This window comes from Lepus europaeus, chromosome 20 (assembly GCF_033115175.1).
Source record: "Lepus europaeus isolate LE1 chromosome 20, mLepTim1.pri, whole genome shotgun sequence".
NCBI lineage: Eukaryota > Metazoa > Chordata > Mammalia > Lagomorpha > Leporidae > Lepus > Lepus europaeus.
This window is the reverse complement of record NC_084846.1, coordinates 2,723,849-2,841,348: the sequence shown is the minus strand read 5'-3', so window position 1 is coordinate 2,841,348 and position 117,500 is coordinate 2,723,849. Positions and strand designations below refer to the sequence as shown.

Genomic DNA, 117,500 nt, shown 5'->3' with positions numbered 1-117,500 from the left:
TAAACCCTGGGAGGCAGCCGTGATGGCTCCAATACTTGGGTCCTTGCCACCCATGTGGGAGACCCGGATGGAGTTCTTGGCTCCTGGCTTTGGTCCGGCCCAGCTCTGGCCATTGTGGGGCTATCTGGGAGTGAACCAGTAAGTGGAAGGTCTCTCTCTTCTTCTCTCTCTCTCCCTCTTACAAATAAAGGAAAAAACAAATCAATAAAAAGTGCTTCTTTTTGTTCTTAGTCTTTTTCTTATAGAATTCATGCTTTTTTTAAAAAGATTTATTTATTTATTTATTTGAAAGGCAGAGTTACAGAGAGAGAGAAGGAGACAGAGAGAGGTCTTCCATCCACTGGTTCACTCCTGAAATGGTTGCAATAGTTGGAGCTGGGCTGACCTGAAGCCAGGAGCTTCTTCCAGGTCTCCCATGCGGGTGCAGGAGCCCAAGCACTTGGGCCATCCTCTACTGCATTCCCAGGGGCATTAGGAGGGAACTGGATTGGAAACGGAGCAGCCAGGACTTGAACCAGTGCCCACATGGGATGCTGGAGCTGCAAGTAACATTTTTACCCACTAAGCCATAGCGCCGGCCCCGAACTGCACCTTTTTAACTGTTGATGTGCAGCAGGGCTTATGTTCCTGTTCGTCTTCTGCTCTGTATTAAACAGAAAATAACAGGCGTGCACGCTCCTTTTCCCACTTCAAAGTGGCCCCCGGGGTCTGCAGCAATCAGAGGGGAGACATTCTATTGCTGGGTTGGGCACATTGTTGGGACGCTGCTGGTTCTATCCCTTAGACACCACACAGTTTCCTAGCAAGCAGTCATGCCACGCGGTAAAAACACCGATTCCTGGTGCCAAAAGTCCAATGTGTATACCCCAAGCCCCACGCACGTGGACTTCTTCTGGCGAAACAACCCACCCGCGGCAAGTCCGGCCATGCTGTTCCTTAGCCATCGGATCATTGCTCAAATTGGGGGTTTTTATTTTTGTTATTCTTTTTAAAGATTTATTTATTCATTTGAAAGGTGGACTTACAGAGAGAGACAGAGAGAAAGAGAGGTCTTCCATCTGCTGGCTCCCTCCCCAGATGGCTGCAATGGCCGGAGTCGGGCTGGTCCAAAGTCAGGAACAGGAGCTTCCTCCAGGTCTCCCACGCGGGTGCAGGGGTCCAAGCACTTGGGCCATCTTCCGCTGCTTTCCCAGGCCACAGCAGAGAGCTGGATGGGAAGTGGAGCAGCCGGGACGCGAACCGGCGCCCACACGGGATGCCGGCACCTTGCCTGCTGTGCCACAGCAAGGCCCCTGTTTCACTATTTCTGTATTTGGGTCCAATGTGTGTTCTAGCATGAGGTCAGGAATGCATTATTGTGCGGTCATGTTTCTCTGGAGAAGCTGATGTTTTCAGGAAATGTATTTCAGATTGCAAATAAAATTTGTTTCTAAGGCCGGCGCCGTGGCTTAACAGGCTAATCCTCCGCCTTGCGGCGCCGGCACACCGGGTTCTAGTCCCGGTCGGGGCGCTAGATTCTGTCCCGGTTGCCCCTCTTCTAGGCCAGCTCTCTGCTGTGGCCCGGGAGTGCAGTGGAGGATGGCCCAAGTGCTTGTGCCCTGCACCCCATGGGAGACCAGGAGAAGCACCTGGCTCCTGGCTTCGGATCAGCGAGATGCGCCGGCCGCAGCGGCCATTGGAGGGTGAACCAACGGCAAAAGGAAGACCTTTCTCTCTATCTCTCTCTCTCACTATCCACTCTGCCTGTCCAAAAAAAAAAAAAAATTGTTTCTAAATTTCAAAGCAAAAAAAAGTACTTGGACGGCTGCATCATTAGATCTTAGTGTTGAGCACCAGTTCCAGTCCTGGCTGCTCCGCTTCCAACCCGGCTCCCTGCTGATGCGCCTGGGAAAGTGGTTGGATCCACGCACCCACGTGGGAGACCCGGTTGGGGCTCCTGGCTCCTGGCTTCAGCCTGGCTCAGTGCTAACCATTGTGGTCATTTGGGGAGTGAACCTGCAGATGGAAAATCTCTCTCTCCCTCTCTCTCTCTCTCCCCCTCTCCCCCTCTCTCTCTCCCGCTCTCTGGCTCAGGGCCAGGCTCTGGGCACAGGGGTTAGGATGCACGCAGCCCATGCAGGAGGCCCTGGGTTCGATTCCCAGCTCCCAGCTAACGCACACCCTGAAAGGCGGCCGGGATGGCTCAAGGACCTGGGTTCCCACCTCCCACGTGGGAAACCAGGATTGAAACCTGGGCTCCTGGCCTCTGCCTGGCCCAGCTGTGCCTGTGGCAGTGGACAGGTGGGGTGTGAACCAGCAGATGGGGGGAGGTGCTCTCTCTGTGCCTCTCTGCCTCTCAAATAAGAAAATTAAAAATATGTCTAACTCTGCCTGTCAAAAAAAAAGAAAAAGAGAGAGAGAGGAGCCGGCGCTGTGGCGTAGTGGGTAAAGCCGCTGCCTGCAGTGCCGGCATCCCATATGGACGCCGGTTCAAGACCCGGCTGCTCCACTGCTGATCCAGCTCTCTGCTATGGCCTGGGAAAGCAGTAGAGGATGGCCCAAGTCCTTGGGCCCCTGCACCTGTGTGGGAGACCTGGAGGAAGCTCCTGGCTCCTGGCTTCGGATCGGTGCAGCTCTGGCCATTGTGGCCATCTGGGGAGTGAACCATTGGATGGAAGATCCCTCTCTCTCTCTCTCTCTCTCTCTCTCTGCCTGTACTCTCTCTGTGTGTAACTCTGACTTTCAAATAAATAAATAAAACTCCTTAAAATCTATCTATCTACCTATCGAGAGAGAACTCTACCATGCGCTGGACACTCTTCCAAGTTGCTTTTATTATTAATACTATTTTTTAAAAGATTTATTTATTTGAAAGATGGAGTTACACAGAGAGTAGAGGCAGAAAGAGGTCTTCATCCGCAGGTTCACTCCCCAGATGGCCACAATGGCCGGAGTGGCGCTGATCCGAAGCCAGGAGCCAGGAGCTTCCTCCAGGTCTCCCATGTGGGTGCAGGGGCCCAAGGACTTGGGCTATCTTCTGCTGCTTCCCCAGGCCATAGCAGAGAGCTGGATCAGAAGTAGAGCAGCTGGGACTTGAACCGGTGCCCATATGGGCTGCCAGCACTGCAAACGGCAGCCTTACCCACTATGCCGCAGCACCGGCCCCTATTAATACTATTATTTTAAAATTTCAGGTCACTCCCACTTTGTCAGCGGTTCTTAGCTGGGAGCAAGGCTGCCCCCTGGAGGGAGCTGGTCTGAGACATCTTTGGTTGTTTCCACAGTGGGGGGAGGTTCCCGATCCTGCTCAACACCCCAGGGAGCACAAGACACTGCCCTCCCCCACAAAGCACTCTCCGGCTCATGGCTTCAACAGCACCAAGGTTGAGAAGCCCTAACTGAAGTGCAACGGCCTAAAATGAGCTAAAAGAACAGCGAATTCCAAAGGACGTGGCTGAAAGCAAGGGTATCAGTTCCTAACGCTTTCCCATTCGTGTACCCAGACACTGTGTAAGACGGATCGTTCCGGGGCCTGTGCTGTGGCACAGCAGCTTAAGCCGCTGGCCGCAGGGCCGGCATCCACTGTGGGCGCAGGTTCCAAGTTCTGGCTGCTCCACTCCTGATCCGGCTCCCTGCTGTGGCCTGGGAAAGCAGCGGAAGATGGCCCAGGTGCTTGGGACCCTGCATCCACGTGGGAGACCAGGATGGACTCCTGCTTCAGCCTGGCTCAGCCCTGGCCATTGTAGGCATTTGGGGAGGGAACCAGTGGATGGAAGATCCTCTCTCCCTCCCTCCCTCCCTCCCTCCCTCCCTCTCTCTCTCTCTCTCTCTCTCTGCCTTTCGAAAAACACAGCGACCCTCTGCCTCCACAGTTTCGGGTAGCGCTAACGTGCAGCCATGCAAAGCGAACGTTCCTGGCCATGTGGACGGTACAGCTCCACCGGGCGGGAATGCGTCTGAGCTGAAATGCACACGCTGGGGAGGAGCTGGACTTGGGGCAGCACAAGGCCCACGCTGGCGGCCGACTGAGCTTCCGGAGGCCCAGCATGGGCTGGGGTGGGACCAGGCGGGGACCAGGGGAAGCCGGGGAGCAATGGAAAAGCCAGCTCCCTGGCTGGGGAGGCCGGGGGCGGGGTGGGGAAGCACCAAGCGGGAGCGGCTGTGGGGGCAGCTGGCGCCCTGCCGTTCTCCCCAGGGCAGGGCAGCACCTGGGGACGGGCTGGGCCACCTGCCTACCTCACAGCAGAAACTGGGACACCACTGCCCTCCCACCCCCACCCCAGCCAGGGAAAGTAGAGATAAAGGTTAATTTCCAGACAGCCAGGCGCCAACGGCTCCCGCGTGGAGGCCCTGCCTGCAGCCATTAGCCCGCATCTGGGCCCTCTCTTCTGCCTTGGGTGCCTTCAAGGAATGTTCTAGACTCTTCTGCCTCCATGTGTGTCCCTCTGTCCTGTCCCTGATGGTATCAGGCTGGGAGTGAGACTCCGTGTTCCCCTCCCCAACATCCACCTTCCTCGGGGCTGATGCCAGTGAGAGCCCAGCACGTGGGCACTGGGTGCTGGTTGAACTCCTAAGTATACGACAAAACCCACTTCAAAGAGACTCTCATCTGGGAGGAGTTCTTGGGCCCCCATGGTCCCCAAGGTAACACAACAATAACTAACTCACATCAGGAGCTAATACGGCGGGGCTGGTGCTGTGGCACAGTGGGTTAAAGCCCCAGCCTGCAACACCAGCATCCCATGTGTGCACCGGTTCAAGTCCCGGCTGCTCCACTTCTGATCCAGCTCCCTGCTAATGCGGCTGGGAAAGCAGCAGGAGATGGCCCAAGTGCTGGGGCCCCTGCACCCATGTGGGAGCCCCAGATGGGGTTCCAAGTCCTCACTTCAGCCTGGCCCAGCTCTGACCATTGTGGCTATTTGGGGAGTGAACCAGCGGACTGAAGCTCTGTCTCGCCCCGCCCCTTTCACTATGCCTTTCAAATAAATCAAGGTTCAAAGCAAAAGGGGCACTGGACTTAGGGGCGGGGAAGGCGGAGTGGCAGGGACACCCCAGACGTGGCGAGATCACTGCCTGCTGCCACCCCGCACCCATGCACTTCCCTGGCTAACAAAACTCTCTGTGCTTCAAGGCCCTGGGCCGGCGCCTGCTCTCCCGCACCTGCCCCGCAGGCGACCCCGAACGCAGGTGGTGGTCTCTGTAGGACGAGGCCCTACCGGAAGCCCTGGGAAGCCAGGGCCCTGGCTCAGTCCTGTCCGGGATGCCAAGTCCAAGACGAGCTGCCGGCACATTGGAGCTGACTTTTAAAAGCCAAAGCAAAGAGTGGGGAAAAAAAAAAAAAAAAAAAAAAAAAGCTGACGAATCTGTCAAGACCGGGACGCGAACGTGCGGCCCTGGGAGTTCTTTATTCCCGCCGAGGCGCCGCTTCCTCATTTAGCTCCTCCCCTTGTTGGCTCCGCCCCCGGCACAGCCCCTCCCCGGGCCCACGCTGCTTTTCCCGGAAGTGGGCGGGCCTAGCGCTAGACCGCGCTCCGCGCGCGCATAGCACGCCGGGAGTTGTAGTCCCGCCGTCGGACGGAAGCCGAGCCGGACGCGCGGCGGCATGTGGCCGGGAATCTTGGTGGGGGGGTCCCGGGTGGCGGCCGGCAGGTGCCCCACGCTGGGGCCCCTCCTCGCCGCTCGTTTCCCCTCGCAGCGGACGCCCGAGAGCGACCTCGCCCCGCGGCGAAGCCTGCACGCGACGGCGGCCCGGGCTCTTCCGCTCATCCCCATAGTGGTGGAGCAAACGGTAGCGCGGCCGCCGCGGGGGACACGGCCCCGGGGCTGGGGGCTCAGGGGGGACGACCGGCCGCCCGACCCCTCACCGCCATCTCTCTGGCCCAGGGTCGCGGCGAGCGCGCCTACGACATCTACTCGCGGCTGCTGCGGGAGCGCATCGTGTGCGTCATGGGCCCGGTGAGCGCGTCCCGACCCCTGACCTCTCCCCTTTGGCCCTCCGGGGGGCTCCGCTCTGGACCCGCCCCCCCCCCCCCAACCCTCTTCCTTCCCCTGAGTCCTGCTGGTGCCCTGCTGACCCCTCCCCAAGCTCTCTCGGGACCCCTCCCGGGTCCCCAGCACGCCCCCTCACCCCTGGGTTCCAGGCCCTGTGGCCTGCCTGCGCCCCACACCCCCCGGGGCCCCGTCCCGATTCCTCCCTGGGTCCTGGACCCCTCCCCCGGGCCCCCCAACGCCCTCCCTTACAACCCATCTGGGGACACCTGCAGATCGATGACAGCGTGGCCAGCCTGGTCATCGCGCAGCTGCTGTTCCTGCAGTCCGAGAGCAACAAGAAGCCCATCCACATGTACATCAACAGCCCCGGTGAGCAGCGCGCCCCCCGGGTGACCCCGGGGACCAAGACCCCGGGGCTGGGATGGCCTCTCTCTGGGGAAGAGGTGCGGACTTTCTTCAGAATCCCAGAATTGCCCCGAAGGCCCCTAGGAGGTACCCGTGGCCTGCCGGCGTTGTGACACAGTGAGCTGAGCTGCCACCTGCCGCGCTGGTCCCTGTCAGAGTGCCAGTCTGAGTCCGAGGGAGGTGGCGGAAGGCGGCCCCGGGTGCTTGGGTCCCTGCCGCCTACGTGGGAGACCCCGATGGAGTTCTGGGTGCCCAGCCAGTGCCAGCCGTTGTGGCCATTTGGGGAATGAACCAGCGGATGGACGATATCCCAGGGGAGTCAGTCTCCCCTTCAGATAAAATAAACCATCTTTAGGAATAAGTAAATAAATGAGTAGGTTCACAGCCAGCAGCGGGGTGACCCATAGAGGGCGGCCTGTTTGATCCCACATCCTGGTTACCTACTAGACCCGGTCAGCATCGCTCGGTTGATAGGATGTCTCCCTTCCCAAAAAAAGATAAATGACCACAGTCGGAGCCCTAGCTATGCCAGGCTTTTTAAGAGCAAAACAAGGCCGGCGCCGTGGCTTAACAGGCTAATCCTCCGCCTTGCGGCGCCGGCACACCGGGTTCTAGTCCCCGTCGGGGCGCCGGATTCTGTCCCGGTTGCCCCTCTTCCAGGCCAGCTCTCTGCTATGGCCCGGGAAGGCAGTGGAGGATGGCCCAAGTGCTTGGGCCCTGCACCCGCATGGGAGACCAGGAGAAGCACCTGGCTCCTAGCTTTGGATCAGTGAGATGCACTGGCCGCAGCGGCCATTGGAGGGTGAACCAATGGCAAAAAGGAAGACCTTTCTCTCTGTCTCTCTCTCTCACTATCCACTCTGCCTGTCAAAAAAAGGAAAAAAAAAAAAGAGCAAAACAAAACACAACATTATTTGCAAGGTAGAAGACAGATCAGAGCTCTCGTCCACTGGTGCCCTCCCCAGACGCCTGCAGCAGCCCGGACCTCAGTCCAGGTCTCCCCCGGGGGAGGCACCTGCTGCCCCCCAGGGTGTGCATTAGCAGGGAGCAGAGCCAGGATTCGAACCCAGGCATGGGGTGTAGCATGTGGGTGTCCCAGGCAGAATCTTACCTGCCGTGCCAGCCTTCTCGAAACATTTGTGACCCCTGATTTCAAGGGCTGGGGTGGGGGTGGGCTAGGGAAAGGGAGGAGGAGGAGCTGGCCGGGCCCCTCACCCCCACCCCTCTGGCCGCAGGCGGTGTGGTGACCGCGGGCCTGGCCATCTACGACACGATGCAGTACATCCTGAACCCCATCTGCACGTGGTGCGTGGGCCAGGCCGCCAGCATGGGCTCCCTGCTGCTCGCCGCCGGCAGCCCCGGCATGCGCCACTCGCTCCCCAACTCCCGCATCATGATCCACCAGCCCTCTGGGGGCGCCCGGGTGAGTGCCACTGTGGCGGGGGTCCGGGCTGGGGGGGCCAGGGGCGCTGTCAGTGCAGAGAAGGGGGCCCGGCCACATGCGTCCATCGGGAGGGAGCGGGACCCGTGCAGGACCGCGGGGAGGAGTCTTGCTGAGCCATTATTTGGGCAGGCGCTGGCTCTGGGCTCGTGAGGCCCTGGGGGCTGGGCCTGGACTGGGGGGCGGATCTGCCACCCCCTGGGATTCGTGAGCCCTGGGAGCCGCTGCTTGTCGCTGGGTGGGTCAAGGTGGGTCTGTGGGTGGAGGACGGGCAGCCGCAGGGGTCCCGCTGAGCCCACCCTCTGTCCTCTGCCCACCCCCGGGACGTCGCCCAGGGCCAGGCCACAGACATCGCCATCCAGGCCGAGGAGATCATGAAGCTCAAGAAGCAGCTCTACAACATCTACGCCAAGCACACGAAACAGAGCCTGCAGGTGATCGGTGCGTGCCCGCCCACTGGCCGGATCCCCGGGGAAACCGCGTGGAAATCGGTTGAAAGCCCTGAGCCGGCGTGGAGGAAGCAAGATTCCCGGGACGGGGGGCGATCAGAAAAGATGCTCGCGTTCCGTGGCAGCCAGACGCCCCCAGGAGCAGATGGGGGCCAGGGCGGAGGCTGCTGCCCTGCGCAGGGAGGGGGCACGGGGAGGGTGCGGCCGCCAGGATTGGCTGAGGCTGGACACCGAGGTTGCCCGTGGCGCGTCCCCTGCCCGGGGTGTCACCATGGGTCCTGCACAACGTGGTCGGGGAACCAGGGGCTCGGGTGCGTTCCTGGCAGGTTGCCCGCGCCGTGCACTCCCGGGGGCGGTGAGCGCTGACGGTCTGTCAGGACGCAGGGCAGCGTGGATGACGCTCATGGGAGCACGCGGACAGGTGCTCCTCCCACTGTCCCGGCTGCAGAAGCGCTGGCGATCTGTTAGGATCGGGAGCCAGGAGCTCCATCCGGGTCTCCCGCAGGGTGGCAGGGGCCCGGCACCTGGGCCATCCCTGCTGCCTCCGGGCTGGCCCAGCTTCTGGCTGTGCCAGGCGTCGGGGAGAGAACCAGCGGGTGGGAGACCTCTCTCTGGCTCCCTCCCTGTCTCTGCCACTGTGCCTTTTAACTGGATAGAAAGAAGCCTTTTCACAAAGCGCAATGAAAAGAGCAGCGAGGGTCACCTGGTCTGGCGGGTAAGGTGCCCACTGCCACATCCGGGCACCCGGCTCCGGCTCCCGACCCCAGCTTCCCGGGACGCAGGCGTGATGGCTCCCGCGCCTGGGTTACCGCCAGGCTTCGTGGACGAGCCACGCGCAGCTCCCAGCTCCGGTCACGGCCGTGTGTACTGGGGGCAGTGAACCCGTGTACCGGAGCTCTCTGTCGAATTTTTAAAAAGTCGGTAAAAACAATAATAAAATGGATACGTTCTCGATGGGGACGGCCTGGCAGGACGGGGACCTGTCACTCAACAGGCTCTTCAACCCCATGGGGGCTTTCTGGCCCAGCAGGGTTGCTGCTGGCCAGGGTGGGCTTCCCGCTCCCCTGGCCTCTGCCTCCCCTTGAGCCCGGACACCGAGGGCCCAGTCACCTTCCAAAGCCCCGCCTCCTGACATCACCCCCTGGGGGGTGGGGGCGGCAGGGACACAGGGCCCCGGGCCTGGCCTCTCACGCACCTGTGTGCTGCCTCCCCCGTCCCGCAGAGTCGGCCATGGAGAGGGACCGCTACATGAGCCCCATGGAGGCCCAGGAGTTCGGCATCTTGGACAAGGTCCTGGTCCACCCTCCCCAGGACGGCGAGGACGAGCCCGAGCTGGTGCAGAAGGAGCCGCCCGCGGCGCCCACGGAGCCTCCCACCCCCGCCAGCCCCTGAGCCTGCGAAGCCGGCGCAGAGCCCGCCACCCAAGGACCTGAGGGGCCCCACGCTGCCAGTGAGGGCAGCCCGGAGCCTGCCTGCGAGGGACTTTGCACTCCTGGCTGCCCTGACTGGCAGGCGGCCGGCCCGAGACACTGTGATTTTAAATTAAATCTTTGTGGTCTTTGCTGGACGTCTGCAGCACCTCCCTGTGGGGCCCTGAGGGAAAGCCGCCTGCAGGGAGTGGGAGAGGGTTCCGCTTTTATGGCTGGGGTCAGGGACAGCCTTGCTGAGGCGGGGAGGTGGGCCGGGGTCAGTATCTTGGGAAAGAACAGGGGCACAGCCCGTGCAAAGGCCCTGGGGCAGGGCTGCTGGACGTGAGAGGGGAACCACGCAGAGGCCAGGGGCCATGGGAGAGAACAGATGAGAGAAAGTAGGGTTAACGAGCTCATCCCAGGTCGTACCCACCTTACCGGAGAGGTGAGCGGGAAGGCTTTGAAAGCAAAAAACCCCACCACGCAGTGGGTAAAGTCAAAGCCTGCAGTGCCAGCATCCCATATGGTCACCAGTTCTAGTCCCAGCTGCTCCACTTCCAATCCAGCTCTCTGCTGTGGCCTGAGGAGGCAGTGGACGATGGTCCAGGTGCACCCACAGGGGAGACCCAGAAGAAGCTCCTGGCTCCTGGCTTCGGGTCCCCTTGGCTATGGCTGTTGCAGCCATTTGGGGAGTGAGCCAGTGGATGGAAGACCCCTCTCTCTCCCTCCCTCCCTCCAACCCCCTTTCCCTGTATCTTTGAAATAAATAAATAAATAAATCTTTTAAAAAAACAAAAAACCCGACTCGTTCTTGAGCAGCAGGTTGAGAGCTTGGAGCTAAAGATCAGTGGGGTGATGAGAAGCCCCCGGGTTCCAGCTGTTTTGTTTTTTTTTTTTAAGATTTTTATTTATTTATTTGAAAGAGTTACACAGAGAGGAGAGGCAGAGAGAGAGAGAGGTCTTCCATCCAATGGTTCACTCTCGAGATGGCCACACAGCTGGAGCCATGCCGATCCAAAGCCAGGAGCCAGGAACTACCTCCGGGTCTCCCACGCGGGTGCAGGGGCCCAAGGACTTGGGCCATCTTCTACTGCTTTCCCAGGCCACAGCAGAGAGCCGGGTGGGAAGTGGAGCAGCCGGGATCCCATCTGGGATGCTGGTGCTGCAGGTGGCAGCTTTACCCGCTACGCCACAGTGCCAGCCCCCCAGCTGGGTTTTAAAGGCTGTGTTACAGATGGTCTGTGTGGGAGCCCGTGGGCCCCTGCCACCCACGAGAGACACCAGATGGAGCTCCAGGCGCCCGGCTTCAGCCTTGGCCCAGCCCTGGCTCTGGGAGCCGTTTGTGGAGTGACCGTGGTTAGAAGAGGTCGCTCTCTGTTGCTTTGCTTTTCAAATAAAGAGTTGTGTTTTTTTTAATGAGTTATATGTAATGAATGAATTCAGGCATTTGGGGGCTGTATGCATTGGTTACATTTGTTGAATTTTTCACTGTGAACACTAAATACAGAGAAAAAGAGGACAGTGGGGCCCCAGGGGCCCATCCCGCCAGCTCAACAATCCATTCATGCCTGCTTCTGTTTAGGATTTTTTTTTTTTCCATTTTTTTATTTTCAAGGCAGAGAGGGAGGAGGGTCTTCCATCTACTGGTTGACTTCCCAGGCCAGAGCCAGGAGCCAGGAGCTGCATCCAGGCCTCCGCGCGCGGGTGCAGGGTAGCTCCAGGCAGTGACCGAGGCCCACAGGCCGTGCGAGTAGCTCCGGGCCGCTGATTCTCCCCGCCCGGTCCTATTTAATCTGTAAATATCTCATTAGGCATTCCTAAGCGACAAGGAACCGTCAAAAAAAGAACCACAATGCCATTTTCGAACCACAATAATACTGAGAGGGAAACGGATGCTACCTCGTTTTGACCTTTGACCCCAACTCCCGAAAACCTTGACCCACCCCATCATCGTGACCTTGACATCAGTCCTTGGCCCTCGTACCTTTGACCCCTTCAGCTCGCCCTAACTGTATCCGGCCCTCACTCTGGGGCCAACCCCATAACCCTGACCTTGGCTCCAATCCTATGACCTTGGCTCCCAGGCCAAGTCCAGTCCCGGCCGTCCACCGGCTGGGTTGGACCCTCCCCCTCTGATAAAAGGGGCGGAGTCAGGGTCTGCCGCAGACGGACTGGCTGCATAGGCAATAGCCTTAGCGGCCGCGGTCGATGGCACCAATAGCGCAGGAGAGGAGGCGGGTTCTGGAGGGAGCCAATGGCTTGAAAGGGCGAGCGAGCAGCAACCACTAGCCGTGAGCGAGAGGCGGGACTCTACGGAAAGCCAATCGCTGAAGAGGCCTGGCGCAGTCACAGCCAATGGCTCTGGGGAGGGGGCGTTACCCCGAGACCCGCCGCTTTCACGACCCGGCTCCAGAGCGATGGCCGGGAGTGGGCGGCTGGCTTTGCGGACGCTGCCCGTGCCGGGCTGGGTGCGGGGTTCGAGCCCCGCCGTGGTGAGCCGTTTGCGGGATGAGGCCGTGGTGCGGCCGGGCTTCCTGAGCGCAGCCGAGGAGGAGACGCTGAGCCGTGAGCTGGAGCCCGAGCTGCGCCGCCGCCGCTACGAATACGATCACTGGGACGCGGTGAGGCTGCCGGAAGGGGCGGGACCACGGCGGGGGCGGGGCCTGTGCTGGGGGCAAACCCGGGTCAGGGCGGCTGGGGGCAGGGCCGGGGCGGGGCCTGGGATGTGGGTGGGGCCTGGGGCGGGGCCAGGCGGAATTGAGGCCGGGGACCCGGGCGGGTGCAGGGCCGGGGCAGGAGGCAAACCCGGGTTAGGGCGGCTGGGGCGGGGCCTGGGCTGTGGGTGGGGCCTGGGGCGGTGCCAGGTGGAATTGAGGCGGGGGGCGGGGCCGGGGGCAAACCCGGGTTAGGGCGGCTGGGGGCGGGGCCTGGGGCGGGATTGAGGCCGGGACCCGGGCAGTGGCGGGGGCGGGGTCGGAGTGACACTGGGCGCAGGGGGAGCACTGGAGGCCGGATTGGGAACCGAGGGGTTTGGGTCCAAGGTTAGGGGCGGAAACGGGTGTGGAGCGAGATGAGGAAGGGTCAGCGTTTGGGGGCAGAAGGGGACTTCGTGAGCAGAGCCGGCACTGGGAACCCGGGGATCCGAGCCGAGAGTGGGTTCAAAACACTGAGGTCAGACCCGGTTGTGCCCGGGGCAGGGGTCGGGGTACCCACTTGAAACCCAGATAGGGTGATGGCCGTGGCACGGAGGGGCTTCCCCTGAGAGGCCCAGATTGACCCCCAGCCCTCTGCCAGGCCATCCACGGCTTCCGGGAGACGGAGAAGGCGCGCTGGTCAGAGGCCAGCCGGGCCATCCTGCAGCGCGTGCAGGCGGCGGCCTTTGGCCCTGGCCAGACCCTGCTGTCCTCGGTGCACGTGCTGGACCTGGAGCCGCGGGGCTACGTCAAGCCCCATGTGGACAGCGTCAAGGTGGGCGGAGGCCGGCGCCTGACCGGGTGGGGAGGGGGTGGGGGCAGGGGCGGCAAGGCCACAGCCTGACCCGGTCCCCGCCCTTCCTCCAGTTCTGCGGAGCCACCATCGCGGGCTTGTCCCTGCTCTCCGCCAGCGTCATGCGGCTGGTGCACACCCAGGAGCCGGGGCAGTGGCTGGAACTTTTGCTGGAGCCCGGCTCCCTCTACATCCTTAGGTACCGACTGCTCCCGAGCCCGGTCCCCGCCAGACACTAGCACCCCCCCAGGGCCTGCGCGGGGCCCCGGGGCGCACCCAGGCCGGGGGCTGCCCTCACCCCATTTCCTCCTGCAGGGGCTCGGCCCGCTATGACTTCTCCCATGAGATCCTGCGGGATGAAGACTCCTTCTTTGGGGAGCGGCGGATTCCGCGGAGCCGGCGCATCTCGGTGATCTGCCGCGCCCTCCCTGAGGGGACGGGGCCGGGGGAGCCCCCGCCAGCCTGCTGACCCCCCACCCCCGCCCAGGCCTGTGCGCCAGCTCCTCGCCGAGGCCCCACTGGGGAACCAGACTGGAGAATGGACGACGCGGACATCCTCGCCCTGGCTGTGTTCAGGACGCTGGGATGGGGAGGTGGGGGAAGGCGGTGGCCCTGGGTGGCGCGCACACACCGGCTGGATGAGTCCCAGGGCCAGCAGAGCGAGTTTCCTTTATTGTGTCGGTTGCTGGTGCCCCAGCCCGCCTCCCCTTCCATGCTGTCCCGTGGGCACCCACATCTCCAATAAATAAGTCGGACGAGCTCCATCCACGCGCGCGGGCCCCAGGGCACCGGCTGGAGCCTCAGCCACAGCCGCAGGCGGCCGCCGAGAGCTGGGGCAGCCGCTGCCAGCGGAGACGGTCGTCAAGGAAGGTCACGTCGGCGTAGCGCGTGGGCCGGCAGCAGGGCCCGCCGTGGGCTCGGCCCTGCGCCTGCAGCCGGGCCAGCGTCAGGCCGTGCTGGGTCCGGGCGCCGCGGGGGCAGCTGCCGGCGCAGTAGCGGAAGATGACCCTCTCCTCCGAGGCGAAGCCCAGGCCCAGCTCGGCCACCGGCAGGCTCAGGCTCCACAGCTGGCACGGGCCGGCGGGGGCTCGGCGCACGCGGGCACCTGTGGGAGAGAAGGGGACGCTGCTGGGCACAGGGTCTGGGCAGGACGGGCTGGGGAAGCCACACGAGTGGCCGCGGGGCTCCTTACCCAGCGGGGGCGTCCGGCTCCCTCCAGCGTCCGCAGCCTGATCCGGCGACATCTCTTCCGCCACCGCGGCACCCAGAGCCTCAGGGCCCCGGCCCAGCTGCAGGGACAGCAGTAGCAGAGCGCCCAGCAGGGCTCGTCCCGTGGCCATCGCGACAGGCAGGGTCTCCCGGGCCGGGGCCCCCGTGTCCCGAATTTATGCCCTGCGGGGCCGTGGAGCTAACCTGTTCGCTGCCGGCCGCTGCGGCCCCGCCCCCCCGGGCATAAGCTCGGGTCCCGGCCTCAGCTCCTACTGCTCCAGGCCCCCTGCCCTCCGAAGGGTTAAGGGCTCACCCCCACCCCACCCAGACATTCCACAGACCCACTTCTGACGCCCCCTGATTTACGATTGGGTGGCGGCAGCCAGGGCCAAGCCCAGGCGGTGATCAGTGTTCCCACTCCACCTGCTGTCTGTTGGGGGACGGAGTGGGCTCTCCACCTGGGCGGGGAACCCCCATGTCATGTGCCAGGGAGAGTGGTGGTGCCCCCAGTGCGTGTGCCAGGCAGGGCAGCTGGGGTGGGTGGGCCAGTGAGGTACCCATCCATCATGGCCGCCACCCCCGCGGGGATTAAGACATCACCACCCTGTCTCCGGGCCTGGCAAAGCCGCTGTCAAAACAGGAAAAGGGAGAGGCCCTGGGACGTGGGGGCCAGGACTCCTGTCTGGAAGGCAAGCTGAGCCCCGCGTCCTGACCACAGCCCCGTCCTGGGGTGCAGGAACTTCAGGGCCCGAGGGGAGCTTCCGGAGGAACCTCGCACGATAGGCAGCAGCAACGTGGACTCTGGTGGCTTCCACGCCCGGGCCTGCGTGGCCACTGGTGCTCATGCAGGACCCAGCCCCAAGGGGTGCTGAGAGCTCCTGAGGCAAAGGAATGCAGGTGGCTTGTTTGCTACCGGGAGAGGGGCTGCAGCCCACCCAAAAAGGGCAGGTGAGGTAGGAGCAGGTGCAGGGCTAGCGGTTAAGACATGGTTGGGGACAGCCACGTCCACCGTAGAGTGCTGGATTTGAGTCTGTGCGCCCCTCCCAACGCCAGCTCCCGGTGCATGCGCACCCTGGGAGGCAGGAGAGAGGAGGGCTCAAGTACTTGGGCCCCCCACCCACACGGGAGACCCGGATGGAGCCCCTGATTCCGTCCTGGGCCAACCCTGGCTGTTGGAGGCATTTGTGTCTGCCTTTCAAACGGGTAAATAGTAGATTGGGAATCGCATCCCTCTACCCCCACCCAAGCCAACTTCCGGAAGAGATTCCCGGGTGCTGGCTGTGCTGTGTGACCGGGGAGACAGCGGCCAACTCCATCCCGGGGGACGCAGCCACGACACAGCGACTTTCAGATAAAGCAATGCCACTTGTCAGGTGCCAGTCGGGATTAGAGACCGGGGTAGGGCACACCCCACGGTGGCTCGTGTCCTATACCCCAATAACACAGATGCACACAAGGGAAACAGGCCCGGGGTTGGAACCCAGGCTCCCGCTCCTAGCCACGGGGTCACACCGCGGTCCACGTGGCAGGGCCAGCGAGAGCCGCCTCCTGGCAGCCCAGAGAGGCCTGGCGGGACGGGGACATTCCTGGGAATTAGCCTGGCATCTCCGGCATTCGCTGGGCAGGGACTTTTCCACCTGCATTTCCCACCCCGGCCGGATCACCGGGAACCCGGGCTCAGCGGCAGCGGCTGCAGCCAAATCCCATTTCCGGCCATGGTATCAGCCCAGAGCTCTGAACCCCCGTCCCCCGGGCCAGGGCCCGTGGTTATGCTGCGCCTGAAAATACCGCAGGGCCAGAAAACCAGGGGGCCCCGGAGAGCTCCCTGGGTAAAAAGAAGGGCTCCAAAGCCAAGGCCCGCAGCAAGAGGGGGTAGGGGGCCGGCGCTGGGCAGAACCCCCTGGGCAGCTGGGGGGAGCCAAGGCCATCCCCGACGAGCCTGGCGCCCTGTCCAGGCCCTGTCACAGGGGCCAGTGGGCAAGCCACCGCGTGGCCAGGGGCGCCGGCATCCCAACCGCTCTGCCTGGGGAGGCAGCAGATGGTCTGAGGACGTGGGGTCCCCATCCATGTGGGAGACCCGGGTGGAGTTCCTGGCTCCTGGCCATTGCAGCCATTTGGGGGGTGAACGAGTGGACGGAAGCTCTCTCCCCCTCTAACTCTGCCTTTCAAATAAACAAATCTTATTATAAAACAACTGTCCCGAACTTCATTCAGATTCCGCAGGTGCCCACACCCGCCCGCGGGGCAGCATGGGAGACGGACCGCACAGACAGCAGCCGACAGACCGAGCTCGCCAAGTCAGCACCACTCGGCTCAGGGCTCGCGGGAGATGGGGCGCGGGTGGAGCTGGGCTGGCTCCCAGCCCGGAGGCCGTCGCGGGCTCGGCGGGGTGACACGACACGACACCACGCGACACCCCAGCGCAGCGTTTATTGCGGCCTCACTCCTTGAGGGAGAAGTGCATCTTGTCGCTGATGAGCTTGCGCTCGGGGTTGAGCCGCTTCAGGATCTGGGCCAGCACGTTCACCGTCTGCTCGCTGCTCAGCCCCGTCTTCTTGGTCTGGAACTTCTTCAGCAAGTCCTTGGTGGTCATGGGCTTCCGCGTCAGGTAGCGGCGCACGGCGTCCTCCGTCACCTGCACGTCCCTGCGGGGCGGCGGGCCTGTGAGTGGTCCCCTGAACCCCGCCCCGCCCCGCCCCCGCCCCCAGCCTGTGAGCGGGTCCTGGACCCCTGCCCCGCCCACTGCCCCTGCCCCCGCCCTGCTCGCCCACGTACCCGCCGCTGGGCGTGGACTTCCCCGAGGACGGCTGGGAGGTCGCCTTTCCAGACAGGTTCTGGGGCCCCGCGTCGAGCCGCAAGCGCTTGGCCGCCGGCGTCTCACTCGGCCGCTTCCCTGCGGGATGGGGTCGGGGTCGGGGCTGAGCCTCGGGCCGGTGGGGTCGGGGCTGAGCCTCGGGCCGGTGGGGCCGGGGCTGGGAGAGGGAGGGTTCAGACCCAGGGGCCGGGCAGAGCGGCCCGGTACCCACCTTGCTCCAGCTTGCTGGCCGCCGCCCGCAGCGTGGACGAGGCGCCGCCGCCCTCCGTGCTGGGCGTGCCGGGGCGGCTGTTGCCGCGCGAGCTGCCTCCCGACGGCTTCCGCTCCCTCTTGGGGGGGGTCTTCTTCTTCTGCGGGGGCGGGGGCGGGGTGTGAGAACGCACACGGAGGCCCCGGCCCGCCCCAGCCCACCCCGGCCCCCGCCACGCCTGCGTCTTACAGCCATGAAGAGGGCAGAGGAGGCCTCGCTGTCGATGTCGCTGTCCTCGGAGCTGTCCGACTCGTCGCTGCTGTCTGCAGGGCCGGTGGTCGGCAGTCAGGCCCAGAGCGGCGCGGGACCCCTGCGCGCCCGCCCACCGTGCACCGGGGCGGCCTGGGAGGGGCCCACCTGACCTACACCAGAGACCCCTGCGCGCCCGCCCACCGTGCACCGGGGCGGCCTGGGAGGGGCCCACCTGACCTACACCAGAGACCCCTGCGCGCCCGCCCACCGTGCACCGGGGCGGCCTGGGAGGGGCCCACCTGTCCTACACGCGAGACCCCTGCTCCTGCCTGCCCGCCCACCCCTCCAAGCACGGGGCGGGGCGGCCTGGGAGGATCCCACCTGTCCTACACGCGGGACCCCTGCCCACGCCCGCCCGCCCCTCCGCGCACGGGGGAGGCCTGGAGGGCCCCACCTTTCATGCACCGGAGACCCCTGCTCGCCCTGCCCGCCCGCCCACCGCGCACAGGGGAGGCCTGGAAGGGCCCCACCTTTCATGCACCGGAGACCCCTGCTCGCCCTGCCCGCCCACCCCTCCGCGCACGGGGGCGGCCTGGGAGGATCCCACCTGTCCTACACGCGGGACCCCTGCCCACGCCCGCCCGCCTCTCCGCGCACGGGGGAGGCCTGGAGGGCCCCACCTTTCATGCACCGGAGACCCCTGCTCGCCCTGCCCGCCCGCCCACCGCGCACAGGGGAGGCCTGGAAGGGCCCCACCTTTCATGCACCGGAGACCCCTGCTCGCCCTGCCCGCCCACCCCTCCGCGCACGGGGGCGGCCTGGGAGGATCCCACCTGTCCTACACGCAAGACCCCTGCGCGCCAGCCCACCGCGCACCGGGGAGGCCTGGGAGGGCCCCACCTTTCATGCACCGGAGACCCCTGCTCGCCCTGCCCGCCGGCCCGCCCGCCCCTCCGCGCACGGGGGCGGCCTGGAGGGCCCCACCTTTCATGCACCCGAGACCCCTGCCCACGCCCGCACACCCAGCCGCCCATCGCGCACGGGGGCGGCCTGGAGGGCCCCACCTTTCATGCACCCGAGACCCCTGCCCACGCCCGCACACCCAGCCAACCATCGCGCACGGGGGAGGCCTGGAGGGCCCCACCTTTCCTTTCATGCACCGGAGACCCCTGCTCGCCCTGCCCGCCCGCCCGCCCCTCCGCGCACGGGGGCGGCCTGGAGGGCCCCACCTTTCCGGCGCTTCTTCTCCTGCGGGGTGGGGGCTTTCTTCTCCTCTTCCTCCTCCCTGTCCTCCTCGGGCGGCTTCTCCTCCTCACTCTCCTCGCTGCTCTCGCTCTGCTCGTCGACCCCTGGGGGAGGGGTGGCTGTGAGCAGGGGGCCGCCCAGCGCGCCCCCACCCCCACCCCCACCCCGGGCGCCTCCTACCCTTGGGCCCCTCCTCCGGCTGTGGCACTTTGGGCTTGCCCTCGGCCTCGTCCTGGGAGCTGCTGCAAGACACGGCGGCAGGGGTGCGTGGGCGGGTCTGTGGGGGGGGTCGGGTTGGGGGGCCACCGCCCTCCCGCTCACCTGGAGCCGTCGGACATGTAGTCCACCTCCTGGCCCTCAAAGTCCCCGTCGTCGCTGTCCTCGAAGGCCTCGTCATCCGAGTCCTTCTTCTTCTTCTTCTTCCTGCCCGCCTTGGTCAGCGGCCCCTTCTTCTTGGCCTTGGGGGCTCTGCTGCCTGCGGGGGGCGGGGGGGGGAGGGCTCAGGCCGGGGACTGTCCTGTGCTTCCTGGGTGACGATGCGCTGACGGGGGGCACTGCACCCACCCTCCGGACGACGAGGGCCTGCTAGGAGCGCACAGCCTCCTGGCGACCGCCCAGGCCGGGCCCACAGCCCAGGCCCCCTTCCTGTGATGCGCACACACCCGTACACCAGGCCCAGTGTAGGACGAGGACAGCCCCCAGAGCCCGGTGTCCACCAGGATCATTCAAACTGGCCAAGCCCGGGGCGGCCACGTGGCCTAGAGTGCCCGCATCTCACTTCCGCTTCCCTGGCCGCAAGTCCAGGCTCCGGCCCCCGCCCTCAGCTCCCGGCTGCAGCCTGGTCCAGCCCCAGCTGCTGCAGGCGTGGGAGGAGGAAGCGTTCTCCCCCTGGCTGGGCCAACAGGGCGGCGCCAGGCGGCGCCCTCCCCCACGCACCCTCCTCGCCGCTGGCCTCGCTGTCGTCCGACGACATCTCCAGGTCGTCCTCCAGGTCATGGATGCGCAGCTCGCTGGCCTTCTTGTGGCCGCCTTTCTCCTTCTCACCCTCGCCCTCGTCCTGGTCCTGGTCCTTGAGCCGCCGCTGCTGCATGATGCTGAAGTGGTTCAGCACCTTGTTCCTCCTGCGGGCAGGGGGGCTGCTGGGTGCCGAGGGCGCGCCCCCGGGGACTCGGGGCACCCTGACCCGCGTGGGAGAGCTGCCTCGCCCCGGCAGCCCTCTCCAGCCACAGTGTGCACTCACAGCGCACCCTGCCCCGTTTGTCTGTGCATCATGACAGGAGCCTTCAACAAAAGGCCTTTCCCTTTACTTCACAGGAGAGCTGCCGCCCGCTGGGTCACTCCCCAGGGGCCTGCAAGAAGCCAGGCCAAAGCCAGGAGCCCAGGACTCATGCAGGTCCCCCACATGGCTCCCAGCCAGCTGAGCCCCCGCTGCTGCTCCCCGGGGTGTGCATCGGCCAGAAGCCGGCATCGGGAGCCAGGGCCAGGGGTCAGAGCCAGGCGCTCCCATCTGAGCTTTCCCCGCCGGCCCAGATGCGCACACCTGCGTCTTCAGGCACTCGTTCAGGGTGAGAGAGAAGTCGTGACACTCACTACGATGTGGGTGAACCTTGAAACGTGCGCAGTGGGAGACACACGAGGTCAAACCTCCCCGACTCCACTCCTGGGAGGTCCCTGGGGCGGTCAGATCCAGGGACAGGAAGTGGAGTAGGGAGTGCCAGGTGCCGGGGGCTCAGAGGGGGGCTGCGGAGTGGCTGTTTCCTGGGGACAAGCTTGGTTTGGGGAGAGGATAAAACATCCAAACCGAAGAGAGTGAGCAAAGGGACAAGCAAACAGGTGTTCTTTAGGTGGAGCCAGGGGACTGGCACCTGCTAGTCTGTGTCACCCACAGAGGCCCCAGGGAGGCGGGGGCCCAGTCCCGTGGCCACACACGCACTCCAGTTCCAGTCCCGGCTGCTCCACCTCTGATCCAGCTGCCCGCGAATGCTCCTGGGAAGGCAGCAGAGGACCCAAGGACTTGGGTCTCTGCCACCCACATGGGAGCCCAAGATGGAGTTCTTGGCTCCTGGCTTTGGCCTGGCCCAGCCCCAGCCACTGGGGCCATTTGAGGAGAGAACCAAAGGATGGAAGATCTCTCTGTGTCTTTCCCTCTCTAGTTCTCCCTTTCAAATAAATAAATCTTACAAAAAAAAAAAAAAAAAAAAAAAGGTCACATCCTCAGATGGGCATTTTAAGCGCTCTGGGCTCCTGGCCTGAGCCATGTCCCTCAGCCCACGTGCCCCTAACTATGCCCACTGTCCCCAGGGCCTCAGAGGCCCCTCCCAGAAGCTGCTGAGGGGAGCTGCAGCCCCCAGGCTGGTCCTGCAGGCCTGGGGAAGACGGGGTGGGGTGGGTGGGGCACGTGCTGTTGGAGCACCCTGCCCGGCCACCCCCTGCCCTGCACGTACCAGCTCTGTCTGTGCTGCCCCCCCACTGGACTATGAGCCGTGTGAGGGTGGACTGGTGTCTGCCCTCCCCCAACCCTCCCATCCCATCCCAGCTCCCAGCCCGGGGCCTGGCCTGCAGCCGGGGTCACGCGTGTGGCTGTGCACCCTGGCCCGCCCAGGCCCGCTCACCTCTCCCACTCCTCCTCGGCCTCCTCGGCCGTGAGCGTGCGGTGCCGGGCCAGCGGCGTGAAGTTGTACCAGTTGTGCACGGGGAAGGCCTCGAAGGCCCCGTCAGGGCACTGGGTGAAGATGTAGTAGGATGTGTTCTCCGTCACGCCACCCTTCTTGATGCCCTTGAACCTGCGGGGAGCCTCGGTCACTGCCCAGCCCAGGACACCAGACCCGGCCCCACCTGCATCCCCCCATCTCCTCTGGGGTGCCTGCTGGCCGCCACCCTCCCAGTCCCGCCCTGGAGCCCAGACAATGTCTCTGAGTGTCCTCCGGCCACCCAGGGTCCTCTGGGCCCAGGTCCCAGCACACCCTGACAGCCCCTCCCTGAGCGACCAGTTCCCCCTTCCTCTGCCCCTCCACTCTCCACCCCTCTGAGAGGGTCCCCAGCCTGCCAGGCACCTCCAGGGCCGGTCACACAGGTGCCCTGAAACCACACGGTAGCAGTGGGAAGCAGGGTCAGGGAGGGCACCCACTAAGTGCACAGGGCTGCGTGGGAGGGGAGAAGGGCAGGTCCCCAGGCTGGCACCCCCACTCCCCACGGCCACGCTGGATGTGGGTTAAACGTGTCCCCTAAGATCACGTGTGGGAAGTGGGGGACCTTTAAAAGACAGGGTCGAGGGGAGGCGGCTGCCTCAGTGAGCCCCCCGACCCCCAGGGGATCCAGGAGTGCTGGCTGGAGAGTGAGTGGGTGTCAGAACAGGGGTGCCCACCCAAGGCCTGTGCACCTGCCTCCCGGCCATCTCCTTTACCACATGCCTCTGCTAGGCCGTGGGGGCTCAGGGCTTCCGGCGCAGTGCTGGGAACAATCCCGCATGGGCAGCGCCCCTGTGTCCTCCATTCTTCCACACACCCCGCACGGGCAGCGCCCCTGTGTCCTCCCGCACACCCCGCGTGGGCAGTGCCATGGCCCCAGCACCCCCGTGTCCTCCTGCACGCCCCGTGTGGGCAGAGCCCCTGTGTCCTCCATTCTCCCACACACCCCGCATGGGCAGAGCCCCTGTGTCCTCCCGCACACCCCGCACGGGCAGCGCCCCGTCCTCCATTCTCCCACACACCCCGCGCGGGCGGTACCATGCCCCAGCACCCCGTCCTCCATGCTCCCACACACCCCACGCTGGCGGTACCATGCCCCAGCGCCCCTGTGTCCTCCCGCACACCCCGCGTGGGCAGTGCCATGGCCCCAGCACCCCCGTGTCCTCCTGCACGCCCCGTGTGGCAGAGCCCCTGTGTCCTCCATTCTCCCACACACCCTGCACGGGCAGCGCCCCTGTGTCCTCCCGCACACCCCGCGCGGGCAGCGTCCCGTCCTCCATTCTCCCACACACCCCACGCTGGCGGTGCCATGGCCCCAGCGCCCCTGTGTCCTCCTGCACGCCCCGCATGGGCAGCGCCCCATCTTCCATTCTCCCGCACACCCCGCATGGGCAGCGCCCCATCCTCCATGCTCCCACACACCCCACGCTGGCAGTGCCATGGCCCCAGCACCCCTGTGTCCTCCCGCACACCCCGCATGGGCAGCGCCCCGTCCTCCATGCTCCCACACACCCCACGCTGGCAGTGCCATGGCCCCAGCGCCCCCATGTCCTCCTGCCCGCCCCGTGTGGGCAGCGCCCCGTCTTCCATTCTCCCGCACACCCCGCATGGGCAGCGCCCCGTCCTCCATTCTCCCGCACACCCTGCGCGGGCAGCGCCCCTGTGTCCTCCCGCACACCCCGCATGGGCAGCGCCCCGTCTTCCATTCTCCCGCACACCCCGCACGGGCAGCGCCCCTGTGTCCTCCCGCACACCCCGCGCGGGCAGCGCCCCGTCCTCCATTCTCCCGCACACCCCGCGCGGGCAGCGCCCCTGTGTCCTCCCGCACACCCCGCGCGGGCAGCGCCCCGTCCTCCATTCTCCCGCACACCCCGCGCGGGCAGCGCCCCTGTGTCCTCCCGCACACCCCGCATGGGCAGCGCCCCGTCTTCCATTCTCCCGCACACCCCGCGCGGGCAGCGCCCCTGTGTCCTCCCGCACACCCCGCGCGGGCAGCGCCCCGTCCTCCATTCTCCCGCACACCCCGCGCGGGCAGCGCCCCTGTGTCCTCCCGCACACCCCGCATGGGCAGCGCCCCATCTTCCATTCTCCCGCACACCCCGCGCGGGCAGCGCCCCTGTGTCCTCCCGCACACCCCGCACGGGCAGCGCCCCTGTGTCCTCCTGCACACCCCGCGCGGGCAGCGCCCCGTCTCCATGCTCCCACACACCCCGCGCGGGCGGTACCATGCCCCAGCGCCCCCGTGTCCTCCATGCTCCCACACACCCCGCGCGGGCGGTGCCATGGCCCAGCGCCCCTGTGTCCTCCCGCCCGCCCCGCGCCCTCCCGCCCGCCCCGCGCCCTCCCGCACGCACCTGCGGCCGGCCTTCCCGTTGACCCGCAGCAGCCAGGGCTGGTCCTCGGGCCGGAACTCCTTGAGCACGATGCCGTACTTCTTCCGGCGCGCCTCCTCCCGCAGCTTGCGCTTGAACTCGCTGCCCGCGCCCGACTCCGGCATCTCCTCCTCCTGGTAGATCTTCTTGTTGCTCAAGTCCCGCTCCAGCCGGGCCTGGGGAAGCAGGAAGCGAGGCTCCTGGGGTGCCTGCCCCGGGCCAGGAACACCCCCTGCAGTTCCCCCACGCTGAGCGGCGGGTGCTCAGGGCCAGTCGACCGCAGGATGCTGGTACCCGGGGAACCGCAGCAACCCGGACGCGGTCTACCGCTACAGCTCTCGACAACCTGCGATTATCTCCAGACTAAGTTACAGGGAAAAAATCTCTAGTGATTAAAAAAGAACTGGGGCCATCGCTGTGGCCCCAGCGGGTCAAGAGGCCGCTGGCGACACTTGAGTCCACTTCTGATCCCGCCCCCTGCTGTGGCCTGGGAAAGCAGTGGACGATGGCCCAAGCGCTTGGGCCCCTGCACCTGCGTGGGAGCCTGGCCCAGCTCTGGCTGTTGTGGCCATTTGGAAAAGCTGGAAGACCTCTCTGTGTCACTCTGCCTTTCAAATAAACAAATCAATCTTATGAGGCCGGCGCTGCGGCTCACTAGGCTAATCCTCCGCCTAGCGGCACCGGCACACCGGGTTCTAGTCCCGGTCGGGGCACCGGTCCTGTCCCGGATGCCCCTCTTCCAGTCTAGCTCTCTGCTGTGGCCTGGGAAAGCAGTGGAGGATGGCCCAAGTCCTTGGGCCCTGCACCCGCATGGGAGACCAGGAGAAGCACCTGGCTCCTGCCTTTGGATCAGCGCCGACTGCGCGGCCATTGGAGGGTGAACCAACGGCAAAAGGAAGACTTTTCTCTCTGTCTCTCTCTCTCATTGTCCACTCTGCCTGTAAAAAAAAAAAAGAAAAAAAAGAAAAGAAATATCAATCTTATGGTTCAGCAGCCTTCGCGTTAGGGCCTGTAAGTCGTCTAGAGTTGCCAGCGTCCACAGGGGAAGGCGTGCAGCTCCTGCGGAAACACTAAGCCCTTTAGAGAAAGGACTCTGATGTCCATGCTTTGGGGGTCTGTGGTGGGGTCCTGGCACCAACTGCCCAAAGACTCCAAGGAAGGCCTGGATAGGCTAAATCTTCAATTTTGGCCAGCGCCGCAGCTCACTAGGCTAATGCTCCACTTTGCGGTGCCAGCACACCGGGTTCTAGTCCCGGTTGGGGCACCGATCCTGTCCCGGTTGCCCCTCTTCCAGGCCAGCTCTCTGCTGTGGCCAGGGAGTGCAGTGGAGGATGGCCCAAGTGCTTGGGCCCTGCACCCCATGGGAGACCAGGAGAAGCACCTGGTTGCTGCCATCGGATCGGCGCGGTGCGCCAGCAGCGGTGTGCCAGCAGCAGCGCGCCTACCGCGGCGGCCATTGGAAGGTGAACCAACGGCAAAAGGAAGACCTTTCTCTCTGTCTCTCTCTCTCACTGTCCACTCTGCCTGTCAAAAAAAAAAAAATCTTCAATTTATTCATTTTCATTGTATTGGAGAAACGGGGGAGGGGCAGAGATATCTTCATCTACTGGTTCATTCCACAAATGCTCAAGGCAGCCAGAGCCCAGAGCTCCATCCGGGGCTCCCACGTGGGGGCAGGGACCCAGGTACCTGAGCCGTCACTGCCGCCTCCCAGGGTGTGCATTCCCAGGAAGCCGGACTGGAAGCCTCGGCAGAACTAGATCTGGGACTCAGGGTGAGTGTGGGGACCCCGAGATGCCTAACCTGTGTGCCACGCCACCCGCCTCCACCTGGTGCTGTAAGTAAGCATGGTGACCCCTGACCCCAGGGATCAAGGATGACAGAGCACCCCAGAAGTCAGAAGGAGGGGGTGTGGCGACGCCGTCCAGATGCCAAGCTTCCACGTCTGGAATTCCACACCGAGCCATCAATCCTGTCAGCTCTGTCAGGTGACAGGAGACAGTTTCGAGGACGGGAACACTCACTCACGGTGTGCTTCCCACAGCTTGCTGTGCGACAGGGACCTGGGGGTGCGCTTCGACACTGGGGGCGGGGGCAGCCGTCTGAGCCAGGAAGTGGGCGAGAAAGAGGCGGAATGCCCGGGGCGTGGGGGAGCGAAGCTTCCCCGGATGGCCCAGGTCAGCTCTGCGACCAAGTCCTAAAGGGGCGAGCTGAAGGGACTAGGTCCTGACAAAGCCACCCTAACACCTCAGGGCAAACGTGCGGGAAGCCAAGCCGCTGCTTGTGACCCCAGCACCAGTTCCGTCACAGCGACTCCGCTTCTGGTCCAGCTCCCTGCTGGTGCGCCTGGGAGGCAGCAGGGGTGGCCCAAGTCCTTGGGCGGCTGCCACCCACACGGGAGACCCAGATGGAGATCCTGGCTCCTGGTGTCACCCTGGTTGGGTCTCGTCAGCTGCTGCAGCCACTGGAGAGTGACCCAGCGGATGGAAGGGACGGGAGATCTCTCTGTCTCTCCCTCTATACCGCTCTGCCTTTCAAATAAATGAATCTTAAAATAAATAAATAAAAAAAGTCGCGCTCTCTCACTCTGCCTTCAAGCAGACGATATATATTAACAAGAGGACAACTATAACAGTTTATCGTAACAGGTTGGTGAGCGTGGCCATCTGTCCTCTGAGCAGGCGGTGGGCGGGGACTGTCCAGCCCATGTGCCAAGGCAGCCACAGGCAGGTGGGCGGGCGGGACAGGAAACCCAATCACACACAACAGGCTAACGGTGAGGCCAGGCCGATCTCGCGGCCTGCGAATGATGTCCCCAAGCCCTGCCCTTGGCAGGGAGGAGGTGCCCCACCCTGACTTAAAGGACACTCTCCATGCGAGTATCCACCATCGCTATGGAGTAAAACACGGTGACTCCACAGGTGGCCCCGAGACAGCACGGCGGCTGCGGGGATAACCCAGAGGGCCAGGAGGCGGCCAGCCGCTGGGTGGGCGGCGAACACAGCACAGCTCCGCGGGCCAGCGGGACTTCCTCCTGTCACTCAGAACAGCGCACGATGTACAACGCGTGAACCGTTCGCTTCTAGAACCTTCTGTGAAACAGTCCCCAGTCCCCAGCCGACAGCCCTTTCCTGGCTTCCAGAGCCTCTGACGGTGGCAGCTCTATAGGGCGCAGCCCCCAGCCCCACTTCCTCCCCAGCTCAGGTAACCCCAGGCCCCAAACGCCCATGGGTGTACACAAGGCCTCCCATGGGGCCTGCCAAACCTCACAGGCACCTGCAGCAGCCTGGCCTGCCCCAGCCTGGAGAGCTCAGGGCGACACTTGAGTCCAGCTAACCAACTATTACAACCGCCAAGTTCGTAGTCGGGCTCTCTAAGAGCCTCCCCCACGCCCCCAGACCAAGGTCTTACCTGATTCCAAGTAGCAAAGTTGACTTTGTCGGCTGCATTGAAAGCCATGATGTTGTATTTTTTGGTTGTGTTCCTGGAATAGATAAGAGGCACTGCTGATTGGATCATTCATTCATTCGACAAACCCACCCCGGTTCAGTGCTTCGTGCTAGGCAATGCTGGGGACTCCCGCTCTGTCGGGGGAGCTGCCCCCCACCCAGAGCTCACACAGAAGAGCAGAAAGACAGCCAGACCCCCGATCAGGGGGGTAATCCACGCAGCCCTGGGGAGGAAGGGGGCAGGCAGGGAGAGCCTCCTGGAGGAGGAAGACGGGCGCTGGCTGGGGGCGGGGAAGGCAGAGGCCTGGAAAGCAAAGCCTGGCCAGTGTGGCTCAGCAGGCCGGGCTGCCGCCTGCACCCCCAGCACCCCGCACCCAGTATGGGCGCCCGCCCGGGAGGGTCCTGGCTGCCCCCGCTCCTGACCCAGTCCCCGGCTCCTGGCTGCTGCCCGGGGCCAGCCCCAGCCGCTGCGGCCGTTTGGGGAGTGAACACCAAAGATGGAGGACCCCCCCTCCCCGTAACTCTGCCTTTCAGACAAATAAATAAATCTTTAAAAAATGCATATTACAGGGAAGGGGAAAAAGTAGGCGCGGCTTCCGAACTTCCTCGCACGAAGACACGGATCTCAGTCCCTTCTCCGCGGACTCATCCGGGGACCCGGGGCCCCCGTGTCCCGCCCGCGAGGCGGGGATGCGCGCGCTCTCACCCCTTCACAGGCCCAGGGACTCACTTGGGGACGCGCACGACGTACTCGGTGACATTCTGGCTGCCGGGGCCCTGCGGACAGAGCAGTGGCGACGGTGAGGCGCGGGGGGCTGGGCGGCCACGGCCGGGGACCCCCACGCCCGCCGCTTCCGTACTCACCAGGGACGCCATGGGGCGGCCCGCGCTGCTTCCGTCCCCCCGAGGATCCGGGGGAGACCGCGCCCGCGCAGCAAGTCCGCGATCGCCCCTGAGACCGCCCGGACGACAACCCAAGTCCGGGCTAGGGAGCCGCCTCGGCGCGAGCGCGCTCTTATATAGCGCGAGTGAGCAGCGCCCGACGTGCGGGAACGCCCTCTGTCGTGACGTCAGCACGCAAGGCCGCAGGGAACTCTGGGGGAAGAGGTAAAAAAATCCCGGCTTGCTGGCTTTCCCGCGCATGCGCCGCCCCGCCCCGGAAGCGAGTGCCAGTCGCTATAGCAACGGAGGCCCACCCAGCCGGGCAGAGCGGCTGTCCAGCCCCACCTCGGCCCTCTCCCCTAGGGCTAGAGGGGAGGTGACCCCATCGTCTTGGGGCGGGGGTCCCTTGTGACGTTGGCCAGAGCCGGGAGGGGCCGGGGCCTGGGCAGAGGCTGGGGCGCGACCACCCCACAGGCTGTAGGTGTGATGGGTCTGTGCTATTCCAAGCTGCCCCAGATGGGCAGACCCTTGAGGCCCGAGGAGAAGGGTAACGTCGCGGGGGTGGCTGGCTCACCAGGAGGAAGGGAAGGAGGCCGTGGGGGACGGGGGGAGGTGCGAATGTCACCCCCCGACCCCTCGGGCACGCAGCAGCGCGAGTGCGCATGCGCGCCGCTGGGGTGCTTCGTTGGGAAACACTTGAGACCCCCCCCCGCCCCGAGTTCCGGGCGGTCATCGGTGGCTCTGTCCAGGCAGGGGTCAGCCGGGCCCTGAGGGGTGCATAGGAGCTGGCTGGGCAGAGAGGGAAGGCAGACCAGCAGGCGCACGGTGTGTCCCCGTGTCTGGTGGCCTTGGGCATCGCTTTCTTCCTCGCCCGCTGCTGGGTTTGGGCGACACCGGAATATGCAGTCGTTGGAGCCCCGAGGCCGGCTGGGGGAGAGGAAAAACCGGGGGCAGCCGTGAGCGGTTGGGTGTTCTGGGGCAGGAGCGATGGGGTGGGCGGCTCCTCCTTCATTTGTGAGATGTGAGAGGTGGGGGGGGGGGAGATCTCCCACCTGCTGGTTCACTGCCCCAGTGGCTGTCCTAGGCTGGTCTCCCATGGAGATGGCAGAGACCCAAGTACTTGGCCACATCCACCGCCTTCCCCGGGCGCATTAGCAAGGAGCAGGGTTGGAAGTGGTGGGCACAGCACCCAGAGAGGCTCTTTCGGCAGAGGTTAGGGAAGACCGGACGGGTGGGCTGTGACTGACCCCTCCCAGGAACTGGGGCAGGGAGGGGGCCTGGGCGGTGGGGGCGGTCTGGGAGGAGTCTGGAGGCAGCCCCGAGCCCCAGCCTTCCCAGCTGTGAAATGGGACAGCAGGGTTGTGCGGGGAGCCTCTGAGGGGGCGCTGTGTGCAGAGGGCCTGGGCCGGCTACCTCCACGTCCTGATCCACAGTCCGCAGCACACCTGGCCACCCTGTCGGGCGGGGACCCCTGCCCCCAGATGCCCCCTGCCGCCAGAGGGACCGTGTGCGGGGACACAGCCCCCTCGGCGCCCAGCCGGCACTCACTCACCTTCCCTCCCCTCCCCCGGGCACCCCAGACAGCCTCAGGTCTCCCTTGATTATCTTCGTGGTGGGCGGCCCGGGCTCTGGCAAAGGAACACAGTGCAGGAACATGGCCGCCAAATACGGCTTCTGCCACGTTGGGCTGGGCCAGCTGCTGCGCCAGGAGGCCCAAAGGCACACGCAGCGGGGCCGCCGGATCCGGGAGATGATGCTGCAGGGGCAACTGGTGCCCACGGTGAGCGCTCGCGGGCGGCCGCGGGGTGTCAGGGAGGGGCTCCCGGGAAGGCCCTGTGGGGGCCCGTGGCGCCCAGCCTGGCCATCACTGCCTCCATGCCCCCATCGGGAAAATGGGGAACACATCAAGAGGTCGTCATGAGGGCCGGTGACGTCATTCCTGGGAAGTCCTTAGCGGGGAGCCTGGCGCCTGAAAGTCAATCCAAATAGTACAGTGAGCTGTGCATCCCAGAGTTAGAGTGAGAAGGAAAGACAGGGAAAAGAGAGAGCGAGCGAGCGAGAACTTCCATCCCCCAAATACCCACCATCGTCAGACTTAGGCCAGGCCAAAGCCCAGAGCCAGGAGCTCCATCCTGGTCTCCCGCGGAGGTGCAGGGGGGCCCAGGCACTCGGGCCATCTTCCGCTGCCCTCCCAGTTGCACTAGCAGGGAGCTGGATTGGAAGTGGAGGAGCAGGGCCTTGAACTGGTGCCCAGGTGGGATGCTGGCACCGCAGGGGGAGGTTTAACCACTGTGCCACATTGCCCGCCCCCTGCCCCCTGCCCCGTCTGAGGTTGCTCCTTCAGGAACAAAAGGGAGGGAACCCTGGGCTTACCCTGTGACCCCCTGGTGGAGGGAGGCTACCTGGCACCTGGGGGACAGCCGCCAGGCGCGCGTGGCAGGGCCCTGCTCTCACTTCGGGCATCGGGGCACAGGGCAAGGCTGTCACCTCCAGGTCCTCACCGGGGGGTCTGCACCGAGCTGGGAACTGGCCCTGGGGACCCCCAGGGTGCTGGGTCCGGGGAGCAACTGACCCCACGCCCTCCCTTCCCAGGGCATCGTCCTGGACATGGTCAACGACAACATGCTGTCCCGCCCGGAGAGCCGGGGCTTCCTCATCGACGGCTTCCCCCGGGAGCTGCAGCAAGCCAAGGAGTTTGAGCGCATCGTGAGTGGCGCGAAGCGCGGCATTGCGCATGTGCGGGAGCCGCCCCAGCCTGGGGGAGGCTGGCTCCGGATGGAGGGGAGCGGGCGGTTCCGGTTGGGACCTCCTAGAACCCAGTGAGGAGCAGGGGTCCCTCTGGGGCAGAGAAGGCCTGCCACTGCCTTCCCAGGTAGTTCCTGGCACCTGGGGGCTCCCCTTTGCTCACCAAGCAGGTGGGCTCAGCATCGTCCCAGGCCCACGGTGGATTCACTCGGCCACAGATCAAAAATACTTTTTAAAAATTTGCATCTGAACAGACTACATCCAGGCTTTTGTTCCCCCTGGACTATCCTTCCCTAAACAATACCAAGTGATAACTATTTCCATAGCATGTACACCCTGGAAGGTTCTAGAAGTCACCTAGCGATGATTTCAAGCACGTGGGAGGATGTGCACAGGTTTTCCACAAAGAATACACCAGTTTTATTTGAAAGTCAGAGTTACACAGAGAGAGGAGAGGCAGAGAGAGAGAGATAGGTCTTCCATCCGCTGGTCCACTCCCCAATTGCACCAATCCAAAGCCAGGAGCCAGGAGCTCCATCCGGGTCTCCCATGCAGGTGCAGGGGCCCAAGCACTTGGGCCATCTTCCACTGCTTTCCCAGGCCATAGTAGAGAGCACAATCAGAAATGGAGTAGCCAGGACTCGAACTGACACCCTATGGGATGCTGGCGCTGCAGGCGGCGGCTTTACCCACTATGCCGTTTTTTGTTTGTTTGTTTGTTTTTAAGATTACTTGGCTGGTGCAGCAGCTCAATAAGCTAATCCTCCACCTGTGGCGCCGGCACACCGGGTTCTAGTCCCGGTCAGGGCGCCGGATTCTGTCCCGGTTGCCCCTCTTCCAGGCCAGCTCTCTGCTGTGGCCCGGGAGTGCAGTGGAGGATGGCCCAAGTGCTTGGGCCCTGCACCAGATGGAAGACCAGGAGAAGCACCTGGCTCCTGCCTTTGGATCAGCACGGTGCACCGGCCACAGCGTGCCGGCTGTAATGGCCATTGGAGGGTGAACCAACGGCAAAGGAAGACCTTTCTCTCTGTCTCTCTCTCTCTCACTGTCCACTCTGCCTGTCAAAAAAAAAAAAAAAAAAAAGATTACTTATTCATTTGAAAGGCAAATTACAGAGAGAGGGGGGAGGGAGAGAAAGAAAAGACATCTTCCATCCACTGGGGCGGGGCCAGGCAGAAACCAGGAACCAGAACTCCATTGGGTCCCTCATATGGGTGGGTGACAGGGGCTCAAGCACTGTACCATCCTCTGCTGCCTTGTCAGGCCCACTACCTGGGGCTGGATCCGAACTGGAACAGCAGGGCCGGCGCTGTGGTGCAGCGGGTAAAGCAGTGCCTGCATCCCACATGGGCACCGGTTTGAGTCCCGGCTGCTCCACTTCCGATCCAGCTCTCTGCCATGGCCTGGGGAAGCAGTAGAAGATGTCCCAAGTGCTTGGGCCCTGCACCCATGTGGGAGACCCGGAAGCTCCTGGCTCCTGGCTTCGGATTGGTGCAGCTCCAGCCGTTGTGGCCATCTGGGGAGTGAACCAGTGAATGGAAGATCTCTCTTTCTCTCTTTCTCTCTGCCTTTCAAATAAAATAAATAAATCTTAAAAAAAAAAAAAAAAAGAAAAAAGAAAGAAAGAAAGAAAAAGAAAAGAAAGTGGAGCAGCCAGGACTGGAACCAGCACCCATGTGGGATGCCAGCATCGCAGGTGGCGGTTTAACCCACTGTGCCCCACGGCAGCCCAGACTACGCCAGTTTATGGAAGGGACTTGGGCATCATGGATTTTGGTGTCTGCAGGGTGATGGCGGGGTGGGGGCGTCCTGGAGCCACCCCACTAACACTGAGGGATAATCAAGGAGGTGTTCGCTCACCTGTGTTTTCAGCCAGCTGCTCCAGGCACTTGTGGGGAACAGGCCCTGTCCTCGGAGCTGGGTACCCAGAGTCCCCAAGACAGCCAGGATCCCTGCTGTCTGTATTTGAAAGGCAGAGTGACAGAGAGGAGAGGTCTTCCATCTGCCGGGTCACTCCCCAAACGGCCGCACCAACCAGGGCTGGGCCAGGCCCAAGCCAGGAGCCAGGAGCTCCCTCTGGGTCCCCCACGTGGGTGGCAGGGGCCCCAGCACTCGGGCCATCGTCCACTGCTTTCCCAGGCCACAGCAGAGAGCTGGATGGGAAGCAGAGCAGCCGGCACTAGAACTGGCCCACGATATGGGAGGCCCGTGTCACATGGCTTCACCCACTTCGCCACAATGCTCCCTGAAGATGCTGGTATTGGGCTGGTGTGGTGCCGCCTGGGACACCCACATACCATATCAGAGGGCCTGGTTTGAGCCTCAGCCCCTCTGAGCTTCCAGCCGGCTCCCTGGGAGGCAGCCGATGACGGCTCCAGTGCTTGGGTCCCTGCCACCCATGTGGGAGGCATCCCCAGAGCGACACACAGCGCGGGTTCAGGGCAAACAGAATGACATTCTGGAAGAACAGAGCGGGGCCGTGCCGAGCTGGGAGGAGGAGGAGCTGGCAGTGGGCCAGCCAGAGAGAATTCCTCCATTCCCACCTGTCAGTCAATGAGGACTCTCTGAAGCGCCGCCTCCCAGCCCTTGAGCAGATGGCCGGGGGCGTGGGGGGATCACCCCAGTTCTGTCCGGAAATGGTTAAGAGGGAGAAAGACACCGCACGGCAGGCTGTCAGTCCGGCTGCTCTGGCGCTCCGGGGACCCCGGTTCGGACCCCTGCAGAGGGGTGGCCATTTGGGACAGCAGCCTGCGTTGCAGTCCCCCCTCCTGCACTTCCGACCCAGCTTCCCGCTGCCCGCGCTTGGGGAGGCGCTAGTGGATTTCAGCGATGATCTGCAGAGCCCCACCCGCGGTGTGCGGAGGACCCAGGTCGAACAGGCGCCACGAGGGAACCAGCACGCACTCCCTGTGCACGGGGGGGGGGGGGGGGGGCAGTTTCCTGGGCCTTGTCTTCAGGCCACACCCACTGCCCCCTCCCCAGGAACACACCAGACATGCCTGAGCCAGCCAGGGTCCCTCGTAGGGCTGGGCATCGTGCGCCTATCAGGCCCCCGGCGTGCATCCACCTGCACAGCCCCTGGGGCTGGGCCCCCCGCCCACGGCAAACCCAGTGCCGGTCACAGACATCTAGAAAGTTCTCCACTTGGACAGAGAACATCAGCTCTTGTGACACACAGCCGTTTACGTGTTCTCACTCCTGACGGCCACGCGGGTGCGTGAGGTGTGCATTTCCTCACACGTGACATCAGGTCCCCGAGGAGGTGGCAGGGGCCACCGTTACTTGGGCCACCTCCTACTGCCTTCTCCAGCTGGGAGACCTGGATTGGGTTCCCGGCACCCTGCTCCGACCTGGTCCAGCCCCAGCTGTCTCTGGGGAGCGAGCTGGCAGATTGACTTCTGTGCCTGCCCAGCCAGTGCCTCCCCTAAATGCAGGTGCCCCACCATGGATCCCCCAGCCGAGCAAGCTCCACAAGTGGCTGCAGAGTCCCAGCCCCGCCCCTCGGGCCCTGCGTGGGCTGCCCGGCGGCTCGGGTTTGCTTTCTCACCTTCCTGGCCGCCATTCCAACACCCGGCTTCTCTTGGAAAACCGACAGACTTGGCACCGTGGCGCCTGCACGTCCCCATGGCAACGGCAGCTCGTGAAGGCTTCCCGAGCCTTGACCAAGCCCAGCGCTGTTGTCTTCCAGAACGTTCCACGAGCTGGCACTGTCTACACCCTGATTTCACACAAGAGGATCGGGGAGCTTTCCCAGGGGCAGGATGGAAACGCAGGCAGCGCCGCCTCCCCCATATTAATCCGAGCACTGTGCAGCCATCAGTGGGCAGACGCGCCTGCCTGTGGTCACCCAGTGCCCGCTCCAGCGCAGAGGCTGCGCGTCACCTGCCACGCAGATGCTGCTGCGTGGTGGCTGTCGCCCGAGTGCGAGTGCCATGCCTTTCTCGTGTACCCACACGGCCATCCACAGGGCTGTATATTACAAGAGCAGATTTTGGGGCTGGCGCTGTGGCTCAGCGGGAAAAGCCGTCACCTGCAGCGCCAGCATCCCACACGGGTGCCGCTTCGAGTCCCGGCTGCTCCACTTCTGATCCAGCTCCCTGCTATGGCCTGGGAAAAGCAATGGAAGATGGCCCAGGTGCTTGGGCCCCTGCACCCGCATGGGAGACCCGGATGGAGCTCCTGGCTCCTGGCTTGGGAGCTCCCACCCCTGGCTGTTACGACCCTTTGTGGAGTGAACCAACAGCTGGAAAATTTGTCTCTCTCTGCAACTTTGCCTTTCAAATAAAATAAACCTAAATTTTTTTTCTTCTCAGTGCAAGTGGAGAACTTTCTAGATGTCTGTGACCGGCACTGGGTTTGCCGTGGGCGGGGGGCCCAGCCCCAGGGGCTGTGCAGGTGGATGCATGCCGGGGGCCTGATAGGCGCACGATGCCCAGCCCTACGCGGGACCCTGGCTGGCTCAGGCATGTCTGGTGTGTTCCTGGGGAGGGTGCCTGAAGACGCGCCCCAGGAAACCCACCCCCCCTGTGCACAGGGTGCGCCAGACCACCGGAGACCAAGGCTGGATGTGGCCGCGGTGTTTCGGGGAGGCCAGCACCCCTATTTTACAGACAGGGAGCTGAGGCCCACGGAGGCATGCTTCCTGAGGCTGCCGCCTGCCCTGTGGGGGAGGGGAGACCCTGCAGGGCTGGGGCTCCAATGTGGGTCACCGTGTCCCCGGCACAGGGAAGGCGTGCCCTCGGGACAAAGGTTGACTTGAGGAGGTTGCTGGGAGGTTTTTTTTTTTTTTTTTTCTCTAAAGAATAGCTTGCTTTTCGTTCTATTTCCTTTATTTGAAAGAAAGACTGAAAGAGACAGATCTTCCATCTGCTGGGTCACCCCCCAAAGGCCCACAACAGCTGGGGCTGGGCTGGGCCACAGCCAGGGGCCCGCAGCTCCATCCGAGTCTCCCCAGCGAGTGGCAGGCACCCCAGAACCTGAGCCATCAGTGCTGCCTCCCAGGGCTGGGGCCTGAACTGGAAGATGGAAGAGCCATCTCTCTCTCCCTCTCTCTCTCTCTCTCTCTCCCTCTCTCTCTCTCTCTCTCTCCCTCTCTCTCTCTCTCCTGGCCTTTCAAGTGAAAACAAAACAAAGACGCTTCACTGGAATGGCCTAAGACATCTAGCTCTGTATCCGTCAGCAAGCGGCAGTCCTGGTTAGCCACGGCCCCTCCCCAGCGAGAATCCTGCCTGGGCAGAAGCTGCCCAAGCCCCTCCTCAGGTACCTGGGCGCCACACCTGGCTCTGCCTCCTGACGCCAGCTCCCTGCGCGTGCGCTCCCTGGGAGGCAGCAGTGAGCCCGAGTGCTGGGCCCCTGCACCCGTGGGGGAGACCCGGATGGAGCGCCCGGCTCCTGGCTTCAGCCTGGCCCAGCCCTGGCTGTTGTGGGTATTTTGGGGGAGTGAACCAGTGGGTGGAAGTTCTGTCTCTCAAATCTTTTTTTTAAAAAGACTTAATTTATTTAAAGACCGAGTTAGAGAGAAGTAGAGACAGACAGGGTCCTCCATCCACTGGTTCACTCCCCAAATGGTTGCAACGTGAATTGGTGTCTTTATGGGATGCCGGTGCTGCAGGACAGGGAGTTAATCCATTATGCCACAGTGCCCGCCCCCAAATTAAAAAAAAAAAAAATACCAGGGCCAGTGCTGTGCCGTAGTGGGTAAAGCCGCATTCCACATGGGATTTGGGTAAAGCCTGGTTCGATTCCCGGCTGCTCCACTTCTGATCCAGCTCCCTGCTAATGCACCTGGGAAAGCAGTGGAAGATGGCCCAAGTCCTTGGGCCCCTGCACTCACGTGGGAGACCCGGAAGAAGCTCCTGGCTTGACTTGCAGCCATTTGGGGGGTAAACCAGCTGATGGAAGCTCTCTCCATAACTCTGCTTTTCAAATGAAATAAAAAAACCGCAACCAGAATACACCAGGGAGGCCCATGACTCGCCGCTCTGGGCTCACCTGTGGCCTGGTGTGTGCCTAGGTGGGCCGGGCCCCCAGCGTCGTCATCGTGTTTGACTGCTCCATGGAGACCATGGTGCGGCGTGTGCTGCGGCGCGGGCAGCTGGAGCACCGGGCGGACGACTGTGAGCCGGCCATCCGCCGGCGCCTGGAGACTCACTACACCTCGTGCGAGCCGGTCCTCACCTTCTACCAGCACAAGAACCTGCTGCGCCACGTAGGTGCCCCGCGCCCGGCTGCCTGGGGACCGGGGCGGCCGGACCTCCAGCCCGGACTCACCTTGTTTTCTAGATCTTGGCGGAAGACGCGCCAGGGAGCATTTTCGCCAGGTGCTGCTCTGTCATCGAGAGTCTGCAGTGAGCGCGGAGCGGCTGGGGGAGGTGAGGCCCTGGCGTGTGAGCTCAGCGGTGGTTCCGGTCCCCTGGCCTGCCCCAGCAGGCCCCACGCGGAGGGGAACCCTGTGGGCATCTGGCTATCCGGAGCCTCCAGGGGTGCACCCCGAGCCACAGCGCCGGCGAAGGCCAGGCAGGGCTGTGTCCATGGGAACGCCGGTACCTAGGGACCCTCGCAGGTGCCTCCCTGGTTCTGGGAGGAGGAATGGGGTAGAGGAAGGCAGCCCTGGCCGAGCCCAGCCCCGGCCCCACCGAGCCCTGGTCCCCCCCCAACACAACTGCAGCCAACACCGAGTTGGGTTTTTTTTTAAACAAAAAGCACTTTATTTAATCAAAAAACAAAAAGGAAGAGAAGGCAAGGGGAGTTAATAAAGCACAACGCGCCTGAAAATACGAAACGGTTCTCTCACGTTTCTGTTTTCTTTGAAAAAAAAAAAAAAAAAATCACAACACAAAGCTTGTCATTGCAACGGGCACCCTCAGGCTTCACAGCGACAGAACAGACTACGGGGTGGCAGGAGACAGACAGCACCCGGCACACACAGGCAGGTTTTGTTATCATTTATTTGTGAAGTTAAAAACGAGCGATAAAAAGTAAAAACTGCCATACAATTTTTTTGTTTTGTTCTCATTTTTAGTTTCAATCTCCTCTTGAACAGATCAAAAGACAACGGAGCAGACCAGTCCTGGGAGTGGGGGCAGGGGCTGAGCCGGGGCTGGAGAGGAGCGAGAGAGAGGAGGGAGAGGAGGAGCAGGAGGAGGAGGAGCAGGAGGAGGAGGAGGAGCAGGAGGAGGAAGGGCAGGTGCGGGGGTCCTGCAATACCAACACCTGGTCCAAGGAATGTTCCAACTCTAACTAAAAAAAAGAAATAGCAAGAGTGACTTTTTTTCCTTTTTAAAAGTTTATTTTAAAAACAAGAAGAGGCCAAGGGTGGCAGGGAGAGAATTGGCGCCTCACCTTCAGAGAGGCAGTTTCTGGAAGGCTGGGGATAGAGTTTTTTTTTTAATATATATATAAAATTTTATAGCTTTTGTTCTGCTCCTTTTAATGTTTTTAATTTATTTTTGGCAGGACTCAGTTCCTCGCTATCTTCCATGGCTGGCCAGAGTGAAGGGTCCCCGATTGTAAAGAAACCGAATGAGACAGGGAGCGCGAGCGCCCCGCCTCCAGCCACTCCCCGGGCTCCCCGCACCCCCACGGCAGCCATCGCTCTCTCGCCAAACAAACAAAATAAAAAACAAACGGAAACAGCCCCCAAACAGAACAAAATGGAAAAAAAAAAAAAAAGATTTTCACAGATGAGGAAGTTCACATTCATTCGATTCATTGAGCCTGCGGAGAGGGAAGAGATAGGAATCGGTCACTACAGGGAGGGCGGCGTGGGGGGCTGGAGGGGAGGGCAGGCGGGGCTGCAGCACCCGTGCGCGGGGAGGCGGCCCGTGCGGGCAGGCAGGGCGCGTGTCCACTGTCTAGTGCTCTCGGCCTGGCTGGAGGCAGACTCTGCTCCTTGACGGATGGGGGGGGAGGGAGAGGAGGAGGATGGGGGGAGAAGGGGGGGAGCAGGAGGGGACAGGAGAGCAAGTCAGAGAAGCAGGCGCAGGGCAGAGGCAGAGAAAGCGCTCAGGAGGGAGGGCGCCTGCTGGACGGGGAGGCGGCGGCTCCCGGGCGACGCAACAGAAACCATTTCAGCGAGCACGGTGTCCCCACAACACCCCTGTGAGGTAGGTTGGAAGGTGGCAACGATCGTCATGCCCACTTCACAGACAAGACCGGGACACAGAGGCGAGCGGGCGGGCGGGGAGCCCCGGGCCGCCTGCGGCAGTCACTCGGACACAGGTGAAAAAGATCGTGGCTTTCCAAAATAAAAAAACAAAAGTGATGCAGAAAAGGGGGAAAAAAATAGACGTTTTCTTCCCAAGTGGCCAGATTTGGAGCGAGTGGGTTGACGGCCAGGACGGCGACCACGGCTGGAGCGGCCGGCGGCCCCACCCCCAAGGACTACCCACCAGTTCACAAGTTCCACCTCTGTTTCCAGCTCGCCCCAGCGTCACGACAGCGTCACACAGGAACAAGCGGCTGGCGGAGGGAGGCCTCTTCGTTAGCCTCTGGACCCAGCGTGCGCTTCCCCGGCGGGCGCGTGGGGACTCCCGGAGACCTCTGGCCACGCGGCCCCCGCTGCAGGCATCAAGGGCACACCCCGCAGGGGAAGGGGTTTCCGGCGCTACCCACTAAGGCAGGATGGACGGTGGCCGGGGGTTGGAAGGAGAAAGGAGGAGGAGGAGGGTGGCAGTTCCCACTTGCCTGCTGCTGTCCCTGCTGGGTGGGAGGAGGCTGGGGGCCGCCGGGACCGGGAGTCTGTCCGTAGTAAGCGGCCTGCTGTCTGTAATACTCGGCCCAGGCGGCACTGTAGTCTGGCTGGGAGCCTGGAGGCGCTCCCGGACCCCCTCCGGTGGCCACTTGCGCTGTGGGAGGGCAGACGGCAGGGTGAGTGGGCGGCTGGGGGGTGGGCCGCCCGCCTCGGCCCCCGCGGCCGCCAGCTCACCCTGCTTCTTGTAGTACTCCTCCCAGGCCTTCGTGTAGTCCTGCTGCGGGGGCGCTCCCGGCTGCTGTGGCTGCTGGCCTGCGGGGACACCGGCAGGGTCAGAGGGCGCCCGGCCCTGGGCAGGACCGGACCCCCGCCGGCGGCGCGCCAGGCTCACCGATCTTCTTGTAGTACTCCTCCCAGGCCTTCGTGTAGTCCGACTGGCCGGTGGGCGGGGGCTGCGGGGGCTCCCCCTGAGTGGGCGGAGCGGCAGGGGCCGGCGCGGGGCCGGGCACGGGGCCCGGGGGCTGCTGGTAGTAGTGCGAGTAGTAGGCGGCCCAGGCGGCGTTCGGGTCAGCGGCTGCCGCGGCAGCTTTGTCTAAGGAGGAAGACAGGGGCTGAGGGGCGAGCACGGGAGCCAGGCCCCCGCCTCCCGGGGCGGCCGGCACTTACTTGGGTCGTGCGGAGCAGGGGGCTGCCACTGGGGGTAGGCACCGCCCCAGCCCTGGGGTGGGTACTGGTGAGGAGGGGGGCCGCCGGCACTGGGGATTAAAGAGGGGCAACCTGTGAGCTGGGGGGCTCTGCCGGTGCAACCACCCAGGCCAAGCACACAGAGGCCCCCGCCCCCACCCTGGGCAGCCCTCCCCAGCGTGGGGTGAGTGCGGGCAGACATCAGGACTTCGGGGGTGTCCTGGCCCCTAGGGGGTGCATCTGGGAGGGAGGCAGTGACGGCCCCACGCCCCGGATCCCCGGAAGCTGAGTCACACTCACTGTGGGGGTGCTCCTGGTGGCCCCTGGTTGAAGGGCCCCGGGTTGAAGGGCCCCATGGGGCCAGCGGGGCCTGGTCCCCCAGGGCCAGGTCCCACGGGGCAGAGAGGACCCTGCAGGGAAAGCAGCAGCAGGAGGTGAGCAGGTGGGGACGACGGGTGGGCTCGGCCCCAGGGGTCCCCTGAGCCCACCTCTATCTTCTCCTCGATGAGCTGCTTGGCGTGGTCGATCTGCTGGGGCGAGCCCCGGATGATGAACAGCTTGAAGTTGGGGTCCCCGTTGGGCGGCAGCTGCCGGGAGATCTCTACAAAGGCGCCTGTCTGCTGGTTGATGGCTTTCACGTTCTCGCCACCTGCAGAACCACAGCCAGTGACGGAGGGCGGGCGGGGCGGGGCGGGGGCAGGGAGCGGGGCGGGGGCAGGGCAGGGGCAGGGAGCAGCCGTACCCACCTCGGCCGATGACCAGCCCGCACTTGTGCGTGGGGATGGAGAAGGTCATCTCCCCGCCGGGAGGACCCCAGCTGCCTTGGCCTCTCCCCCGGCCCCGGCCGCCGGGGGGCATGCCGGGACCCCCTGGAGGGCCTGGGGGACCACTCTGCAAGACAGGGAGACAGATGAGCAGGCAGCCAGAGAGGACCGCAGCCTGCCCCCTGCCATGGCGCCCCGCGCCCACCTACCCTGAGGCTCTGCAAGAGATCGTTGATAATCCTGGCCGCGTGCTCACACCTGTCCGGGGGCCCCATGATGTGGGCGATCTTCTCAGGACCCGTCCCATCATCTGATGCCAACACCAAGAGAGCAGAGGGACCGACTTAAATGAACAGCACAACCCTGGCGAATGCGGCCTTCTCAGACACTCCTCACGCTGGCCCCAAAGTGGGAGGCCCAGGGTCCGGCCTGTGGTGCAGTGGGTCAATCTGCTGTGTGACCCTGGCAGCCCGCGTGAGCAACGCCAGTCCTGCCGCTCCACTGCTGACCCAGCTCCTTACTAACAGGTCCCAGCGCCTGGGCCCTGCCACCCTTGTGGAGACCCCGATGGAGCTGGCTTCAGCCTGGCCCAGCCCCGGCCACTGCTGCTACTAGGGAAGTGAACCAGCGGGTGGAAGATCTTTCTCTCCCTTTTGCTTTGCTTTTCAAATAAATAAATCTTTAGTAATAATAGGGGTGGGGCAAGAAGGTGGGAGAGGAGGCCCAGGTCCCAGGGCAGGAAACCCCACCGGCCAAAGCTGGGGCATCAGAGGCTGCTTCTTGCAAGGGCACCCCCAAAACTAATTGTACGGGAGCAGAATCTCTGAAAAGCAGCAGAGGTGGCCTCCCCGGACAGGCTGCCCAGGGCTGGCGCCGCGGTCCGACCCGATCAGCGTGGGCCACCCGCTGGGGGGAGGGAAGAGGTCTGAGGACAGGAAAGCACTGCTTTGAACTTGGACAGACCCCGTGTCCTCACTCTCGAGTGGCTGACCCGCAGAGCAGGGAAGACTCCCGGCCGGCCTGGGCAGCCCAGGGCCACGCCCCCTCCACGCCAGCCTGGGGTGGGTGGGGGTGGGGGCAGAGTGGTGACCGTCTGCAGGGCCCACCTTGCTTGAACTGTATCCGCACCCCTGCGTCATTCTGAATCTTCTTGATCATCTCTCCACTCCGGCCAATGACCACCCCTACAGAATGCCTTGGCACCGGCACCTGAGGGCGGAGGGGCGAGGGTCAGCAAGGGTCCACTCTGCCACTCTGCCACCCGCTGGCCAGGAGGAGGCCCCACCACTCACATCAATGCCCCCGCCGATCCTCGAGCCATACTCGTTGCGGTCCCCGAAGCCACCCTGGTCGCGCTCCCGGAGGATGTCCATCACCATCTCGCAGGCTTGCTGCACACAGACACAGGCCGGATGCTGGGGCAGGCCCCACGCCCCAGCACCCTCCCGGTTCCCTCTCTGCCCAGGGAAGGAGCTCAGCCCTGGGCCCACACACAGAGAACACAGAGAGCTGGGGGCACCCGCGGTGGCGTGCAGGGCGCACCTGCACTTTGTAGGGGTCCCCGATGATGCGCAGGGGCTTGTCCACGTTCGTGTTCTGGGAGCCGTCCTGGATCAGGATCATCTTCACGCCCGCGCGCTCCTGCACAAACAGCGCTGTCAGTGCCGGCCCACCCAGGGCGAGGGGGCCACGTGCGCCGACACAGCAAGGGAGCGGCCGGACTCGGCCCTGGCCACGTTCACCTGCAGCTGCTTAATGGTCTCTCCGCCTTTGCCGATGACCAGGCCGGCCTTGCCTGCGGGGATCATGATCTCCTGCACGGTGCCGTTCTGGCCCCCGTTGGCGCTGTCGTGGAACTGGCCGGGGGGGCCCCCGCGACCCCGAGACACGATGTCATCCAGCATCATCTTCGCCTTCCTGGGCAGGGAACAGGGCAGCACGCCTGAGACGCGGAACGGCTCGGGCAGCCCCAGCGCCGGGGAGATGACCCCAGCGAGGGCCTCTGGTGGAAAACGCGGCGGCGGCGGGGTGCTGGCCGGGCTTGGGGGCTCCTAGCCTCACGAGGCTGGGAAATCAGTGAGCACAGCACAGAGTGTGGGAGCTGCCCAACGTCCGAAGGGACGAGAGGACTTCTGCCAGGCCCTCCCCACAGCAGGGCCCAGGCGGGGACTTACTGGACGGACTCCGGGGCCCCCGTCAAGGACACGCTGCGTTCTGGTAGGCCGCCGCTGTCTGGAGAGGAGGAGAAGGGTCAGGGCCCTCCTGGGCCTCCAGGCATAGAAAAGGCCCCCAGACACGATCGAACTTCCAGAACCACCCACGGCTCTGTCGCACTCTGCAGCCTGACAGATCCATCTGCCTCCCTAACACTGGAGAGGCTACTCAGCGCAAGGTCAAGGTAAGGGAAGTTCAAGTCCAGAGGAGACGGCACTTTCGCAGGAAAAGAGGAAGTGGGCAGAGGCCATTCCAGAACGTCCAACCCTGGCACTCCACCCCCAACGGAGGAGCACCCCATCAACACAACCCCATGAAGAGAACCCCACCAGGCAGGCGTGGGGGTAGGGGGCTCAGAACCCCAGATCTGAGATGTATGCCACAATCGGGATTTGTGTCGGCGTCATGATGTAACAGGTTAAGCCACCGCCTGCAGGGCCGGCTGCTCCACTGCCCATCGAGCTCCCTGCTCAGGTGCCTGGGAAGGCAGCGGAAGACAGCCCAAGTCCTTGGGTCCCTGCACCCCCAAATGGGGCTCCTGGCTCCAGCCTGGCCCAGCCCTGACTGTTGCGGCCATTTGGGAAGTCAACCAGCCAGCAAACGGAATTTCTGTCTCTCCCTATCTCTGTAACTCTGCCTCCCAAATAAATAAATCTTTAAAAAAAAAAAAAATTAGGATTTAAACCCTAATAACCAAACAACCTCAAAATTATTCTTCCCTTTCATGCACCACTATGTCTGATGCCTTCCCATCGGGTGTTAATCTGCGAGTGGTTTATCCCAAGGGCCTGTGTGCTGGAAGCTTGGTCCCCGGGGTGGCGGGGCCTGGCAGGAGGCCCCGTGAGGGATCCCAGAGCTCCTGCCTCCCCCCATCCTTCAGGGCAGTCCTGAGGGCTGTGGGAGAAGCCCGGGCCTGGCCCCACCCGGCTCCCCGCTTGCTGTCTGGCCATGCCACCATCTGGTCCTGCACACAGGGCCGCCCTGGCCACCTGCCACGTGCCAAGGCCCACAGCACTCACCAGAGCTGGGCACATGCAGGTGCCGTGCCCAACAACTGGGTGAGAAAAACCTCTTTTCCGGCTCAAGTCTGCCTGCCTTGAACCAGCTGCTGAACCAGCAGCAAACAGCCAACGCAAGGGCAGCTGAACACAGGCTCCACTCGAGACCGTCCACCACAGCTGCACCTCGCGGCGCTGTCCGAGGTGATGCAGCACCCAAGAAACGCCTGCTTTCCCACTTCTGTTAGTCCAGCGGAAGCGAAGCCTCAGAGACAGTCAGAGTCCACCCCCCAGCCCCCATCCCGCCCCGGTGGGAAGCTGGCTCTCCCGTACCTGGAGAGATCTGGACTTTGCAGCCTGAATCCTGCTGGATTTTGTTAATTTGCTCGCCTCCTCTGCCAATGACTGGGTGAAGAAAGGAGAGAAGCCAAGACTGACTTGGCGAGCGCGACTAGGGTGGGGGTCCCAGCCCTAAGATATCCCGGGGAGGGGCAGATGAGAGCTGGAGACGGGGCCTCTCAGGCCAGCTGCTGGCTGGGGGGCTGCAGGCACCGTCCTGAGGGGGACCTCCCGGCCCGCAGGGACCCACACTCACTCAGGCCCACCATGCCGTCCGGGACCCTGTACTCTTCTGTCATGGAAGTCCTGCAGAGAGACACGGAGCCTGTCTCAAGTGGGGGGCGGCGGGGGTCCCGAAGGCCGCCACCCCCAGGGTGCTCTGCGCAGGGCTGTAGAGCCCGCACGCCGAAGGAGTCCACGACAAACTCCACAGCTGCCCACGCGCCCCACGGCCTCAGTCTCCCTGTGCTGTGAGCAGCTTGGTCTGGGGCTCATGGTGAGTGTCCGACTGATTCAGGGTGGGAACAAGCACTCAGACGCTGACTAGACCGACTGACGAGGCCATTTACGTCTGCTGACGTCCAGCGACACAGGAAAGGCTGGCTACGTGTCCACCTCATGCTCCCAGGGAACTGTTTCTACGGTGTTTACAAGACTACCGGCCCTTTAAGAAAAACAGATCCTCGTCTGATTCACCTGAAGCAGCACAAAGGTGGCCGAGACCCCGGCTCCACCAGCCCAGCGGAGCAGGCACCTGCAGGAAGGAGTCACCGCTCCCCCGCCAGCCTCTCCGAGGGACCCGGGCCTCCAGGGCCCGGGCTGTGGACACCACGCTGTCTGCTCCCCACAGCCAGACGTACGGGAGGGGACGTGGCTGCTCTGCCTGCGTGCTGCCCGGCTCTCGTCCGTCCACCAGCTAGCGCGAGGACCACAGACAGAACCCGCCCCCCAGCCAGCGCGAGGCCAGCACGCTCTCCACGTCACACTTACCTGGGCGGAGGATGGATGGGTCCGAGCTGAGAACCGATGGCTGCGGAGACAACCCAAAGGGAGACTGGCTGAGCCCCTGCTGGGCCCCCGCCTGCCCACCCAGGGGCCCTGGCTGCTTATTCATTCAAGGAGCACTGTGGCCCCTCCCCACGACAGCGCCCAGACTTTTCCTATCTCAACTCCAGAGTTTGGGGATCCCTAGACTCCCTGGCCCCAGACTATGGACCCGGGAGCCTCCAGGGAGAGCGGCCTTCTGCCCGGGGTCCCCTGACTCCCAAAAGCCCCCCAGACCCTGCAGCTGCTCTGCCTTCACCACCCGCACTTACAGTCCCCCTGGGAAGCCAGTTTCTTGCTCTCCGGCTGATCTGTGAAAGAGAGAGGATGTCAGATGCGGCACCCACCCACCCACGGCTGCCTCCAACCCGATGTTGGCGCCACATGTCCCGGGCAACCCCCCCACTGCCCACCCCCAACACAAGAGCCTCAAGGGACTGAGTAGCAGAGACCGGCCCCTCACTCCGACACGGACACCCAGCAGCGCCCAGCTCGGGGCTGGACCTGTCTCTGGGGAGAGTGACCCTGGTGACAAGCAGGCGGCTCAGGCTGCCTCCTGCCACCAGCAGCCCAGAGCAGAGTGCTGGTTCGAGTCCCAGCTGCTCAGCTTCCGACCCAGCTCCCTGCTACTGTGCCTGGGAAGGCAGCGCAGGACGACCCAGGAGCTTGGGTGCCCGCACCCACGCGGGAGTGCTAGGTGAGTTCTAGGCTCCTGGCTTCAGCCTGGGCGTCGCAGCCACTGGGGGAATGGACCAGCAGACGAAGACTGTTCTGCCTCTCCTCCCCTCTCTCCCTGTCACATAAGTAAATACGCCTTTAGGAAGCAGGGCTGACCAGGTGCTGACCACTGGCTCCGCAGCCCCAGGGCAGGCCAAGCTTTGCACCAGGCCCTGGCTGCCCAGCCCTGGGCTCCTCACAGTCAGCTTGCTCTGCCCCAGCTAAGAGCACGGCAGGCCGTTACCTCCGTCCTCCAGCTGTCTCTTCTGGCCCCCAAAACCAAAGTCGGGAGCGCTGTTGTTCACGGTCGTGGCCGCATCGCCTCCGATTTTGGCTGCGATCTAAAGGAAGCGAGAAGCACAGAGCCGTCAGCCCAGCCAGGCACCGGGGCCGCTGCTCAGAACTCCTCCTGACTCGCGGCCCCCGCCCCGGCTCCCAGAGCACCTCGGGGTGAAGACATCCCAGCACTTTCCGTCTAAGGCTTCAAGGGGCTCAGCAGGTGCGCAGGAATCTCAAACTCCCCGCTCTGCCGGGCCCCCCAGCTCTCTGTCCGCGCGGCCTTGTTCTCGGGAGCAGGGAGGTCCTGAGCTCCAGGCACCTCCCAGCGGGGCCGCCCCCGTGCGGAGAACGGGGCGGGGGGCGTGATTCCAGCCGGGGGCTTCCGGGATGCCCGAGAGCACACCTCTGCCTCCTCTCCCCCGCAAACCTCCGCAGCCACCCCCCCCCCAAGCCGGGGCAAGGCCCCTCAGCTCCTCGCCCACCACCAACTTCAAACACCCCCGGCCGGCTCAGGACCAGAGACCCCAGCCCTGGCTGCGGCCACACCTACCCACCACCTGGCTCCGCCAAAGTTTCTGCGCTCCTCCCCCCCACGCCCCCAGGTAAAGCTGCGCCCGCCCGGGAGCGGACAGGTCCCGGGAGCAGCCCGAGTGGAAGCCGGGGCCACACTGGGACCTCCCACCTTGGGAGGAGCCAGCGCTCAGCCGGGAGGCACCGGGACAGCCCAGGAGCGCTCGCAGCCGCCCGAGCCGGTCTCTGCTTCCTGAAAGGGCGGCAAAGTCCTCCCACCGGCGGGTCCCCCCCACGCCGAGGCGAGTCCAGACACACCAGCGGGTGACCCCTCCGCGCTGCCATCGCGGCGCCGAGACCCTCCCCTGGAGGAGACCGCGCCTGCAAGCCCCCAGCAGCCGATCTGCAGCTCAGCCGCAAAAGGGTGCCCCCTCCACTTTCTAGGACGCCCCCCACTCAGTCGGCTTTGTCCTGGGAAAGGCAGCCCGATGGGACTGAGCTCGGGGCAAACACGGCCCTGGGCTCTGATGCGCGGGCCCCCGGGGGGGAGGGGGGTCGAGCAAGACCGTTCCTTCCCCCGCCAGGCGGTCCCTCCACCCCCGAGAGAGCGGAGCCAGCCTTCGCGTGCCCCAAGGGACCCCCCAAATGAACCCCCGAGCTCCAGAGCCTCTGCGCGCCCACGGGCCGCTCCTGCTGACCCCCAGGTCGCCCCCAGCCCGTGCACACGGGGGTCACCCGCTGCAGGGGCAGGCCCCCCCGGCCCCCCGCCCACGTGACCCCTCGGCGGCCCCGGCCCACTCCCCCGCGCGCGCGCGCACGTGACCCCGGCCCCCTCCCCCGCCCGCGCGCGCCCCTTAGGCCCGCGGCCTCCTCACCTGGCGGGCCCGCTGCACGGCGTCGGCGAAGGCGTCCTTGCGGATTCCCGGGCCGCCCCCGCCGGGCGGCTGCGCGGGGCCCCCGGCCGCCCCTCCGCCCGGGCCGCCGCCGCCGGGGCCGCCGCCGCCCCGGTCCCCCGCGCCCGGCGGGCCCGGCGGAGGCCCTCCCCCGGCGCCCCCGGCGCCCCCACCCCCGCCAGCGGGCGGCGGCGGCCCGGGCGGGGGTCCTCCCGTGCTGTAGTCGGACATGGCGCGGCGCGGCCGGGCCTGGCGCGGAGGCTGAGGCTGAGGAGGCGGCGGCGGCAGCGGCGGCGGCTCAACGCGGGAACAAGGCCTCGCTCCACACGGCCGCGGAGCACTCTGGGAACCCAGCGGCTGGGAAGACGAGGAGGGGGGAGAGGGTCGCCCCCTCCCGCCGCCGGCGTGACGGACGGCGCCGCCGGGCCAATGGGGGACAGCCGCTGTTCCCGGGGCACCAATCCAGGGCCCTGGAGGTGAGCGGCCAATAAGAGTACCGCAAGAGGCAGTGGGCGGGAGGTGACGAGTCACCGACAGCTCTCGGAGGCAATGGGCTACGAGCTGCCGGCGCTGGGCGGGCAAATAGTGGTGATCGGAGGAGGAGGAAGGCCCAATGAAGCGAGAGTTCCAGGAACGCGGGGCGGTGTCGGAACTAGATTGACGGCTCTGGAGGGTCACGTGGACTGGAAGGCGGAGCCTAGCGAAAGAGACCCTCCACTTTGGATTTGCTGGGCGGACGCTCGACGTGATAGTCATGCACGCAAGCCAGTGAAGACGTGCGGAGGGCGGTGCTTGCAAGGATTGGCAGCCAGTTTTTCCAATGCCTGACAAGTTCTGGGTGATGACGTTGGATTCGGATTTGACTGCCTACCTTGTTAACCAGAATCCTTTTCTACCTCTGACTTCTAAACCAATGGTTAAGCGGCAGGGGCGGGTGTGAGGCGACTGACGCCGCTCAGGACAAATGGCAATAGAGGAAATACACGGGCCTCGTTTTGGTGGGAGCCAGTGGACGCGCAGCTGCATTGGGGCGGGGCCGGCCACCAGACGGCGAGCGGCGATTAGCGGGAGATGAGGTGAGTGGCAGCCGACGTGGGCGGTGGCGCCCCGGAGCCTGTGCGGGCCTGACGTCTGGGTTAGCGGCCGCCGGGGGAGCCGGGCTGTGTAGGCCCGGCACGTGGCCTGCTTGAAGCCGCGGAGCCCGTGCGTTCGCGGCCGCGGGGTGGGAGTCCGGGGCCCTCTCCCCGTGGCACCAGTTGAGGGTCCAGGGCTGAGGGCCCCCAGCCCCTAATTCCGCGCCTGCACCCTCGGGTCGCAGGGCCCCGCGCTCCGGCCTCGGGCCCCCCGTTTGACACCGGGACCCAGGCTTCCTCCAGGCTTCGATGCCCGTTCACAGCCCAAGGCCCCAGACCCTCCAGGAGACCTCCGATCCACGCCCGACAGAAACCGTCTCTTTATTTCGGGTTGTCGTCACAGTCACCGTTTCCGCCCCTGAGCCGAGACCTGCAGCCAGGATCCGGGCTGGGGTCCATGATCTGGTGGGGGGTGGCCCGGGAGCCTCCTCCCCCGGGGTCCCCAGGCTACTTGTGCGGCCAAGGACGACCCCAGGACCTGAGCCTGGAGGGCCCTTTGGGGCCCGGGGCCTCGGACCCCCCTGTTCCGTTCCTGCCCGGGCTGCGTCCTCTCGCTCTTGGCCTAGACGCCCAGGGTTTTCTTCATGGCCTCGTACACCACGTAGCTGATGCCGCCTGCGGGCAGCACCTTCAGTAACGTGGGGGTCATGCCTCTGTAGAGCCCCGGCCAGCCCTGCTGGGCCAGGATCCGCCGAAACACCCTGCGCATGGTGGGGTTGGAGCCCTCCACGGTGTCTGTAGGGACAGGGGCAGGCTCAGGGCTCCGGCCGACTTGGAGACGTTGAGAGGGGGGGTTTTGGGGGTCAGCATGGTGGGGTCAGTGGGTCACGTGTTTGGAGGGAGGCCGCGAGGGTCAGCTGGGATTGGTGATTTGGTTTTTCGGGAGCTGGGATCGGCTTGGGGTGGGGGTGTAAAAGGTCTTGGTGGGTCTGGGGGGCGGGCAGGCTCAGCCACGCAGAGTTTAGGACTCGGGCCGGGAGCATGAGGACCCTCAGAGAACCAAGGGCAGGCAGGAGAGGCGCAGGCCCGGGGCGGGCGGCCAGGCTGACCTTGGGCCTGCATCCTGGTACGCAGCAAGGTCAGCGGGTAGCTGGCCATCTGGCCGCAGGTCGTGGACAGCGTGACGGACGACAGACTGACCAGGCCGCTGGGGTCTTCCATGTCCATGCCGGACTTCCGCCACAAGCATCGAAGCATCTGGAGGAGATGGGGCCGGGGCCGGAGGGGGCGCTCCCTACAGTCCTGGGCCCTGACCAGCCCCGCCCCCCATCCCCGCAGGACCCACAACCTCGTAGACGGCCAGGTCCGTGCAGGCGTAGGGGATGATGCCCAGCATGTTGGGCAGGTAGCCGCGGTACAGGGCGCGGGTCCCCTCCCGCTCCAGGATCTGCCTCGCGCAGTCCAGCAGCCCCTGGTACTGGCCGGTCCGGCGCAGCGTCAGCCGCGTCTTCAGCACCTGCGGAGGGCGGGAGGCTGAGCTCGCGCCGTTTCATTCCCCCCCCCCCCCCCCCCCCCGAAGCCCAGTTCTCGCGATGGAAACTTGGTGGTCAGTGTGGCCGAGACCGCAGGGGGTGGGGCTTTCAGAGGAGGGCACCGCCCCCAGGGAGACCCTGAGGCTGTGGGAGGCCCCACCCTCAGGAGGAAATCTATGGGGCTTAGCAGGTAAAGCTGTCGCCTGCAGTGCTGGCATCCCATGTGGACGCCGGTTCGAGTCCTGGCTGCTCCACTTCAGATCCAGCTCCCCGCTGATGGCCTGGGAAAGCAGTGGAGGATGGCCTGAGTGTGGGGCCCTGCACCTGCCTGGGAGACCCAGAGGAAGCTGCTGGCTCCTGGCTTCGGATCGGCTCAGCTCCGGCTGTAAGCCATTTGGGGAGTGAAACAGCAGATGCAAGACCCTGTCCCCCCGTCCTCTGCCTCTGCCTCTCTGTAACTCTGCCTTTCCAATAAATAAATATTTTTTTGTGTATTTATTGGAAAAGCAGAGTTACACAGAGAGAAAAGGAGGGGCAGAGAGAGAGGGAGAGAGGTCTTCCATCCGTTGGTTCACTCCCCAGTTGACCACAACACCTGGAGCTGCACCGATCTAGAGCCAGGAGCCAGGAGCTTCCTCCAGGTCTCCCACGTGGGTGCAGGGGCCCAAGGACTTGGGCCATCCTCTGCTGCTTTCCCAGGCCACAGCAGAGCGCTGGATCAGAAGTGGAGCAGCCGGGACTGGAACTGGTGCCCCTATGGGATGCCTACCCCAATAAATCTTTTTTTTTTTTTTTTTTTTTTGACAGGCAGAGTGGACAGTGAGAGAGAGAGACAGAGAGAAAGGTCTTCCTTTTTGCCATTGGTTCACCCTCCAATGGCCGCCGCGGCTGGCACACTGCGCTGATCCGAAGCCAGGAGCCAGGTGCTTCTCCTGGTCTCCCATGCGGGTGCAGGGCCCAAGCACTTGGGCCATCCTCCACTGCACTCCCTGGCCACAGCAGAGAGCTGGCCTGCAAGAGGGGCAACCAGGACAGAATCCGGCGCCCCGACCAGGACTAGAACCCGGTGTGCCGGCGCCACAAGGTGGAGGATTAGCCTAGTGAGCCACGGCACCGGCCAATAAATCTTTTTTCTTTTTTAAAAGGTGTGTGTGGGGGGGGAAAATCATGTAATTCTCAAGGGACCCAGTTATTTTATTATTATTATTATTATTTGGACAGGCAGAGTTAGACAGTGAGAGAGAGACAGAGAGAAAGGTCTTCCTTCCATTGGTTCACCCCCCAAATGGCCACCACGGACAGCACGCTGTGCCAATCCAAAGCCAGGAGCCAGGTGCTTCCTCCTGGTCTCCCATGTGGGTGCAGGGCCCAAGCACTTGGGCCATCCTCCACTACCTTCCTGGGCCACAGCAGAGAGCTGGACTGGAAGAGGAACAACCAGGACTAGTACCCGGGATGCCGGTGCCGCAGGCGGAGGATTAGCCTAGTGAGCCGCGGTGCCGGCAGGGGACATAGTTAATTTTAAGAAGACTTCTTTATGAAGAGAGAGAATCTTGCTTTTTGTTGGTTCACTCCCCAAATGCCTCCCAACAACCAGGGCTGGGCCAGGCCAAAGCCAAGAGCCAGGGGCTCCACATCCAGGTGTCCCACACGGGTGCAGGGGCCCAAGCAATTGCACCATCATCTGCTGCCTCCCCGGGCACATTAGCAGGGAGCTGGATCGGAAACTGAGCGGCCAGGGCCCAAAGCCTGCTCTCCGATTTGGGATGCCAGTGCCAGGAGCAGCCGCTTGATCTGCGCCCCACAGCGCCCCAGGTGATCCCTAAGAGAGCAGACTGTGGCCCCGTCCCACTGTGTGGCCTCGCCCACGCAAGCTCCCCTCCTTGGGATGCCGTTGACTGGGAGGCCAGAGGCTGGACAGATGTGGCCACCTGATTCTGGACTTTCGACCTCTAGAACTGTGGTGGTGCTCGGCCTGGTGGCTCAATGCCTGCTTCCAGCGCCTGAGCCAGCTCCCTGCTGGTGCCCCCTGGAAGGCAGCAGTGAGGGTTCAGTTCCTGGGTCGCTGCCACCCACACGGGAGACCTGGATGGAGCACTTGGCTCCCGGCTCAGGCCACACTCCCTCCCAGTGTTGGTAGGCGTTGGGGGAGTGAAGCAGCAGGTGGGAGTGTGCCTTGGCTCTCAAATGAGTTTTTTTAAAGCTGACCTAAATCTCTCTCTCTCTCTTTTTTTTTTTTTTTTTTTTAAAGATGTTTGTATTATTTGGAAGGCAGGGAGACACACATACACACAGAGAGATCTTCAGTCTGCTGGTTCACTCCCCAGATGCCTGCAACGGCAGGGGCGCTTTTTGCATTAGCAGGGAGTTAGGATGGGGAGAGGAGCTGGGGTTCAGGCCCAGGCACTTCCTGTGTGGGATGTGAGGGTCTTGAGGAGCGTCTCGACCCCAGGCCAAACAGCTCCCCGATAGTCCTCTGGATAAAGGGCCCAGGGGCCAGCGCCTTGGCGCAGTAGGTTAATCCTCTCCTGCGGTACCGGCATCCATGTGGGCGCCGGTTCTAGTCCCAGCTGCTCCTCTTCTGATCCAGCTCTCTGCTATGGCCTGGGAGAGCAGTAGAAGATGGCCCAAGTGCTTGGGCCCTGCACCCACGTGGGAGACTGGGAGGAAGCACCTGGCTCCTGGCTTCGGATCGGCATAGCTCTGGCCATGGTGGCCATTTGGGGAGTGAACCAGCGGAAGGAAGACTTTTCTCTCTCTCTCTCTCTCTGTAACTCTACCTCTCAGATAAATAAATAAAATCTTTCAAAAAATAAATAAATAAAGGGCCCAATCTCTGGCGTTTTTTTAGGGGACTAGACGGTCCCCAATCATTGTTCCCCAGTGAGGAAGCCGAGACGCAGGAATGCAAACCCAGATCTGTCGCGTACCCTGGCTGTGTCTCCTCTCCGAGTTTTTTGTTCACTTGTTTTCTTTATAAGATTTATTATTTGGGGGCCCAGCACTGTGGCATAGTGGTAAAGCCGCCGCCTGCAGTGCCGGCATCCCGTGTGGGTGCTGGTTCGAGTCCCGGCTGCTCCAATTCCGATCCAGCTCCCTGCTGTGACCTGGGAAAGCAGTAGAAGATGGCCCAAGTGCTTGGGCCCCTGCACCTGCGTGGGAGAGCCGGATGGAGCTTCTGGTTCCTGGCTTCAGATAGGCGCAGTTCCAACCATTTTGGCCATCTGGGGATGAACCAGCAGATGCAAGACCTATCTCTCTCTCTGCCTCTGCCTCTCTGTAACTCTGCCTTTCAAATAAATAAACAAATCTTTAAAAAAAGAATTACTATTGGACAGGTAGAGTGACGGGGCAGTGTGGGGGGCAAGGGTGCGAGAGGTCTTCCATCTGCTGGTTCACTCTCCGAATGGCTGAAACTGCCAGGGCTGGGCAGGCCAAAGCAGGGAGCCAGAAACCCCATTGAGGTCTCACATGGGTGCCAGGGGCTGGAGCACTTGGGCCATCGGCCACTGCTTTCCCCAGTGCATTAACAGGGAGCTGGGTCAGAAGTGGAGCAGGGCTGGTGCTGTGGCGTAGTGGGCTAAGCTTCTGCGTGCAGTACCAGCATCCCCTATGAGTGCCGGTTCATGTCCCGGCTGCTCCTCTTCTGATCCAGCTCTCTGCTGTGGCCTGGGAAAGCAGTGGACGATGGCCCAAGTCCTTGGGCCCCTGCACCCATGAAGGAGACCCGGAAGAAGCTCCTGGTTTCAGATCAGCTCAGCTCCGGCCATTGCAGCCATTTGGGGAGTGAACCAGCAGATGGAAGACCTCTCTCTGTGTGTCTCTACCTCTCTGTATAACTAACTTTCAGATAAAATAAATCTTTGAAAAAAATGGTGTACTATTTGCACAAAACGTGCATACATCCTGCCATATACTTTAAATCACACCCAGATTACATACAATACCTAACGTATGGGGTAAATGCTAGGTGAACAGTTGCTACACACTATATTGCTTAGGGGAAAATGACAAGGAAAAAAGTGTATACATGTTCGGTACGAGTACATTACATTTTTTTAAAAAATGTATTTTCCAGGTGGCCTTTTGGCACAGTGGTTAACCCAGCACGAGAGAGAGAGAGAGAGAGCTTCAATCCACTGGTTCACTCCCCAAATGGCCACAACAGCCAGACTGAAGCCAGGAGCTTCCTCCAGGTCTCCCACGTGGGTGCAGGGGCCCAAGCACTTGGGCCATCTTCCACTGCTCTCTCAGGTGCATTAGCAGGGAGCTGAAGTGGAAGTGGAGCAGCCAGGATTTGAACCGGGGTCTACACGGGACGCTGGGAGTGGCTGAACCTGCTGCACCACGGTGCCAGTCCCGGCTCTGTGCTCCTGATCCAGCTCCCTACTGATGCACAACCTGAGAGGCGGCCGGTGATGGTTCAAGCAGCTGGGCACCTGCCAGCCACGTGGACAACCTGGATGGAGCTCTAGGCTCCTCTTGGCTTGGGTCTGGCCCAGCTCTGGCTGTTGTCGGCATTTGGGGAGTGAACCAGGGACCGGAGGAGAGCTCTCTCTCTGTCTCTCCACCTTTCAAATAATATGAAAATAAGTTAGTGACGCATGCAAAATGTTTCCATATGCAGTTGGTGCAGTCCACGGACACAGCACACACGGCTCTGCAGGGCCTGTGACTATGATGTTATTTCACCCCAGGATGATGTCAGAGGGACCGGCACAAGCCAGAAGGCAAAGGTGTGGAGGTTTTGCTGGAGGCAATCTAGGGAACCTGTCTCACCAGGGGATGAATACCTATGGCCACAGGCACCGGAAGTCAGAGTAATTGGAAGCTCGGATCAGTCACTCCCTTTAAAAGCAAAAATTTCAGTTTTTGTTTGTATTGCATTGCAAGGCAGAGAGAGAGAGAGAGAGAGAGAGAGAGAGAGAGAGAGAGATGTTCGGTTTGCTGGTTCAGTCCTACAATGCCAGAGACAGCTGGGCCTGGGTCAGTTCTGAGCCAGTATCCAGAAACCCCAGCCAGGCCTCTCCCGAGGGTGGCAGGGCCCGAGGACTTGCGCCCTCCCCTGCTGCCTCCCAGGGTGCCCAGGAGCAGGGAGCAGGATTGGAAGCAGAGCAGCCAGGACTCAAACCAGGCCCTCCATTGTGGGATGGGGTGTCCCACTTGGTGGAAGCATCCACCCCAAATTTGTTTTCTGAACCAGGCAAGTTCATTCGGAAGTATATGTGGGGGCCAGTGCTGTGGCACAGCGGGTTAAAGCCCTGACCTGCAGTGCCGGCATCCCATATGGGCGGCCGTTCAAGTCCTGGCTGCTCCACTTCCAATCCAGCTCCCTGCTGATGTGCCTGGGAAAGCAGCAGAGGACGGCCCCAGTGTCTGGGCCCCTGCACCCACAGGGAAGACCCAGAGGAGGCTCCTGGCTTCTGGCTTCAGATCGGCTCAGCTCCGGCTGTTGCAGCCACTTGGGGAGTGAACCAGCAGATGCAAGACCTCTCTCTCTCTCTGTCTCTACCTCTCTCTGTAACTCTGTCTTTCAAATAAATAAATAAATCTTAAAAAAAAAAAAAACCACAACAATATTGAGTTCCAGTCTCTTCGATGCAGCTTGGCGCAGCCCCCAGCTATTGAGGGGCATTTAGGCAGTGAATCAGTGGATGGAAGATCTCTCTGCCTCTGTCTCTCTGCCTCTGTCTCTCTGCCTTTCCAGTAAATACAAAATAGGGGGCCGGTGCTGTGGCATAGCAGGTGAGGCCGCTGCCTGCAGTGCTGGCATCCCATGTGGGTGCTGGTTCGAGTCCTGGCTGCTCCACTTCCAATTCAGCTCTCTGCTATGGCCTGGGAGAGCAGTGGAGGATGGCCCAAGTCCTTGGGCCCCTGCACCCACGTGGGAGACCCAGAGGAGGCTCTGGCTCCTGGCTTCTGATCAGCCCAGCTCTGGCCATTGTGGCCATTTGGGCAATGAACCAGCAGATGGAAGACCTCTCTCTCTCGGCTTCTGCCTCTCTGTAACTGCTTTTCAAATAAATAAATAAATAAATATTTTTCAAGTTAAAAAGAAAAAAAGAAATTTTGGTGCTGGTGTTGTGATGCAGAGGGTAAAGCTGCCCCCTTGATACCAGCATCCCATATAAGGCTCCAGTTCGAGTCCCGGCTGCTCCACTTCCGATCCAGCTCCCTGCTAATGCGCCTAGGAAAGTAGTGGAAGATGGCCCAAGTGCTTGGTCCCCTGCAGCTGTGTGGGAGACCTGGATGGAGTTCCAGGCTCCGGGCTTCTGCCTGGCCAACCCTGGCCATTGTGGCCATTTGGGGAGTGGACCAGTGGATGGAAGACTGTCTCTCTAACTCTGCCTTTTAAATAAATAAATAAATCTTTAAAAGAAGAAGTGGGGAGAGGGAGGAAGCAGCAGGAGCTAACTCATAGCCCCTCCTCCTGACCCTGCCGGCGGGGTGGCCATTCTCTTACCTCCATGGGGTTGATGAGGGTCTGGGAGATGGCCACGGCCAGCGAGCCGGCCAGCAGGCGCTCCTGGAAGGGTGGGTAGCCGTGCACTCCGCAGAAGTAATTCTTACACTGCGCGGGAGGGAGGAGAGTAAGGCAGGGGCCAGCTGCTGTCCCTCTGGAAGCCAGGGGGAGGGGCCGGGGGCCTGCGGACTTTTTGGCGGGGTGGGGGGACAGGGGCCACCGGCCGCCCACCTGCTCGAAGACGGAGAACTTGATGGCGTACTCGGGGGCGATCTTGAGCACGTTGATGCCGTTGCCGCGCCACAGGGAGCGGACCCCCCCCTCCTGCACCATGCTCCGAAGCCCCCCTAGCAGGTTCATGAGATTCGTCCTGGAGGAGTAGACCTGGGGGCCCACGGAGGAGCGCTGTGAGAGCCCCCACCCCCATCTCTGCCCCCCGTGCCAGCCCCATCCACTCCCTCTCCAGCTCCTCGCATGGCCAGCGCTGTAGGACTCTAGCCCAACCCAGCTCAGCATTCAGCCCCACTGTGAGACCCCAGCGCCTCATCTCCAACCCCAACCCGTTACCATTCTCTCTACTTCCTCCCTGCCCCATCCTCGTCAGCCCCACTGCCATCTGCAACTTCAGTCTCACGAGAGCCCCACCCTCCAGCCCCCACCCCGCCCTGAGCTACATCAACGCCAGCTCCACGCATCCCCCACCCCACGCTGTCTCCCAAGGCCTCCAGAGCTGTGTTCCCCCTGCACACCTGCATGTACACCTTGGCACGGTCCAGGGGGGCCGTGCCCGTGCGAGACACCGCCCCAGCCATGGCTCCCGAGAGCAGAAACTTCCACAATGCTCCCTCGTTATCCACCTCCAAGACCTCCACGGGGACCATCAGCTGCTCTCCAGTGTCCAGAACCTGCAGGCACACCCAGCCCTCACCCATCCTCAGACAGCCTGCAGGTCCTTCGCCAGGGTATCACCCTGGCAAAAGGCCCACCTACCCTGGACCCTCTGTCTGGAGGGGAGCGAGCCATCTGGCAGGTGTGAGCCGACCCGGGGCCTGGAAGTGCCGGGAGATCTGTGGTTCCTCGACTCACCTGTTGAGATGGGAGATGTTCCAGGTGGTTCTCACGCACGTGCCCAAACACGTAGCCGTACACGTGTGTGCAGCCCGGGTTCCAGGAGGGGGGCAGGGGCGGGACTGGGGGCGGAGGCGAAGGCGGGGCTTTGGTGGATGAGGCCATGACCCTCTTCAGCAAGGTCTGGACCCTCAAGCAAGGCTTCCGAGCTTCCTCCGGGTCAGAGCCCATGGCAGCTGGAGGCTGGGACCCCTGGGTGCTGGTCCCGAGGGAGTCTGTCCCACTATCACGCACAGGGGCGTGGCTAGTGGCAGGAGCCAGCGCCCTGTGAATTGGAGTCCTAGGGGATGATGAGGTCATAGAAGAGACTCCAGTGACCTCACTGGGCTGGGCGTGGTGGCTGCGAGGTGCTTGCCCTAGCCCCCAAACCTGGGAGTGTAAATTGTGAGGATTTGGACTGTGACCCACCAAGACGATTCTGCTGGGGGGCGGTGCTGTGGCATAGTGGGTAAAGCTGCCTCCTGCAGTGCTGGCATCCCATTTGGATGCCGGTTCAAATCCCGGCTACTTCACTTCTGATCCAGCTCTCTGCTGTGGCCTGGGAAAGCAGTGGAAGATGGCCCAGGTCCTTGGGCCCCTGCACCCACTTGGGAGACCTAGAGGAAGTTCCTGGCTCCTGGCTTTGGATTGGCGCAGCTCTGGCCGTTGCAGCCATTTGGGGAGTGAACCAGCAGATGGAAGACCTCTCTCTCTCTCTCTGCCTCTCCTTCTCTCTGTGTGTAACTCTGACTTTCAAATAAGTAAATAAATCTTAAAAAAAAAATTATTCTGCTGGATCCCTAAAGCCCAGCAGGATGGAATTTGGAAGTGGGGACTTCAGGGGGTCTTTAGGGTGAGATGACGTTGCTGCCCAATGATGGGATTAATGGCTGGGTAAAACAAGTAAGAGAGGGTCGGACGTTTGGCCCAGAGGTTAAGATGCTGATGGGTACATCCGTGTCCCAGGAGGAGTCCCTGGGTTCCTGGCCCCTGACCCCGGCTCCCTGCTAATGCAGACCCTGGGAGGCAGCAGTGGTGGCCCACGTACCTGGGTTCCTGCCGCCCACATGGGAGACCAGAATGGAGTTCCCGGCTCCAGCCTTTCCAAACACACACAATGGCCAGGGCCAGGGCCAGGGCCAGGGCCAAAGCCAAAGCAGCTCAGGAATTGGAACTGAAGCCAGGAATTGAACCCTGGCCACATGCCTGCCTCTGTGTGCTTTAGAGCTCCCCTCACCTACTTAATGCATAATTCTAGACACAGGTACAGAAGTTGTTGTTATCCTGTAGTGCTTAGGGAACGACAAGAAAGAGAACCCGCATACATTCGGTAAAAGATGAAAATTTTAAAAAAGATTTTATTTATTTATTCAAAAGTCAGATTTACACAGAGAGAGAAGGAGAGGCAGAGAAAGAGAGGTCTTGCATCCGATGGTTCACTCCCCAATTGGCCACAACGGCCAGAGCTGCGCCAATCCTAAGCCAGGAGCTTCCTCTGGGTCTCCCAAGTGGGTGCAGGGGCCCAAGGACCTGGGCCATCTTCCACTGCTTTCCCAAGCCACAGCAGAGAGCTGAACCGGAAGAGGAGCAGCCGGGACTAGAACTGGCACCCATATGGGATGCCGGCGCTTCAGGCCAGGACGTTAACCTGCTGCACCACAGTGCTGGCCCCCATTTTTTTAAGTGAATATTTTTGATTATTTGGTTGAGTGCACATGCGGAACATGTGGGTACAGAAGAGGGTTTTTCTCCTGTCCATCCATTGTTCTGTCTAGCATCTGTCCACCCATTATTCTATCATATCCATCCATCCAGCCAGCCATCACTCTATCATTTATCTGTCATGTGTCCATCCATCCTGTATTTATTTTTAAAATTTATTTGACAGATAGAGTTAGACAGTGAGAGAGAGAGAGAGAGACAGAGAGACAGAGAGAGAGAGAGAAAGGTCTTCCTTCCGTTGGTTCACTCCCCAAATGGCCACCATGGCCAGAGCTATGCCAATCCGAAGCCAGGAGCCAGGTACTTCTTCCTGGTCTCTGACCCGGGTGCAGGCGCCCAAGCACTTGGGCCATCCTCCATTGCCTTCCTGGGCCACAGCAGAGAGCCGGACTGGAAGAGGAGAGAGAGCGAGAGAGAGAGCGAGAGAATCTTCCATCCACTGGTTAGTGAACCAGTTGTGAACCCAATTGGCCGCAACGGCCAGAGCTGCGCTGATCTGAAGCCAGAAGCCAGGAGCTTCTTTCGGTTTCCCACGCAGGTGCAGGGTCCCAACGACCTGAGCCACCTTCCACCACTTTCCCAGGCTACAGCAGAGAGCCAGACTGCAAGTGGAGCTGCCGGGACTTGAATCAGCGCCCATATGTGATGCCGGTGCTGCAGGTGGCAGCCCCACCCACTACACCACAGCGCCGGCCCCAGAGGATCCAATTTTTTTTGTCATCTCAATTCCAGCTTCCTGCTAGTGGGGAGGCAGCAGGTGATGGCTCAAGTACTTGGGTCCCTGCCACCCACGTGGAAGGCCTGGATGTTGCTCCTGGTTCCTGACTTCAGCCTGGCCCAGCGGCAGCTGTTGCAGCCACTTGGGGGAGTGAACCACCAGGCGGAAGATCTGTCTGCCTCTCAAACGTAAATAACTAAATACAGAATTTAAAATATAGGAAAAGTTGGTAAGGGGGGAGACTGATTCCAAGGTGTCACTGGGTGTCGTGGCAACGGGTCTGCCTTGCACGACTCAAAGTGGTCCCACAGCCTCCCGCCCCTTTTCAGTAGAAACCACAACAGAAGAGCTTAGAAAATTTATTCCTTTTGTTCGTTTTCCTTTGAAATGACACACGCAGGCAGGGAGGTGGAGGGTGGAGGCGGAAGTCATGGTGGGGGGGGTCCTCCAGCCACCCCCCTCCAGCATCCCAGTTCCTCTTTCGCAGAACCTCAACATGGGGCTCCCCAAGGACTGGTGAGGCATGGAGAGAGGGGTCCCCCAATTCTCCTAAGCTCAGAATCCAAGTATAAAGTGCAGAACATTCGAGGGTGGGGAGGGAACTGGGGCGGGTGGGGGAGGAGAGTTGGCGCCTCCTCTCTCTGGTAGAAAAATAGACCTGGAGTTGAGTTTGGAGGTTCACATGTGTGCAAGTGTGGTCCTTGTGGGTTTGGTCCCGGCTTCCGACTCCGAAGCCTGGGGAGGGGCTAGCCACGGAGCCTGGCATCCTTACCCGCTCCCCGAACGAGCGGCCCCTCCCGAGGAAGGGGGCACCCGGGCACCGGGAGGGCTATTAAACCATGCAGTGGGAAGGGAAGGGAAGACGCCACAGAGGGTGCGTGCCGTGGTCTGAGGGGGGCAGTTTCCCCACAGGGCCAGGTGTGGCCATGCTGGGAGGTTTGGGGAGGACCTGGCATTTGTGCAGGTGCGGGGAGCTGTTCATTTCCTTGTAGCCTGGCCAGGAGTCAAGCCGTGGCAGGACCCGCGACAGACCCAGGTTTTCTGGAGCCTGGTGGCGAGGACCTGGGCATCCGTGGACGCTCCTTAGGGTAATTCCCCCATCACAGGGAGGGGGAGAGAGCTCTGGGCTGCGGCGTGAGGGAGCCACGACGCTGGGATCAGACTACGGGGGCCTAGACTTGGGGGTGGAGGAGGGGCTGTGAGCATTCAGGATCCAGTGCTGGAGCTGGGGAGTGGGGGTCTGCCTTCCACAGACGTGGTCTCAGTATCCGGTGACTGGGGTGAAGGGAGCTGGGATCTAGAATTTGGAATCCAGCAGCCACAGTTGCCCGGATCCACCTGCTGTGCGTCTGGGCTCCGCGGTTGTGGTTTTAGGAGCCAGGATCCAGTGGGTCGGGGCTCGGGAAGCTGGGACCCAGGGTTTGGGGAACTGAGTGCAGGGATCTGGCAGTCGAAGCAGAAGGGTCTGGGACCCCCGTGTCGAGGTAAAGGAATTCAGAAATCCAGTGGCCGGGGTGAGGGGATCTGGGATCCAGTGCCTGGGGCCCCGGGCTCTGGGCACCGCATTGTCGGGATCCTGTGGCTGAGGTTTCTTGTCATCCAGAATCCAGTGGCTGAGCTTGGAGATGCAGGGCTCGAGGCAAAGGGATCTCCGTTCGCCAGTGGGGTGGGGGAGCCAGGATCCAGAGGGAGCGAAGGTCTGGGTGGTGAGGTACGGGGTGGGGTGGGGTGGGGGTGGGGGGCCGTGGCTGCACAATCAGGACCCATTTGCTGAGCTGTGGGGTGTCCAGTGGTTAAGACCTGAGGTCCACTTTGGGGACGTGGGGGTGCAGGCTCCAGTGTGTAGGGGGATAAGGGTGGAGGGCGGGGGTGTGGATGACCTTGGATCTCGTAGTTCAGGTCTCAGACGGGAACAGTCAGGCTGCAGGGACCTGGGCCTGGGCTGGTGGGGGAGGACCCGGGATCCACCTGGCTGGGTCGTCCGTCTCCAGCGGCTCAGGGGTGGGGATGTCAGAATCGGGGTGCGGGAGCTTATGAGGGGAGAGGGGAGGGCTCGGGGTCCCTCACCTGGACGTGACCCCCAGGGCCTGCTTCATGTTCTCGTAGACCACGTAGGAGATGCTCACGGCCGGAACGACCTTCATGAAGTTGGGCGCGATGCCCCGGTAGAGGCCCCACACGCCCTCCTGGGCCAGGATGTGCCGCAGCAGGCCTAGCATGGAGTGCTGGGGGGCGCCCTCCACGGAGGCTGGGGGGGCGGGGCTGGGTAAGGCCTCTGGTCTGTCCCCCTATCGCTTGTCCCTCCCCTGCCTGGGCACAGCTGGGACTGGCCACTGTGTGTGCGAGCACACGCACGCATGCACACAATACATGTGTGTACACGTATGTGCAATGCATCATAGGTGTGCACGTATGCACTTGTGTATACATGCCTTGCTTGTGTGTGCACATGCATGTGTGTACAGTATTGTGACCATGTATGCCTGTGCTTGCGTGTGCACATGTATGTGTACAGTATGTGTGACCATGTATGCCTGTGCTTGTGTGTGCACATGTATGTGTACAGTATGTGTGACCATGTATGCCGGTGCTTGCGTGTGCACATGCATGTGTGTACAGTATGTGTGACCATGTATGCCTGTGCTTGTGTGTGCACATGTATGTGTGCAGTATGTGTGACCATGTATGCCTGTGCTTGCGTGTGCACATGTATGTGTACAGTATGTGTAACCATGTATGCAGGTGCTTGCGTGTGCACATGTATGTGTGCATGCAGTATGTGTAACCATGTATGCCGGTGCTTGCGTGTGCACATGTGTACAGTATGTGTAACCATGTATGCAGGTGCTTGTGTGTACACATGTGTGTGTACAGTATGTGTAACCATGTATGCCGGTGCTTGCGTGTGCACATGCATGTGTGTAAAGTATGTGTGACCATGTATGCCTGTGCTTGTGTGTGCACATGTATGTGTACAGTATGTGTAACCATGTATGCCTGTGCTTGTGTGTGCACATGTATGTGTACAGTATGTGTAACCATGTATGCATGTGCTTGTGTGTGCACATGTATGTGTGTACAGTATGTGTGACCACGTATGCCTGTGCTTGCGTGTGCACATGCATGTATGTGTACAGTATGTGTAACCATGTATGCAGGTGCTTGCGTGTGCACATGTGTGTGTACAGCATGTATAACCATGTGTGCCTGTGCCTGCGTGTGCACATGCATGTGTGTACAGTATGTGTGACCACGTATGCCGGTGCTTGCGTGTGCACATGCATGTGTGTACAGTATGTGTAACCATGTATGCAGGTGCTTGCGTGTGCACATGTGTGTGTACAGCATGTATAACCACGTGTGCCTGTGCTTGCGTGTGCACATGTGTACAGTATGTGTGACCACGTATGCATGTGCTTGCGTGTGCACATGCATGTATTTGTACAGTATGTGTAACCATGTATGCAGGTGCTTGCGTGTGCACATGTGTGTGTACAGCATGTATAACCACGTGTGCCTGTGCTTGCATGTGCACATGTATGTGTACAGTATGTGTGACCATGTATGCCTGTGCTTGCGTGTGCACATGTATGTGTACAGTATGTGTAACCATGTATGCAGGTGCTTGCGTGTGCACATGCGTGTGTGTACAGGTAGAAACACACCCCTGCCGCCACTCTGCCTCCCTCCTCTTCCTAGCTCCTCCCCGCTCCTTCTCCCAACCTCTGTCCCAGAGCCGGCCCTCCCCGGGGGCCCTCCCAGGCAGGGTCTGGCTCCTCCCCCCGTCCCTGGTTCGCCCCGAAGTCGGTACTGAGCGGTGGAATGGTTTATTTGGCGTCTCATCTCCTCTCGGGCCCTGTGAGCTCCATGAAGGTAGGGGACCCTGTCCGTCTCGGGTGCTGATAATTCTGCCTCCCACCCCCCCCAGTGAAAACTACGAAATTTCCCAAGGAAATTCTCAACACAGACCCAGGGAGAGTGGGGGGCGCCGAGTGGAGGGGGGGAGAAAGAAAATGCAGAAACAGTCAGGGGCCTAGCCTTGAGCTGCCTTCCCCCTGGCCGGCCCTTCCCCCTGGCCGTCACCCACCCTGCCAGGGCCCGAGGCACCTGTTCTCCCCAGGCAATGATCCCAAGGGACACAGGACTCCCATCCCGTGTCACCAGTGGGTGAACTGAGCCCCGAGAAGGGCTAGGACCTCAGCCAAAGCCCTCTCTAGATCCTGGAGGATCCCAGCCCAGGACCCGACTACAGGGAGCTGGGCCCCATGGGGTGTGCCTTTCCCCTCCTCGTCCCCCTCCCCCACCCCCACCCGGACTCCGGCCAGGCCTCACCTTGGGCCTGCATGCGTGTCCGGACCAGGGCCAGGGGGTAACTGGCTATCTGGCCACAGGTGCTGGAGACGGTGCCGCAGGCCAGGAGCACAAGGATCCCTGGGTTGGCCGACTCGTGGCTGTACTGCTGGAGCCACCGGTTCTTCAGGGTCTGGAGTGGACAAGGGAGCAGGGTGGGTTGGGGGTGGCGCGGCCGGTTCTCATGGAGCGCCGGGTCCCTCACAGCAGGTGCTTTATCTGCTCATCACCACCCTCTAAGGCAGACAGCAGCAGGGGCCTCTGCACTGTCCCCGCCCCAGTGCCCGGGACCTGTGTGCGGGTCACCTTCCACGGCACAAAGGACTTTGCCAAGGTGGTTAAGGACCTTGAGAGGCTGGGGCTGGGGATTATCCTGGATTATCTGAGCGGCTCCCATGTCATCCTCACCCGGGGCCTTATGAGAGTGAAAAGGAGATATGCGGGCAGCTGTCTGGCCCAGCGGTTAAGACCTCTACAACCCGCACCGGAGTAGTTGTGGCATCAGCTCCTGGCTCTGGCTTCGTGGGCCCGCGCGCGCGCACACACACACACACACACACAGGCCCTGGGAGGCAACAGTGCCAAGTACCTTGGGATACTTTGTTAAACTTTGTTACAACAGGCTGGGGGACCTCACGCAGTTCCCCTAAACCGCTTCCAGAGGAAGCCCCTGGCCTCCTAGCTCTGTCTCAGGGTCGACTCTGGGGAGGCGGCCAGGGCTACTGTCCTCTCCCCTTCAGAGGGAGTTATTTGCCCAAAGCCACAGAATAAAGCTGAGACTTGGGGCAGGCGTATGGAGCAGGAAGTCAAGGCCACTGTCCCCTATCAGAGAGCCTGGAATGGAGTCCTGGCTCCTCCGATTCCCGCCCAGCTTCCTGCTAAAGCGCTGGGGAAGTGGGCCACATAGATTCAGTTCCCAGGTCCTGGCTTCAGCCTGGCCCAGCCCTGGCTGTTGTAGGCATTTGGGGAGTGAACCCTAGGATAGAAGATCTCTCTTCCTCTGGCTCTGCCCAAATCCTTGCCCCAAAGCCTCTGAACCTTTCTTTTTCTTAAAAAAAAAAAAAATGACTTATTTGAAAGCCAGAGTTAGAGTGAGGGGGAGAGAGAGAGTGAGAGGGTGGAGAGAGAGAGAGCTCTTCCATCTGCTGGTTCACTCCCCAAATGGCCACAACAGCCAGGGCTGGGCCAGACAGAAGCCAGAGCCAGAAGCCAGGAGCTTCCTCTAGGTCTCCCACATGGGAGCAGGGGCCCCTCTCCCATTAGCCAGGAGCTGGATCTGAAGTGGAACAGCCAAGACTTGAACCGGCATCCATGCAGGATGCTGTCATTACAGATGGTGGCTTAACCCACTGCACCACAGCGCTGACCCCAAGGTACAAAACAGACTAGGTCCTTCGTTAAAAAAAAAATAGCTCAACAGCTGGTGATGTGGCTCAGTGGGTTAAGCTGCCACCTGTGACAGCGGCATCCCCTGTGAACCCCGATTCAAGTCCTGGCTGCTCCATTTTCTCATCTAGCTCCTGCCAAGGTGCCTGGAGAAGCAGCCAAAGAAAGGGCCAAGTGTTTGGGCCCCTGCACCCACCTGGGAGACCCGGATGGAGTTCCTGGCTCCTGGTCATGGTGCCCCCTGTGGGCAGTGAACTAGCGGATGGAAGATCTCCCTCTTTCTCTTTGTCTCTCCCTCTCTGTAACTCTGCCTTTCAAATAAATCAAACAATCTTTACAAGAAAAAAAAAAAAAAAAGATTCCGTTTCAAGACAGCAGTGGCAGGGTCTCCAGCCGTGGGGCCCGCTGGCCTGGCACAGGAGGCACAGTTGGGAACCGGCTCTCTCTGGTCTGGGCTGGCACAGACTGGGGTGGGGGTGGGGGGCGGAGCACATCCAGTGCTGTGCTCATTGGGAGGAGCTGGTGATGTCACCCAGGAAAAAGATCAAAGCAAGGGATGAGGCCCCCCCGGAGGAGAACGCAAAAATTCTCCGTGCCCGCCTCTTCGTCAGCAAACCCCAAGATGCTGCTCGGGGTGGGGGGGGCGGTTTCTATGGCGACGGCTGGGCTCACTCGGGCAGGCCTGGAGACAGCGGCGGGCTCCGATACACACTGTGGGCATGTCTGACGTCCTTACTGCTCATTCTTGACTGTGTGGGCTATAGTGGTCCCCAGCTGTCGGGCGACCCGCCATGGCTGACCTGCAAGTTAAAGGTTCTTGCAGGGGTGGGCGCTGTGGCGTAGTGGGTCAAGCCGCCAGCTGGGACGCCAGCATCCCATGCGGGTGCTGGTTCGAGTCTCGGCTGCTCCACTTCCGGTCCTGGGGCCCCTGCACCCACGTGGGAGACCCAAGGTGAAGCTCCTGGCTCCTGGCTTCAGCCTCACCAGCCATTGTAGTTATCTGGGGAGTGAACTAGCGGACCGAAGATCGATCGATCTCTCTCTCTCAACTCCTTCTAAATAAATAAATCTTAAAGAAGAAAACTGCAGTGGAAGAGTGGAAGCCCGGAGGAGCGAGCCCAGGGGAAGGAGTGTGCTGAGGGTGGGGCGGGGGCGGGGCGGGGAGCCCACCAACCTCGTAGACGGCCAGGTCGATGCCCGCGTAGGGGATGATGCCCAGCACGTTGGGCAGGTAGCCGCGGTAGAAGGCTCGCGGCCCCTCCCGCTCCAGGATCTGCCTCGCGCAGTCCAGCAGCCCCTGGTACTGGCCGGTGCGGCGCAGCGTCAGCCGCGTCTTCAGCACCTGCGGAGGGCTCCGTTATCCCTGGAAGAAAGCCCCCTCCCCCACTCCTGCCAAACCACAAACGCCCAGAAAACAGACAGCTGGAGACTGGCACGCCTGGAAGGGTGGCGCGGGGCAGCCACCACTAAGCATCCAACCAATATCTCAAGCCCTTCTCCCTGAACAATAGAATTTAACAAATACACAGCCACTCGAGAGAGACACTACTGTCCCCAGCTTCCCCAAGTCCAGGCCAGTGACACAGAAGCAGAAAAGAGGATGCATGACTTTGAGAAAGCCAAAGCCTCTTTAAAGGTATTTTTCCTTCTCGGTCGGAAGGTGGAATGTGATGAGGGGAGCACAAGCAGCTATGTTGGTCCACGAGGTGGATGCCACAATAGTACGACATGATCGACAGAAGGCAGCATCCCAGACTTCTGACACTCCGAGGCCCCAGCGGATCTTGTCTGGACCCAGTTAACATGGGCTGAGTGTTCTGTCGCTTTCAGCACCCTAACGAGGCACGCTGCACAGTTTGGAACTGGCCGCGATTTCTCGGAACACAGCGAGACCCAGAAATAACCTCCCCAGGAAGAAGCAGTCCCTCTTTAGACAAAAAGCTAGCTCCCAAAAAGACTGCTGCCCAGTGTGGAGGTAAAACTCCAGCTGGTGGGGGGAGCCTGACAGGCTACACCCCCGGGCACATGGAGAAGTGGTGAGGGCCGGTCCCCCACCCTGCCCCGGGCCCCTCCTCCTCACCTCCATGGGGTAGATGATGGTCTGGGCCGTGGCGCCAGCCAGGGAGCCGGCCACAAAGCGCTCCTGCACGTGCAGCGTCTCCTGCTGCCCCCGGATGGCCCGCTTGATCTAGGGGGGTGGGACAAGAGCTCAGGGGCGGGGCCTTCTGTGCATCGCCGCACTGGCCCGCTGTGTGCAGCACGCAGGCAAGAGATGCCTCCTCCCGGGGTCCCCTGCACCTCCCCACCCCAAGCCTAACCCCACGGGGCCTCCAGCCCAGCACGCCGCCCCCGGCACCTGCCCGTACCTGCTCGTAGGCCATGAACTTGATGGCCGACTCCGGGGCGATCTTGAGCACGTTGATGCCGTTGCCGCGCCACAGGGAGAGGACGCCCCCCTCGCGGATCATGCTCTGCAGGCCCCCCAGGATGTGCAGTCGGTTGGTCTTTGAGGCGTGGACCTGGGTGCAGAGAGAAAGGGGCTGTGTGATCACCTCCCCCATCTTGGGTCCAGGCCCGGGGCGAGCACCTTCAGGGCCCCTCACCTGCATGAAGACCTTGAGGCGGTCCAGGGGGGCCGTGCCTGTGCGAGACACGGCCCCTGCCACGGCGCCGGCCACCAGCTGCTTCCACCACATGCCCGTGAGCTTCTCTTTCTGGGAGAACTCATCTGGCACCGTCAGGCACTCGCCGATGTCCAGGACCTGAGGGTGAAGGGCCACGGGCGTCAGGCCACGGCAGGGGAGGGACACGGGACTCAGTCCCAAACGAGGATTCTCTCCACGAGCCCCCGGGTACCCCAGGGGTTCTGAGGACAAATCTCGCTCGGACAGCTCAGGAGGTCCCTGTGGATCCCATGGGATGCCACCAAAACACGCAATCAGGGGTCTCCCTGTAAGATCCCAAGATCACTCCTGGAGACCACCAAACCCCACCAGAGGATCCTACTCAATCGGCTGCCATGCATAAAGACCCCTCCAGAGGTCCTCTGAGGGACCCCACCCCAGGGTCTCCACGCAAAGATTCCTCCAGGGCCATATGAGATCCTACCAGGAAGCAGCCCATGTAAGGATCCCAGAAAATTCCCCCCCCCCCGCCAGGGGGCCTCACCAGATCACATAGGGATCCCTCCTGCCCCCCCCCCCCCAGCCAGGGTCCACAGACAGAATCCCCAAGCAAGGCCCCCATGGATCCTCCAGGGTGGGGGTCTCCAGATATTCCATCTCACGGATGGGTGCTTCCTAACGCTATCAGATTCTACGAGAAGAAATTCTTGGGACCCCGGAAGGCAGTGGCTTTCCTAACTTTCCCGATCAGCAGTAGGATCCTTTATGAGATGACGAGAACCCAGCAGGAGTGGAGGGAGCCGTGTGGGTTGAGGGTGGGAGGCCCGGAGCCCCATCTGGTGTGTTCCTTCCTCCCTGCACCTCCAGTCCCTACCCGCTGCCCCCCCACTCCCCCTCCCCAAGGCCCCAGCATAAGTCTGAAGAGCTCCAATCAGAGGGCAGAGGCTCCCAGATGGGGCTCCAGGCCCAGGGAGACACCAACAGCTTCCTCCCACTCCAGCTGCCGCCAGCCAAGGCCACCTCTGGTGGAGTCCTGGCCTGGCCACGGCCTGGGGAGACCAGGGCAAGGCCCCTGCACGCCGGAGGAGAAGGTGCGACTGTTGGGCTGCAGGCACCGCCCCCGGCTCACCGTGGAATGCTTCCAGAAGAACAGCACATCCTCCACGTTTTCCAGGGAGTGCAGCAGGAAGTGGTCGCGCCATTCCTGCCAGTCAATGGTCATCGTGCCGTCGCGGTCCATGCTGGGGGGTGGCAAGAGGACAGGCTCAGTGGCTGGGGGTCGGGTGCCGCCCGATTCTGCAGGTTTGCAGGGAGACCCTGAGCGTTGCGGATTCGCCCCACGCCTAGCCGTGTTCTAAGCCCGGGCCGCCGGATGTCCCAAGTTGGTTCCTCCCAGAAGCCCTATGGGGGAGGCGGTATCATCGCTCTCATTTTACAGAGCAGGAAACTGAGGCTCAGAGAGAGGCAGCCACGGCTCCGGGCTCCGCCTGACTCCAAAGTTCAACGTGGCAGCTCCACCCACCTCCCTGGGGGTGGGGTGGGGTGGGGTGGGAGGTGGAGCTACTTGGGACCCCCAGTGACTCACCTGTGCAGAATCTTCTCAGCTTGTTCCAGCGAGATGGCAATGCCCAGAGCTCGGAAGCTCTGCTGGATCTCAGAGACATCGATGTGACCTGGGCGGGGGCCGAGGCAGGCAGGATGTGTGTGTGTGTTGGGCGGAAGCCTGAGGGACCCCAGGGTTAAGGAACTGGACATCTCGGAGTGGCCCTGGCGGAGCCGGACTCAGGGCAGCCCAGGGTGAGGTTTGTGGCAGGGCTGTCAGGGATTCCTGATCCATCGGGATCAGAGATGTGGGCTGTGTGATGTCAGGGTACGTGCGCGCGGGAGCGTGGTCCTCTGTCCTGAGTGCATGATTGAATTCAGGGTCCCCATGCCGCAGGGCTCCAGGGACAGAGTGAGAACCCGAAAGATGCTATGAGGGAGGGTCTCTGTCCCACACTGGACCCAAGAGCAATGCAAGGTGAGGGAGGATTTTGCCCCCTGCAAAGGGTAAAATTGGGGGTCCCACTCCAGGAAGGAAGAGGGGGTGGGCTGGCTGGGCCTCGAACCACCTAGCTGGGGGTGGGGTGGGGTGAGGAGAGCTCTCAAAATAGCCTGTGAGTCATGCAGGGACTCTAGCCCTCCCCTCGCTGCCCAGCAAGGCCAGCCCCCGCCCCCATGGCCGCGGCCCGGCCCGTGGGCCTTACTGACCGTCCTGATTTCGGTCCAGGCTGTGGAACATGAGCAGCAGGCGCTGCTCCCGCTCCTGCAGGTACTGGGAAAATTCCTCCAGGTTGAGCCCTGCATCTGGGTCAGCGTCACCCTCGGGGGAGATGGCCTGGCAGCCGGGAAGGGAAGGAGAGAGCTCCAGGAGACTGCCGCCTGCCGAGGGGCAAGCCGGGAGCCCCCCAGCACCTGGAGGAAGGGCCGGGGGGGGACACACCCGCTCGCCCCAGCAGCTCACTTCTTCCCGGAAGCCCAAGACCACAGATGTGTGCCAGGTGTGTCGCCCGGCTCCAGCCAGCAAACTGAGGCCTTTCATTCAAGGTCACAGGGCTGCGAGGCAATGACCTTGGGCTCTTGTCTGCCACGCATGTCCAGCTAGCTGCCCCTTAGCAAAGCTCGTCCACGTGGTAGCCTCAGGCGCGCCCTCTCAGAGACAGCCCCCGGCCACGGCCAGCCAGGTGGGAGTTCGGTGGAAGGGGCTGTGGAGATGCTACAGGGGCACCTGGGGCCACAGGTATGGAAGACACCTGCAAGGCGGGAGGGGGCTGGGGCTGGGGCTGGGGGGGTTCCTGCCTGGGGCACCCGGGGCAGCGAGCCAGGCCAGGGAGCCTGCAGGCCAGGCCAGGTAAACAGAGGCTGGGAGCCCAGAGGACAGCGGCGGAGGGCGTGTCTCTCCGAGGTGGGTTGGGGCGCGGCTCCGGGAGCCCTGCAGGTCCACAGGAGGGTGTATCCCGGGCAGTGGGGCAGGGAGCTCCAGGCCCTGGGGAGGGGGGTGCAGTCGCAGGCCAGACCCAGGGAGCAGGGGGCAGGGAGAGAGCAGGAGGTCCCGGGGCCAGCCACAGGTGGTCCAGGCGGCCGGCCGCGCGTCCCCGAGCGCAGATTGGGGAAGTGGGGGAGGGTGTGTGTATATGTGCGTCGTCTCAGCAGGGGGTACCTGTCGGGCGCCGAGGTCTGGGTCGCCCCCGCCCAGCCTGGCCAGTCCCTGGCGCAACTCGTGCACGTCCACGCGGCCATCCTTGTTACTGTCCAGCTCCTCGAAGAGGCGACCCCAGCGCTGCCGCCGCTCCGCGTCGCCTGCGCCCCCCCGCATGGCGCCCGCCCGGGGGGGAGGGGAGGCCCGGCAGCGGCGGCCTCGGCGGGGGCTTGGCGGCTCCCCTCCCCCCCGGGGCCCCGCAGGGCCAGCTCCGCGGCCACGGGCAGCGCAGCCTCCGCGCGGCCCGCCGGGCTCTGGCACTCGCGGGAGGTGATAACCGCTAGCCGTCGCCGCCCGCGCCAGATCTTACGTCTCCTCCCCCGGCCCGCATTGGTGGGGTGAAATGGGGGGGGACGGGAAGGAGGGGGCCGAGGGCGGAGCTGGGGGCGTGGGGAGGAGAACCTCAGCTGCTCCGGTGATGCACAGCCGAGGGAACACCAGAGTTTCCGCCTCTGCTGCCTCAGTTTACCCACTTCTCCTTTTCCCCAAGGGGACTAGCAAAGTAGATGCCCCGGGCTGGGTTTCGTAATCTCTTTCCACCTGACCTCCTTCCTGTACTAATCCTCTTTAGGAACTAAAGTTCTCGCTTTTCCCAGACGTACGCGTGAGCCTTGCGCCATCCAGCGCTTTATCTGCCCGCCCGCGCTCATTGTATTCCCTACTGAGCCACCGGAACAGAGGATCAAAACGCGAAGCTCTCCCTCAATCCCTTCATCCCGCCCGCGCGCCTGCTTTCTCAGCCCACTCGGATCGGGAAACGGAAGATCAACGCGCGGCCCGGCGGCCAAGTCGCTCTCCTATTGGCCAGAGCCGCCGGAGCGGCGCCCGCCCGCCCCTCCCCGTCCTCCCACCTGGGCGGGGCCTCCCCGCGGAGCCGGGGCAGCCTTGAACCCCGCAGCCCCAGCGCCCGCCCGGCCGTCTTAAAGGGGCCGCAGCGGGATCCAGACACCGGGCCGACCGCTGCCTCGGGACGGGCGTGAGGAGGTCTTAGTAGCGTCCGGGACACAGCTGGGGAGGAGGGTCGGGTGTCTGCGCGCTGCGGGTGGGGCCCCACCACCCGGCCGCGCTCGATGCACCTGCTGAATGTCCCGTCCATTGCTTTCTCGGACTCACCCTTAGGAGGAGGGGCGGCCAGAGCCCTGGACCGCGAAGAGTGACCGCAGTAGCGATCCAGTGCGGTGCACACGCCTCGACCCTGGAAGGTAGGCGGTGCTGTCTGTTCCTGGGGTCCGTTACCCGTCAGCCGTCACTTTTCACCCAGGAGTTCCTCCGCCTGGGGGTGGGGGTCTTGTTATTATCCTCACCCTTTATCCAGAGCTGCAGCGGGGAGGGCACCTTCTGGCTCCCTGTCGGGCCTCAGCTCCGACAGGTGTGTGCTGGGACAGGTGCGTCCCAAGCTCCCTAGCGGATGACAGGCGCTCTGCGACCTGCAGGAACGAGGATGTTTCTCCCATGGCGCTATCCCAAACAGGTGTTTTCTGACAGGTGGGCCTCAGTGTGCGCAGACCTTTGTCCTGCTGATCCTCCCCAACTCTGTGCGTCCCTGTGCGGATGTCCCCAGGTCTCCTCGTCCGGGCTCAACTCCATACAGGTGCTGCCCGTCTCGACTTCACAGGTCCTTTCCCCTCACAGGTATGTTCCTCAACAGGCGTTGCTCCAGCCAAGCCCCCTCTGCCGATTCCTGACCCCTACAGAAACAACCCCCGACGAGGATGCCCCCTTCCTAGGCGGGCCATGCAGCCGTCTTTCCAAAACAGGTGTATTCCAATCCAGACCGCTGTCCGATTCATTCGTCCATCCAGCCATGCTCCGTGCGGATGTGATTCAGCGCGGGTGGCTCCCGTGCGCCCTCCCACGGGAACATCCGTGCACGCGGCTGCTACACAGGTCTGCTCCCCTCCAGGTGTGTAGCACACCGCTCTCTTCCCAATAGGCCCCATCCGAGCGCCCGCCTGCACGAGCGTCTACAAGTTTGGGTGCGATCCTGCAGACACACCCTCATCCAGCTGTGAGGTTCCTCGCGCACCTGCGCGCTTTCGCCCCGTCTCTTACCCCTCCCCTTTATGGAACTGGGTTCCCGTTACAGGTGCGCCCGCGGCGCGGCCCCGCCCCCGCTGGGCTCCGCCCTCCCATCTAGGCTCAGGTGCACAAGCCGGAAGTGCGCTCCCCTCCCAGGTGAGTGACTAAACTTTCCGGGTCACATGAGCGGGCGGGGCCGGTGGGGTCGGACCGAGCGACCGACGCACTGACCGAGGGTTGGAGTGAGGGACCCGGGACAGGGAACCTGTGCGAGATCGAAGACGCCCGGGCCAGGTAGGGAGGAAGGGCGCGCGGCTTAGCCCGGCGTTCTTCCCCTTCCGCAGCCCGGGAACGCGCGCCCGGGAGTTAATCTTTAATCTCTGACCTCTGGCGGAGGGGGCGGGGCGGGACTCCGGGGTGCCCTGGTACGCGTCGCCTCCCCCGTGGGCCTGCGCCCGGGTCCGGCCGCCGACCCCAGGCTTCGGCTTCTCTCCTCCCGCGCCCAGGTGCCCAGTCGCAGGTACCCCCGGCCCGTGATGCGGTAGCAGTGGCACGCTCCCGTCTCGGCACCACCACCCCGGCGCCGAGCCCATGGCGACCCCCGCGCTGGGGCTGCTCCTGGCGGTCGGCCTGCAGCTGCTGCCGGCTCGCTGGGGCCGAGCCTGGGCTCAAGGTAGGAGCTGGCCGCTGCCGCCGGGGGGCGGGGAGGGGTCCGGATTCCTGGCTGGTTCTCTCTCTGCTTGGGGGTGGGGCGTACAAGTGCTGGGTACAGAGAGGGTCAAGAATTTGGGGAGCTGGCCTGGGATGCAGGGGTTTGTGGGTGTCGGAGTTGGGATTTTTCTAGTTTCTTCCTTGGGCCGTTGGACTTGGTGTTGAACATCTCGGTGCCTGGCTGTACGGTGGGAGCTGGGGGGGGGGGGGGAGCTGTGTCTCTAGGCTGGGTTTCTGCTGAGGCTGGGGGGGGGGGGACCCTGAGTCCTGGTTGACAGGTCTGGCTACCTCCGGGTGTGCACCCAGCATGCTAGTCATTCCTTCAGTTTACTCCAGTTTCGGGAGCCTGGGGGGGAGGTGTGAGTCAGACACTCCCCGGGGAAAAGGCAGGCCCCGCCCACATCCTTAAGGTCGGGAGGCTGAGAGGTGAGGGGGAGGGGGGAGGGGGGTTTCGGACACTTCCTGTGATAATAGCCCTGAACAAACAACTGGAGGCTGGGTACCCCCTGCAGGGCCCTAGGAGCAAACGCTAGGGGCTAGGGGCTAGGGATCGAGGGGGATGCCCTGGGAGGGAAGAGAGGGGCTTGAGATGGCAAGGGTGGAAGGGACTGACTTGTGCTATCCACGCAGCTGTCTCCACACCGGACCTGCATTTAAATGATACCAGCAGTGTCCCGCCTACGAGCCCCAGCTCCAATGGGGGCCTGGTGAGTTGGGGGTATCGGTGGGAAGAGGGCAGCTGGGGTGGGGAGCAGGTGGAAGCCACTAGACCCACTCCCCCCCAGCGGTGGCAGGTCACGGGGCCGGTGGAGGGTCCCAAGTGGAAGAGACCAGAATAGTGATGGGCCAAGTGGGCAGACCCCGAGGGGGACAGGAACCTCCTATGCTTTTCAGGAGCCCAAGCAAGCAGGTGAGGTGAGGGCAGGAGTCCCAGATGCGGCAGGTGCATCTGAGACTCGGTAGGAGGGGCGGGGACCAGGTCACCAAAGTGGCAAAGGTGTGTGTGTTGGGAGCCTCAGACCCAGGTGGGTCTCACCTGTCCCTGTCCCCTCTACGCAGTCCCAGGGGGCCATCACCGCCATCATTGTGGTCTTCTCCATCCTGGGCGTCCTGGTTGTGGTGGTGCTGCTGGTACTGCTGGTGCGGAAACTTCGGGAGAAGCGGCAGACGGAGGGCACCTACCGGCCCAGCAGCGAGGAGCAGGTGGGTGCCCGGGCGCCGCCGCCTCCCAACCTCAAGTTGCCCCCGGAGGAGCGGCTCATCTGAGTGCTGGCCCCACTGCAGCCGATACCACTGCTCAGGACTGCCCGGTGCTCGCTCTCACACAGCAGCCGCCACTGAGACACTGGCCTCTGAAGGCGCCCGAGGACTTGGGGGGCTGTGGGGGGGCGCCCAGTGGTGCTCTCTGTAGTGCATGCTGCCTCTGCTTGGCGCCTCTGCCTGCAGCTGGGGCTGCGGGGGCTGGGGACCCCCCTCCTTGCTCCCCGCACCTCCCACCTTCCCTCTGCAGCCCCGGGACAGCCCCCACAGCCCTCTCTCCTTTCTTTCAGTTTTCCCATGCAGCCGAAGCCCAGGCCCCCCAGGACTCGAAGGAGACGGTGCGGGGCTGCCTGCCCATCTAGGTCTCCTCTCTTCCATCCATCTTCCTCCCTTGCTGTGTAACCTTGGGGGGCAGAGGCAGTGGCCTCCCTGGGCAACCAGACTCACTCAGTGTTTAGGATAGAAGGGGGGCGAGGTGCTTCGAAGTCTGCTCGGAGGGCAAAGGAGGGTGGGGCTGCTCAGTTTGTATATTATTTATATGAAATTGGCAGAGAGAAAGATAATAAAAGCTGTTTGAGCTGCTGCAGGCATTAGCCCGGGTGGAAGAGACAAATGAAGACATGAGTTACAAAGTTGCAAGGACCTCAGAGGACGGAGCAGGGAGGGCTTCCTGGAGGAGAGGGTCCTTGGAGGGGGGCCGGGGGGTGGCGTGAGTTTCAGGCCCGGGATAAAAGCACCAGGAAAAAGCAGCTTTAGGCTCTTGCAACTTTATGGTGGGGCACTGGGGGTCTCTTCCAGGCTGCGGATCCGATCCTCAGCCTTCAAAACACTTTTTCAGATCAGCCACTCGGGACTGGCTCCTGGCTGGGGGCTCCTGCCAGTTTTGGGTGGGTGCTGTAGGGGCACAGGGGGCTCCTAGTTCCCCGTGGGGCTGAAAAGGAGCAGGTTCTAGCAAGACCTCGGGAGGCTGAGCTTGGGGGTGCTCTGGAGAACCGGGGTCTGAGGAAGAGTCCAGAGGCTGCGAGGTGCAGGCAGGCTCCAAGTTGGGGCTTGGAAGTTGAGGGCTTTCTGGGGGGCTGGGTTGGGTGGGTGCTGCAGAGAGCCTAGAACAGGGGCTGTCCAAGGCTCCGGAATCTTCAGCTGCCTCTCGGGGAGGGGAGAGACGAAGGATGAGGGGTTCCACGAGAGGAGGGAGTTGGGGGTGCCCCTGGCTGCTGGGGTCTGCGGAAGCTATGAAGGACTGGGATGTGGAGACAGTGTCCCGGTGGTCTCCGGCAGGCAGCTGGGGATCGGGGTTCTCTGAGGTGCACGTGGCATCCAAAGCCGGGGCGTGCTGCAGGAGCGACAGGTGCGCAGGCAGGGACAGGGGCTGGGGCTCTGGCGGTTTCCCATACTCGGACTGCCATCTCTGTCTTCCTGGTATGTCAGGCTGGGCAGGGAGGAAGCACAGGCAAGGTGCCGGACTTTAGATGGGGGAAGCTGGCAGGTTGCCCTGGGCGATTGAGGCAGCTGGACCGGGCAGCAGTAGCGGGCTTCTCACCAGGCTGAAGCAGCTGTCCAGGTCCCCTCTGTGACAGCAGTCTAAGCTCTGGCTCGGCCTTAGGCTGCCCATGCTCTTGGCTCCCACGCTCAGGCTGTCCAGAATCTCACTCAACAAATCCAGTTCCTCTCCGGACCCCAAGAAGCTGCCATCCAGGGCTTCCTCCGCCCAGGGGCTCTGCACATCCTCGGGGCTCAAAGAAAGTGTCCTGGGTAGGGTGAGGACGGGCGACCTCCAGTATTTATTTCCCTGCGTGCTGCGGAGTTTAGGAGCCCCCCTTCCCCGCATCAGTACCAGCCCTCCTCTTCCAACCTCACCCCCTGCCCTTTGAACCTCACCCTTGCCCTAAGGACTGAGAATGACCTTCTTCCAGCTGGAGTCTCTTGCTGGGACGGAGGGGCCGGTTCTGCACAGAGACAGATTTGGGGAAGGGGAGACTCAGGAGCTGCAGAGCCCTAGGGTTTTCTGCAGGAGAGTGAGTTGGTAGCGAGCATCAGCTATGGGGATGGGCAAAGAAAGGAGAGATGTCCCCGGAGGGAGCGGGGGAGAGGCAGCTGCCCTACCTGTCCGAAGTGGTGGGTGATGGGCAGGCGCTGTTGCAGGCGGTCTGATCGGCTGGTGAGGGTGGGGGCCCTCAGAGAGCCCCCCCTTTGCAGGCCAGGGTCCCCATCCTAGGAAAAGGATGCCTGAGACGGGAGGCCCTTCCTCCACCTGCTTGGGGCTTCAGTCGTGGGCGGGTCTTACCTTGTACAGCAGCAGGCTCTGCATACCCTTCAGGCCGCTCTTGGCCTGTGGGGGAGCAAGGGGTACTTAGACCTAAAGGCGACTGGGACCTGGACAGCCCTGTGTCCGGCTCTGCATGGCCCAGATATGCTCGTGCCTCCCGCGTCCCACCTAAGAAGTCCACTTTCACCTCTTTGGCTAAGACAGAAGGAGCATTCCCGGAAGAAGGAATAAGTCCCAAATCAAACGGGGAGTGGCGAAACCACATTGTAAAAATGTGTCCCTGTCTCCAAGCCAAGAACAAAACGGAACGCGCGACCCTCCGCTGCAGAGGTTGGCTCCGGGAGACCTTTGGGCTCGGAAGAGACAGACGCGAGGATGGACGCTGGCATTGTCCCTGCTGAGGGGGACGACAGATGCTGCCAGTGAATCTTGGCTGTCGATTTTCAGTAGGCAAGAAATGATCCCGACAAAAATTGGGGATGGTTGATGGCAAATAAAAGTGGGAAGACTTATTTGTGGTTTAGCGACTGGTTACGTTCTGATAAAAACATTCATTCTTGAATAAATGTCTGTTGGGAGCCAGAACATCCAAACCCCAGGGTCGGTGTTGTGGTGCGATTTGGGCAATACGGGAATGTCAGTTCCAGTCTGGCTCCCTGCTAAGGCGCCTGGGCAAGCAGTGGAAGCTCGCCCAAGTGCTTGGACCCCTGCCCGCGCTGTGGGATGGAGTTGTGGGCTCCCAGCTTTGGCTTAGCCCAGCCCCCAGCCGTTGTGGCCATTTGGGGAGTGAACCAGCAGATGGAAGATCTCTGTCTTGCCTTCTCTCTCTTCCGATCTGTCTTTCAAATAAATCTTAAGAAGAAAGTCCCATTCCCCATTCAGGGTTGCAATGTCCTTTCCTCCCTCCCTCCCGCCACCCTAGCAGGTGCAGGCTCACCGAGCGGTACATGTGCCTGACGGCTGGTTGGGTCTTGGCTTTGACCGAATTCAAGAGAGCACCCCCACCTTTCTGGGAAGAGAAGACACTGATGGAGACAGGCGTGGGCCCCTGGGTCGCTAGAACTGGACCCGAGGCCCCACCTCCCCACTCCCCTTTCTGTAATGCATGTCGCTGGACAAGTGCCGCTCCCTCTCTAGCTGCTCACCTGTTCCTGACCCCACGGGGGGGGGGACTACCGGACCCCATAATAAGCACGTGTTAAGGGTTGGGTGTGACTACCTTGAGACTGTCAGCCCAGAGCTGGTAGGAGCGAATGGTGCCTGGAGTGGAGAGAGAGCACACAAGATGATCCCCAAAGGCAGGTGTGGGCTGTGGGTGCCGCTGGGTGGGCGACCGGCTCACCTGAGGAGGTCTCGCAGCAGGTGATCTCCTGCTCGAAGGCATCGGAGAAGCCCTCGCCGGCGTTGAGCTTCTCCAGTCTGCCTTCGATGAACTGCGGAGGGGCAGGAGGTGGGAGTTCTGACTGCTAGGACTGGGGCGTCGGCCGGTCCTCAAGCTATGGAAGTCCCCACCCCACCCCCCACTCAGGACCTGTCCCCAGGGGGTCAGATCTCTCACCTCACAGAGACCCAGGAGCCTGGAGTACTCCGCCCCACACCAAAGGACCCTGGAGTGCCCTCCCCCACCCTCCTAGGACACTGCAGCCACTGCCTGCCTCCCCCTGCCACGGAAAGGGAGTCCCGCACAGACCCCCAACCCGGACCAGGAGGATCCCGGTTAGGGGCCCTAGAATTTGCGCCCACTCTAAGCCGCCCAGGGGTCCAGGAGTAGGCATTAGGAACCAAGAGTTCAGTCCAGTCTTCTTCACCTGCGGGCGTGGGAGGGGGGAATTCCCCCAACCCCACGCCCGCACCTAGAGGCTCCAGCCCCGCCCACAGGACTTGCCCCATTCGCCCCGCAGCACCGCCCCTCCTCTTGGACCCTGGAATGCACCTCCCGCCGCGCGGCTCCGCCCTTAGGGCTCCGGCGCACCTGTTTGAAGAGCTGCAGGTGCACGGCGCGCCGGTGGAAGGCCTGCAGGGGCGCCCCAGGCTTCTGGCTCAAGAAAGCTTCCTCGCTGAAAGTAATGGGCTGGCCCTGGGACAAGGACCCGCATCCTGAGCTCCCTTGGCCGGCAGCGACTTCCCGAATCGCGCCAGCTGGCCTCCTTGCAAGCACCGGTTGGGCGCCTGTTGTCTGTGGGTGGCGGGGAGGACGTGACCCTCCGCCTGGGGGTGGGGGTAGGTGGGAGCCACGGAGGGCTGTGGGCGGAGCTGGGCTGGAACCCGACTCAGGTGTTCACAGGTGAGGCGAGGCGGGGGCACTGGTGTAGGTGAGCCGCGACAGGAGGGGGACCCAAGTGCGGCATGGGGGAGGGGGCAGCGGACGGCAGACGCTCAGACCACACCGCAGAGCCCCAAAGATTCTCCAAGCCCTGGTTTCTCCCTGCAGAAAATGGGACCAGGGCTGCGTCCATCTCCCAGCTCTGCCGTGCGCCGGCAAACTGGCATCCATCGGGCGCTCGCTCCATGCCAGGCACTCTTCCAAGGGAGTGGGTTGTGCCGCCTCGCCCACGCGTCGACCCTTGCGCGCGGTGACTCTGGGAGTCCCATTTTACGGATGGGCAGAGGCACACCCGGGAAGCCCCGCCCAAGCGCCTGGCGTCGTCCTCACAGGAAGCCGCGCCCACCCTCCCGGCTCACCTCCCTGCAGAGGAGCGCGTCGCGGTACCCTCCGAACAGGCGGGCCTGGGCTTTGAGGAAGAGCCGGGACACCCCTTCCCCGGGGCTCAGCGCGGCCTTTCTCAGCCGCAGCCGCAGCAGCGACACCTGGGGGACAGAGCGGTGGCGCTGACCAGGGCAGGTGCGCGGCCTCCGCGCGGCCACGAGCGGGCCTGTGTTGGGGGACGCGGCACACTGACCACGTCTGGGGGCAGCGCCTGCACGTCGTCGAACGGCGTCTCCAGGGTGTTGGCGTCCACGTCCATCACCACCACGTCCTCTAGACCTCTGTCCCGCACTCTCTGTCGGGGAGGGCGGGGGAGCCAAGGAGCCCGGGCTGGGGACATGGAAGGGGGTGGGTGGGTCTCTCCCGTCTCCACCGTCCAGGCGGGCCTGCGCTCACCTCCACGAGACTGGCGTGCACTCCGATGAGGTAGGGCATGGGCGCGCTGCGGACGGAGGGTCGGGGTCACGCGGGCGCCGCCCCCCACCCCCGCCCGCAGGCCCGCCGGCGCTCCGCCCCGCTGTCCTCACCAGCAGTAGTCCAGCAGGTGCGGGGGCAGCGTGGGGATGAGTACGTGCTCCCAGCGCATGGGGTACAGGAGCCCGCAGGACGCGTGGACGCACGACGTCAGCTGGGGACGCGCGGGGGTGGGTCGGGGAGTCAGGGCCTGGACTCCCAGCTTCCCGGGGCTGTCCCCGCTCCACGTCCCACGTCCCCAGGCTCCGGCCCCTCCTCCCCGGCCCACCGCAGCGAGGCAACTCTGAACGTTTTGGGAATCAAGTGGAGACCAAGAATTCGGCTCATTAACGGTGCTTAGAGCGGGTGGAGCCGGAACCCAGCCCAGCGCATCCTGCCCGGTCCTTCGGTTCAGGGGACCACGCTAACAAGCAGTGCTCCTCCTAGATCCCGCCCCAAAGCGCAGAGCTGTCACTCAGCTTCCAGTGACTCCACCCCCCCAAGAGGCGGGGCTAAGATTAAGCCCGCCCCAGTCCCGCCCCTAGGAGTGGAGCCCGGGCGCATATACTGGTCCTACCCCTAGAGGGGAGGAGCTGTAAGTCAGCCTCCGGGCCACGCCCCTAAAGAGGTGGAGCCAACAGGTCCCCTCTTTCCTCTAGGGGCGGAGCTAAGGCAGAGGCAGGTCTCTTCTGGTCCATAGTGGGTGGAGCCTGGAGTGAGCACGGCCCCCAAAGAGGAGGAGCTACAGCGCAGCCTTTGCGGATTCCCCCTCTTAGAGGTGGAGCCGGGACTTTGCCTCCAGGTCTCCGAGGTGGAGCTGGAGCCACCTCCCCACGACCCCGCCCCCAAGTGGGAGGAGCCGGGCTTGCCCCGCCCCGGCCGCTGCCCCGCCTCACGGTGCTGAGCTTGCTGGAGACCAGCAGGACTCTCCGCTCGGCCAGGAGCGCCGCGAACAGCCCCACGATGTTTTCATCCGTCACCGCCACCACCAGCTCCGTCAGATTCCTCTGGGGAATGGAGGGGCGCGCTGGGGTCCGGCATCCCCCCTCTCTGGGTTTTGGGGCCCTACTGGCGTCCCCAGATTCCCTCCTGGATTCCCACTCACGTTCTCAGGGATGGATGGCAGGCGGTCGGCGTCCGGGGCCACGAAGCAGGAGAGCTGTCGGGGGACATGGGCGGTGGTGGGAATCAGCCAATCAGGGGGCTCTGGGGGCTCCCAGGGTCCCCGAGCCTCACTCACAGGCCTGCTGGTCCCGGGGGCAGGGGGCAGGACGCCGTGCACGCTGGAGCCCCGCGCTCCGCCGCCCTGGGTGGGGGAGGGGAGCTGTGTGGTCCTCAAAGGCTGGGGTGCAACCTCCCCAAAGCCTTCTCCAAAGCCCCGGGTCTGGGGGCAACTCACCAGGCCCAGCCCGGCCGAGGTCTGGCTCCCAGGCAGGGTTTGCTGAAGCAGGTTCAGTAAAAGACCCTCGACTTCGGAAACCTGGGGAGGAGGCGTGCGGGGTGAGGGTGCCCGGGGCACTCTGAGAGGCAGGGCTCAGGCCAGGCCTGGCTGTGCTGGGAGGGCCTGCGGGCTTATTGGGGGTAGGTGCTGAGCGAGAGGGGGCACTGGTCTCACTTGGTCCTGAGCTAAGAGGTCCCCGACGGTGTTCAGTAGCTTGTAGAATACCTCAAACCAAGGCAGGTGGCTATGGAGAGAGGAGACAGGTTGCAGGGAACGCCCCTTTCCCGCCCCCTCCTAGGCGGGAGTCCTTCCCACCCGCCCACCGACCCCCTGGAGCCCACACCTGAGGATGCACAGGCAGCTCTGGGCTCCAGCTCGCAGGCGGCAGAAGCCAAACCTGCGGTTTCCGGCCAGGTCCGTCAGGGCGAAGGTGAAGTGCTGTGCTGCGGGGCTGGGGGGCTCCCTGGAGGTGGCAGAGGGTCCCAGAGAGGCCCGCGTGTCCTAAATCCACTGCCCACCGCTCCAGGGCTGCCTCACCTGTCCTGGCTGGGGCCCTGCGTGTGTGGGTTCCTGGTTGTCAAACGCCTGGATGTCTCTGGGTATCCGGGTGCCTCGGTCTGAATCCCCAATTTTGGGTGTCCCTTGATGTCTGAGTCCCCCAAGTCCCTAGTCTCTGCCCACACAGGTCCCTAATTGTCAGGGGTCCTGAGCCCGAGTCCCTGCTCGCTTGGGCTCCGCTCCCTACCTTTCCACATCAAAAGGGAAGCAGAATTTCGGCACCATGTGCACGGCCTCCTGAAGTGGACAGAAACACCGGCTGCTGGCCTCACCCCTGGGCTCCAAGTGCAAGCTGTAGAGTTCCCTCCCCTAGGGGACCGGCCCTGGCCCGCGTACCTGGCCCCTGAAATCCCGGGGGAACTGCCACAGGATGGGTGGATCTGTAGGGAAAAGCCGGCCTCTAAGTTCCCGGCCCCAGACCCACGATCCCCCTGCCACCCCCATCCCCCCACCCCATCCCCTTGCTCCCAACTCACCGGCCTGCAGGGAGGCGGGGCAGGCCGCCTCGAAAAACCAGTCAAACGCAGCGGGGGGGCTCCCCCTGTGGGACACACAAAGGTTCAGCAGCTGCACAGACTTGCTTGTGTGTGTGTGCGCCACCCTGCACACATGTGTGATTGTGCATGGGTGTGCAGCTGTGTGCGTGGCTGTGAGGATGGGGTGGACCAGGAACAGGCAGCTTCGCATGTGTGTGAAGGCGTGACTTGTACGTGTGCACATGCATGTGTCTGAATGCATTTCCGTGAGCCTGTGAGTGTGAAACTGCCCGTGGGTGTGCAGGGGAGCGACATCCGCCTGTTCTGTGAGCCCCGTGTGTCCCCTGCCCGGAAGACCTCAGGGGCCCCTGCTAATGACCCCCCCCACTTCTCATCAGAGGGAGGAGAGCAGGTGCCCGGTTCCAAGTCTGGCCGTCTCTGCCCTCCCCTCTTTTCCCTCCGAGGATGCTGGGACTTGGGTGCGGGGAGGGAGGAGCCAGCTGCACACACCCCACCCAGCGTTCCACCCTCATCATGCCACCGGTCAGCCCCTCACATGGACCCCCGGCTGCCCTTCCCCCTACCCATCACCCACCCCGCTGACCCCCCGGCAGGAAACACCCAGAGACCCACAGGCGTGCGCTCTCCTGAGCTGCAGACAATCTCCCAGAGCCAGAAGGAGGGAGGCAAAGGCCTAGGGTGCAGGCCACAGCCGAGGGTCCTCCCGATTCCCGCTTTGCCCCCTCTGGGTCCCTGCACCTCCCCTCTGCACCAGTTGGGCTGGGAATTCCGGCCTGGGAGGATGAGGGGCGAGGTCAGCTCTTACTCGGTGGCGGATCCCATGGTCCCTGCCGGGCTGAGAGGCCCGGGGCCGAGTCCCCAGGGGTCCCGGGGGCCTGTGCTTGCTCAGGGCCCAGGCCCTGCGCGGCTCAGCTTCCTGTGTGGCTGAGAGAGGAAGTTTAACGGGTGACGTCCCCGGGGCGGAGGCCCCTGCCCCCACCCACAGGGAGAAACCCAGGCGCCCAGCCTCCTAGCCTTTAGCAGGGTGGGTGAGCAGCCCGAGGCCAGGAAGTGGCCCACCCGGAGCGACCCGCACAGTCCCGGTGGACGGTCAGAGAGTCCCAGATGCCCCCTCCGGGGAGCCCTCCAGTCCCTGGATCCCATGATCTACCCCGCAGTCGGGAGCCCTTGATTTTTGGGCTCAGAACTGCAAAAACGAACTCATTAGCAACACACCAGGCCATGGATGCATTTATTTATGGGAAGTGAGACAGAGGAGTGGGGTGGGGCGGGCTCCCTAGCCCCCCTCCCCAAGGCATGGGGGGGCGGGCTCCAGGCCTGGCTCCCACCATCTTCCCACGTCCCCGTCTTGGCAAGCACAGGGCAGGTGGGAGCTGAGATGAATGACGTCACGGGGACACAGAGGCTCATGGGAGTCAGGGTTCACGGGGTCAAAGGTGAGGCAGGCAGGCGTGAGTCCAGCAGGGGTGTCCAGGAGTCGGGGTTCAGGCGTCGCCGAGGGAGAGGGGGTGAGGGTCAAGGGTGAAAGGTGAGCCGGGGGCGGGGCGCGGCGGCCCTAGGCCACCTCCTCCTCGGCCTCCTCCTCGAACTCGCCCTCCTCGGCCGTGGCGTCCTGGTACTGCTGGTACTCGGACACCAGGTCGTTCATGTTGCTCTCGGCCTCGGTGAACTCCATCTCGTCCATGCCCTCGCCCGTGTACCAGTGCAGGAAGGCCTTGCGCCGGAACATGGCCGTGAACTGCTCCGAGATGCGCTTGAACAGCTCCTGGATGGCCGTGCTGTTGCCGATGAAGGTCGCGGCCATCTTCAGGCCGCGCGGCGGGATGTCGCACACGGCCGTCTTGACGTTGTTGGGGATCCACTCGACGAAGTAGCTGCTGTTCTTGCTCTGCACGCTCAGCATCTGCTCGTCCACCTCCTTCATGGACATGCGGCCGCGGAACACGGCGGCCACCGTCAGGTAGCGGCCGTGGCGCGGGTCGCAGGCGGCCATCATGTTCTTGGCGTCGAACATCTGCTGGGTGAGCTCGGGCACGGTGAGCGCGCGGTACTGCTGGCTGCCGCGGCTGGTGAGGGGCGCAAAGCCCGGCATGAAGAAGTGCAGGCGCGGGAAGGGCACCATGTTCACGGCCAGCTTGCGCAGGTCGGCGTTGAGCTGGCCGGGGAAGCGCAGGCAGGTGGTGACCCCGCTCATGGTGGCCGACACCAGGTGGTTGAGGTCGCCATAGGTGGGCGTGGTGAGCTTGAGGGTGCGGAAGCAGATGTCGTACAGGGCCTCGTTGTCGATGCAGTAGGTCTCATCGGTGTTCTCCACCAGCTGGTGCACGGACAGCGTGGCGTTGTAGGGCTCCACCACGGTGTCCGACACCTTGGGCGAGGGCACCACGCTGAAGGTGTTCATGATGCGGTCTGGGAACTCCTCGCGGATCTTGCTGATGAGCAGGGTGCCCATGCCCGAGCCCGTGCCGCCGCCCAGCGAGTGGGTCAGCTGGAAGCCCTGCAGGCAGTCGCAGCTCTCGGCCTCCTTCCGCACCACGTCCAAGACGGCGTCCACCAGCTCAGCGCCCTCCGTGTAGTGGCCCTTGGCCCAGTTGTTGCCGGCTCCGGATTGGCCTGATGGGTGGGGGGAGAGGTGGGGAAGGGAGGGGACGCACGGGCCGTTATGGGTAGCTACCCGCCACCCCCGCCCTCAACCCTGCCTGCCACCCTGGAAGAATAATGATAATTAGTAGTAAAAGCTACCCATCACCTGCTGGCCGGGAGAATCCAAGCAGAACCTGGACCGAATCAGGTCCCGACTCTGCTCCGAATCCGATCAGCTTGTCCACTTTTCACCCAAAGCCCGACCGCCGGCCCCCACCCCAGCCAACCAGGCTCTGCTGGACCTGCCCCTCCCCCACTCACTCTGTCCAGACCACACCAGCAGAGCTGCCCCTCCCACATGCCAAGCTCCTCCTGCCTGGGGGGGGGGGCTCTGCACCGGCTGTGCCCCCGGCCTGGGGCGCTCCTCCCCCAGGACGCCCCAGGCTCCCCCCTCACCTCCTCCAGGGCGTCCTCAGCCCCAGCCGGGCTCTCCACGCCCACAGCTGTAAGTCCTCTTACTTCCCTCTTCCTGGCTTGATTTATCTCTGTAGCACGGACAAGCCTGCGTTTTCTCATGAGTCTTGTTTATTCTTTCTAATCTTACTGTGGAATGCAAACTGCAGCAGGCCAAGGGTCAGTGTTAGGGTATGGGCTGCTATCGCGGTCCACGGCGAATATTTCTTTTCTGCGTGGGCTCTGTGAGCACAGGGAGCCTCCCGCAGCCTGCCCTCCCCGCAGCAGCCACTAGAGGGCACCTGTGAGCACCTGAGTCTGGTCCCCTCTCTGCCCACACCCCTCCAAGGCTCCCTCCCTGCTTACCCCAGTTTTATCTGTGACCTGGGCCCTCTCCTCCCCCCATCCCCTGCATACAAGCCTCCGGCTGCTCCTTGGAAACATGAGGTCCAGCCCTGCCTCGGGACCTTTGCACGGGCTGTTTCTGCTGCCCAGAATTCTTTCTTGCCAGGTGTCATGTGGCTCCCGTCTCAGCCTCAGAGATGCCATCTGACTGGCCCCCATCTATAACGTACCCTCCCCCCCGTTCTCCACACCCTAACTTTACTTTGTCCTGTGTGGCACCTGTCTCTACCTAACCTCCCCCCCCCGTTCTCCACACCCTAACTTTACTTTGTTCTGTGTGGCACCTGTCTCTACCTAACCTTCCCCCCGTTCTCCACACCCTAACTTTACTTTGTTCTGTGTGGCACCTGTCTCTACCTAACCTCCTATATGTACCCGTTCCTGTATCCTTCTGCTTGGGTCTGTCCCCACTAGAACGTAGCTTCCTGTGGCACGAGGGCTTTGCCTCGGTCGCCGCTGTGTCGGGCACACAGTAGGCGCTTTCTCCCTTCGGATGCCTCGAACGTCTAAGTGTTGCACATGCCCCGTATCTCTGGAGCTTTGCCCCAGCTCTCTGAGCTATGTGTAAATTCTTCTACTCTACAGCGGAGGAGGCACAGAGGGGTTCGGTTACATGTGGGAAGTCACACAGCGAGCAGATGGGGTGGCCGGGATCTGCACCGGGGGACATGGCTCCTGAGTCCACACTTGGGCCTCCTCCCCAGTCCCCTGCCTTCCAGAGGCCACGGAATCTCGTGGCCCGTGGTCAGCCCATTGGGCAAAGCCTTTGCAAAGCTGCTGCCTGAGGGCCCGTGTGTGCCTTTAGACCAGAGAGGGACAGCCGCTGGCCCAAGCTCACACAGCAGACTGGGGGCCGGGGTGTCGCGAGTTCTCCTGGAAGGGTGGCGGGTGCCTGCTGTCTGTGCCTGCGCTGCCCCCCTGACTTTCACACCTTCCCTCCCCTCTACGTCCCTTGGCCAGGCCACATCCTATGTGTCACATTGGCACCACTGCTGACACTGACGGCGGCGATGGCTTAGTCCCGTGCCCCTCTGACAGGTGCTGTGCCCTCTGGCCACGTGAGCAGCTTGAAGCCCCGTGGTCCTGGGCAGCCTGCGTTTTAATGACCCCTAATTGAAAGAGGCATAAGAAGGTGAAGCCCCCTGCTGGCTGGATCCGTGGCTAGCTTCGATCTGTCTCCTCCACTGGGGAGGGGGAAGGGGGCAGCCGCTGGAACGTGACCCCCGCACCTGTATGCAGTAGGTGCTCACTAATTGTTTATCAAAGGCATCAAGTAGCAGAGCTGCCATTTGCAGCCAGGCGTCCGGCTCCGGTCCAGGTCGCTGAATGGAAATGTCGCCTCCTGGGGGCGTTCAGCCTAGTGGTTAGGACACCCGTGGCCCCCACACCACAGTGCCATGGTTGGCTCCTACTTCCTGCCAGTGCAGACCACGGGTGGTAGGAGCAGTGATGGCTTGGGTGACGGGGACCGAGCTGGAGTTTCTAGCTCGTGGCTCTGGCCTCAGTCCAGCCCCAGCCATTGCAGGCATTTGGGGGTGAACCAGAGGATGGGGACCTCTCTCTCTCTGCCTGCCTGTCTTCCGCTTCTGAAACAAATTAATACAATGCCTCCTCCTCCAGGAGGCCTTCCCTGGACTCTCTGCTGTACCAATGCCCCCTCAGGGCTCCCATGGCGGCTGGCGGGGGACTGGGGCCCTCTGGTCACAGCTGACTCCCTGGCGCTGGGAAGAGAATTTTCAGGAAGCGAGGGGGCTCCCATTGTGTCACGCCAGGGACTCACCAAACACGAAGTTGTCAGGCCGGAAGATCTGGCCAAAGGGGCCGGAGCGGACGGAGTCCATGGTGCCGGGTTCCAGGTCCACCAGCACGGCTCTGGGAACATAATTGCCCCCTGCGGGGAAACAGATGGTGGGCAGCCGGGCGGCCCCTCCTCGGCCCTGCCCGCCCCCGCTCCGGCCCGGGGCTCTGGGGAATGTACCTGTGGCCTCGTTGTAGTAGACATTGATCCTTTCCAGCTGCAGGTCGCTGTCCCCGTGGTAGGTGCCGGTGGGGTCGATCCCGTGCTCATCGCTAATCACCTCCCAAAACTGGAGAGAAAGAGAGCCGAGGGGGAGGGGAGGGTTGGGAGAGGCCAAGAGCTGGCGGCCAGGCCCAGGACCCCTGCCTCGAGAGCCCCGGAGCCGCCACCTGTCCCTCAGGCAGGTGACTTGAGGACCGACAGGGATGGTGGAGATGAGGCAGCAAGAAGGCGGCGGTGGGGGCGGGGCGGCGCGGTCGGCACCCGCGCACCCCGGCTGCGGCGTGGGGGAGGGGCGGGGTCTCTTTGTGCGCCTGCAGGGGACAGCGGCCAGCTGTGAAGCCAGCTGTGGCCGGCGGACCGCAGGCTGGGCCCCACCCCCATCCCCCGTCCGAGCCTTTGTTTCCAGCCGGGCTCGGTCCCCAGCGCCCCATCCCCCACCATCCCTGGGGCGCTGCTCCCCGGCCCCCGGGGGCACCCGGGTCCCCAAAGGCCACGAGCAGAGGGGCTCCGGACAGCTGCAGGAGCCCAGCCCGGCCCCGCGCACCTTGGCACCGATCTGGTTGCCGCACTGGCCGGCTTGCAGGTGCACGATCTCCCGCATGGCGGTGGCGCGGATGCTGGGCGCGGCGGCTGCAGGGGCGCGGACGCGGGGCGCTGCTGCGGCGGCTGCGACGGTGGCAGAGGCGAAGCTCAGTCCCAGCGCCCCCGGCGCCTCTATATGCGCGGGCGGAGCGCGCGTCACGCCCGGTCACCGGCCCGCTCCGCCCCCTGGTCCCGCCCCGGGCCCAGGGCGTTGGGACGCGCGCCGGGGGCGGGGGCAGTGTCGGGATCTGGCTCTCCCGCAGCCTGCGCGACCACGGGGGTTGCAGCTGCGGCGCACCGGGGTCCCGAGCACGCCCCCACCCCGCGGCTGGGCCTGGACGCGCGTGGGTTGCAGCAATGGGGAGTCCCCCGCCGCCACCTTGCCCGCAACCCCCGCCCCGCCCAGGCCCTGCGTCAAGGCGTCCTCGCTCCCACGCAGACCCCTAGTGGGGCTGGGCCGGGGGCTCCAGAGCTACGAGATGGCGAGGGTTCCCCTACGGATTTGTCTGGAAGCTGCGTAGTGAGCCAAATCCCGGTTTCCCTTTGGGCCGGTGGCAGGTGGGGTCACTGGCAGGGCTGAGCGTCGGGGCGCCAGATTGACAGCTGGGTTACATAAGGGGGCGGGGTGACGGTGGGCCCCTGGGGGCCGCCTCGCTCCCCCAGAAAAACTCTTCAGTGCGTCAGCATTGTAACCGTGACACACCGCCCTTCCTGCCTTTCTTACAGGCACACACAGATGCCCTAGCTCCCTCCCCAAACGCCTGGACCTCGACTGTGGGGAGGGGCTCCCGGTGTCAGGGGCTAGAACCCGGGTGCCTCCTAGGGTGCACGTGAGCAGGGAGCTGCAGCTGGGAGTTGAACCCCAGGCCTGGCGATATAGGAGGTGGGCATCCCGTGGCGGGGAGGGGGGGTCTTCTTAACCGCCAGGCTGAGCGCCTGCTGCACTTGCGTCTCGTGTTGGCCAAGTCATTTTGCTCCGGCCGCCTGAGTTCCCGGTGGAAAACTCCAGCCCGGCCAGGGCCGCTGGGAGGGCCCAGGGAGATGGCCCGGAGTCCTTGATACCTTGTGTCTCCTGGAGTTGCAATCCTTATCCCGGGCTGGCTGGGACTTCCTGTGCCGCCCCCAGGGGAAGGCCTCATTCCCAGGACTCCGCCCTCACCCACTTAAGCACTTGTTATCCAGAGGACTTGTTCCCGGAGGTGTAGCAGGTGCGGAAGCCACTGTTGGCCGTGGGATTGAGACTTCACATTGACCCCACATTTGGCAGTGTTTGAAGGCATTTCCTGTGTCAGATCTGCACGTGTGTGTGTGCGTGTGAGTGTACAGGTGTGTGTGGGGGGCACCCAGGACACTCCCACCAGAGACGTGCTGGCCTCATGTCAGAGAGACTGGGACTGCATCCCATGTAGAGCCAGGGTTCCAGACGTGGGTGCGCTCGGCCTCCAGCTTCCTGCGGTGAGGGCCCAAGTCCTTGGGTCCCTGCCACCCACCTGGGAGGCTGTGACTGAGTTCTGGGCCCCTAACTTTAGCCTCTGCCCAGCCCCGGCTGCTGTGGGCATTTGGGGAGTGAACCAGCAGATGAGAGCTGTTTCTTTCTTTCTTTCTTTTTTTTTTTTTAATTTTTGACAGGCAGAGTGGACAGTGAGAGAGAGACAGAGAGAAAGGTCTTCCTTTTTGCCGTTGGTTCACCCTCCAATGGCCGCTGCGGCCAGCGCACCGCACTGATCCGAAGCCAGGAGCCAGGTGCTTCTCCTGGTCTCCCATGGGGTGCAGGGCCCAAGGACTTGGGCCATCCTCCACTGCCTTCCCGGGCCATAGCAGAGAGCTGGCCTGGAAGAGGGGCAACCGGGACAGGATCGGTGCCCCGACCGGGACTAGAACCCGGTGTGCCGGCACCGCAAGGCGGAGGATTAGCCTAGTGAGCCGCGGCGCTGGCGGAGAGCTGTTTCTTTAAAAACAAAACAAAACAAAAACACAAAAAACAACAAACAACCTGTAGATCGCATTTTGCTATGATTATGACTTCTAGGTGTGTCATTTAAAAACCACCAGGGCCAGCATTGTGGCACAGTGGGTTAAAGCCCCAGCCTGCAGTGCTGCCATCCCATGTGGGTGCCGGTTCTAGTCCCGGCTGCTCCTCTTCCAATCCAGCTCTCTGCTGTGGCCTGGGAAAGCAGCAGAAGATGGCCCAAGTCCTTGGGCCCCTGCACCAATGTGGGAGACTCTGAAGAAGCTCCTGGCTCCTGGTGTTGGCTCAGCTCAGTTCTGGCCATTGGGACCATTTGGGGAGTGAACCAGTGGATGGAAGACCTCTCTCTCTCTCTCTGTCTCTCTCTCATTGCCTTTCCTTCTCTCTCTCTCTAACTCTGACTTTTAAATAAAATAAATAAATCTTAAAAAAAAAACAGCTAGGCTAAATGTTCATTTTTTTTTTTGCATATTTTTTTTGACAGGCAGAGTGGACAGTGAGAGAGAGAGACAGAGAGAAAGGTCTTCCTTTTCCGTTGGTTCACCCCCTCAATGGCCACTGTGGCTGGCGTGATGCGGCCGGCGCACCGTGCTGATCCGAAGACAGGAGCCAGGTGCTTCTCCTGATCTCCCATGTGGGTGCAGGGCCCAAGTACTTGGGCCATCCTCCACTGCACTCCCGGGCCACAGCAGAGAGCTGGCCTGGAAGAGGGGCAACCGGGACAGAATCTGGCGCCCTGACCGGGACTAGAACCCCGAGTGCCAGCACCACAGGCGGAAGATTAGCTTATTGAGCCGTGGCACCGGCCAAATCCACATTTTATTGCAACTTCTCTCAAGAAAATTGTTCCATTCACAAAATTCCTTCCAGTTGCGGCAGTTTTCCAGACAAGGCAGACTGGAGATGGAGCTAACTAAAGACTGTCACCTCTCCTTCCAGCCATAAGTAAGGAAACTCCATGGGACACACCTGCCTGGGGTATTCCTGCACGCAAGAGCTACTCCGTACCCACTGAGCTGTGGCAAGGTGTCTTGGTATTAGACAGTATGGCTGTTAGTTTTTTTTCTTTTGATTTTCATTTATTAGACCAAGAGAGAGATGGAGAGATTGTCCCTTCACTGGCTCACTCCCCAAATGCCTGGGTCGGCTGAAGCCAGGAGCTGGGAGCACAGCTTGGGTCTCCCCCCCGTGGGCAGCAGAGAGCCAACCCCTGAGCCGGCTGCCTTCCAGGGGGCTGGAGCAGAGCTGGAACTCAACCCGGAAAGTCTGGTCTGGGAGGCGGGGGTGCCAGGGGGCCCCAAATGCCCGTCCCTCAGCATACAGCGACTTTTCTGAGGCCAAGGACGCTCACTTTTTCACGTAAGGGGAGCACTTCATGGCTTCTCTTTGGCAGCTGGGAATCGCCAGCATCGCTGCTTTTGCACTCCGGGGCCCTTCTGAAGTAAAACGAGGGTGACCTGCACGCAAGCCCTGGGGTGCCCTGATAGTCCAGCTGGTGACCGGGACCCAGGTGGACAAAGGGGTGACTCAGTGGGACAGGGTGCGATGGCCTAAGATTTCATCAGGCTGCTCAGAATGTCACACCACTTGACATGCTGTGAGTGTCTGGAACTTTCCATTCAGTGTTTTTAGATCACGTATCTGAACCTGCAGGAAAGGTACCTACGGGTTTGGGCAGGCAGACCACTGTATCTAAGTGGGTTCTGGCTACCCCCAATCCAGCTTCTTGCTGGTGCATCCCGGGATGCAGCAGGTGATAACCCAAGTGCTTACATCCCTGCCACCCACGTGGGAGACCTGGATGGAGCTCCCAGCTCTCTGGCTTCAGCTTGGCCCAACCCGAGCTGTTGTGGCCATTTGGGGCATGAACCAGTGGATGGGAGATTTCTCTCTCTGTCTCTCCCTCTCTCTCTCTCTATCCCTCTGCCTTTCAAATTGATAAATCTTTAAAAAACAGTGCGTACAGGCTGGCGCTGCGGCTCAATAGACTAATCCTCCGCCTGCGGTGCCGGCACACCGGGTTCTAGTCCCGGTCGGGACGCCGGATTCTATCCCGGTTGCCCCTCTTCCAGGCCAGCTCTCTGCTGTGGCCCGGGAAGGCAGTGGAGGATGGCCCAAGTGCTTGGGTCCTGCACCTGCATGGGAGACCAGGAGAAGCACCTGGCTCCTGGCTTTGGATCAGCGTGGTGTGCTGGCCACAGTGGCCATTGGAGGGTGAACCAACGGCAAAAAGGAAGACCTTTCTCTCTCTCTCTCTCTCTCACTGTCCAGTCAAAAAAAAAAAACCCAAAAAAACAAAACAAAACAAAAAAACCAAAAAACAGTGCATGCAGCATGCAAGGGCTTGAGCAGCTCAGGTAATTATGGGATGCAGAGGGTCCTGGGGGAGTCAGTGGAACCCCCTAACAGAGGAATTCTCGACGGGGCGCCGTTCTGCCTCCCGGCCCATGCCTGCCAATGTCTGGAGACACCTGGGATCCTGGACTGAGGGATGGGATGCACATCGGGTGGCCAGAGGCCGGGGTGGGGGGTGGGGGTGAGGGCGCTGCCTCGTGTCCTGCTCTCACGGCAGAGGCACGCACCCTGAGTGCCAGCGCCATGACAGCCAGGGGGCTGGCCACAGGGAAGCGGGGCCCTGATTGGGAGGCGCCCCACACCCACACCTGGCAGACAGAGGTCAAGACCGTGTGAACCCCCAAGGTGGCCTTAGCTGTTTTCTAACACATGAAAAGGAATGGGGCCAGCGCAGCGGCTCACTTGGCTAATTCTCCGCCTATGGCGCCGGCACCCCGGGTTCTAGCGTCTAGCGCTAGCCTGCTAGCGTCTGGGGCCGCTGGGCCCTGGCCCTGCCCAGCAGGTGATGTGGAAAGCTTTCGAGCGTGGAGGGGACAGGGGCAGGCACCGTCACTGGGATCCCTCCCCAAACGCTGGCTCCTGGGAGGGGGGGCTCTGACCCCAGGGTGCTGCAAGTGTCAGGTTTGCTCTCAGGTGAGCAGACTCACCTTGGTCCCCCGGCGCCCCCTAGTGTACACCTACCACCCACAAAGCCATGGGGCTCCCTGCAGGAACCCTGTGTCCTGGGGGTGGTGCCCGCTGTCCAAGGTCAGGACGAAGCCGATGAGCAGAGCTAGGGATAGGAAAATGAACTGGATGGTGGGCCGCAGGGGCTTGGTCTTCTCTCCCGGGGAGCAGGCCTGCACGCGGAGCTAGGTACCGGGATGGGGGTGGAGGCAGCCCTGTGAAGATGGGGGCTGCATTTTTTTTTTTTTTAACAACTGCCCATGTGTCAGAGCCAGACCGGCTGCGCCCTGAGACGAGACAGGTGTAGGGGATCTGGGAAGACGCTGCCGCTAGGATTTCCCGAGCAGTCAACCGAGTTCGTGCAGGTGGCCCAGCGCCCCCACTGCTTCCAACCACACTGCCTTGGCCTGGCCGGGAACCCTAGCACAGCCACACAAGAAATGGGCTCCTGACTGTGAAATGCAAAACAGAAAACAAACCCCAGCACGATCGGAGACCAGGTTCATCTACTTCCGGGACACAAGGACAATCAGGCGGCTGCTTGGGGAGCTGCAGGGTGCCATCGGGTCACGCTTCCCGGGACAGAATACTCCTCCACACCCAGGCCATCCGGCTCGCGAAACTGACCGCCCTTCCACAAGCCAGTGACACCCAGCTGCAGGCTGCGGCCTCTGGGCCACATGTGCTCTGCCACTTCCGCCTGGCCTGGGAGCCCAGAGTCAGTGCAACGGGTGGGGGAGGGCAGAGGGGGTGTCTGTGCCCCCTCTCATCAGTGGGAACGTTCAGGGTGGACCCCGTCACCAAATCCTGCTCTGAGTGCCTGTCTGTTCGTGTCTCCACCCGTCAATCAATCCACAGTGGCAGGAGCCAGGGGCTGTATGCCCACCCATTGCACAGATGAGGGCACGGAGGCCCAAGGAGGTTCGGTGTCGCCCCAAGGTGTCACACACCCTTCCGGCCAGGGACGGGGCCATCAGAGCCCCGGCAATCCTCGTCTACAGCCTCACCTCCGTATGCCTACAGGATGCTGAGGTTACCTTGTTACTTTTTTTTTAAGATAAAAGTTTAAAAGGCTGCAGTCAGTCAAATGGAGTCGAAACTGTTGCAACTCAGTGCGGTCAACTGCCCCGGGCCGGACCTGCCCTCCGTGGAGCTCTGGGCTGGCTCCCAGGCGTGGGACTCCAGCACTGTGGTGTGTGTGCCGTCTTTGTGTCCCCGGGCCTCTGGGTCGCTGGCCCTTCCCTGCACCTCACCGCCCAGGCCTCGTGGGGCCGGTTTCCTGTGCCCTGGCTTGGGTGCGGCTCGGCCCTGAACAGCTGTAGCCCAGCGGGGGCCTCTGCAGCTGTGCGGAGAGGCGGACAGAGGGCTCCTACACGGGGAGGCTGAATGAAGCCTCAGAGTTTTGCAGAAGGCTGAAGCCCTCCCAGCCCCAGGAGCCGTGCCTGGCGCTGCTGGCACCAAGCAGGGGGTGGCGGCCGGCGGACAATGGGACATTCTCTGGCCTTACCACGTGCGTGGCCCGCCTCCTGCCAACGCTCAGCCCTGGATACATCCCGAAGGAGGGATTTCCTGGGAGGCGGCGGGCGGAGAGCAGGGCCAAGGCCAGGCGGCCGGGGTGGGGGAGCTCCCTGCGCGCCCCACCCTGTCCACCCACTCGCTCGGCCTTGAGGCCGGCGTCGGGGTGCCCGGTGCAGGTGCACTTGGTGACGGAGCTGCTCTCACGGTTGAAGGAGGCGGGGTCCGGCCGCCTCACGGCCGGGAAGTGGGGACACAGGCGGCCTGTGCTTCTCTTGGCAATGCTGGTCGGAGGGTAGCCGGCCATGGCGCCCAAGATGGAGGCGCCCAGGGGCTCGTAAGGAAAAGGGCCAGCCGGTTCCCGCTAGCCCAGGCCACGGGGTGGGGCTTTGCATTTCACCACGCACAAACGGGAGACTTCTCTCACGGCCAGCATTTCCTACAGCAGTAGGCCTGCTGTTTCACCAAGAAGAGGGGTAAGTGGTCTATTTGACGGCAGCCAAGGGCAGGACTTCCGGTCCCATACCAGAAGGGGCGGGACTTCCGGTTACACCAGGAAACGGGCCGGGCCGCCCTCTTGTGTAACATGTAACATATACACAGTCTCCTGTCAGATAGCTAGAACAGGTGAGCAGCTTCCTATCCCATATCCAGAAGGGGCAGGACTTCCTGTTACAGCAGGAAAAAGGGGTGAGAAGTCTCCCTGATTTATGTTAGACATGGGCGGGATTTCCTGTTTCCTATCTGAAAGGGGGCAGGACTTCCTGTTACAGCAGGAAAAAGGGGTGAGAAGTCTCCCTGATTTATGTTAGACATGGGCGGGATTTCCTGTTTCCTATCTGAAAGGGGCGGGACTTCCTGTTGCACTGGGGAAAGGGGCGGGGCATCTCCCTGTTTCACCTCCATGGTGAGCATGCCTTCCTGTTACACAGGGAAAGAGGGCTGGCTTCCCCCAACTACCTGAAAACGGGGATTTTCTTTCCCATGAGGACGAGGCAGAGGAAGGGAGAGACTTCCCAAGTCCCCAGAGTAGGGGCGGGGCTGCCTCCTGCTGTACGCATAGGCGGGGTGAGAGTTTCCCGTCTGCCCCAGGAGGCGGCTCTCTTCCCTCTCGCTGCGTGTGTGACAAAGCAGGTGCCCCTCTCCAGGAAGTGCCAGCTCTCCGTCGGCCCCCTCAACCCCCAGGCCTCCCCCCTTATCTGGACTTTTTAAAAAATTTATTTAAAATTTATTTTTTTACATTTATTTTGACAGAGTTATAGACAGAGACAGAGAGAAAGGTCTTCCTTCCATTGGTTCACCCCCCAGATGGCTGCCATGGCCGGCGCTGCGCTAATCCAAAGCCAGGAGCCAGGTGCTTCCTCCTGCTCTCCCATGCGGGTGCAGGGGCCAAGCACTTGGGCCATCCTCCACTGCCTTCCCGGGCCACAGCAGAGAGCTGGCCTGGAAGAGGAGCAACCGGGACTAGAACCCGGCGCCCATATGGGATGCCGGTGCTGCAGGCAGAGGATTAACCAAGTGAGCCAAGGTACCGCCCCCCCCCCTTTAATTTATTTGAAGGGCAGAGATACCAATATCTTCCATCCAATGATGCACTTACCAAATGGCTACAACAGCCAGGACTGGGCCAGGCCAAAGCCAGAAGCCAGGAGCTCCTTCCGGGTCTCCTGCGTGGGTGCAGGGGCCCAAGGACTTGGGATGCCGGTGTCCCAGACAGTGGCTTAACCCACTGTGCCACAACCCCAGTGCCAAACAACCTCCTGAGAAGCCCTCACTCCATCTCAGAGTGCCAGGTTCAGGTCCCGGCTGCTCCACTTCTGATCCAGCTCCCTGCTAATGTGCCTGGGAAGGCAGTGGAAATGGCCCAAGTGCTTGGGTCCCTGCCGTCCACGTGGGAGACCCGGATGGAGGTCCTGGCTCCTGGCTTTGGCATGGCCCAGCCATGGCTGATGTGGCCACTTGGGATGTGAATCAATCGATGGAAGACCTCTGTCTCTCTCTGCCTTTCCTTCTCTCTCTGTGTAACTCTGATTTTCAGATAAATAAATGAATCTTTTTTTTTGACAGGCAGAGTGGATAGTGAGAGAGAGAGAGACAGAGACAAAGGTCTTCCTTTTTGCCGTTGGTTCACCCTCCAATGGCCGCTGCGGACAGCACATCTCGCTGATCCGAAGGCAGGAGCCAGGTGCTTCTCCTGGTCTCCCATGGGGTGCAGGGCCCAAGCACTTGGGCCATCCTCCACTGCCTTCCCGGGCCATAGCAGAGAGCTGGCCTGGAAGAGGGGCAACCGGGACAGAATCCGGTGCCCCGACCGGGACTAGAACCCGGTGTGCCGGCGCCGCAGGTGGAGGATTAGCCTGTTAAGCCACGGCGCCGGCCATGAATCTTTTTTAAAACAATGTTTTCAATCTGCACTTGGTTACATGTGCGGGTGGGGACCTGGCAGCCAGGGAGGGACACGCATGTAAGTGCAACACAGACCCAGCTGCACACACATACAACACGTGCAGCCAGCCATACACGGGGACATGCAACGGGACACTCAGAGAGACCCAGACACAACCCAAAGACAGAACCTGCCCACAGACACCAGCACTGGGCGTGTGGGGGGGGTGTGCACTCGCACAGCGGGCGTGCGAGCCCTGGGGCACCCCCCACTGGCTAAGCGCACACAGGCCCTGGGGCTGGGGGCTGGTGGGGAAGGGCTCAGCCTGCATCAGACAGAACGCATCCAGAGTCACCAGTGTGTTGGTGGCCCGCGCTGGGGCAGGGCCACAGCCACGTGGGCGGCTCTGCCGACCACAGCCTGGGGCGGGGGTGTCCACCTGGATGGGGCCGCAGCACGGGCAGTGCCCACTTCCTGGTGGGCGTGGCTTCGAGACACTAGCAAAGGACGTGGGATTGGGCGGGGCCCGAGAGGGAGATGGCTGGGAGTGGGCGTGGCCTGTGGAGAATGACAGGGAAGTGGGCAGGACCTGGGAGACAGATGGCTCGGAAGTGGGCGGAGACTAGGGTGAATGACAGGGAGAGTGGGAGGGACTGAAGAGTGAACAGGAGCCGGGAGGCTGAACCTGCCGGGGCCTTGGGAGACTGACAGGGAAGTGGGCGGGGACTAGGCTGAATGACAGGGAAGTGGGCAGGGCCCGGCAGACTGACAGCTAGGAAGTGGGCGGGACCGCGAGAGAATGACGGCGGACGTGGGCTGGGTTGGGAGCCCGGGGTCCTCTCTGGAGCGGTCGGGCCCAGCTTTTTCTTGGACCCGCGGGCCCCGGCCGGGTGCTGGGCGCTCCTGACCTTGGGCAATCCCTGCGCGGTCACTTTCCGGCCGAGAGCAGAGCCCTGGACTCTGCGTCCACCGGCCGCCCCGCCCCTGCCCTCGCCGCGCCTCATAGGCCGGGCGCGGCCCCTGGACTTGGCGGGTCTCCCCCGGGTGCCCGGGGCTGCCCGGCCGGGGCGGGCGGGGGTCCCGGTGCCCCGGGCTCCTGGCTTCCAGCTCGTCCTGCCTCCCGGATCTCTGTTCCCGCAGCCAGGGCCCCTCTCCCCCCGTCTCCCCGCCCCCCAGGGCGCTTTCCCACCTCCCGGCCCCAAGCCCCCCCCGCACCTCGGCGCCTGCACCCCGGGGACTCCTGTGCTCCCGCGCTGAGGCTCCTGGTCCGCCAGAGGGCGCCCTGCGCCCACCCTGGGCGTCACGGGGTCCAGACTCGGGGTCCCCAGAAAGAGCAGGTCTCCTCGTGGTGGTGGTGGTGGGGTCGTAGGCGGCCTCGCGGCTGGGGCATGGGCCCATTGCGGTGGGTGGGTCTTGGGTCGTCCTCCGGGCAGAGTGGGTGCTGGGTGGTCTTGGGGTGGGACCTGGGTCTCCCTATGTGGCTCTCGGGTGGTCTGAGGTTGGTGCCTGTTGTGTGTGTCTTGGACTGTGTGTCTCTCTGTCTTTGTGTGTGCGATTGTGGCTGTGCACCAGCCGGGTGCCCACGCTGTATCAGGGTGACTTTGTGCGTGCTTGGGTTGTGTGTCCGAGTCCCCCACCATGCGTGTCCTGGCACGGGCCCTGCTCTGGTGCCTGTCCTGGGTTTCTGTGGTGGAGTCCTCGGTGTGTGTTGGTGTGCGTGGGAGCGTGTGTCTGTGGGGGTGTGCTCTGCTCACGCCCCCGATGACACGCCCTGCGCCTGTGTGTGTGTGTGTGTGTGCTGTCTGTGGACTTCCTTCGGTTTCTCCCTTTGTGTGTTGTTTTGTGTCCCCGTCTCTGTGTCTCTCCATGGGGGCTGGGGGAGCCCCTCCCGGAGCAGGTGGCTGGCTTCCCAGCAAGGAGCTGGCTCCCCTGCCCCTAGGAGGAGGGGTCCCGGTCCCCTCCCCAGTCTGCCTGGGTCTTCCCCATCACTGGCTCCCCTGCCCCCAGAGGGGAACACCACTTCCTGCCTTTGATGTCACGGGTGCTAAATTTTCCCTTCTTCCAAACAGCCCTCACCGCCAGTTTCTGTTTGGGCGCGTGTCTTCTTGGTCATGGTTCTGCGCTTCACGTTAAAAAAAAGAAAGAAAAAAACCCGAACGCGTGAAAAATGCATTCAGACACAATCACATTCAGTGACGGGCTCGCACCCTCTGTTCCCTGCCCCTCCCCCGTTTCGGCTCACCTTCCAGAAATATTTAAACCAAGAGATCTGGGCGCCGAGGAGGGAGCCCGCGTTCCGGACACAGCCCCCCCGCGTCTCGCTGGCTCTGCCCGTGGCTGGAGACGGTTACTGAGCCAGCGCTGCCCCGGCTCTGAGAGCAGCGATATGCTTTGTGCTGGCTGTTGAGGTCACTTCCACTCTGAATGACCCGGCCACAGACACCCCTGCCCCTCTGTCTCTCTGCAAGTTTTTGGACCTTGGTGTTCCCCCCCCCCCCCCCACTGCCTTCCCAGGTGCACTAGCAGGGAGCTGTATGGCAAGTGGAGCAGCCAGGGACTTGACCGGAGCTCCAATATGGGATGCCAGCCCCGGCGGGCAGAGGCTTAACCCGCTGCACCACCACGCCGGCCCCGGACTCCATGATTCTGAATGACAGTCCCACAAGCTGGTCCCATTTCATAGATGGGAAAACCAAGGCACAGACAAATAGAGGAATGTTTCCACCCAGGTTCTGGTGCGGCTAGCGAGAGGCAGAGCTGGGATGGGAAGCCGAGGGGGTTCGGTTTCCTCACCTGGAAAGAACACCCATGAGCACCTGGATTCCCGGGGCCACAGCCCCACCTTGGAGGTGCACAGTCCCCAGGGCCACTGAGGACGCACCCCGATGCCACACAGCTGAGTTGCTTTGCACAGATGCACCTGGCAGTTGGCGTGCCCACAGCCCAGATGCACTCTCACGTGGGAGGGCTGTTTGGCCCTGGGGAGACCTGGACCTGCCCTTTCTAGGGACTGATTTAGATGACTCCATTTCCCTCCCTGCCCCCTCCACCTTCCACAGGTGTGGAATCCCACAGCTCAATTGCTCCCTCCTGCAACACCCACCATGCACTTGTCGAGCCCAGCTGAGCCAGGACCCAGGCCCCCTGAAAGTCCACCGATCTGAGCGCCAGCTCGGTTCTGGCTGCTGGGCTTCTGATCCAGCTCCCTGCTGGTGGCCTGGGAAAACAGCAGTGATGGCCCAAGTGCTCGGTCCGGGATGCAGGAGCCCCGGATGCAGTCCCTGGCCCCTCCCCTTCAGCCTGCCCCTGGCTGCTGTGGGTACTTGGGGAGTGAGCCAGTGGATGGAAGATTCTCTCTGTCTCTCTCTTCCACTCTGCTTTTCAAATAAATAAATCTAAAAAGAAAAATGAAGCAAATGTGCTAACGATATGAGGGGTTCTTTAAAAAGTTCATGGAAATTGGAATTAAAAGACATTTTGAGGGGTGAACAACTATTGAAATGGATGCATAGATTTTTATAATATTCAATATTAACTTTTTGAAGTCCCTTATTTTAAAATAATTTTATAAGTTATTTGAAAGGCAGAGCAATAGAGGGGGAGGGGAGAATGAGAGCTCCCAGCCACTGGTTCACTCCCAAAATGCCTACCACAGCCAGGACTGGGCCAGGCCAAAGCCAGAAGCCAGAACTCAGTCCAGGTCTCCCACGTGGGAGGCAGGGACCAAGCACTTGGGCCTTCATCTGCTGCCTCCCAGGGTGTGCGTTAGCAGGGAGCTGAACTTGGCAGTCGGAGGTGGGACTGGGTCTCTGGTACTCCAGTCCGGGGTGTGGGTGCGTGTGTGGACTTTGAAAAATTTTGTACACACAAATAAACTTCTCTTCCCATGCCATTTCCACGAACGTCTTCAAGTCCCCCACATATCACCCCCTCTCTCCGTCAGAGTGGAAAAAACGTTCATTCTCCAAGAGAGTGGAAGACAGGAGATGTCTGGACGGGTGGACAGGGCTGAGAGTGAGGGCCCACGCTGGAATCAGGGATGTTCACCAAGCCTGGGCTGTGAGAGTTGGGATTGAGACACAGGTGTGTGCGCGTTTGGCATCATGGTCTTATGCACACAAGCCAACGTCCCATTCAGAGGGCCTGGGTTCAAGGCCAGCTGTGCCACCCTGGGAGGCAGCAGGTGATGGCTCATGTCCTTGGGTCCCTGCCACCCACGTGGGAGACCCGGATTGTGTCTGGTTTGCTGGCTTCGGTCTGGCCCAGCCCTGGCTCCTGGGAGTATTTGGAGAGTTAATCAGCATATGGAGGAGCCCTCCCTCTCCCTCTCTCTCCCTCTCTCTCTCTGTCTCCCTTCCTCCCTCCCTCTCTCTGTCTCTGTCTCACACACACACATACAGCATTCAGGACAGGGAATGAGATGGCGCCTGGCCAAGGAGTCTGACCAGCCAGGAGGATGGATGGATGGACAGCGCCCAAGGACCCTCCTCACTGGTGTCTCCTACCCAGCAGCTGCAAGCCCCCGGCCAGCCTGTTTATTGCAAAGCCCTGGCCCAGGGCAGACCACAGCCTGAGGATTGCCTAAGCTGACAAAAGCCACAGAAAGAGGAATCTGGACGACTCTGAGGTCACCTCTGCAGATGACCCAAGTGAAGTGCCTGTCCCCGCTTGACACCCCGGCTACATCACCCCATGGGGTACGTTGTAAGCAGAGATCGCTGCTTCACTTGTTCACTCCCCACATGCCCACAGCCACCAGGGCTGGGCCTGGCTGAAGCCAGAGCCAGGAGCCAGGAGCTCCATCCGGGTCTCCGACGTGGGTGGCGGGGGCCCAGGCACTTGAGCCACCATGGCTGCCTCCTGGGGTGCGCATGTGCAGGGAGCTGGGTCAGAAATGGAGCCAGGATTTAAAGCCAGGCTCTCCGGCGCCAGGTGCAGGGGTCCCACGTGGCCAAAAGCCTGCCGGGGCTCTCCCAGATTTCTGCACCTGCTCCTCTCTGATTCTGCTCAGGTCTCACTGTGTTTAGCGGGGGCGGAGGCTGTCACAGGGTGGATGACAGCTTGTGGGAGCCCAGTCCTCTTTGCTGAGAGTCTTGCCAGGCCACAGCCGGAGCGCCGTGACGCGGGTGTGCTGCGGTTGGGACGTCTGAGCCAGGCAGCCCCGCCCGCCGTGGTGTCACCAGCATCACCCTCCCAGCACCCGTCCCAGTGGGAGTCACACCTCCGGGCTCAGCAGTGAGGGTGGGCTGAGGCCCTGCTTACCTGCCCTCTGGGAGGGGGGCGGGTCTCAAGGGAGAGACTTTGCAGGGAGGTGTTGGAGGAGACAGCACCCCCGTCTTCGCCTGGGGGCCCCTCTTCTGCCCCTGAGGTCAAGTGAGCCGCCACCCCCTCCAGGAAGTGTGTCTTGATCTAGCAGAGATCATCCGTGGGAGGGGTTTCGGGGGCTAGTGGCAGACAAGCAGGTCCCATGTCAGAGCCATTCCTGGCTCCCTGCTGGTGCAGACCCTGGTGGGCAGCAGTAAGGGCTCAAGTCCTTGGGTCCCCGCCACCCACATGGGAGACCCAGATGGAGCTCCTGGCTCCTGGCTTTGGCTTGGCCCAGCACTGGCTGTTGTGGCCACCTGGGCAGTGGACCAGTGGCTGGGAGCTCTCTTTGCTTCTCACTCTCAAATTTAAGAAATTTATGAGGTCGGCACTGTGGCATAGAAGGTAAAGCTGCTGCCTGCAGTGCTGGCATCCCATATGGATGCCGGTTCGAGTCCCGGCTGCTGCACTTCCGATCCAGCTCTCTGCTATGGCCTGGGAAAGCAGTAGAAGATGGCCCAAGTCCTTGGGCCCCTGCACCCACTTGGGAGACCTGGAAGAGGCTCCTGGCTGCTGATCGGCACAGCTCTGGCCGTTGCAGCCAGTTGGAGAGTGAACCAGTGGATGGAAAACCTCTCTCTCTGCCTCTCCTCTCTCTTTGTAACTCTGACTTTCAAATAAAAAAATCAATCTTTAAAAAAAATTAAGAAATTTAAGTCATCTCCTGTTGCTGTGGATTCGTTCTGAGATGAGGAGCATGGTGGGGGCAAGAGGTGTGGAGTCACCATACAGACCCTGGGAGTCCGGTGAAAGTGGGCCAGAGGTGAGCGGCCAGCAGACTCCTTTATTTCAGTTGGTACAACAGCTTAAATAGCCAAGACAGCCAATCTGGTCAAGGGGCGGTTTATGCTCCAACCAATCACAGCCTGTTGCCAGGCAGTTTCTAAAGCCAGGTGGGTTTCAAAGCCATTCCTGACTAACTGACGCTCGCTTGCCAGTGGCCACCTTGGCATGGCCTTCTCATTCCACTACATTTCCCCCGTTTTGTTTATTTTTGAGCAACGGGAGGCATGATTCTTGGCCATACCATTGTTGACCCCGTTTCCATGTGGTCTCCGTACGCAGCTGTGCCTGTCTTAGGTTGTCCCCCAGGGGATCTTACCCGTCATTGACTAACCAGTGCTCAAATCGAGAGACCACAGGATTGCTTGCTCAGATAGGGGTAGGAATGAGGAATAACGGTTATCAGGAATGGCATGACCACACACAGGCTGTGGGCCGTTTGAGTGGCTGACCAGAGCTAGTGGGGTTATAAAACAGTAATGGATGTGGCTATGGGCAATTTCTCAGGGTAGGATGATAGGGCAGGTGTGTCTGCTAACAAAGTGGACTCTCAGTCTTGTTCAGCTGGTTCCGGTTGGCTGTCAGTTGCAGGCTTGATGTTTCTGGCTGTACCCAAATGGGCTGTCCCGCATTCTCTGGAAAGACACGAGCATATCCTCGACCCTTGGTTAGCAGAAGCCTTTCTAAGGGCGTTGGAATCCAGGGCCTGAATTCTGCGTCCACTTCGAGATTAACGGCAAACATGTGGGTGGGATGGGGTCTAGCAGCTGCCCTGAGAGCCTGGGGTGCCTGGGGACTGCCACACATGTGGGGATCCTCACTGGGTGCGGATGGGATGACCTTGCATGGGTTATTGTCTCGAGGTCCTCTAAGTTCATCCCACCAGTATGTGGGGGGTGGCTGACTAGGCATTGCTACCTTGTTTGCTGCATTGTTTGCTACCTTGTTTGCTACCTTATTTGCTACATTGTCATTTTCACTGTTGGAGCTCTCTCTCCCTAAGTCATCAGCTGTTGTCTGTGAGACAGGAACCTGGAGTGTCAGGCTCCTATCACTCACAGATTCATTACGTTTGGTAATCTGCACAGGATTCTGAGAGGGGGGTATCTTTCCCATATTTGAGCACTTAAGAGCGGCACGGCACGCCAACTCTAGCCAAAGGAAAGGCACCCACAGCACTGCTGCCATAACAAAGCAAATCCCTAGCACCTCAGCGGCTGATGGCATTCTGCGGGGGTTTCCCTACGTTAGACAAACAGATAGTGGTGTATCAGATCGTACGTATGTCCTGTGCTTAGTGGGGGACTTCCTTGATTCGTTAGGTCAAGGCCGTATGCCCACACGGTGTCTCCGGAGCATCACCTCTCTCGAGTGAGGGAAGATGACTTGGTTCCGAATTATGGGATGATCAGTCCCTTATGTGAATTCGCCGGGCGAACCGAAAGTAAAAGGAGGAGCCGAGAAGCGACGTACGCTTCTGGGCAGTGTGTGCCTAACATGGGGTCACTTAGGCCGAGGACAAGGACAAGGAAAGGGGCGTAGGAGGGGGTTCTGTGCTCACCCTCACAGGACCGAACAGCACACACAACACCGAGGGGCCTACTTGCCGAAATCCAGGGGGGACCTCGCCGAGTCCGACACGCTGTCTCTTTCTCAGTCACATTGGCGCCAGATGTTGCCATCGATTTGTTCTGAGAGGAGGAGTGTGGTGGGGGCAAGAGGTGTGGAGTCACCACCCAGACCCTGGGAGTCGGGTGAAAGCGGGCCAGAGGTGAGCAGCCTGTAGACTTGTTAATTTCAGTTGGTACAACAGCTTAAATAGCCAAGACAGCCAATCTGGTCAAGGGGCGGTCTATGCCCTAAGCAATCACAGCCTGTTGCCAGGCAGGCTCCGAAGCCATCCAATCACAGCCTGTCGCCAGGCAGGCTCCGAAGCCATCCAATCACAGCCTGTTGCCAGGCAGGCTCCGTTGCCAGGTGGGTTTCAAAGCCATTCCTGAGTAACTGATGCTCGCTTGCCAGGGCCATCTTGGCTTGGCCTTCTCATTCCACCACAATCGCCTCCCCTCAAGATCCTTGTAACACATCCCCAATCCCCAGTGTCAACTTTTTAAAAAAGATTTATTTATTTGAAAGGCAAAGTGACCCACAGAGGGAGATAGGTATATATATATGATATATAGGACACATCTGTAGTGATGCAGGTAGATATCTTCAATCCATTGGTTCACTCCCAAATGCTGACAACAGCCAGGAGCCAGGAGCTCCATCGGGGGTCTCCCTGTGGGTGGCAGGGGCCCAGGCACTTGAGCCCGCACTGCTGCCTCCCAGGGTGGACACTGGCAGGGAGCTGGGTGGGAAGCCGAGTAGCAGGATTGCAATGTGGGCGCAGGCATCAAAGAGCCACAGCGCCAGCCGCAGATTCGCTTTCAGCAAATGCATATCTTAGCTGCTTTCCACTCTCAGAGTTGGGGTGCGTGGGTTCAGTCATGCTGAGCCTTGGTGGGGGGTGGCCCTCCTGGGTTCTGCTTCCCACCATCCGCCCTGGGGGGGTCTCTGCTGTGGTCTCCAGGGAACCTTTGCTTGGGAGGAGGTGTGAGCAGAGACACGAATGGTGAGCTGGTGTCCATGTCTGGGGAAAGAACCTCCCAGATGGGGGCCAGCAGGTGCAACGGAGCCAAAAGGGCTTGAAGGCGCCGACCGTGGGATTCGAGAGGGACGAGGATGTTTCTGGAGATCTTGGTCCAGGCCCCTGCTGGCTGGGCCTCCCCCACCCTCGATGGCGGGGCTGAGCTGGGGGAGCAGCAGTAGGTGACAGCGCTAAGGGCCAGGCTGTTGTGCCGTTTCACATTTTGTTCCATTCCAGTTATGCCAGCTCCCGTTCAGGACTGCTTTCTGCCTCGTCCCCAGGGAGCCCCTGACCCAAGATGCAGCATGGGGCCGGCGTCTCCAGGTACTTGTTGAGTCAACCCCCCCCCCCGCCACCCCGCCCTCAATTGCACAGGGCTGCTGGCGGGTGGGGGGCTGCCATGGCTCCCCTCCTGCTGCCAAGCACGTCCTAGGTGGGAAAGGGGCAGGCTGGTGTCTACCCCCTGGGGCACCCAGGGAGGTCAGGCCATGCTCACGGCCCAGGGCTTTCCCAGGGCTGCCGGGCTCTCCATTGGGGAGGTTCCTCTTTTGGGGCTGCCTGGCCTCTCTGCACCCTGCCTGCTCCACCCCCACTGGGCCACAGCGGACGGGAAATCCGAGTTTCCTTCGACAGGCGCAAGAGCGGCCTTGTCCTAAATGGGGAATTTCTGTACCTGGACTCCCCAGCCTTCTGCTTGTGGGGTCTCCAGGGACTGCTGACGGGAAGCATTCAGGGAGTGGGTGGGGGTGGGCCAGGGAAGGCGGGTGGGGGGGCCCGGGGAAGGTGATGCAGGTGTGGGACTGGCCTGGCCTTTGATTCCACTGGGGGCAGGCAGTTGGGGTCTGACTGTTCTGGGCCTCCCTGCAGAAGTTGTGGGTTTGGGGGAGTCTCAGTGTGTGATGGAGGTTGGGGTACAAAGGAGAAAAGAGGGAGAGAGAGAGAGTGAGTGAGCGAGAGAGAGAGAGCAAGCCAGAGACACAGGGAGAGACAGAGAGAGAGTATGTGTCATAAAGAGATGGAGAGGGGCCGGTGCTGTGGCTTAGAGGGTACAGCCGCTGCATGCAGTGCTGGCATCCCAAATGGACGCCAGTTTGAGTCCTGGCTGCTCCACTTCCGACCAAGCTCTCTGCTGTGGCCTGGGAAAGCAGTAGAAGATGGCTCAAGTGCTTGGGCCCTTGCACCCTCCTGGGAGACCCAGAGGAAGCTCCTGGCTCCTGGCTTTGGATTGGCCCAGCCCTGGCGTTTGTGATCATCTGGGGAGTGAACAAGTGGATGGAAGACTTCTCTCTCTCTGCCTCTCTGTCACTCTTTCAAATAAAGAAATAAATCTGGAAGGAAGGAAGGAAAGAAGGAAGGAAGGAAAGAAGGAAGGAAGGAAGGAAGGAAGGAAGGAAGAAAGAAAGAAAGAAAGAAAGAAAGAAAGAAATGGAGAGAGCCTGCCAGAGAGGAGAGATAGAGAGCCAGAGACGGAGAGAGACAGAGATAGAGAAAGTCAGTGTGAGATGAGAGAGCCAGAGATGTAGACAGTAGAGAGAGACATGGAGAGACATGGAGAGAGATGGAGAGAGAGCGAGAGAGCCAGACACACACACACACACACACAGAAAGAGAGAGAGAGAGCCATAGATGCAGAGAGACACAGAGAGACAGCAGAGAGCGAGCCAGCCAGGGAGACAGGGACAGAGATGGGGAGACAGAGGGCGGCGGCAGAGAGAGCCGCCCGCGGAGAGTCGCGGACACGGAGGTGCAGGGCAGGGGGCTGCGGGTGGGACGAGCCGCGACTGGCTCGGGCGGCCGGAGTCAGACAAACTGGGAAATCAAAGGGCCGAGCGGGAACCCCAAGAGCCGGCGCGCGGGGAGGAAGGTCCCTAGGGGCGGCGCCGAGGTCCCCGGCCCGGCCCCCCGGAAAGCCGCCTTCCGGGACCGCTTAAAGCGCGGCGCGCCGCCCGGGGGCCGCAGTCCCCGCGCCAGCCATGAGCCGCTGCCCAGCCGCCGCTCCGGACCCCGAGGCCCCCTGGCCGCCCGCGCCCCCGGCCCGCGCCTGCCGCCCGCTGCCCTGGGCGCTGGGCGCCGCGCTGCTGCTGCTCGCCGCCACCTGCGCCGCCTGCGTCGCCCGCACCTGGGCCGCGCCCGGCCCGGCCCTCGGCCCCTCGCGCAGCCCGAGGACGCGACCACGGCCCGGAGCCCGCGCCCGACGCCCGCGCCGGCCTCCGCGACTCCCCGCGGCAGGTGAGCCGCGCCCCTCCCCAGCCCGGGCCCCGACGGCCGCTTGGAGGGCCCCGCCTCCGCCCGCGGAGAGCCTCGTTTTCCCCCGCGAAGCCCGCGGGGAGACCCCTCTTCCCTGCCCGGGACCCCCGCGGGACCCGGCTCCGCTGCCAGGCGCCGGGCGGTCTCTCCGCTCCCCTCGGGAATTCCTGCGGGGCCGGCAGCTCCGTGCGCGCTCCTGACGCGTTGTGCGGGCGCGGGGGCCGCGGGACCCCCCACTCATTTCGCTCTTTCCCGCCTCTGCAGGGCCAGTTCGCGCAGCTGGTGGCCCGGAGTGGTGAGTGAGTGGCCGGCGCCCCCGCCCTGGGGAGGGCCTGGGAGGCGGGGAGGGGAGGGGGAGGGGAGGGGGAGGGGATGGGGGCGTTCCTGCACAGCGAGGACCAGTCCGCCCCTCCCCCTTCCGAACCAGGCCGTTTCGCCTCCTTGATCCCCTGCCCGCTGCCCTCACTTCCCCAACCCTAGCCCCAAGACCCGAGCCCTCGTCCCGGCCCGCCTTCCAAAGACCCCTCCTCCCCCACTTCCCTTCTAAACCTCCCCCTCCCATCCCCTTTAGATCCTACCTATACCCCTTCCTCCCCCTTCCGGAACCTCTTCTCCCCTCCCCCGCGGGGACTCAGTCCCCCCACCCAGGTCTCTAACTCACCATCCCCTCCCTTTCCTCACCCCAGCTTGCCCCACCCCTCTCCAAAGCCCCTTGTTCCCCTCCCCAATTTCTCGCCTTCCCTCTCCCCATCCCTCCCCCTGTCCAACCCCTCCTCCCTCCCCCTTCCAACTCCCTTCTCCCCTCCCCTCTCCACCCCATCCTGACACCCCCCCCCACTCCAGGAGTCCCTGTCCCCCTTCCTAGCCTTCCTGCACGGCTCTCCCCTGCCCCCCCTCCCCGTGCCCCCTCCCCCGGGTTGCGATCCACCGGGCGCCGCCCCCTGGCTCAGCGTCTCCTCCCTCCTCCCGCAGTGCTGCTGGCCAACGGTACCCTGAGCTGGCACAGCGACCCCGTCCTGGCGGGCGTGTCGCTGTCCCCGGGCCTGAGTTACGACGAGGACACGCGCGAGGTGGTGGTGGCCGAGGCCGGCGTCTACTACATCTTCTTGCACCTGGAGCTGCGGCGCGTGGTGGCGCGCCAGGGCTCCGGCTCCGTCTCGCTGTCGGTGCACCTGCGGCCGGAGCGCAGCGGCGCCGCCGCGCTGGCCTTCACCGTGGACCTGCCGCCTGGCTCCTTGGAGAAGGCCCCCGGACTCGGCGGCCGGTTTCCGGAGCCGCCTGCTGCACCTGGGCGCGGGACAGCGCCTCAGTGTCCACCTGCACGCCGAGGCCGAGGCGCGCCCCTGCCTGGCAGCTCGCCCAGGGCGCCACGCTCTTGGGCCTCTTTCGCGTGGCCACCGAGGCCCCAGATGGACCCTCCTCGCCCTAGCGGGGGGGAAGCCCGGCTGGGTGCCGCCCGCTTGTGCAGAGATGGGGCTCCTGCCTCCTTCGTTGGGCAGGGCCCCTGGTGCTGGGGCCAGTTGCTCTACCTCAGGGGGGCTGGGGCAGGGGTCCGGGCTGTAGACCCCTCCTCCTCCTCCAGGATTTTCTCCACCCACTGCTGCCCTGAGTTGGACTTTGATATTTATACTGAGCGTGAGCTCAGACAGTATACTTTATTATATTAATCCGTTGTACTGTATTTGTATTTATTTAGCGTCTGCTATGTGCCAGACCAACAGTCACGTCTTATTTATGTTAATGGGTGAGAAATAAAGACTCATTCCCGGAGCCCTTCCTGTCGTTGCGGGCCAGTTGTTGGAGTCAGCCTGCGTTTGGACCTCGCTTCATTTTCTCATCCAGCTGCTGTTTATGGCACTGCTTTAAGTGCTGAGAACGGAGGGCCCGTTGTGTGAGAACCACACAGACCCCAAACCCTAGCCCAGGGTGCAGCTGTGGCACTGCAGGCCAAGCCTGTTCCGGACCCGGGGCCTCTGCTTCCGATTCCAGCTTCCTGCTAGTGTGCAGAACAGCCCCGCCTCCCGCGGGGGAGACCCGGATGGAGCTCCTGGCTCCTGGCTTCAGCCTGGGCCAGCTCTGGCTGTTGTGGGCATCTGGAGAGTGAATCGGTGGATGGAAGACCTCTCTCTCTCTCTCTCTCTCTCTCTCTCTCTCTCTCTCTCTCCTCCCCCCAACTGCTTTCCAAGTAGATGAATAAATAAACACAAGAAAAAAAACCCCAGGCCTTGTAGACTCTCTGTGGGTGTGAACGTCTATAACTTTACAATGAGTTTGGTGTGACCTCACATTTACCAGGGTTTTCTGGAGAGTTGGAACCAGGAGGACACACTCCCAGATGTTCGTGGGTAAACGAAATGATGTTTGTTTTGGTGCAACACAATTTGAATCCAGGTATCTTTCCCCCCCCCCCATAGTTTGCATTTCCATAAACTTTTGGGAGACCCTTGTCATTGCTTGGTGATGAGCGAGAGGGGGTTTGGTTAGGAAGATGGGCTCAGGTTACTGGCGGAGGCTAGGTCGTGCAAGAAGTGGGCACCTGCAGGGCGCAGGGCTCAGTCCACACCGAAGGTCTCGGAACCGGCGACACTGATGACACAGATTCTCAGGCCCTGGGGAGCTGCTCCTGTTCATCAGGAGGGCTGAGGACAAAGTGCCTGGAGTTTTCTGAAAAAGTAAAAATTTGTTCTTATTTCAGAGGCAGTGAGAGAGATAGAGATAGAGATTCTATCCACTGCAGTGCCAGGCTGAGGCTGGAGCTGGAGCTGGGAGCTCCATCCGGGACTCCTGTATGGGTGGCAGGGACCCAAGCACTTGAGCGGTCACTGCTGCCACCCAGGGTGCATGGGACAGGGGCGTCTTAACCTGAGCCTGGGGTTCAGACGTTGGACCCTGGAGGGAGGGAGGGAGCGGAAGTGAGGATTCCTCTGCCTGCAAACAGTTCTCTGGTACCACCTCCCCCACTGAGCCCCGACGGCCCTTGGGAAATGCCCATCACCCACCCATCCAGTGAGCCTAATGAGTCCCTAGGGGCTCCTGATGGTGACAGAGCCAGACGATAAAATATTGACAAAGGTCGTGGCGAGCTGTTGCTTTGTAGCAGGCAGAGTGCTCTTTGAGACCCATAGCCGGCTCTCGTCTTGGGATTTTGTTATTTCCATTCTACCAGTGTCTGTGCGTGTATTTGGAGTCATTTACTCCAGTTGCACCTCTGTGGTGGAAATATTGCGTAACGGCTTTCCACCACCCGTCTCTTTCCAACTGCATTGCGCCTAGAGCCACCACCCAGAGAGCAACTTCACCAGGGGCGTCGGCGAGTGTTCCAGGTCTGTTGTGTGTTAATTGCCAGACTTAAGAAAGCCACGGAGAAAATGGTAACTTGGAGATTAAACTTGAACGTGGACCTTGTGACCACCATCAAGTTGAGCTGCTACAGGGCGCTAATGGTTTAGCTCAGTGGTTAAGACACTGATAAGACACTCTGGGCCCAACACCCGTCTCCAGTCCCCGAGTCCAGCTTCCTGCTGGAGGCAGCAGGTCGGGTCCCTGCCACTCACAGGAGACCTGGATCGAGTCCCCAGCTCCCGGCTTTGACCTGGTCCTGGCAGTCGCAGGCATCTGGGGAACGAGCCTGCAGACTCTCTGTCTCTGTCTCTCTGCCTTTCAAATAAATCAATAAAAACCCTGAAAAGTTCATCCAGGGGCCAGCATTGTGGTGTAGTGGGTTAAGCCGCTGCGATGCTGGCATCCCTATTAGAGCACCAGTTCAAGTCCCTGCTGCTCCACTTCTGACCCAGTTCCCTGCTAATGTGCCTGGGAAGGCAGCAGAAGACAGCCCAAGCGACGGAAGACGGCCCCTGCACCCACGTGAGAGGCCCGGATGGAGCTCCTGGCTCTTGGTTTTGGCCTGACCCAGCCCTGACCATCGTGGCCATTTGGGGAGTGAACCAGGGGATGGAAGACCTCTCTCTGTCTTTGTCTCTTCCCCGCCTCTCTCTGTCACTCAGCCTTTCAAGTAAATAAATCTCTAAAACAGTTCATCTACAATGTGTACTTTGAAGAATCATACATTGATTTAAACTGTTTTCTTTTATGCGCCAAATGAACTTATCTTTTTATTCTGTTTTCCACAAACTATTTGAAATCCCCTTGCCTAGGAAGGCTGGAGAAGCAAGGTGCTTGACTGGTTTGATAGGACTGATGGTGATTGATTTATGGATCCCAGCATCTTGGGGGTGTGTGGGATTTCCAACATCTTTGAGGTGCCTTCATCCCAGTAGCCACCAGACAGTGAGTTCTGTAGTTATGTGAGCTCTTTGGGATGTAGGCTTAAATATTTTTTATTTATTTGAGAGGCAGAGTTAAAAGACAGAATGGTCTTCCATCCGCTGGTTCACATCCCCAAATGGAGCTAAGCCAAACCAAAGCCAGGAGCTTCTTCGGGGTCTCCCACATGGGTGCAGAGGCCCAAACACTTGGGTCATCTTCCACTGCTTTCTCCAGGCCATAAGCAGGGATCTGGGTCAGAAGTGGAGCAGCTGGGACTTGAACCAGTGCCATAAGGGATGCCGGCGCTGCAGGTGGAGACAGTCTACTGCACCACAGTGCTGGCAAACTGGGGTGTGAGTTTGCACACTGTTGGTATATTTATATAATGCAACTTTGGGACCAAGGATCAATCTTTGAAAAGCCATTAAAGATGTAGATGAAAGGAGAGTATAAGATCAAGTGCCAAGAACTCTAATGTGTGAGGGTTATGTCGAAAAGTTCATGGGAAATGGGTTTATGTTGGTGCAGACCATGTTGAAATGCATGCAAATTCATTCAAAATGTTCACGGAAAATGTGCATCACGAGCAAACTCTTCATGGATCTCAAAACTGTTTGGCACCGAAATAAACTTACCTTAAAAAAAAAAAGATTTTATTTTTACTTATTTGAAAGGCACAGTGACAGAGAGAAAGAGAGAGGGAGAGAGAGCTCTTCCATCTGCTGCTTCACTCCGAATGGTTGCCATGGCCTGGGCTGAGCCAGGAGCCTGGAGCTGCATCCAGGTCTCACATGTGGGCAGCTTTCCCAGGTGCATTAGCAGGGAGCTGCTGCTGGGTGGCTGGGACTTGAACTGGTGCACAGGCACCCTAAGCAGTGGCTTAACTTGCACTACCTGCCCCCTCTGCTTCTCTTCCAATGCAGTTTTTTTTTCCTATGAATTTTTGGAAGTGTTCTGATGTCTTTTACACAGACTCCTGAAATGTAAACATTTTGCTCCATTTGCTTTATCATTCAGCCTCCTCATCTCTCTCATTTTTACTTGTCTCTTCATCTGCCTCCCTCCCTCTTTCAACACCTCTCTCTTCTACAATCAACGTTCTCTCCCTCCCTCCCTCTCTCCTCCCTCCCTCCCTCTTCTTCCTTCCTCCCTCTCTCTCACCCTCTATCTCCCTCCCTCTCTCTCCCTCCCTCTCTCTCTCTCTCCCTCTCTCTCTCCCCCTCTCCCCTCCCTCTCTCTCTCTCCCTCTCTCTTCCTTCCTCCCTCTCTCTCCTCTCCCTTTCTCTCTCTCTCTCTCTCCCTCTCTCTCTCCCCCTCTCCCCTCCCTCTCTCTCTCCCTCTCTCTCCCTCCCTTTCTCTCTCTCTCTCATGTCCCCCTCTCCCCTCCCTCTCTCTCTCCCTCTCTCTCCCTCCCTTCTCTCTCTCTCTCATGTCCCCCTCTCCCCTTCCTCCTCTCCCCAGTCTCCATCTCTCCCACCACACACCTCTCCCTCTCTCTCTCTCTCTCCCCTCTCTCTTCCTTCCTCCCTCTCTCTCTCTCTCCCTTTCTCTCTCTCTCTCTCATGTCCCCCTCTCCCCAGTCTCCATCTCTCCCACCACACACCTCTCCCTCTCTCTCTCTCTCTCTCTCCCTCTCTCTTCCTTCCTCCCTCTCTCTCTCTCTCCCCTTTCTCTCTCTCTCTCTCTCATGTCCCCCTCTCCCCAGTCTCCATCTCTCCCACCACACACCTCTCCCTCTCTCTCTCTCTCCCTCCCTCTCTCTTCCTTCCTCCCTCTCTCTCCCTTCCTCCCTCTCTCTTCTTCCTCCATCTCCCTCCCTCTCTCTCTCTCTCTCCCTCTCTCTCTCCCCCCTCTCCCCTCCCTCCCTCTCTCTCCCTCCCTCCCTCTTTCTTCCTCCCTCTCTCTCTCTCCCTCTCTCTCCCTCCCTCTCTCTCCCTCCTCTCTCTCTCTCTCCCTCTCTCTTCCTTCCTCCCTCTCTCTCCCTCCCTCTCTCCTCTCTCTCCCTCTCTCTCTCCCCCTCTCCCCTCCCTCTCTCTCTCTCTCTCTCCCCTCTCTCTTCCTTCCTCCCTCTCTCTTCCTTCCTCCCTCTCTCTCTTTCTCTCCCTCTCTCTCTCCCTTTCTCTCTCTCTCTCTCTCTCTCTCTCATGTCCCCCCCTCTCCCCAGTCTCCATCTCTCCCACCACACACCTCTCCCTCTCTCTCTCTCTCTCTCTCTCATGTCCCCCTCTCCCCTCCCTCCTCTCCCCAGTCTCCATCTCTCCCACCACACACCTCTCCCTCTCTCTCTCTCTCTCTCCCTCTCTCTTCCTTCCTCCCTCTCTCTTCCTTCCTCCTCTCTCTTCCTTCCTCCCTCTCTCCCTCTCTCCCTTTCTCTCTCTCTCTCTCTCATGTCCCCCTCTCCCCTTCCTCCTCTCCCCAGTCTCCATCTCTCCCACCACACACCTCTCCCTCTCCCTGTTGTGGATGAAATTTTGGAGGTTCCCCTTCAGATGACTCAGACAAGCTCAAGGTTGTTAACAAGTAAAACCAGAGGAAACCACAGCTTCAGCATCGTTCTAGGAAATTCAGAGTGCGGTGGGAGTGGAGTGGAGAGACAGGGGGAAGTGTTGGAGACATTGGTGAGGGGAACACTTGGGTGTGTGGGGCCGGCTGTGTCATCTTCACTCCCTCCCCTGGCCCATTCACCAATGCCATTTGCCCTTGGGTTCAACCAGTGGGCATAAGATGTCTAGTCACCTGCACCCCCTTCTTAAAACTGTATTCATTTATTTGAAAAGCAGAGTGATGGAGAGAGACCTCTCACCCACTGGTTCACTCTTCAAATGCCCACAACAGCCGGGGCTGGAGCTCCATCTGGGTCTCCCATGAATGAATCCAGGGCACCAAGAACAGTGCCTGAGGCATGCAGTACACAGGGTACAGGTGAGTGCCTCTCTGTTGCAGCCTGGCTTTGCAGAGGAGCGAGAGGTGTCAGGGGCAGCGGTGCAGAGAGGGGGGCGATGTAACAGCCTT

General features: G+C 62.0%; 12 protein-coding genes across 21 annotated transcripts; 5 read left to right on the top strand and 7 right to left on the bottom strand.

Moving 5' to 3' along the window:
* The first annotated feature begins 5,540 nt into the window (after nt 1-5,540).
* CLPP (caseinolytic mitochondrial matrix peptidase proteolytic subunit) lies at nt 5,541-10,448 on the top strand. Its single transcript, XM_062178982.1, has 6 exons — nt 5,541-5,767; nt 5,863-5,934; nt 6,243-6,339; nt 7,611-7,798; nt 8,152-8,257; nt 9,488-10,448. The coding sequence occupies exons 1-6, from the start codon at nt 5,582-5,584 to the stop codon at nt 9,655-9,657; spliced, it is 819 nt and encodes a 272-aa protein (XP_062034966.1). The 5' UTR covers nt 5,541-5,581; the 3' UTR covers nt 9,658-10,448.
* Nucleotides 10,449-12,048: 1,600 nt separating this feature from the next.
* Nucleotides 12,049-13,924, top strand: ALKBH7 (alkB homolog 7). The gene is made up of 4 exons (XM_062178128.1): nt 12,049-12,295; nt 12,969-13,142; nt 13,235-13,359; nt 13,476-13,924. The coding sequence occupies exons 1-4, from the start codon at nt 12,092-12,094 to the stop codon at nt 13,627-13,629; spliced, it is 657 nt and encodes a 218-aa protein (XP_062034112.1). The 5' UTR covers nt 12,049-12,091; the 3' UTR covers nt 13,630-13,924.
* Nucleotides 13,925-13,959: 35 nt separating this feature from the next.
* On the bottom strand, nt 13,960-14,500 carry PSPN (persephin). Its single transcript, XM_062178129.1, has 2 exons — nt 14,341-14,500; nt 13,960-14,265 (listed from the first exon to the last, which is right to left on the bottom strand). Exons 1-2 carry the CDS (start codon nt 14,498-14,500, stop codon nt 13,961-13,963), a joined length of 465 nt encoding a protein of 154 aa, XP_062034113.1. The 3' UTR covers nt 13,960.
* A 2,056-nt stretch (nt 14,501-16,556) lies between these two features.
* Nucleotides 16,557-28,379, bottom strand: GTF2F1 (general transcription factor IIF subunit 1). 3 transcript variants are annotated; one of them, XM_062178126.1, is made up of 13 exons: nt 28,244-28,379; nt 28,110-28,156; nt 27,342-27,414; nt 23,913-24,106; nt 21,484-21,654; nt 19,808-19,992; nt 19,193-19,346; nt 19,052-19,110; nt 18,856-18,975; nt 17,624-17,697; nt 17,396-17,534; nt 17,145-17,262; nt 16,557-17,014 (listed from the first exon to the last, which is right to left on the bottom strand). In XM_062178126.1, exons 1-13 carry the CDS (start codon nt 28,253-28,255, stop codon nt 16,810-16,812), a joined length of 1,551 nt encoding a protein of 516 aa, XP_062034110.1. In that variant the 5' UTR covers nt 28,256-28,379; the 3' UTR covers nt 16,557-16,809. The 3 variants fall into 3 exon arrangements, with proteins under 3 accessions (XP_062034110.1, XP_062034109.1, XP_062034111.1); XM_062178125.1 differs by having other exon boundaries at nt 16,558-17,014; nt 19,052-19,113; nt 28,244-28,378; XM_062178127.1 differs by lacking the exon at nt 28,244-28,379 and having other exon boundaries at nt 16,558-17,014; nt 19,052-19,113; nt 28,086-28,154.
* Nucleotides 28,380-29,720: 1,341 nt separating this feature from the next.
* On the top strand, nt 29,721-37,906 carry LOC133749013 (adenylate kinase isoenzyme 1-like). Its single transcript, XM_062178097.1, has 4 exons — nt 29,721-30,041; nt 30,854-30,967; nt 37,020-37,214; nt 37,289-37,906. The coding sequence occupies exons 1-4, from the start codon at nt 29,916-29,918 to the stop codon at nt 37,355-37,357; spliced, it is 504 nt and encodes a 167-aa protein (XP_062034081.1). The 5' UTR covers nt 29,721-29,915; the 3' UTR covers nt 37,358-37,906.
* A 29-nt stretch (nt 37,907-37,935) lies between these two features.
* On the bottom strand, nt 37,936-48,386 carry KHSRP (KH-type splicing regulatory protein). 3 transcript variants are annotated; one of them, XM_062178094.1, is made up of 20 exons: nt 48,123-48,386; nt 46,703-46,799; nt 46,014-46,052; nt 45,688-45,727; nt 44,954-45,003; nt 44,692-44,763; nt 43,321-43,378; nt 42,889-43,063; nt 42,689-42,787; nt 42,439-42,537; nt 42,253-42,355; nt 41,356-41,456; nt 41,129-41,273; nt 40,871-41,031; nt 40,683-40,792; nt 40,365-40,453; nt 40,090-40,290; nt 39,933-40,010; nt 39,692-39,852; nt 37,936-39,466 (listed from the first exon to the last, which is right to left on the bottom strand). In XM_062178094.1, the coding sequence occupies exons 1-20, from the start codon at nt 48,369-48,371 to the stop codon at nt 39,449-39,451; spliced, it is 2,145 nt and encodes a 714-aa protein (XP_062034078.1). In that variant the 5' UTR covers nt 48,372-48,386; the 3' UTR covers nt 37,936-39,448. The 3 variants fall into 3 exon arrangements, with proteins under 3 accessions (XP_062034078.1, XP_062034079.1, XP_062034077.1); XM_062178095.1 differs by having other exon boundaries at nt 37,936-38,722; XM_062178093.1 differs by having other exon boundaries at nt 37,936-39,852.
* A 543-nt stretch (nt 48,387-48,929) lies between these two features.
* On the top strand, nt 48,930-76,929 carry CRB3 (crumbs cell polarity complex component 3). 4 transcript variants are annotated; one of them, XM_062179319.1, is made up of 9 exons: nt 73,234-73,337; nt 73,473-73,555; nt 73,839-73,985; nt 74,111-74,256; nt 74,440-74,528; nt 74,879-75,045; nt 75,714-75,790; nt 76,143-76,286; nt 76,634-76,929. In XM_062179319.1, exons 6-9 carry the CDS (start codon nt 74,964-74,966, stop codon nt 76,703-76,705), a joined length of 375 nt encoding a protein of 124 aa, XP_062035303.1. In that variant the 5' UTR covers nt 73,234-73,337; nt 73,473-73,555; nt 73,839-73,985; nt 74,111-74,256; nt 74,440-74,528; nt 74,879-74,963; the 3' UTR covers nt 76,706-76,929. The 4 variants fall into 4 exon arrangements, with proteins under 4 accessions (XP_062035301.1, XP_062035304.1, XP_062035302.1 ...); XM_062179317.1 differs by lacking the exons at nt 73,234-73,337; nt 75,714-75,790; nt 76,143-76,286; nt 76,634-76,929 and adding an exon at nt 48,930-49,216 and having other exon boundaries at nt 74,879-74,965; XM_062179320.1 differs by lacking the exons at nt 73,234-73,337; nt 74,111-74,256; nt 75,714-75,790; nt 76,143-76,286; nt 76,634-76,929 and adding an exon at nt 48,930-49,216 and having other exon boundaries at nt 74,879-74,965.
* On the bottom strand, nt 49,836-58,507 carry SLC25A41 (solute carrier family 25 member 41). Its single transcript, XM_062178785.1, has 7 exons — nt 58,295-58,507; nt 57,958-58,113; nt 57,440-57,592; nt 57,209-57,316; nt 50,562-50,729; nt 50,323-50,470; nt 49,836-50,008 (listed from the first exon to the last, which is right to left on the bottom strand). Exons 1-7 carry the CDS (start codon nt 58,505-58,507, stop codon nt 49,836-49,838), a joined length of 1,119 nt encoding a protein of 372 aa, XP_062034769.1.
* Nucleotides 61,106-72,517, bottom strand: SLC25A23 (solute carrier family 25 member 23). 3 transcript variants are annotated; one of them, XM_062178354.1, is made up of 10 exons: nt 72,315-72,516; nt 71,366-71,492; nt 70,701-70,788; nt 70,245-70,356; nt 69,095-69,253; nt 68,858-69,010; nt 68,572-68,679; nt 67,666-67,833; nt 65,088-65,238; nt 61,106-63,003 (listed from the first exon to the last, which is right to left on the bottom strand). In XM_062178354.1, exons 1-10 carry the CDS (start codon nt 72,468-72,470, stop codon nt 62,819-62,821), a joined length of 1,407 nt encoding a protein of 468 aa, XP_062034338.1. In that variant the 5' UTR covers nt 72,471-72,516; the 3' UTR covers nt 61,106-62,818. The 3 variants fall into 3 exon arrangements, with proteins under 3 accessions (XP_062034338.1, XP_062034339.1, XP_062034340.1); XM_062178355.1 differs by lacking the exon at nt 61,106-63,003 and adding an exon at nt 64,265-64,689 and having other exon boundaries at nt 72,315-72,517; XM_062178356.1 differs by lacking the exon at nt 61,106-63,003 and adding an exon at nt 64,596-64,712.
* Nucleotides 76,930-77,157: 228 nt separating the features above from the next.
* DENND1C (DENN domain containing 1C) lies at nt 77,158-85,087 on the bottom strand. The gene is made up of 23 exons (XM_062179382.1): nt 85,071-85,087; nt 84,245-84,309; nt 84,105-84,148; nt 83,956-84,005; nt 83,554-83,673; nt 83,385-83,454; nt 83,169-83,249; nt 83,010-83,075; nt 82,875-82,928; nt 82,666-82,776; nt 81,844-81,944; nt 81,713-81,758; nt 81,510-81,611; nt 81,292-81,417; nt 80,582-80,686; nt 79,952-80,042; nt 79,829-79,869; nt 79,547-79,618; nt 78,628-78,672; nt 78,447-78,554; nt 78,222-78,289; nt 77,884-78,091; nt 77,158-77,772 (listed from the first exon to the last, which is right to left on the bottom strand). Exons 1-23 carry the CDS (start codon nt 85,085-85,087, stop codon nt 77,158-77,160), a joined length of 2,406 nt encoding a protein of 801 aa, XP_062035366.1.
* A 396-nt stretch (nt 85,088-85,483) lies between these two features.
* TUBB4A (tubulin beta 4A class IVa) lies at nt 85,484-90,362 on the bottom strand. Its single transcript, XM_062179316.1, has 4 exons — nt 90,271-90,362; nt 89,685-89,793; nt 89,487-89,597; nt 85,484-86,878 (listed from the first exon to the last, which is right to left on the bottom strand). The coding sequence occupies exons 1-4, from the start codon at nt 90,325-90,327 to the stop codon at nt 85,821-85,823; spliced, it is 1,335 nt and encodes a 444-aa protein (XP_062035300.1). The 5' UTR covers nt 90,328-90,362; the 3' UTR covers nt 85,484-85,820.
* Nucleotides 90,363-109,948: 19,586 nt separating this feature from the next.
* TNFSF9 (TNF superfamily member 9) lies at nt 109,949-111,651 on the top strand. The gene is given in 6 exon segments (XM_062179381.1): nt 109,949-110,146; nt 110,148-110,204; nt 110,487-110,517; nt 111,195-111,472; nt 111,474-111,563; nt 111,565-111,651. Coding segments are annotated over 6 exon segments (741 nt in total).
* The last annotated feature ends 5,849 nt before the right edge of the window (nt 111,652-117,500 follow it).

Bases quoted from the DNA above. Each gene is read 5' to 3' on its own strand.
- GTF2F1 (XM_062178125.1), bottom strand. The intron at 19,114-19,192 runs GTGAGCGGGAGG...CGTGTCTTGCAG, and splicing joins TACATGTCCGACGGCTCCAG to CAGCTCCCAGGACGAGGCCG. The intron at 17,263-17,395 runs GTGGGTACCGGG...CCCATCCCGCAG, and splicing joins GGCCAGCAAGCTGGAGCAAG to GGAAGCGGCCGAGTGAGACG.
- KHSRP (XM_062178093.1), bottom strand. From the start codon at position 48,371: ATGTCCGACTACAGCACGGGAGGACCCCCGCCCGGGCCGCCGCCGCCC. The intron at 46,053-46,702 runs GTAACGGCCTGC...TCTCTTTCACAG, and splicing joins GAGACAGCTGGAGGACGGAG to ATCAGCCGGAGAGCAAGAAA. The intron at 43,064-43,320 runs GTAAGTCCCCGC...TTCCCTGCCCAG, and splicing joins GGGGCCCCGGAGTCCGTCCA to GAAGGCGAAGATGATGCTGG.
- SLC25A23 (XM_062178354.1), bottom strand. From the start codon at position 72,470: ATGCGGGGGGGCGCAGGCGACGCGGAGCGGCGGCAGCGCTGGGGTCGC. The intron at 71,493-72,314 runs GTACCCCCTGCT...CCCGGCTGCCAG, and splicing joins CAGACCTCGGCGCCCGACAG to GCCATCTCCCCCGAGGGTGA. The intron at 67,834-68,571 runs GTGAGGAGGAGG...AGCCCTCCGCAG, and splicing joins CCATCATCTACCCCATGGAG to GTGCTGAAGACGCGGCTGAC.
- CLPP (XM_062178982.1), top strand. From the start codon at position 5,582: ATGTGGCCGGGAATCTTGGTGGGGGGGTCCCGGGTGGCGGCCGGCAGG. The intron at 6,340-7,610 runs GTGAGCAGCGCG...CTCTGGCCGCAG, and splicing joins CATGTACATCAACAGCCCCG to GCGGTGTGGTGACCGCGGGC. The intron at 7,799-8,151 runs GTGAGTGCCACT...GACGTCGCCCAG, and splicing joins AGCCCTCTGGGGGCGCCCGG to GGCCAGGCCACAGACATCGC.
- CRB3 (XM_062179317.1), top strand. The intron at 73,556-73,838 runs GTAGGCGGTGCT...GTTTTCTGACAG, and splicing joins ACACGCCTCGACCCTGGAAG to GTGGGCCTCAGTGTGCGCAG. The intron at 73,986-74,110 runs GTATGTTCCTCA...TTTCCAAAACAG, and splicing joins CAGGTCCTTTCCCCTCACAG to GTGTATTCCAATCCAGACCG.
- ALKBH7 (XM_062178128.1), top strand. From the start codon at position 12,092: ATGGCCGGGAGTGGGCGGCTGGCTTTGCGGACGCTGCCCGTGCCGGGC. The intron at 12,296-12,968 runs GTGAGGCTGCCG...GCCCTCTGCCAG, and splicing joins AATACGATCACTGGGACGCG to GCCATCCACGGCTTCCGGGA. The intron at 13,143-13,234 runs GTGGGCGGAGGC...CCCTTCCTCCAG, and splicing joins CCCATGTGGACAGCGTCAAG to TTCTGCGGAGCCACCATCGC.
- PSPN (XM_062178129.1), bottom strand. From the start codon at position 14,500: ATGGCCACGGGACGAGCCCTGCTGGGCGCTCTGCTACTGCTGTCCCTG. The intron at 14,266-14,340 runs GCGGCCACTCGT...TCTCTCCCACAG, and splicing joins CCCGCTGGGTAAGGAGCCCC to GTGCCCGCGTGCGCCGAGCC.
- LOC133749013 (XM_062178097.1), top strand. From the start codon at position 29,916: ATGGCCGCCAAATACGGCTTCTGCCACGTTGGGCTGGGCCAGCTGCTG. The intron at 30,042-30,853 runs GTGAGCGCTCGC...CTCCCTTCCCAG, and splicing joins AGGGGCAACTGGTGCCCACG to GGCATCGTCCTGGACATGGT. The intron at 37,215-37,288 runs GTAGGTGCCCCG...CTTGTTTTCTAG, and splicing joins ACAAGAACCTGCTGCGCCAC to ATCTTGGCGGAAGACGCGCC.
- TUBB4A (XM_062179316.1), bottom strand. From the start codon at position 90,327: ATGCGGGAGATCGTGCACCTGCAAGCCGGCCAGTGCGGCAACCAGATC. The intron at 89,598-89,684 runs GTACATTCCCCA...GTTTCCCCGCAG, and splicing joins CTACTACAACGAGGCCACAG to GGGGCAATTATGTTCCCAGA. The intron at 86,879-89,486 runs GTGAGTCCCTGG...CCCACCCATCAG, and splicing joins GCCTGACAACTTCGTGTTTG to GCCAATCCGGAGCCGGCAAC.
- SLC25A41 (XM_062178785.1), bottom strand. From the start codon at position 58,507: ATGGGCTCTGACCCGGAGGAAGCTCGGAAGCCTTGCTTGAGGGTCCAG. The intron at 57,317-57,439 runs GTGGGCGGCCGG...CCTCCCGCGCAG, and splicing joins AGTTCTCCGTCTTCGAGCAG to TGTAAGAATTACTTCTGCGG. The intron at 50,730-57,208 runs GTAAGAGAATGG...CGCCCTCCGCAG, and splicing joins CCCTCATCAACCCCATGGAG to GTGCTGAAGACGCGGCTGAC.
- DENND1C (XM_062179382.1), bottom strand. The intron at 82,777-82,874 runs GTGAGTGGGAAT...TCCATTCCCCAG, and splicing joins TGCCATCCATCCCTGAGAAC to AGGAATCTGACGGAGCTGGT. The intron at 79,619-79,828 runs GTAGTCACACCC...TTCTCTTCCCAG, and splicing joins TCTGGGCTGACAGTCTCAAG to AAAGGTGGGGGTGCTCTCTT.